Below are 144,179 nucleotides of genomic sequence, written 5' to 3'. Positions count from 1 at the left end.
ATGCTGAAACGTTTCATTTCACTGTGGATGTTATGGCACAGGTTGTCGTGCTGTATTCATGTAGCCTAATTGTAAATTAAATTTTATAGATTATAGCAATTGACTTTAACGCTTTTGGCCTTTTAAATCTAACCTTTTAGCGTCTGAAGTGCAAAATTTGGAGGACTTGAGGCAAGAAAGAGAGAGATTTTGCGTCGAGAGACTCTTCCGGTCAAAATTGTCTCAAAATCTCAAAAAAATATGGCAAATGTTAAAAAGCTTTTGCTCGTGATTTCAGATTCGTTGAAAGAATTTTTCGATTTTAAATCGTGTTTGAAGTCAAAAATGTTTGCGCGTTTGACGCGAAACATGCAGCCTAAAACGCTGTATAAGAAACTGAAGCTTTCAGTAATGCGAACGGGGTCTGGGGAACGACTTTCCAGAAGTATATGTAATGCGATAATCCAATAAGCCACTGTCAATGTCAAAACATCGGTCCCGCCCCTGCTTAAATTTCTGCCTACTTATCATTCTGCCCAAATTGCAATAGTACATGCAATAATTTTCAAAATCGATGAAAATGCATTTTACATTGATTGGAAAATATTAACGTATCTCAAAGATTATAACAATAACTGTAAAGTTTCTAAACTGGTAAGATGTCGCAACATCATGATAAGATTGATTTTCCGAAATTAGCCAAGATTTTTGCCCAAATTCGCAACTTGTTTTTTTTTCATCGTGGGAGCTTTACGTCCTTTACTTTTATGAGCTTTACGTCGATATCAAACTTTCATTAACGTCCTTTACGTGAAGAGGTAGAAAGAACCGTGAATCACTTCTACGCTGTTGTTTTAATTCACAGCGGTTCATACATTATTATATGCTGTTAGTTTCAGCGAGTGTGAGTAGTTTTGCAAATCGTGACAAAAACAAACTACCGGTAGTGTACGTTTTGTTGATGAAACACAATATTTCCATCAATGGGGAAGGAACAACAAAAATGAATGTGCTTTGTTTTTTCCCTTGATTATGATTTCAAGTTGATACAAGTCAATGAAGAGTATTTTGGTGTAGAATCCTCTGACTAACCAAGCCTTGATAGATTATTCCTGGTAGTTTCGCATACTTCCGGACTTAGGCTTCAAACGTAGGGCCGGTTACCGAGATTGACCGAGTGAAATTTCCGATTGTTGAAGTCTTGTTGCCAGGGAATTATTTTATCTATTAAGTGCCACTGAATGGAGAGCAGTTCTTGGAATACGTTGCTCAAGTGCACACCCCGAGAGTCGAATCAGCGCCGCTTGATCTAGAAGCTTCTTCGTTCACGAAGTCACGCGCTAACCAACTGAGCTATCCCGGCGGACAATAGTTTCCTGCAAGCAGTTTACTCACTATGCTGTAAGTGTAAGCCATGGACTTCTAAATAGTAGCATCTGGACTGGAAACTCAGTGGGCAACAGTAGGTCCAACAGTGGGCCAACAGCCAAGTAACTAACCCTGTTGGCCCACTGTTGTACCAACTGTTTGGCCTACTGTTGCCCACTGAGTTTCCAGTCCAGATGCTACTATTTAGAAGTCCATGTGTAAGCAATACTGAGCAAGACAAATAAACAGGTTGAGTATGAGGCCTTTTATCAGAACAGGAACTTAAAACGTCCCATCCCGACGCGACCACTCTTTTTGGCCTCAACCCGGGTTACATGACTGGAGTTTTCCGTATTTAAAAGTCAGGAAGGAATGTTGTTACTTCGATTGACAATATTTATCACGTGACATGTTTGTAACACCCAACAAGTATCGCTTTTAAAAACTGCACTTTTCGGAAGCACGAACTTTGTTAGTTGGTTTTTCTGCAGCACACCTGTGAGATAGACCAGCATCACAATTTATGTGCGATCTTTGTTGAACATGACAATATCATGAGAAGCACTACAAGAAAATTAAAACGACAAACCGCAAGTAACCACGATGCAACTGCTGACAAATGATCAAAACTACGACTTGTTCATCAAGCACATAGAAACAGGGGCATTGAGAATTTAGGCCGATACAGATGAAGAGCCATAACCCTCCGAACAAGACAGGTCTATGCAAACGCATTGTATCATGATGCCAACAAATTTACCGTGTTTGTTGGTCCTTGGGTCCCAGACACCATCCCAGCCAGGGTCCAAAATCTCCTCCTATCAACGCTGCAGTGTAGAACACATTCAAATAATGATATTGCAAAAATGTTGGTGAAGAAAACAAAGTATCTTATAGCCTACAGTCAGTCTGAGGACTTCTTTGAAAACTCGACATCTTTTAGTACAAAAAAATTTTGCATTCTGTATAATTTCGGTTGAACTTTTTGCGGTAGGTTTATTGAAGTTTCAAAACTTGCTTTGCAACGGTTAAGAAACTTTCACTTCCCACAATGACCCACATTGGGCTATTGGAGTAGAAACAGCAATAAAATCGAATCAAAGTCAGTCAATATGATACCAATAACATCGACGTAAAGTAAACGCATTTAAGAAAATATTTCAATAACATAACGTAATGATTCTGAAGAAAGCATTGTGTGAAGTCACTTCCGAAAATTGCCGAAAGTGTCCGATGTTGTCGGATGACATGGAGTGACAACAATGCAAATAAGTGTATCCTTAAACCAAACATCTTTGCTTTTAAACAGCAACCTTTGGTACCATTCCAATCCCATTCACACACGACATTTTTTAATGAGCAAACTAAAAAAAGCTATTTAATATCAATTTGATTGCCAAAATACGTAAAATTCTGGTATAAATAGACCCGAGGTGTTGCAGTTGTCGTGAAACTGCTTATTTTACAGGAAAAATCATGACAGACACAAATTGATGTCACTGTGAATCAAATGAAAATCGGATCGCTCATTAGCAACCAGGTCTGAAGGGTCATTCCACTCAATGTTGAAAGCCTTTGATGCAGTCAGGAGCATTGACAACCAAAGCGCTAAAATGATTCACGGTTTCCAGCATATGAAGATTTTCAACACAGTCCGTCACTTGAGGTTTGTTGATAAAAACACGCAAGACAATGTTGTGCAGTCTGCCTCACTGTGTGTTGTTTATCCCAGCGATACCGGGCATTGCCAGTAGTCTATCTTGCATTCCACGCGTTCATTATTGGGCACGTTTGGACGAGCGATTTTCAGACAATCACATTTGTACACAACTCGCAATTTTTCGCCTGTATTTTCTTGTCGCGTTTGCAGCGACCCAACGTAACTCGAAAGGCTGGAAGAACACGTCGCTCCAGTGATGACGTAACCCTTAAAATAACGTCACTGTAAGCAGAATGACATCACAGGGTGCAGAAAGTCAAATTATCACTCACAGATTATCACCTCCTAATGATTCTAAACTCATAAATCAAATCGCCATATACAGAAGCAGTGGCGTACGCAGGATTTTATAACCGGAGGAGGGCATGTGATTCAATTTGACATTTTTTTACAGCCATTTTTCAACTGGAGAAGTCATTTAAAACAAAATTAAAAGGAGGGGCCATGGCCCAATGCCCTCTACATACGCCACTACTAGGGATATTAGATCATGGAGTTGCGAAACTACACCCGCGTTTAGTTTATCTGCAACACTAAAATGTTTCAGTTTTTTTTTTCTGATTTATAAAATAATGCCTACTTTGTAGCCTATGGATTATAATAAAGGAGTGTAGTTGGTTTTATAGTAATTGAAGATTTTTTGTTGAAAGCAAGAAGGTGATAAGCAGACGTAAAAAAAATCGTCAAATCAGCAATTGAACCTTTCAATGTTGCAGAAAACTCGGAGCTGCAGTCCTTGTAACGTAATGTCCCTAGTCACTACACAGAAGCAAATGAAGAACTGAGTTGTGAAGATGTTCTCACCTCGTCAGCGTAGTACTCTCCACTTTCTGTCTTTTCCTGATTCGTAGAGCTTCCTATCGATCCCACCTCGTGACTGCATCGCGACAGCGCTGAACCTGCGGCATGATTGTGGATATGAATGTGACTGCAAGCAACCTGATGTTGTTTCTGTCGTATCCGGATTTACCATCGTATCGTATCGTATCCGGTGTCGTACCCGGGTTTACGCTCGGTGTTGATGAGCTAGGTAAAGTGGACCGGAACTCAAGGGATTCAAACGTTTTATCCACCTTCAGAGATGCCGTTAAGTGTCATTAACAACACAGCCCCATGTGCTTGAGCGGTGTCGAACCGGCGCCCAATGACAAACAATTTAAGACATCTCTGATAGCACAGATAGTTTGCTTTTAATTAAATCAACGTTTTCAGACAATAAACATGATTTTATTGACTACAAATACTGATATCAGTAGAAAAACTTTATGGTTCTTTCTGGAAAAACTATTAACTTTTCCGACCAACAAAGTACCGTAACCCATTTAATAGTATTTGTTATTTTACTGGTAGATCTGGGTTCAATTCCATTTGGGGTCATAATAAAGACTGTAAAAGTACAGCAATTTGTATTTTCTTATGCTACATTGAATTAGTACCATAAAGGCCCTTACAATTTACATATTTCTATGACACAAAACAAAAAACAAACAACCACTTAAAATACTCAGCCGTTGATGAGCAACAAACATAAAAACAACGACATTTTTATTGGCCTACCTGACAAACTTCCAAATATGGTTTGAACTTCATCAGGGCTGAGTGATTGGATAGCTTCAGTCATTTGGCCTTGTATCTCCGATATTCTGACTGAGCTTTTGTTAGCGGCAACTCTGTCAATGCGATTGCTCAATTCGTCGATCTTCAAAAGAGATGCGGATTACAAATCAGATTGAACTCACGGCTTAAAAAGTTTAATCTTCATAACTTCATTATCTTCCTTATTGGCGAACTACAAACACTCTGTGACCCTTTGCGGATAAAAATAAAGATTTGAAACAGCTTTAAGTTTGCAAGCATAAGAGTTAAGGTTGAACTACGGTTAGGGTAATCGGAAAAATTAATTGTTTTGGGATTAAAATGTTTGAAAAACTTCGATCATTTTCTAATCCGTGAATAAAAAAAATAACAGTAACTTCTCAAGTACATGTAGCTCCACACAAAGTGGTGAAAATTACATGACTTTTGACTCTTTTTCTTATTTCTTTGAAGATAATGTCTAAATAGACATTGTTAACTGCGGAGATGTTTGCTGGTAGACCCCTTCATTTTCTTTGAACTATCTAACCCAGGGGCGTCCAACCCGTGGCCCGCGGGCCACATGTGGCCCGCGAAAAGGTTCTGAGTGGCCTGCGTGATATTTTTCGACAGGACATATATTATATAACCAACTTAATCGCCAACGTAATTTATGGCGAACTTACATTCCGATAAATTGGCATTTACTGTTTGCTTTCTTTCTCTATTACTCTATAATCCCTAGTGCATGGGGTGCGCAACTGTTCAAGTTAATTTTATTGAATCACAATGCACATTGTTACGCATCACATTTTCCACATTGTTACGTCCACCCTTTTCCACACAATAGTACTGGTGCTTCAAGAGTCAGTCAATCAGCAATATTTCTTGCTTTTAGCGAGAGAAGTTCAAAACTTTCTATTGCTAGAATTTTACAAAAAAAATTGTTTCTTAAGAAAACGATCAGAGGATTCATAGATTGGCAGTTTTCGTGACATCATTATTCGGCAGCACTTACTTGTGCGAGCAAGTTTTTCGTGGATGAACCTAAGGACAGCCGGACAAATGGGACAATACATTACGGGACGCGCAACTCCGCTGTTCCGGCAACATCAGAAGGGTCAATTGCCAATTTGACATTTTTTACGCTTTGCTGCTGGCTTGCTTTCAACTAAAAACCTTAAACCACTTTAAAACCAACTTCACTCTTCTTATATAACCCATAAAATGTACAAACACATTTCTAAGATTAGAATTTGGGTGTGAGGGTTTTAATTAGAAATTATCAGACAGTCATTTTTAAGAATACAAATTAGAAGTAAATACTCAAGTGGCCCGCGCAACCATTCGTAAACTACTTGTGGCCCTTTGGCTAAAAAGGTTGGACACCCCTGATCTAACCCTTTTGTGACAATTTTGGATTCCATCAACGTTTGTAGGAATACCAACACAAAATTACTTGAAAGCATGTTCACTCTTAACAATCAAGAAATAAAGTTTAATAAGTGGATTGCAATGGATTATAAACGAGTTTTTAAACCAAAAGAACACTTTTGCAAGTGCTATTACCATGTTGGTGTACAAGACAAGCTTCTTCTGGGCTTCTTCTCTCTGTCCTTGCAAGTTTACTTTAAGGATGTTCAGTTCATTTTGCATTTTGTTCATTTGAGTTTGAACGCTATCGTCTAAAAACAAAATAATGTTGAGACTTGGAAACTAAAATAGCCTACATCGAAAATTGCTTTGTAGAATAGCGTCACCAACAAATGTGACGATAGTGTGGGTAAGTCAAATAAACTGAGATGTTGTTATTATGTGAGCCAACGGTCTTGTTCTCTTTCCTTTCTTTGGTCTAGGACTCTAGGTTTATGACTCCATGCAAATAATAATAAACAATTGTGCACGTCTTCGTTTTATTTCTCCATTTTCTCAACTCTGGTGATAAGTAAAAGAAACGACCTTCTTCTTCTGTAACTAAACCAAACTAAAATTTTTCTCCACGGAGTCAAAAAATGAATCGTGTGACTTACAAAAAATGTGAGATCATCTGAAGGCAAGCGCGAGACTAATTTAGTTTCTCGCGCGAGCTTGCAGTGATCGAAGCCAAACGTCACAATTACACCATAATTGCTCATCAATTTTTCAGCAATCAGTAACAATGTGGCAACAAAATTATAACTTTCAAACCATGAAGCTGCAATAGACAGAGCAGCGATGAAACTTATCAATGAATTGACAATAAAATTATTTTCTCACACTTGTGTAAAAAAGGAATATATAATGTAATGTGGTTTTTATTTATTTATTTTTTATCAGGATATTAGAATACGATTTCATATGGTGTCACTATCGTCATTACACCGTCATGGTGACGTGGTGTCACATCATCACACCGTCACATATAAGTTTCACTTAAACTTGTTTGAACCCAACGGTCTGTACGTTTTACTACCACCAGAGCGCAGCGATGGGAGAGAAATATCCGAAATATTGAGGTATCATGTTGGTCTGACAAGACTACGAAATCATTTCTAGCTGATGTTTGTTCATATCTACAAAGGCCGTTGAGAGTAACTTGTCCCATGTATCATGTGGTTCCCGGTACTAATGAGGTCTCCGGTATCAATGAAGTTCCCGAGCCTTCAAAAATATCTCTTCAAAAACTGAAAGCATTACAAATGGGAAAAGAGTAGTAAAATGGTCCAGGAAAAAAGTGGCTTTCTCCCACAAGGCAGGCATTGTTTGAATAGATTGAATACAAGTATACAACCTTAGAACTTAGTTGCTACAATCTTGGTTTATATAAAAACACCCATGTTTGTATACTGAGGTAACGCCAGTTGAATTTCTATTGAAAAAATAAGCAAAACTACTCAACTTACAGTTTACATTAGCGGGTGCTGAACCGCTCTGCTGAAGATATTTCTAAAGTAGGCTAGGACTGACCTGAAGAATCAGATGACGCAATCACTCCAGTTGCAAGCAAAGCGACGATTGTTACGGACAATATACTGACGGCGATAGCTATTATCAACATTGTCACCATCGCGCATGCGCACTTTTCATTGATCGCGGCAGGCTTCGTTTTGACGGGTGGCTCTTCGGAAACGTTTCCAAATGGACTGACAGCTCTCACTCCAGAATACATTGGATTCTGTCGCTCCCTGGCAAATTTTTTTTTCCAAATATAAATGCATTCCTTATGATACGGCAGCAGCGCGTCAGAGCCTCATAATTGGATCAATAAAAATGTATTGTACTTCAAAGCATCGTCATACGTCAAAAGTGTGAATTCTCAAAAGTTGTAAGTTTTAATAGAAAGTCGTAAAAATAGAATGTCAGGCTGCCATGGAAACCATTAATATATTCAAGGAAGGGAAAAAACGTTTACATTCATCCAAATACATGTTTATCTAATCAAAATAAAAAAGTCAAAATTTGGATTTTAACTCATGTTCAGCAAGTGTCTAGAAACAAAAAAACATAGCATCAGAGTGAACTGATCAGTTTTATTTAAATAAGAAATGTGTAATGTTGAGGCTACAGAATGAGAGAGAGGAGACAAGTTAAAGATACATAACAGTATTTGCCAATCAGATTCTATTTTCTGTTACTGTAGTACACAATAAGCTAGCATCACAATCACATAGGCTACAATTCACTAACATGGAGAAACATTACGTTCAGTGTTGAATAATTCAATATGATTAGCTAGGAACAGCGAAAGACCATTTGGTCGTTTAGTCAGCTCTTTTATCTTGTTGAACGCTATTTGTTGAACGAACGTTGAACGCTTAGTTAAACCTACCTTGGATATTGACCACTGGGGCTCACCCCAGGTTGCATAGGACCAACTCCAGTGAGTGAAAGTGGATTGCTGGCACATTGATGTGCCATGGATGGGTAAGGGGCTTTAGTGTCGTCACCATTAATAGGAATAATCCCTTGTGCGATTTGCACTTGTGTCTGAATGTAAAACAATTAACACTTAACGTTGTTTAATTGTAAAAATACAGTAATAAAATTTTTAATCATTTTCTAGCTTGGTGCTTACACTTTTACCATATACTATGTACCAGGCAAACAATAGGCGGCTAGGCTATATAGATTCAAGGAAACTTCCGTTATCTTGAGTGGTTGTATTATCCAGCAGAACTGGCTTTTGAGGACTTGATAGGAGACTTTAGGCTAACTTGAAGATTTGTATGCCCACCAGTGTGTAAACACGGTTTTACTTCAACAAGGTGCAAAAATTGAAAATAATTTTTTTTGCTGTTCTAAACTTTAAAATTGCTATTTTTTGTACAACTTCTTCTGAATTTCGTAAATTCTTTTCAAATCTTATTGATTTCTTTTGAATGATTTTCAAACTACTGAAAACCTTAAAATTTTATAAATTTTTTTATCTAAACACTGGCAATTATTCTAGTTTTAAATGTCTTAAAGGCTAACCTGGTGTGATAGCTGATTAACTTTCATTGAATCAAAATTCAAATTAAATCAATATTTTTTTGGTGAAAAATATAATTTAATTTTCACTTCAATTGAAATTATATTTCTAAGTCTGTTCTTAGATAACTTTATATCTGAATTTAGACTTCAACACTTCTCTCTCTAGGTGGAAAGCTTACAAATGCTTACAATTGTTTAAAATATTGCTGACATCCTTTCTGCATCTAATAATTCTCAAAATCATGTGATTCAGAATCTCTCTGGAGTTACAACTCTGGAGATGAGTTGACTGATTTCTCCAAGACAAGTTAAAACTAATTTTAAAAATGAAATCTTCGTGGTAGATATTTACGTCATTTCGTATTAATTTAACGTCAGCAGATGGGAAGTAGGAGATGAAGCTTAGAAAAGTATTGACTAAAATCCGATTTAGTTACCTCAGTCGCCTCAGTGGTGGACTAAAAGTGACAAAGGCGCATTAAAAATAAGTGATCTCTGAACCACTCGTGACGTGACAAATTCACCGTGAAATTAAAATTGATTTTTTAAAGTTTTATGATGTCAAAATGCTATCTTTGTTCTTGTCAAATTTTCACAAGCAAACTGTCACTATTTGATTGTTTACTGCCGTCACTGAAAAATTGTGTCTAACAATATTGCAAAGAACTATTGAAAGCCAATCGTTGCATCAACGTTTAAACACGTCATCAAGCGTCTTCCCAAGTTAAACCGTGCGCCCGAGCAAGGCGTGGAACCAATGACCTATCGAGTATCGGGAGAGCTGTTTTGCGCAACCATCAAACAGAAGACGAGTTGTATCATGACCTGGTTGTATGCCTCCTAAAAGTTCTGCAGTCTTCATTAAAACTGCGATTGTCTACTGTGGCTACGACGCTGGTTCATTTGCTAGACGTACCGTAGACTTACGTTCGGAACTCAATTAAGACAAAGCTTTCGATGATTTTGCTTCGTGAAAAAGAACACAACTGAGTAACACAGAGTCCGCTGCTGTCAAGATCAATATAAAACCGACCTTTAAATTTTGCGCAAGACTTAAACTATCTACAAAATTGGTTTTCCAGTATCCCATCAAGACCAACATACATTTTCCTTTTCTCCCACAACCGGCCTCATAATTAGCAACTTAGTTCACGGAAAATACAAAAACAGTGTCTGATATCTTTAATGCCATAAAACCGATAGTCTTTGAGCAAATTGTGACCCTTCAAATATGCACGTCATAAAAAGAAAGAAACAATTTTTCTTTTGACTTACCCTCCTGTCGTGCTCATTTAGTTCCTCATAATCATGAATCGGTGTGTACTTAGGAGTGGCATTTTTGGTCCGCAAGGTGGTGCTGCGTGATTGTGATTCAGCTTCTGAAAACAATGCATTGATGCAGTCGCGAGAGTCGAGAAGCAGAGCGTCGGGTTTGCAAGATGCAAATTATTGAGCTATTTCTCTCTCACAAAGTCACACAGATGATGGAGGCTTTGTAACAAAACCAAGACAAGAAAAACAATCCTGGGCTCTGTTGTGTCACAAACTGAAGGAACCAGTTTCCGCAGGAACAAGCAAAATGCAAAACTTAAAATCTTTTAAACGAACGTTTTAGTTTTGATTCAAACACTTAAATTATATGGTTTCAATGTTTCACTGTAGCTTGTGATTCGCCTTGGAATCGAACCTAAGCTTACCCGAAGCCGAAGTAAAGACACAAGTCAGCCAGTAACCTGGTGATCTCCCAGCAACACAAAATTCCGCTGTACACAAATAATTTTGCAATTTTTACAAAAACTACTTTAGGATTATCGCTACTTTTTTTAAAAGCTTCATTTGACGTTCCACTCATTTTCAGGAATCATTGAGTATTATTTTCTGACTGGGGAATCAGAAACCAACTAGTAAACCAATCATTTTTACATCTGCAGGAATGGAATCAAAAAAAAAATTGCAGATTTGCTGATTGAGTAGTAAGGCAACCACAGGTGCTGTTGAATGAAACTTGATGCATCAAATCATTGTCTAGAAACGTTGAAAAACTGTTAATAATCTGTCAATCAGTCTGCACGTTGCGCTTATTGTGAAAACGAGTTGAATTCCTTCCCAACGGCAAAGAAATCCTTGCAGTTGCCCAAGCAAGGTTTCATGGGGAATACATTGAATGATTTGTCAGGTGCAACGCCAGTGCAAAGGGTGGTTAACCAGCCAGTAAGTCAGCCCTTAATCACATTGATATAACGTCTGTGGAAGTTTTAAATCAATGCAAAAAAACAGACTGATTTGCCGTTTGGGTAAACTGGATTATTGCAAATGCTTCTGATGTTCTTATCCGAGCAAAGATGTATAGTAAGTCGCGAAAGAAACAAAATGTCGTGTATCTTTAGTAAAACTTCTTTTGTTGCGAAAATACAAAGCCTATTTTGGATTTAGAAAATGACAGTTTGGCTTGGGTGTTAAGGAAAAATAAATTCAGTCAAAAATGTAGATGCATGAGTTCAATATCTATATGTTGGCCTATTTATGTTTTAATTTGATTCAGTTTCTACTAAAAAGCACAACAACAAGGTTGTCAGCACCAAACTTCCAGAAAAGGTTGCGATTCGAAGATTGGCGTTTGCAGGCTTTGTGCATTATGGTTCTCACACAATTGGTTAATATTTCCAGGCCAAAAAAATAATGAACTGTTGCATTGATTTGATGTATGCAAATGTTGATTCTAGGTAAAATATGCTTGATGTCCCAGTCAGATGAGACATTCATTGAAAAAATAAAACCTTGTGGCACTAAGATTGCCATCATTCCTATGTGCTCAATTAGTTACGCCAGGCGTTGAAAGTACTGTAGGTTTAAAAATATTTCTAACTTAAACTTTTTATAATGAATATAGAACAGTGTAACCTCATACGCCGCCAGCTGCTGAGATAATTCTCACTACTTTTCCTTAGATCTTGTGCTTTGGTTTGTTATCGGATCCGTTCGGCAATTCACTTAGTTCATATCAGCCAAAAAGAGTCGTTTTTACAGAACTGTGGAGTCCTGGCACATCAGACATCTAGAGTTGGTAAAACGCACAACTCCAACGTTGCATTACAAAACACAGAACAATAACATTATTATTAATTTATTGCCGAATTCTTTTAAACCAACACTTGCGCTTTTAGTGATTTAATTGATATTTTGACTTTGCGGCAGGTGAGGCTCTTTAAAAAAGAATCTTGCTTCTCATTGGCAAAAAATCTTCCGCAAGAATAAACTCGAAATGAAGTATATACTGTATGTTGCATCAAAACGCAATGAAATGCTGTTGTGCTGAATGTCCGCCCCGTTAGCTCAGTGAATACGCGACCGGGTCAAGATCAAGAGGTACTGGTTTGACTTTCGGAATCTGGGCTTGAGCAACGCATTTCAGGACTGCTCTACATTCAGCACACCTAGTAGATGGAATAATTCCCCGGCAATAACACTTCAACAGCAATCGAAAACTTCACTCTGTCAATCTCGGTGACCAGCCCTGCGTCAGTGGTTCAAAGTCATGTATGTTCGAAAACAAGTGGTACAAGTATACGAAACTGCCAGGGTTAAGCTCTCGAAGAAGATTTTCTACTCCGAGGATAAAGATCAAATCAATCAATCACTTAAAAGCTTGAATAGATTAGTTGGAAAATGGTTGATGAATATTACTCACAACAAAACGAAATTATTTCTTTCACAAGAAAAATGACAAAATATGTTGAAATTTTAGATCAACTTTAGGTAACAGCCGTAACAGGTATGTCGAAATAAAAATACTTGACTATCTGAATATCTCATCTTGGAATAATATTTTGAAAATCCAGCAATGAGCATTCGACAATACAATAAAATATGTGATAAACTGTATTTACAAAAATATCATTTTTATCATTATATATAAGTTCTCAGACTCATTGCTGGTTATTGGGCTTTGTAAAAAAGCAAGTTCGCTGAACCCATAGTCGGACTGTAAAAACGAAACGCAAGTGCTCAAAGTTGTTTATTCGTTTTCTTGGAATTTATTTTCTTTAGCAAATAACCCAGGTCAGTGCATATTTAGTTACATTTCAAACCATTTGTCACCATAAATATGTTGTGGCTTGAAGACCTATCCATGTATTTTACAATTATAATTACAGTAAATATTCTTCATGCTTTCTTTTGAGTAGTTTTACAAATGCCGTCATGAAACTTATTTGTAAACCATCGCACTAAGCCACAAACTAAAATACTGGTTAAAACATAAATATATAACTTACCAAATGACTTTTCATTGCCAAGCAGTGGTTGGTTGATTGAAGTTGATCTATTAAACACGTCAAAGTCCATTGAAGACGCTCGAGCTAACTGTGCAGCCTGCTGGTGACAAGTGCTGTTGCTTCTGTCAGGTGTAAGCCTGGTTATGTCGTCACAAGAGGCATGTGTTCTGTTTGAGCCTCGGGATTTCTTTTCGGGAAGAGGAACAGCTGGAAGCGGAGAATTGGCGGATCTATTTCTCAAGCGGCTTTCTCGTTTCGGAATTTGTCCATCGCCACTTGGAAGCGAACAATCTGCTTTCTTCAAAGGTATGAACTCCACGTTGTTGCTGCAAAACACCATTGTCTTGTTTCTGTCGTCATGATTGTAATTATTCGTTGACAAGTCTCAATGTTGATTGTTGTTGTATGTAAACATCCAAAGAGCTGGTGTTATTGATTGATGTTTTTGATTACCTCAGCAGCGGGCTTATGCTGTATACTTATATCTGTAAGTGATTAATTTTACATTGAAATTACATCTGTCACTGTTGACCTATTGAAAACATTTACATCAATGTGTATTAGCTTACTGTAACTCTCCAGAGAAAAAGTAAAATATCGGGCAATCATGTTATTTCTAAGTGCATCAGAAAACATACAACTCCCACAAACAAATGAGCTACTGTACTGAGATGTGATGTTTGAGATGTTTTCTACGTAAATTGGTGCAAAAATGCTGAACAGCAACGATGAAAATTGAGCTAATTTCGTAACTTAAAAAAGCAATAGCCTATTTCATTTCCAGTAATGTAGTTTTACCACATTGAAATTACCGATACTCTACGTTTAAAAGTTGTTAAACCAACGGAAAAGTTTTCAGAAGTCTGTAAAGCACCTGTTGCTTCTGTTGTATCCCGAGTGCAAATTTGACTCATTCATTCCGTAACCAGCTTGTTAGGAGAATATCTGGCTCAGTTTTCACGAAGTAGAATATGAACCCACATGATCACTTGACTAAGTTAGCAAGTACTGATTTATTATGACGTCATGCAAATTAAAAAAATCAATGTGCACCTATGACGTCAGCAAATCGTTTTAATAATAATATTCAGTTCCTCTTCTTTAACGTGGAAAGAATTGCAACCTTAAGAGAAATGAACTAAACTTGGACACTGTGAATTGATACAAAGTAACGATTGTTAGACATGCCACAAGATTCTTTGAGCCAAAATAACAAGAATAGAATCCAAAATGCAGAAACTGCAGATATATTTCAACAGTCCTTGCAAAACCTAGGGTTAGGTTTGTTTATATTCAGTCAAAATCGTAGCAAAATTTGAAGATTTATAAAGTCTGAATGTTTCTGCTTGTTTTGCAAAGTTATTTGTCCAAATGAGATAGAAAGTTGAAGTGAATTCTATTGCTGAGTATTCCTAGCTAGCAAATACTTTTTGCTTTGACCCAACCTCTGTAAACGTTGAGTCAATATAAAAAAGACTGATTTGTATTGCTGAAAGTGGAATCAACAGTAGCCTTCCTGTCAATGTCATGTGTTTGTGGTTTTTGGTTTTAATTCATTTATTAGGTTGCTTTGCACAATAATTAGTATCATCTTACTTTGGAATTAATCCTCAAAAGTAGTCAAATGGTTCAACTTAAAAGAAATATTATAAGTTGTTTTCAACATTAACTTCTCTTTGCTGAAAATTAAATGAGGCTGTTCACCAGGCATTTACCCAGCCAGCAAAACTGGTCTTTTTTACATTAATTCAACGTCTGCAGACGTTGAATCAATGTAAAAAGGACCAGTTTTGCTAGCTGGGTAGTTAAATAACATGATGCGTTCTACCAGTACAAATTATGCTAAACTATCACACGATGTATAAATATCGGAATAAAAGCAGATTGTCACTTTATATATCGTGTGGTAGTTTAGCTTAATTTGCACCAGTGCAACGCATCATGTTATTTACTTCTCTTTATTGTAAGTATTTGTTTCATTTCCAAAGCTGAACTGTACAGTATGTACTGTAGGTCCAAGCCTGATGTTGGCATGTCCTCAGTCCTTACTCGCCCTTACTTATGTGTAATTATGTCAATATTATGTTAGTATGCAACATACTGAATTTGCATTTCTGTTTTCCTGTTCAAGCTATTTTACCCTCAAAAGCTATTCAGTGCTAGCATTGAAACTACACAGTTGTATGAAAGCAGTTACAAAAGCCACTTGAAATTACTTAACACTTACTGTATATCCAACGGTGTCAAATTTTCGAGTTTAAACGTTTAAAAACAGCTTAAAAACTGCTGATATTGCTTCTCAAATCAACTACGTATACAATATTGGCTTTTCAAGGCCACCTCCAAGTGTTGTGTTATCAAGCGCCACGGACTAGCTAATGTCTAGCTAATAAGTGTCCAAATAGTGAACCTGTTCGTAATCTCATGTGTCTAACAACTGGCCAGCATCTATTGGGAGTTCGTATTGTTTGTATTTGTGCCCGAGGGTTTATTCACAACGCTTGAGCAAACACGCATTCGATTGTGATGAATGGACCTCACTGTTCATCGTTATTGCGTTTGGTTTATGTCGTGAAAGGTCTAATAAAATTGAAAGTGACAATTTTCTGAAAGTGAGGTTCTTTAAATATTCTTTATGCTCCATTCTATGGTCTGGTAACCACTCAAATTGCCCATTGCTCAGATTGGTAAAATTTATGCAATGTAGATGTTTGGTACCTTTTCCAGCAGAAGCCTACAGTGCGTGACAACCAAGGTAGCCAGATCACAGTATTTTAACAAAGTTATAATTCATACTTAGCAACATCGCAAAAAAGACAAGTTTTGTTAGCTGGATGCCTACTCAACCATAGCAAGTCCTTTTTATATTGATTCCACGTCTGCAGTTGTCGAATCAATGAAATGACGGATTTGGATTCCCGGCAACAAAAGTTACCTTTTTTGCGCCTTTTTCCATTCACAGACGTCTGAAAGTGGACTAACGTCTAACTCTAACGACTATAAAACTACGACAGTAAAAACAGCAAGGTTTTTTTTTTTCAAAGAACGTATGGAAAAATAGCAGCACATGCAGTGACAATCACAACAATAGCAAGCAACTCACCATTCACTGGCCACCATCCGCATAGACACGGACTCAGGGGATAAATTGTTTGTAGTGTCACAATCAAATGTTTTGCTAGTGGGAAAACATGGCTGAATGGCTCAACCGGCAGGCCGCAGTTTAATACAAAATATATCATAACAAAGGAGGGTCACGTTAAGGAGAGAGTGGTTCACCTTTGCAGTGGCAAATCGGGGTAGGAGAATGGGGCGCTCGCCCCCTACCTCTTAAAATACAAAAAAGTAACTGTATTCATGATGTATTTACAAGATCGGATTAATGCAGACTTACACATTATTGAGTTTTGTTAAATTCGCCCCCTTCTAAAGCCACTTGCTAACCCCTGCACCTTGTCAGGAGCGTCTGTGAGTATCTGCCTTCCTGTCGATAGGTGAGGACTTGATTAGGCCCGGATTTAGGGGGTGGCAGGTGCCCCGGGCCCCCCAACTTTTAAAGGCCCCCCCTACGTGGAAAAAATGTGTTTTGTGTTGTTATTTTTCCTTTCAGTCTTTAAAGTTTCTGCAAAATGCTGTACAGTGCTGGATTAATGGTACTGTAGACGTACAGGTGGTTTTTCGCGCCGTGGGCGCGAAAAATTTTTTTGCACGGGGACCCCCCGATCTAAAAGTGCCCCGGGCCCCCCCATCAGGTAAATCCGGCCCTGGACTTGATATATAACTTATACAACTTACAACGTATGTAACGTAAGTACGTGATGATACAAAAACTTGTAAGTGACAATAAGCTTTACAGTAGAATTCGCCTATAACGGCACCTCTAGGGGATTTTCAAAAACTGACGTTATAGCCGAATTGACGTTATAGACGAACTACCGCAAACTATTCCACAACTGTCTTTTGATTAAAGAAAGAAGCGTGTAACCCAGTCAGGGTTACTGCGTACCACCAAACTTACAAAAGGCACGCAGAAAATACAGTAAACAAAGAAATTGTTAAAAAAAAATAACCTACAGCGAAAGGTAGGCTACAGGAAACTTACGCAATACAGCTCGTTCCATACAGTAGTAGAGAAGTTCATAGTTTATTAGCAAAAAAAGGCATTGATCTTGAGCTGTTTCGGTTTTGACACGGATTTGACACAGCTGTAGAGCTGCTTTTTACACGTGATAATTTTTCACGCGGGAAAAAAAGTTAATTCAGTTAATTAGTTTATACAGTAGCCTACTGCACGTACAACTGTTGCTTTGAGTTGTTTGACAGTCAGCCGTAGAGCTGCTTTTTACATGTGATAGTTTTTCAGGCGGGGAAAAAAGTTAATTCAGTTAATTGAAGTCCCTGTTGCGAACGACGTAGCCAGCGTTACCACATCTGATGTTTTAACATCAGATCTGATGTTTTGAGCAAACTGTCTGATGTCTGATGTTTTGATGTGTGATTTTTTTTCTGGGGCAGAGTACTTCTATTAGGGTGAAGGCGGTTTTTATTAGGGCAGAGTACTTCTATATAGGTAGGCTGTATTATGAATACTGTAGGTTTGTGTTCTGATTAATCTATTTAGTATAACATAACTAGCTTTAGCCTATGTGTCCACACTCCACAGGCTATTTCTAAGGAACTATTCAGATGTCTAGTCCTTGCACATCAGTTAATTTCATGATTCAATGGAGGGTGTACAAGGTGAAAGCCCTCAACAAGTTTAATTCAGGATATGAAAATTAGAGGACCATCTCGATGATATAGAGTGTACACTACAGTGAAGACTGAGAGTGAATGCTGGTTTTGTAAATTTCTTATAGGGGTTTCCAAAATATTTGTATTTGCACACCCCTTGGACATTGCAATTGATAGACATTGACAATGACATTGCAATTGATACTGTAGTACAACCACTCGTTATCAAGTATTCGTAATGCTATTACTGCAGAATAATACACAACCACTGTGTATTATTCTGCAGTAATAACATTACGAATAAAGTACTTGATGTTTAAATGCACAAATTACACAACATTCACTGCTTGTGTTTGTGCATTTTATTCATACTGTTAGGTAAGGTGTCAGAAACTTTTGGATTATTATTGAAATCAATAAGATTTTGAGTCTGATGTTAGTTTGGAACTTTTTGGAAAAAATCTGATGTTTTGGAGACTCAAGTCAATGGGAACACTGGACGTAGCAAAATAAAGGGAAGACATTTCGCAAGCAGCAGCGCTAACTGGATTAAAAGACTGACGGTTGGTGGTGAAGGTGATGGCTTAAAGTGACGTTATAAACGAACAAAAGACGTCTGGGGACCAATAAAGGGTGCTGTTACATGCGAATTGACGTTATAGGCGATGCTGTTGTAGCCGAACTACAATGTACGTAAAAGATAGGAATTCTGCCGGGACCGAGCAAAATGTGACGTAATAGGCGAATTGATGTTATAAACGAAGCCGTTATAGGCGAATTCTACTGTATTTCTAAACACAGAGGTTTAAGAAAATCAATTAATTATGAATCGTCGGGATCTCGATGAGACAGAGAGATGGCCGCCGACAAAAATACCAACCGGGATGGATCAGATGCTGCGACTGCGTAGCGACACCTAGCGATGTGTTTTAGCAAAATATCAAACCTTTAAGCAATGCTATCGAGTTAAACGCGATAAAGAAATAATTCAAATGACCCTGAATGTCAACCAAATGTCCGCAAGTGGTAGGATATTTTTTAATTGTGGCCACGTATGTGTAGTCACAACCAAACCGTGCTTCCTGCATTGTGCTGTAGGTAAATTGTTGTCAGCAATTGATTCCTATGACGGAACAAATATTATGAAATAATCCAAAAGAAAATCAGTTAATACAAGAAGTTGCTGCTCAAAATGTTTATATATTCTGTTTGAATAAAACAATAACGCTGTTGCCATAGCAAAATTTGGTTAATCTAATCAAAAATGAAGAGCCAAAAATGTAGATACTAAACTCATGTTCAGCAACATTGCTAAACATGAGTTTAGTGTCTACATTTTTGGCTCTTTATTTTTGATCAGATTAATCGGCGTTTCTACCAAAAATATTGGAAGATTAAATTGAGTTGGAGAACTTCAGACAAATGTGATTATTGCAAATTAATTAGAGATTAGTTTTATTTTGCAAATACTTTTTGAAACATTTATTTGAATAGAGGAAGATTTCAGTTAGAGGTCTTGAACATTTCCCAAAGTATTTTATCCTCAAATAACAAGCAACTCGACCGTAGAAAGTTGGTTTATTGAATCACAGTCAAATCACAATTGCCCTTCGATTTAAATCTATTAAAAAAATGGTAGCTCGCTCAACAAATTTGGCTTTTGTACATTAAATAAATACAACAAACAGAATGGTTTGTGCAGTGAACAATGTAATTGCATAATGTGAAGCTGTGATTGCACAATGGCTGAACATACACTCAGGGCCGGATTTAGCTGGTGGGGGGCCTGGGGCACTTTTAGATCGGGGGGCCCCCGTGCAAAAACTTTTTTTGCGCTTACGGCGAGAAAAACCACCTCTACGTCTACAGTAGCATCAGTCCAGTACTGCACAGCATTTTGCAGAAACTTTAAAGGCCAAAAGGAAAAAAATAACACAAAATCACATTTTTTCCACATAGGGGGGCCCTTCAAAAGTCGGGGGGCCCGGGGCAACTGCCCCCTCTGCCCCCCCCCTAAATCCGGGCCTGCATACACTAACGCATTACAAACCGTCACATAATACTGGACTGTGACAACACAAGTTCAGAAAGACATTGATTTGCAATAAAATCAATCTTGTGACTTTACTAAACAAATAAATGGGATAGGCAATTTAACGTAGGAGAACAACTGCACGCCCAGTCAAGCCGGTGCTAGAGAGAAACCCATTAACGATCCAAAGAATGCAACGCCTGGAAATGTCTCTATTCAAAGCAAATGTAAGACGAAGTCCAAATCCAAATGGTCATGTTAAATATCGACGAATTCGGGTAATAAAATACAATTAATATAATGTAGAGCGTCAGGTGGGTAAAGTAAAATTCGTCAGGCAAAATCCTACCAAGTTATAGCTGGTAGCATTATAAATTGAAAATAATGGACAGTTTAAAGTAGAAAGGCATTTTTTAAACAATTTTCTATGACTTTACATTGGTTGTCTAAAACAAGCAGCAATCCCAACGGCCCAGTGCAGAAATTGCAATTTTAGATGAAAAGTTTTTTGGCTGTTAAAATTGTGAATTTGTTTTCTTTGCAAAAAATGACACCGTTGACAATATTGAATATTGCATAGAAAACTTTGACGAGACAAGGTTGGCAATACGTAGAACAGCCAATTAACCTGGATAAGTTCAGTTTCTCCAACTGTCCAGACAAAGCATACATATTACCTCATGCTGCTTGTTGTCTATGGAAATGCAACTGTTTTGAAAATGCTTCAAGTTGTATTCACGTATTGACATCGTGATTGATGGCGGCTGGATGCCTAATGATAAGATGACGTCATGTAGTAATATTAGTGTTTATTCATTGTATTATTTGGTCACGTTTCTTTACACCGTTCCAACGAAGCTCTTGTCATTTAAGCTGTTCAGAAGTTTTCGCTTAAAATTAAGCCGCTTTTTCTCTGAAATTAAGGATTACTTTCTTTGCTTCCTGGGTGTTGTTGGTGAATTACAAACAATAAAGGCAGTTTCATGATATAAATTGACAAAAAATCAGTGATGAATTTCCTTCCGAAGAACTGGCACCAGTGCTACTTGGAACCATATCACCCGCGTAATTGGCAACAATATGGCCGCTGCAGAAGCACTTACCTATAAGAGGTTCGTGGAGTAACTTCGTGAAGATCTTCGCTCTCGATTCACCACGCGCGAAGGAAAACAAATAATATAAAAAAGGGGGTTTGTTTGAGTTCAAAATACTTTTACCCCATCAAGGAGTTTGACATTAGTACAATTTAAATAAAAGTCTTTTTTATCGTCGAGACCAAGATAACGCTAATATTCACTCCATGCAAAGTGTTGTATCTTATGAATATACTGTACTTTTAAATTAACGATTATCTTCAAAAAAAAAAATCAGAAAATTATTTCAGCAAAATTAATTGCTATTCAACGTTATTGCGGGTTGGATTTTCAATTCAGTTCAGTTCAGTTCAGTTGTTTTTTATTTCTGACCATCATATCAAAACAATACACGTCAACATAGCAAAGGTCGAGAAAAAGGTAGAAGCGACAAAACGTGAACGTTAAAACGTGCTTGTGACCGAAGTAAGTTATTGAGTTGAAAAAAATTTGGCACGGTCGCAACACCTTCAGAAAAATTTAAGATATAAAGGGAAAAGAAAAAAAAAGAAAATGGTAAAAAACAAAAACAAATAAATTTAGGCTATAGCTTTATTAGCCCGCATAGCTTTAGCTGATATATTTAGGATTTGTATGGACAGTTGCTATGAAGATCGGCCATGGTGCGTTATCAAGAGTGCTGATGGTCTTAAGGGGAACACGTCTTGATGCGTTTAGCTCATAGCAAGAAGAGCAAGGCAGGCAAAGAAAACCCCACAAAGAAATCCTACCACGGGCAAAGCCATTTCAAGCGCAACGCACCATAGGCCTTGCACGACTCACAAAATACAGTAGATAGGCTATAACTTGACGATACTGAAAACAATGACGAAAACAAATAAAACAAACTAGCAAAAACAACATCATCATCTTTCGGAAATTCAATTTTACCAAGGGAAAGTTATGTCTTGAAGATATCAAGCGTGCTTTGATAAAAGTTGCGTTGATAAAGCGATAATTTTAAACCCCAGTCAGCTAAACCCCAGTCAGCCTAGTCCCCAATCTTAAAGAAAATTCTTTTAAATTAAGCAACAATGATTGATAACTAACTACAGTAGTGTTTGTTTCTAGCCCTAGCTGCAACGTTCAACTGATGAAATTGAAAGTAAAAGGAACAATAAACAGGATGATTTATTGCTTCACTGACGTTTCGCGCATCATGACAATGCGCATCCTCACAGCGTCATTGCCATGGTGCGCAAAACGTCAGTGAAGCAATAAATCAACTTGTATGTTGTTGCTTTTACTTTCATCAAATGAACGTTGCAACTAGTGCTAGAAACGATAGTTGTCCTGATGAACACCCAAACTTTTCAGTATATAGCAGTGTTGATAGTGAAATCCAGAAGTGTTGTTGGCAAGCTTGGAAAATTGACTGCTAACCACTCAATTGGTAGGCCAGCTTTGTGGAGTGACCAATACCGGCCCTCGATTCTTCAAGCGTGCGGCGAACAAATAACACAACTAAGGGTGGTTTGTTTGAGTTGAAAATACTTTTACCCTATCAAGAGGTTTAAGAACTTACAATTTAAATTAAAACTCTTGTTTGATTGCCGAGACTAAGATATTTGAATATTTACTTCAAGTAAATTGTTGCATCTTGTCGATACATTAATCATTATTATCTTAAAAATTCAGAAAAGTAGCCACTTCAGGAATATTAGCATGTTTCAAATCGCTTGTACACGTTCATTTTAAGTTTCAAGCAAAAAGTTTTAGAAGGAATAATGCATGGAATAGTGACCCACTAGTGTTGACATGGATGGCTGCCGGATACTATTGAACCCGGGCCTAAACCGGGATCTTTTCAATGGGACTGGAAAATTTTAGGGTCCGAAATGTAATAAAAATGATCGTAATAGTTGTGCTGTTAAAGATTTATACTTAACCATGTGGCCGGTGTCCTTTTAAAAGGCAAACAAAAAAATTCATCCAAAAAGCAAAAATCACCAAATTTTTTTAATATACCTAAAAATTTATGACAATACAAATTTGTGGCTGAAATATCACCTAAAAGGAGCAATGGGAACTTGTGGCGGCTTTTAATGGGATAAGGACATGACGTACTCAACAGAGGCCAAGTCATCGTGCGTGCTGGAGTCTAAACTGGAGGCGAACATGTTTTCATGACTTTGACATACCATATTGAAAAGATATGTATAAAAAGTTGAAGTGAACGGTTTTCACCTTAAAATATTTATCTTATATGAAAAAGTTTGCTAGAAAATCAATTTTTAATTGTATATTCATTCGCCATTGCGCAAGCATACTAAAACGATGCAGAGTTGCCAGGTGTGAAAACCTCAACAGATATCTGTGTGCTTTAATCGGTAATGTCCCGTTGTTCTGTTATTGAATTCGCACAATTGTTTTAACATACCCTTCTTTTAACAGGAAAAATTTACAAGAACTATCTTTACTTTTCAAAAACGCAGAAAAGTCTTAGTTTTTAAAATACTTTTTTTTTTCAATTTTGATATATTTCCTATGTGATGAAACTTTACTCCTCAACGTTTCATTTAGCAGCTTTATCTGCGGTTTTTATAATTTATATATTGAACAATTTTTTAATTTTACTTAGCTTTGTTTTGAAAATTGCATTCCTTTTCATGGCATTTCCTTTAAAAAGTTAATTGTTTTAAACTTTTGGCAACACTGATATTGTGTTGTTCAAAAATTGAATTTTGTTTTGCGGTAGTTTTTAAGGTGCTTGCTGTTGAAATGTTGTTTAGGGTAGGATATTTGGATAAATGAAATGTTGATTTATTAAAATACTGGCCATGCAAACAAATATTGAGTACCGAGGCTGAAGACTAGCTAGCGAATGCCGGTAGCCGCGTCGGTTTTGGTAAAATAATGTTAGGCTACTTGAGGGCACACCAAGAAGTGTTATGAAATTGTGTGAAAAGTACGGTAACTTACTGTATGGTACCTTTGAGAATGATGGGAATCGTTGAGGCTAGCTTTGTTTTTTTTTTCAAATTGGTTTAGCTGTTTTTATTTTTAATAGAGGTGTAGTATATTAAACGCACGATTGCAGGGTCAGCCTTCAGCTCTTGAGCCTAAAATTGCATGGTCAGTATTTCAAGGTCGCTATGGCTCAGACAAATCTAGAAATCCTATGCAGCATTTTGAAATTCTACTTTAGAAAAATAACTACTTGGTCTGGCTGGACTTGTGCAGGCTAATACTTTGCTGCACTGTAGAACAGTACAGCAAAAATGTGGCATGAAGGCACCCAGGAATTTAGAGACACTTTCATTTTCGAACCTGATTTTAAAAATTTGTTGCAGTCTAAAATACCCGATTGTTTTATACTGTGCAGTGTGCATGTAGTATAAATAGGAATAGTCTAATGAACGCTTTTAAGTTTGTGTGCATTAATAAAAATTTAGTCTCCAATTTTGAGACAAGCAAAGTTTTTTTTAAAAACAGCAACACGTTAACATGTTTAGATTGTTCTTATAAAAACTGTGCATTTAAATTGTGCTTCTTAAAGTTTGATAAGTTGAATTTGGTCAGTTCATGCGGTCTCAAAGCATCATTTCTGACCTAAATTTTGTCAAACTTGTGCCATTGCAAAGTGTAGCCTATAGTTAGTGCAGGCATAGTTTTCATTACGTCTTCATTTTCATGTATATTTCAAAGTATGTTAAGAGGTTATTTGATATTTAATTAAGATGGGTAGAAAATATTGTGTGACTAATTGCCATGGAAATTATGATGAGGCAAACAAAGAAACAACTTTTAAAATTTTAGAGTTTTGGAAAATTGTCAATGTTCACAGCCAGCATACTGATGTGCGAATGAGAGATCCTTTGAGATCTGCAATTTCCTCCTCATCAGATTTGAATCTTCAACGGCTGCTTGAATTTGGAAAAATGGCTGATCAAATACGCATGTCTGGTACAAAGAGAGTGAAGTCATTAACCAGAGACACTGCATCGTGCTTGTCCCACACTTGTCAAGGCCTTGTGGAGCTTGGAAGATATTTATTGGAGCATAAAAATTTTGAATACGTTTTGTTTGAAAATTTTACTTCAGATCCCATTGAGAAGGAGCTCAGTAAATTACGGCAAGGGTGTGGAGGTACCTATTTCATTACAGTACAACAGATTCTAGAAAAAGTTGAAATTTCAAAAACAAAGCTACTACTCAAGTTAAATCCGGAAGTTGACTTGTCTGATTTTGAACCTGGTCATTTCTGCGCCAAGTGTGACTTTACTATGACTGAAAACATGTGCAGTATTTTGGACAGCCTTCCTGATTTGGAAAAGTCTTTATCTGTTGATACAATGATGTCTTTGATTTACATTGCTGGTTATGTTATCAGAAAGGAAAGTGAAGTCTGCGACGACAGTAGGCTAGATTGTACTACGATAAATTTGGAACTTTTTTGAAAGACATGAATCGAGATGGACTGCATATACCAGGTGACACAGTTTGCCAATGGGTACTTTATGGTTATATCATGTTTCATGAAGTTGTTGACCACTGTTGCAGAACCTCGTTATATCCATCAGATCAATACCAGTTATCTGTGAACAGAAAGTATGCAGCTACATTGGCCAATATTATGTTTAAAAATTATTGGTGTCTATTTTCACCTGTATCAGAAAAGGAAGTAAAACAAAATATTTTAAAACTTATGCATTAAAAACTTGTTTTTTGTTTAACTGTTTTGCTTTGTTGTTGAGACTTCTGTAAGGACTGTTATAGAACTTCTTTAAATGTCAATTTTCATTCCTGAGAAGTCTTTGCACTGATATTGTTTGAAGTTGTCGTAGCAGATAATTTTTTCGTTCATTATCCGAACTAAAGTAGCACCACATTAGTTGCGCAACCAGGGGGGATTGGTTTAGCCCTCCCCCCCTTTATCAAAATCCTGTTTGCGCCACTGGCCACAGTCCTTTCATGTAGTAGTTTTGACCATGTAGGTAGGCTACATTGTATTTTTGTGAATCAGCTCTATACAAAATAATAACTTCAAAGTTAAAACCTTACACATCTACTGCAATTGTTTTTATTATTGTAACACACACGGGAATAACTATTTATTGGAATAGACTATGTCAAACATATGAAATGCCATGGATGAAAATGTATTTTACACTTTGAAAGCAAATTTTTCATTATAAACGTTTTAGGTTTAAATATACTGTGTTTGCAATGCAATATGTCAATGAAAATGTTCGCCTCCAGTTTAAACTCCAGCACGCACGTTGGTTTGGCCTCTGTTAAGTACGCCATGGATAAGGACCTTTTCACAACAGCAGTGTTTTGTTTTTGTGTAGGGGACTTGGGTGCTCCCTTAACTACCAGTCCAAACTTGTTCTCTTAAACTCTTACAATTTAAAAGAAATTACCTAATAAGTCATTATTTGCTGCAGACAGACCCTAATTGTTTCGATCTTTTCAGCGCAGTGAAAAAAAGTTAATTTAGCTTGCTTTAGTTTTTCATTTTTTGAATTGATTTGGCTTTATTCCTTTTATATTCGGATTGTAGCTTATACTTTTTTTGTTTTTTTTTTCCCACAAAATCACCTTCTTATTAGCGGAAAAACTATGTTTCACTAGCGTTTGATTATCAAAATTAAAAGTCGTCGTACTTTACATTTTAATCACTTACCTCACCACAACAACTAACCAATAGAGACAAACTAAAGCCATCAGTATCAACTTTCTTTCTCTGCACTGAAGAGATCCTGATTGAAACAGTCGACCTTTAACTACAGTTAGTATTTTGCAATGCCTTGATCTATATTTTCTTTCAAATCATAGCAGAGTTTTGAAATCATGTAATTTTCTCTTTGTGTAGAGATACATCAACATTTGTTAGAGAGGTTGTCGATTTTTTTTATTTTACTTGCTGGATCCATAAATCAGTTTGTGTCCTTTGTATCCTTCTCTTGCTTCATGGCCAATCCGACCGACGTTTTTAACTGCAACCGTCTTTTTTTTCTTGTAGTATTTTAATTTCTTTGATTGTTTTAACAAGAAAATTTAAAGCCATTGCTTGTCTGGGCTGCGTCTCTTTGATGCTAAGCGTAGACGTTAAGATTTTGTGAATGACTTTTCGATCATTCCACAAACCAGGATAGTGTGACGTTGCCTTTTGTGTCCCATAGCAACTTGTATCGCATGGTAACAGTTGATCATTAGTTGGTTGTCCTTCTAACGCAGTTGTTACGTCCTAAACGCGTGTTTTGAGCTAAGTAAACAATGTGTATTTTTGGTTGAAATTCATTCATTTCCTGAATGAAAGAAGTGAAAACGACCTGCCGATACATTGGCTCATATCCTCATTATAATCAATCAACATTAGTCGCTGTGGTCATTTTTAAGATTGTTTTAATGTAAAAAAGAAAAACGTTTATCAATAAACAAAAACGCTCCACAATAACAAAGAAGATATTATATAAAAACAAATAAGAAAATAAAAAATAAGGCGTAAGCAAGCAATTTTCAAACTGGAGAACAAGAAAAATTGAAATAAATTGAAATACGGTTTAAATGCAGTTTTCTACAACTTGTTCTCAGCGAACAAACGTTTCTTTTCTACATTGTTTCAACGTCGCTAGGCGTTGAAACAATGCAAAAAGGTAGCTTGAGTTGTTCTGGCTGGACAAGATTCTAAATAAAAATTAAAATGTTTGTAAATACGTCCAAAAGTACAGATGCGTTGCAAGAGATAAAATTATAAATCTGCAGAGTCTACAGCGTAGACTACAGTGTAAACCAAAAAAACATTCAAAGAATCATATAATTGGTTACTTAATTTTTGTTAACAACATATATTTTGTGTGTTCACTTGTAATTGGTTATTTCTGCTCATATGTAAATTACAGCATAACAAGTTGATTCTTTGTCAAATTATAAAAAAGCTAACTGCAATATTTTTGCATAAAGAAATACAAAAGAAATCGTTTTAAAAAAATGTGATAAATTTGAAAGCTATGATGTTTTTAATAAGATGCTTTTGTAGCCCGTTAGTATTTGTTGATTGTAAATCATTATTTTGTTTCAACTGCTTGCAGATGCATAAAAGGCAAATCGTTGTCTTTAAAGATTAAGAATTCTCAATATTTCGCTGTCCAAAAGGTCTCATCTTCAACGCAAATTGTGCATTTACGTCCAAATGTGGGTTTAAGTTTGAAATGAGAGCCAGCTTGCTTTGACCAAATATTTTGATATGAAAATTTAGTCCACTCTCGCTTAAATAGCCATATTTTGAATCTGAAGTGCATTTTTGGCCTCAATCAGATCCAGGCGTGCATTTTCAAGGAGAATTCAGACTAAACTTAAAATTTAGGCACGCTTACAACACTCGTTTAACAATGGGTGTCTAGAAAAGGGAAGCTCTCTTTCTGCTTGCCACAAAAGTGTGATGTCCAACGCGAAATTCAACAGCAGAATTGTAGCTAGCCATCCAACGGTAAGCAACTCTCTTTTTCGTTAGGTATGCAAGCAAAAAAACGAACACTTTTCTTCCTAGCAACAAAAGTAACAATATAAATTAAATAATTAAACAATAGTAAAAGTTTCATCACCGACAGGCCTTCCTTTCGTGCAAAGCCTGACATCACGTGATGAACATTTCATTGTGCGTCACAATTCGCCATTTATGTCACTTTTTCTGGCAATGCAGTTGCTGTTTCTTCTTGAAAATTGGCTCGTCGCTGGCACAAGGCTGTTGACCCCGTCTTGACAAACAACTCAGACTTTCGAATTGGAAACCATTGAGCTTTCGTCTGAAGACATTGATGTTTATAAGTGGCAATCACGATCTTGTAAGAGTGGGTCGGAGGGCAAAGTTATGGCTATAACCATCAAAGCCATTTGAAAGAAGACTCTTCATTTGCCTTGGGATATCATCACTTCTGTTTAAATCTTCAAAACTACGTAAGACAATGTCCGCGTTGGCTTCTTGGAGTTCGTTTACTGAATATTCTCCAGTTGCCACGGCAAAGCACGTGAGGCCGTTGTCATGGGCACAGGAGATATCGTTCGGCGTGTCCCCAATAATCACCATCAAGTTGGGGTTAGGACTTTTCTCTTTCAACCCACTGATGCTGCAGTAACGTGTCCAGAGGTTTTTTACAAGTTTGCTTCTTGCTTCATCCTCACATCCAAAAGCTCCTAACAGCTCCGTACCTTCCTTAAAGATGCCGACATCGATTCCGGCATTTTTAAGCTTCTTTTCAGCGATTTTACGAGGATTTGCTGAAAAAACAAAAAACTCATGATAAGTGCTGTTGTGATCGCAAAAACCTTACGTTACATTTAAACTACGTTTTTAAACGAAAAATTTTGATTTCAGACATGCTGACGGATGATATCCTTATTGAACACAAACCAGCTTGTAGCCAGCACGCCCAGCCCCCGACGCAAATCGGCATGCATAACAGTTTACCCTAGTGATCTCACTGACTAGGCAATAGGCATGCAGTAACGAAGCATCAGCTTTTCAAGACTATTTTTTCAGGTGTTAATTATCACCCGACTAGTAACAGGTTGCAAGCATGCTACATTTTTGGGGGATTATCTTCGAATACATGCTGGTATAATTATTTGCAGTTGATCTAATGGTTTTTATGATCAATAAAATTAATGTCATTAGCTGCTCACCTGATAACAATGCCAGCCTGACGTCATCACACATGGATAGTTGCTTTAACAAGTTGATGACGTTTGGTAGCGGCTTCCAATAAAAGCTGAAGAAAAAATGCAAATTAAAACTAAATCTAATGATCTAAAAAGCAGCAAGGTCTGTGTCTTGTAGACACTCCTGGCCAGCAGATTTGTCCCTTTCAGAGGAGTTGGAAGAGACTTTTATTTGAGAGAGAGGAAATTCTTCATCAAAAGTCAGTTGGAAACGTCACCAAAAATGATGCTAAATTCCTTTCTTGTACAGTACTTATAAAAAAAATTGGGCACCCTTTAATCTAAAGAGTTGAATCTCCTATACCGAAATTAGCAGCTGATAATACTGAAAATTTATCCTTTAGGTTTGCATTGTTATAAAAATATGATATTTTAGCCGCAGAATTTTGCAAAATAAACCAATGAATCATGTTTGTGTTTTCACTCGATATGAACGGACAAATTATTTTTAATTAAACTGATTTCGAAATTTGATTGTGCTGTATTTGCTTCCAATATGCATGATGACATAACATAGAATTGCTTGCTCTTAAAAAATTTGCATCTTATCAATAAAAGCTTATTGGAATACCAAATTCAAAATTGATATTGTCTAAAAACGATTTTACGCATTTGCAAGTGATTTCCCTTTCGCCAAGCGAGACAGCAAATCAAAGACGTTGAATCAATGTAAAATGGTTGATTTGCTGTCTGGGAAGCCTCTACTTTTCCAAAACATGATGTGTACACTTTACATTGCTTTAGCGTTGCCAGACAAAGATAAGATGTACAAAAACGAACGTTCTGTTGACTAAGTATTGGCATTTAAATGTTGTGCGAAAGAAAACTTTTGTTACTAACTGAAAGAAAGAGGAATTAATAAGTAGTTAAATGTTACAATTTTTAAATAAAATTTTTCAGACAATCAAAAACTTCTAAAGCTGTGCCAAACTCGAAGATAATGACTTAATTGAAAATCAAATTTCTAAATTGGTTTATTTATTTTATTCATTCTCACTCAAAGTTTTTTACTTTCAAAATGTCATTCCGATCGGCTTACCTTCCATCTTTGATTCCTTCGGTCACGATTCTCAGATACGCTTCCCTCGACTTTTTTATCTTTTCGTCATAATTTTCGGTGTTGTCTCTTGTGATATTGTTTGCGCAGAGATATTCCTTCGCGACAGCCATGGCAGTGGCAGCTACAAAAAGAAAACAAAGTTCTTTATCACTATTAGCCAAACGATCATGTTAAAACTTTGGGTTAGCACCGTATTTGATTATGCATGATTTATACGAAGCCGTGGGCAGAAAAAATGGTTTAATTACTTTTAGCTTTTTTATATAATATCTGGCGCTTGTTGCGTTCAGGCAGTTGTCAGTTACAGTGTGTCAACATACCACGTACCCACCGAGTATCCTAGCTGATCATTTGATCACATTAATCAGGTCGTGGTTTAGGTTCAATGCAAACTTTTAGTGAAAAGACGAAGTTTTACTCTATGACATTTGTGCTTGGCTGGATGCTTTGCTTTGTGTTATAAAAAACCAAAAAGCTATTTTGCTTTTGTCCAGCCCTATCATTCATCACATTTTTGTGTTGCTTTTGACGCTTTATATAACAGCCAGTTTGTGCCTAGCCGTGCATAGATGCAGCCAAGTACATATATGACAAAAAAAAATGACAACTCTTTTCCGACTTGGCCCTCAAGATTCCAAGAGAATTCTGTGATCGTGGTCCATATGACGTCAATGCGAAATCACAAGTGCCGTGTGACGTCACAATTTGGATTGTGCCATCGCTGGCGCTCTCGGGTTCGTGACAGACGAGTGGCAAGTGACGTTGCATCAGCGTTGCTTCTATGGCATGCGTTTGATCGATGAATACGTCACATTAAACAGATGACCGATACTGGCCAACTATTTCAATATGACGCGACGAATTTGGGTTTGAATAAAATTAACATGGAAAACGGGAAGACGAAAATTCGTTGGCATGGCACCCCTTGGGACGGGGTGCTCACAAATGTGGGTTTAAGCATTTCCATATATGGTCAAGATGAAAGTTGCTTATGAAAATATGTATTTCCTAATCAATTCGTTTTAATCGTGCGGAAGTGTTCTAATTTGGAGTGTCATTGTTTATAAAATTATATCTCCTTTCAAGTTGATAGATTTTCAGACAATATTTCAATTACCAAAATAGAGACACTTTGGCAAGCTATTCGGGGCGAAGCTTTTGATAAATTTTGTCTGAAAAAGAGTATTTTTAAAGCGAAAAATTGAGACGATTTATCAATTGTGTGTGTCGAAAATGCCTTTTAACGATCAATCAGTGAAAATATAGTAGAGAAAAGAAGTGCAGAGAAAATAGTCATATATATTTTTTAAATAGTTGAACGTGTGAGGCAAATAAAAAAATTTCCAGACAACAAATCAACGGTTTTTTACATTGATTTAACGTCTGCAAATGTAAAAAATGGTTGATTTGCTGTCTGGGTTGTTTGAATGATGTTTTTTGTGATCTTGTTTAGGATTAAGTATATCAAACATAGCTAGAACATTTGAAAATTTAGACGTGTCCAATCAGACAAATGCAATCCACCACCTCGTCTATGAATTACTTCTCTGTCGATTAGAATTAGTTATCGTCACAAAGCATGCAACTGCATCTGTTTCTCGAGCTCGTGTGAGTTCCGGAAGATGAAGTTTCGTCGCCGTATTTACGTCAACAATCCTCAACGTCACAAATGAGTCGGGTTACATGGGCAACACTGGTCGGTGCAATAGTTATTTGAAGCTCTATTCAATCAAAGGGACGTTTTTGCGTTGCCAAATATTATCACAAGTTGCGTGGTTTTGTCGAAAGATCTCGGAGTCGATTTTTTTCCAGACAGCAAATTTCGTCATCTTTAGAACGTCTGCAGACGTTGAATCAATGTAGAAATAAGGGATTTTGATGTCTGGGTTGTTTCGTTGCCAAACATCAAGAATGCATCTGTGTTCTATTAAGCCGCCTTGTTTCTTGCGAAACTGAATCGAACTCTGGGTTTTTAATGAATTGGAACTGATAACCATCGAACAAAGGTTTAAAAATAAACGCAGTTTGTTGTGGAATTGTGAAGGCAAAAATTTAACTTCTAACAGCCTCCAATAAAGTTTCCAAAAGTCTTGGCTCAAAAACCACTCGATAAAAACTTGATATTAAAAAATCGAAAGCTGGAATATCATATCACGTGATATGTGTTTTTCATTAAGTTGGTAGCTGCGTTTAAAAATCTTGAGCATCTTTTTAAAATCATTCGAAATCCAACCTGTTAATAAAACTTGAGAACGTCCAAAAAATCACAAGTTTTGTGTAAACATCGTTTGTACTTGAGCGGATATTAAGCCATCGACCCTTTCCAGGCAACAAAATCCGTCATTTTTACATTGATTCAACGTCTGCAGACGTTGAATCAATGTAAAAATGACAGATTTTGCTGTCGGGTTCAAGGACAATGTTGTTAGTCCACCAATATCAACAATGAAGGTTTGGTCGAATGGTCAAACAATTTCCTCAGTGGTGAAACACTATGCCCGCTACGTGAATCATGAATGACCTTTCAGCCTTCAGCCAGACCGTATTTATATTCATTTGACGTTTATAGACGTTAAATCAATATAAAGCATCTGAAAACATGGCACAAAACAGAAGCCTTCAAAACATTTTGTCTTTTGAAGCAAGAGCAAAGAGTTGCAATATTGGTTCAGTTGTAAGAATTTCCAAAGTTTGCTCTTTTGGAACAGAAGCAATCTTAATCAAACTAACTGGTAAATTGGTTATTCTTCATTGTATGATTGCCCCAGCTAACTGGGAAAAATTACGTTGCATGGTCAAGCTATGGGAAATGGAAAGTGCTGTTGAAAAATGAATTTTTTGAGCTCACAATATAAAAATGTGGACTGTTATAGAAAACGTTTTGAAAATATAATCCTTAAATTATATCAAAATTTGTTACCAGTTCTAGTTCACTGAAAACCTTAACAGCTGTAACTTTGACATGATTCACTCTGCTTAGCTTTTTGCTTGGCATTGAGCACTTTTTGTAATATTGATAATATTTATTGTTTAATCCCCAAATTATATTTCCAAAAAAACAAACTGTTGAAAAAGTGTAAAAGAAGCGACTTTGATGATAAGGAACGGACCTTTACTTTCAAGAGCTGAAGAAATGTTTGGGATTTTTTATCTGCCCTTTTGTATTATAAACTTTAAAACTATTATTTTTTCACTTTTTTCAAGTTATGACTTTTTAATGTAATTTTTTTGTAACAAAAACAACTTAGTTTAATAATAATGACATCACAATTACATAACAATTCGTACCGTGTTTTGAGACTTGCGTTTCTTTCAAATTCTTGTTGAAACCCTCCGAAAGAGCGGCACGGACTCCTTTTAAAGTCGAATTGGAGGAATAGACCAGAGTATTGTCAATGTCGAAGCAGTAGAGAGTCTTTTGTCCAACCATGTTGCAGTTTATTAATTTTTCGAAAGGACTGAAATTGTAACTACTGCACTTGAGAATGTTTACACTTACGTTTGTCTTTCAAATCCTTACAAAAATCTGAGAAATGGAAAAATAACTCAGGATCAGATAAGCATTCCGCAAATAAATGATAAATAATTTCACTCCATCTTCACTTCAAAAATTATGAAAATGTTATAAAATTATAAAGACTATCAAACAATCTGATCGGTGCATGCAATCTCACACATTGCGTGGTTTTTAAGCTTGACTTGCCCAAGAAAATACAGAACTACCTACTAAAAACTTTGTTAAATTCATTTATTGTTTCTTGTTCACACGCGTGCTGTTTAATTATATTTTATAGCACTTATTGTTCCCGACGCGTTTGTAAGCGTCAGGTTTTCGAACTGGATTTCAACCACTCTCCACCAAGCATCGACGCATTGTGGAGAATTTGTTCGCTGCGCCGCTTTTATATCGCGCCTCACGTCGGTTCTAAAACTTCAAATTTGACTTCTTTATCTTTTTTCTCGTTGTCGAAAAATGACAGTTCAACTTTCAAATTGCAGAGTAGATTTCGACTTAGATCATACTAGGCGACATTGCATGCAAATAAAGCCAAGACTTGAGTGGCATTATTTGTTCTGATTTTTTTCTAAGTGTCACTTCTCACCCCGATTTCTACCGCTAGGTGACAAAAAAATATCTATTTATGTCAATTACCTAAGTTTTTGTTTGATGCTTACCTTGCCGGATATACTTACGTAGCCACCACTTTCAAGAGATATCTCTTTTAATTTTGAAGTAGTCTTGTTTTGAAGCAAGCATGGATTTATTAACGATTTTTTTTTTTTATTCCGAATAAAAACGCCGTTGAATTGATTGATCGTTCGAACGTGTCAAAAGCACAAGAAGACATTGTTAACTTATTAAAAACGTAACAATTTTTCAGTTTATGTGTGTGTAGTTTTATTGGCAAGACAAAGAATAACCCGCAACATTTTTTTAGAATTAGATGATCTGGGCAAAGAAATGCTTGGCATTAAAAGACGTATTTTAAGAAATTATTATTTTCGGTGTTATCCGGTCAAAACACATGAGCAATAACTCTTTGATGCGGCTTTTGTAAGTTCTAAACCAGAAAGAGCGTAGTCGTTAGTCGGAAACTTCATGACGTCATAGCTTGACACTCACCAACATAATTAGCTTCTTTCGTATTATTTTAAAATGTAGGACAGTGGTTCTAAACGATTTTCACATACTTCCTTTCATCAAGATTTTCTGATTTGCCACAAATCCAAATGCGCTAAAGCAGTTTATTGCAAATGGTTTATCCCATAGGAGATTCTAACAAAACGAAATGATGTGCAGGTCTCCATTAATCCAACCATGCCAATACACAGTGAATATACTAAAATTACTTTTCTGTGTTCTTCCAATACATATTCATATCCATATTCATAAACGGAGAGATACCCAGTTTGGTGTGATTGCGCTGCGGCCTTGCATTCAACGTTTAGTTCGTGATACTTCCACTCTTATTCTTTGGTCTCTGTTTGTTTTTCAAAGGTATTCGAAATAAAAATGTTTCGCAATCTGATTGTGTTTCGACACAAGAAGACTCGGTTGCGTAATTCAATGCTGAAGAATGTTATTTTGTGTTGTTTGAGCCGTTTTTCATCAAGTAAAGTTTGCTTTGCACAAATAGGACCTTACTTCCTTCCCCAAGGTGGTTATTTTTTGGATTTTTGGAATTTGTTGGCTACCACGTCATATGACCTCAAAGATAGGGGTTTTACCATAATTTTTTTTTATTTTCTACCTTAAGGGAATGTTATCGGGAGAGTAGGCTGCATCTCATTGTTCATCATCGAACCTTCTTCAAAGGTGATTCTTTCACATTGAATCAACATCTGCAGATGTTGACAATAGGAGTTGTTTTGCTAACTGGCTTAGCTGTTTGTACATGTGCACTTGGCACCACGTCATAATCAAACAGTAGCAAGAAGTCAATAAATGGCCGTCGACGACGAATAAATGGCCGTCCCAACAACAATCCAGACATCAAATCAACCGTATTTTACATGTAAAAAAACGATTGATTTGCTGTTTCGAAACAATCGCGATTTTTTGGGATGCGGCTTTACATGCGATCAAGAGAGACTGTCAGATGGAGACTTCTCATCTTGCTATACGTTTAAAAGTTGTCCAATGCTGTCTGTAAACTTTTTAGATAACTTGGAGATGCTTGGCCAACACTCTATTGCATAAAATTTTGCGTTATCACAACGTAAAATAACTCATCCAAAGGTTAAATATGAAACATTCAATCAACCGAAAATATGACATAATTATGATGCACAAAGACGTCTTGACCCATATTTGTCACTGATTGTTGCGTTGGTGCAGAACCATTTTGTCCTTGCCACCAGGCAGCCAACAGTCGCCTTCGGTTGGAGGCAAATTATGACGTCACCACAACCTCTGCCAGTATGTGAATCTATTCGCACTAAAGTCTGGAGATAATTGGGTAAAAAAACTGCACCAAAATTTCAAAAATTCTGTTTGCCACAGTTGGAAATGCTGAACAAAAAATGAAAATCGTTTAAAGCAAATTGAATATGCTGAAGCCCTGACGCTGGACAGTTCAGTTCAAGGTTTGGTTATGAATTATGGTTATGAATCTTCATCGTCGGACTAACAAAGCCGGTAAAGGTTATTCCTGGTAGCTTCGCATACTTGTTGAGCAAGCAAGGGTATCAAACACGCGGGTCGCATGCGCTCTTCGAGGACTTTTGGTGCGGCCTGCGATGCATAGGCTAACATTTACAGTAGGCTACATATTTTTTTCTATAAATTTAGAAAGATAAAATTCACTCTAATATTGCTCAAAAAAGCTGACAATAGCCTACTTCACACGGCTTTTTAGCACTACTATCGCGACATTTTATAGCGTGGGAGGGGAAACTCGTATTGTTAGATAACAATCACATTGCCGATTTACTTATTGGGTCGTTTGGCCATATAGTAACCACCGTATTTGTCGAAGTCAGTTCTTCAAAGGTTTACTTTTTTCCGCGGTTTTGAAAGTTGATTGCTAGATTTTTACTATCCAAGTCCGTCGTTTCGTTTCGTTTGAGTTCTTTTTTGCGTTGGTAAAAGTGTTTTTCCATCTCTTTGTTTTTACTACTTTTTTGCGATCTAACGTTCTTGCTGTGTTCTTATTTCTTACTACCTTTTTTATTGCATTTTAACCATGTTATTTTGTTTAATAACTTCTCATTGTGTATTGCTGCCCTCGGGTTAATTTACAAGTGTTCATTTGGCACTTAAAGCAATTTGAATTGGGCGAAAGCGGTTTAACCCTGTCGCGCTGATGCTGCTCTTTCAAGGCAGGTCATCATGTGTAGTGGTACACACAGTAGAAAAGAGCCTGGGGTTAAAAAACGTTACGTTTGATATTTTGAAATTACCGCCGTTCTTTGCTACACTAACTGGTTTCTTTCAAAAATCTGGCAAATTAATTATTATTTTTGACTCTGGACCAGCGTCTGCAGACGTTTGCATAATGAATTGATTTATTTGATTCAACAGTTTCCACGCAACCAAAGTGCAGTTTTCGCAATATTTCAAGAAAACGAAAGAGTTCACCGGTCAAAAGTTTGAAAACAACTGGTCCAAGTTTTGTCATTCTTGTAGTGCTTGTAGCTGACCTGTTTTGTTTGTCGTATCCAGGCTTGTTGTTTACACCTGGTCGTTGAAGATTTAGATTAAGCGGACGGGAAAGCAAGGAAGCCAATCTTCGTGTCCACCTTCAGACATGCCTTTAAGTGTCCTGGCACAGACACAGCGGCATGCTCTTCAGCGGTGTCGAACCGGCGCCCTTTCGATTGCCGTTCCAGGGCTCTCACCACTCGTCTATGCAGTCGACGTAGCTGACCCAACCTCATAACTTAGGGAACGTTCAAATATTACGTAACGCTTTTTTTTCGAATTTTTGACCCCCCCTCCCCCATGTAACGCCAACGTAACGCTTTTTTCATTCCCCCCCTCCCCCATGTAACGCTTTTTCAGTACGAATTCAGCACAAAAAACTACCATTCCGTACTCGAAAGCGTTACGTAACGTTTTTCTTGAACCCCTCCCCCCCAATGTGACGCTAACGTAACGCTTTGCATAAACCCCCCTCCCCCTCGAAGGCGTTACGTAATATTTGAACGTTCCCTTATCTGTTGTCTTTTAGCAAAATATTTAAAATTTTTGAATTGTTTGGACCCTACCTGGAATCGAACTCAGATCGACCAGAATCCAGATCCGCAGCCGAAATGTCACATGTTTGACTCTCTAGCGCAATGATTTTCAACCATGGCGTTTCAACTTTTTTAGACTTACAGCACCCTTGCAAAAGAGAAAAATATTTTGTGGCACTCCATAGTAAAGTTTACATATTTCAAAGCCAACGTGAAAATTAATGTTGGCCTATTGTTCTTCCTTAACAGACAAAATGAGCAAAACTCTTTCCATGCACAGCATTCACCTACTGAACTATCGATATAACCAGCACAACTCTTGCGTCACAAAGCTGCAATAATAGAAGGGTGCCACAGTAGACATTTGCCTCCACGAAACATCATATATGGCGTGACAACAACTGCTCTAATGATGAAAAAAAACAATCGTGTATGAAAATTTTCATCTGTTCTTAACAATGATCCTAGCTAGCCATTTGAAGACAAGGTGAAAATGAATTATGAGAAATAACTCGTTGCACTCCAGAGCATTGTAAATGGCAGCCTTGTTGGGAACCACTGCTCTAGCTAGTAAACGAACAACAAATAAAATAAAAGATTTTTTGGCTATCCTGGTTTTCGTAAATACTTCAAAGTTCGAACTGCGTGTGTTGTTGAAACAGGCCTGCTTGGGTTTCTTCCAAAACCACAGTGAAAGTGATTCATCAACACGAACTTCCAAACCAGTCTCGCAACGTTTGTCATTTTCATAATGAGTGGTTGCTCTAAACTCAAAAGGCCTTGACTTTCGAGCCAGTTTTACTGACATAGCAACAATTCTATTCGTCAAAGTAATTGTTTGTTCAATTTTTTGTTTCTTTTCTAAACAACCACTGAAAACGCGATCTAATGTAATCACGCGCTTATCAAAGAGTGAGCTGCAAAGCTATTTTTTGAGCGCCGGGAAACGTTTCAAACTTTTGTATTTTGTGTAAACTTTGTACAATGTACAGCAACCTGCAAAAAAAACTTTTAAACTGCAACCGAATCGCAACAGTGTTAATAATGATGCTCTGAGTGATGCGAGGCGCACAAACGTTTTTTTTTCACAAGTCATATAACACACTAAAACGCTCAATTTACTTAGTAATAAACTGCAGGTATTGTTATACTTGGCGTTATCAATATATGATACCTTTTTCACATCACTTTTTTGTTGTAATTTGCAAAAGTGTTTCGTATTGGGCCCTCAGAAATTTCCTTTTGGAAGTGCGCTACAAGTTGGGATACGTCAAGTCACAATGGAGCAGTGGACGCTTTTGGTCTTGACAAAGTTTGTTCGTTTTAATGTTGAAAAGTGGTTTATATTTAAGTTGATAATTAACAAACAGCTATACTGTAAATAAAATATTAGTTGGCCTACATTAATTTACACGCTTAACTCCTTGATATTTGTTGTATGAAGTTTAAAACTGTTCTTTTCGAGTCTAAAGTTTAACAGACCGGTTAACCGTATAACATAAAATATACGGTTAACCAACATTTTCAACTTCTCGTTTCCTTCTAAACTAAATGAAACCACAACACTGACTGGGATTTGTTAAGAATATGACGTAAATAGTGACGTGTTTGTTGCGTAAAGTTAACAAAACGTTGCATTACGTACGTTCCTTTTAGTTGCAAAATGGTTGAACGCCTAGTTAATCTAATCAAAAAATAAAAGAGCCCAAAATGTAAATACTAAACTTAAAAGAAGTCAATAAACAAAATAACACAGTAAACGCAATCAAAAAGTTAGTAGGAACACACCAAGAACGTTAGATCGCAAGAAAAAGTAGTAAGAAAAAAGAGATGGAACAGGGATATCTCGAGAAGGGGATACGAAGGCTTTTATTACGTCTGACAATAGAAGGGCTTCTATATATCTTATATAATCTCTGTTTATGGTAAAATGATAATTGGCACATATAGTAATTTAATAAACTTTGTTATGACAACCTGCATTGCATTATTACAACCAGGTATGGATATTCAATGAATGCTCATAATCATTTGTTAAATTAACTACCCGTATACTTGCTTCACACCTAGCCAACTGCAAAGGTTTTGTCAAAAAAACAGCTAAACTGGTAACCTTTCAACTGTCTTTTCAAACAAGTATTCTTCAAATATTTTCTACATAACACTTGCTAACTGTCTTGTGTAGCTGAGTGTACCAGCTGCACTACAAAACTTTCTGCAATTTTAAAAAGAACCGCATTTTTAACGCGGTACCAACTACCGCCCTTCTAGTGTCATGAGAATCAGAAATCTCTCTGAGCCTTCGTATCCACTTCTTTAGATATCTCTGAGATAGAAAAACACTGTAGGCAGCTACTGCAAACGAAGAAGTAAAACAAAAAAGAACACAACGAAACGACGGACTTGGAGAGTATATATCTTGCAATCAACTTCCAAAAACGAGGAAAAAACTAAACTCTTGAAGAACTGACTTCAGCAAATACCAAGGTTACTATTGCGATAACGACACAATAAGTGAATAGACAATGTGATTGTGATGTAACAATATGAGTTTTTCGCGCGCAAACAAATGGCATGACCGTTGTGCTACAAAGTCGTTTGAAGTTTGATGGGCATTTTGAGCAGTTTTAAAGTACATTTTATCTTTCTAAATTTATATAAAAAATATGTACTGTAATTGTTAAATATTTCAAAGTTTAAACATGCATCGTGAGCCGCACCAAAAGTCCTCGAAGACCGCGTGTTTGAGATCCTTGGTTTAAGACGTGCATGTAGCCTACATTGTACAAGATCTTTTATGGTACAAACTATGTATAGATAAATATAACAATGCCTAAAACTTCCTGGTTGTAACTTAGAAGAAATGTATTTTGCATGCAAGGACAGACTCGGCATTGCGAGTCATCAAACCCGAAGAGTAGTTTTGTCAAGACAGCAAGTGGCATTTTAGATGTAGATACTTAGCCTTTCATTCCTTACAACTTGTAAAAGTTATAGTTCAGTGTACAGGGTAATGAGAAACTTGCTGAGAAGTTAGATTCTCATTTTAAAATTCTGTATATCGTATTTACATATTTTATGCTAGAAGAGTTTCCACCATTTGTTTTGTCCTTGCGGCTGTTTGATAATTTCCTTTCAGCGTGATCCCGTTGGTACGGCGCGTGTGTCAACATCACAAAATATGAAATCACAATGTGTTCTTAGAAATGCTCATTAGGCCTACAGGTCAAGCTTGAATTTAACTTTTACGCGAATAGATTAGGAACAATCACATAGACAATTAGTCACTGAGTTTTAAAAAAATATTTTCTTTATTTCCAAAGAAATTTTCAAGAATTTTGAGTCAAGTTCATTCATGTACGAGATATTTTGTTGTGATATCACGAAAGGGGTTTACCCTATCTTATCTTACCTCACTGATAGATTTAGTTTGCAATTAGGCTGCTTTGCAAACCTACTTTTCCGCTTTTCTTATGATACAAATTGGCGTGGAAGGAATCCATAAAGTTCAACAAGTCAGTTCTGGAAACGTTTTCGGAAATCATAGCCACAGTTCACCTGTCAATCATCAATTAATCATCGAGCTGATTTGTTACAGTTGAATATTTAAATTCAGTTCTGTTAAAAAACTCAACTTTACCTTTTTTTGACTTTTATCAGTAGATTAACTTTTAAACTGGATTTAAATACATGTTTTAACCAAACAGGTACGAAAAGGTATTTTTCATGTTTTTCGCCTCTCGGTCAGGTTTTCCCTTGAAAATTGGAAAATGCGTTTCACGCGTGCCTCGTTTAAACACGTTTCTCCTTTTCCCAAGAAGTGACCTTTCGAAAAATACCAACCAACTACATCTGTGTGATTGTTCCATCATAGACAAACGCCATCCGAAGCAAGTTATGACAAGTTGACATTGTTCTAAAACCATTGTAAGTTGAACATATTTCGACATCATGCTGTAAGCTATTCCTACTGTCTTTGACACATTTTATTATTGAAGGGGAGCAGTACACATTGGGTGGTTCGTCTAAATTAGAGTATTTATTTCACTTTTTCACATATGGTAATTTCAACCACATAATTGACTTTGTTCTCTTCGTCGGAAAGTCTGCTATTCCTTTCTTTTCACAAATTTCTTCTTTTTTTCTTTTCAATTCACCACAACTAATGTCTTTCATCACTAAATCTTACATTTTGAACCTTTTCCTTCGGTTTCTCCTTCTAGTTTCCATTTAAAACATTTCGTAGCAAACCCAAAAGTTAAAGCAAAGTTAAAACTGCGGTTGGTATTATTAAGGCTAACAAAAAGAAACATTCACAACACACACATAGGCTACACCCATGGCTACACAAAGGCTTATACAACACACACATACATGGCTACAAACTGGAGCGTTGACAAAGGTCCAGTTATTACTTGTGGACCTGCTGGGATGATTTTTGGGGCCCATTGACTTTCCAAGGGTCTTGGGAACTTGAAGAAACCACCGCGTAATCTTTGGATATTGTGCGTTTTTCTTAGAAGTGCCTTGATTTGGGGCCCGAGAGTCTTATCGGTCCTAACCCTGCATACAGCTAAATACACACACCCAGTAGTGTTGGCAGGGAGGTGCAGTGGGTACTTTTGGACCCGGCCCGGAATGGTTTTAGTTGCTCGTAACCATTTCAAGAAGCCCGAGAAATTGAAGAAACCACCCCGTATTCGTTGGATAGCCTACGGTGCATTTTTCATAGAAGTGTCTGAGTTTGGGAGCCGGCAGCCTCATTGGTACCGGGTTCAAACCATCTTCTCAACGGTCCTGTACACGCCAAACATTTTACATACACACCTACAGTAATTAATTGCAAGCAGCAATCTCGTCGGGCTAATCATACACTCACAGCACTTTTCTTGCATGTGACGTCTAATGACGCTGATGCAAACTTTATCTTGACTGAGTTGGTGATGAGGTTGTTGTTGGCGTTGCAGTGTTTCGTTTTCATATCATCGATGTCATTGACGTTCGAAACGAAATTTTTCACTAAGGGACTGACTTTTAAACTAAACTAAAGCAAACAAATCTCTGAGACTAGAAATTCGTTTTTATCGATTGTTACAGGAAAATGAAGTTTATTGTTAGATGTATTAAATGATGTTAGTGATAATTTTGCTTATTTTTTTGTTACCAATAGGCCTATAAGTAGCCTTCTTCTTCAGTTGCCATAACTAGACCAGGCATTGACGGCCTCGGATAATTACTGTAGCAAGTATTCCTATAATATGTTGTAGCCTAAGTTATGAATGATTGTTTCTGCTGTGTCGTTAAATTGTTTCAATAAGTATGTCTTTGTTTTGCAGGTGCCCACTTTCCAAAAAAATTACCAGTTATAAAGAGATGCTCCAGTTTTAGCTTTCTTATTGCATGGCCGAGAAAGTTATATGTCTTGTTTTTATATTTTAAAACAGAAATCCGATTTGATTCACTTGAATTAGCCTTCTCCAGGCTATAAACTTGTAAAACAATTGTTGAGTTGATTTTCTCACACTGCACTGATAGTAGTGTTTGATTTTACAATCTCAGCAGCAAATTATTTATACCCTGCATATCATTTACACAATCAACCCAATTATAAATTTAAATAAGGTTTACACACCCCTGTCTTCAATTCTTTGCGAAAGTAAATGCGACGGTTTGACAAAATCTTTAGTGAAAAGGAAAAAATCGCTAAGGGAACGTTCAAATATTACGTAACGCTTTTTTCTGAATTTTTGACCCCCCCCCCCTCCCCCATGTAACGCCAACGTAACGCTTTTTTTAATCCCCCCCTCCCCCATGTAACGCTTTTTCACTACGTATTCAGCACAAAAAACTACCATTCCGTACTCGAAAGCGTTACGTAACGTTTTGCTTGAACCCCCTCCCCCCCGATGTGACGATAACGTAACGCTTTGCATAAACCCCCCCTCCCCCTCGAAGGCGTTACGTAATATTTGAACGTTCCCTAATCCGTGACCTGATTGCGAATAAAAATAGTTATAGAGTGGACGGAAGTATTGAAGCGGTTGATGGAAAAGATTTGTGCTTGGCTGCAACGAAATTATGAAGGCCTGTTTCGTAGTCGAGCTGTGGAAATTATGACCACGATGTTTTTGCAAAAACAAGAGCAATACTCGGTGCGTTTGTTCGACTTGTTTTTTATAACGCGATGTTTCCGACATCGTTATTGTCACATGCTGTTTACACAAATGATCAAACATATCTCATGATGAGAAAAGTTCCAAGGGCTTGTAATATCGATTTATAAAATTTGGCTTGGGGAATACCCCGGTATTTCTTAATATCAGCAGCTATTCTTTTAATCATTTCTTGAGTCCTGTAAATTCCCAGATATGTCTTGAAATCCCGTCCCAGGGAAAGAAAGTGAAAGGTAAAGTTTCTTAAAGTCCTTTGTAATGTATTGTAGACAAAAATATCTTAAAGACGTGTAACAATGGACACTCGATAATTTACATCTGCAGGCCATGACCCATTAAAAGCTTTATCTAATCAACCACCGAGCAGCAGACTGTCTTTCGGAAACATAACTATTCACTTGTCCATTCAAAACTGACAAGGAAGCCTTGTCAACATTAGCTCATAGTTTCTGCAGGAGTCAAGCTAATATCCTATTGAGCCTTGTACAAGTTGATATTTATGGTGCACGGTCGATTGGTCGACAGGACAATTGGTCGACAAGACAGTTAGGTCGACAGGTTAGGGTTAAGTGCGTAGGGTTAGGGTTAAAGTTAAGGTTAGTTAACTAACCCTAAAATGAATCGTTCTGTCGACCAACTGTCTTGTCGACCAATTGTCCTGTCGACCAACTGACCGGGTACCATATTTATAGTCGGTCAAACGCAGCCGGCTTATAACCCAGCCAGAAAACCTAAAAACATTGAATACAGGGTTTCCTGCCCATTTGTTTCTTTCTCCCAGCCAGAAATTGATGAAACGTCTGTAGATGTTACAACAAAAGGCAATTCTTGTTTTGTCTCTGTATTCGATGTAAAAATGTTTCGAAAACGAAAATCTTCTGCACAAAATTCCTTTCGCGTAGATTTCGTTTCGAATCAAGTTTCAAGCAAAGAATGGAATGCTTTTCAAACTGTCCCTCGTCAAGTAAATTTTGTATCGCCCAAAGAAATCAGTTTCGAAAAGCGAGGAGAAAATACTTAATGTTAAAAAATAAACCAAACTGCATATTTTGTGACGACTCGTGAAGAACTTTTGTTAGTTTTATATAAACAATTCTGTGAATGTAAGCTGTAGGTTCATGTGATAACTTTATTATAGATACTCAAAAGTTTTTAAACGGTCAGTCGTCGCCTTTGATAGCAATCTCAGCTTGGTTTTAAGTCAAATTGATATTTGATGATTCCAGGGTCATCAGGAATCAACAGAAAATTGACTTTTAATCATAAAAAGATGTCTTGAAATTTTAAAATAGCACCATTTGAGATAGTTGCATGAGTAATGACGGTTAAAGGCAAATTTAAAGGCTATTAACTAATTTGATACCAAAACCCTCAAGACGCAGTCGAGTTAATGGCCGACCATCCTCAATGACCGTTTCGCGTGGTTGAAGCTAATTTCCCTTCCCAGACAGCAAAATTGGTTGTTTTTACATTGATTCAACGTTTGCAGACGTCGAGTCCATGTAAAAATGATGATTTTGATGTCTGGATTTAAATAATTTATATTTCACTTCCGCAGACTGAGGCTTGATGATGACAACACAAATGATAAGATGCTTTCTTCAAAGCTTCTAAATTGAGTTGGTACAGCCCAGTGAGTAAAAGCTGAAGCGAAAACTTGTGCAGCAGACCGGGACCCTACCATCGCACGGAAATTAAAATGCATTAGACTTAGAGTTTGGAGGAAAATTAAACCATATTATTATGCCACAAAACATAACCATTAACCAATGACGATGCCTTGCCAGTCACTGAGCGAATGTTTGGTTCCATAAGTAATTGATCGTTTTATGCGGGGGACATGTAATGTAAACGTTCATGTGGTGAATTTAAAGAAAAAACAGAAACATACGAATTGCTCTCTTGCTTCACCGACGTTTTGTGCATCATGACAATGCGCATCCTCACATCGAATAACGTACAAAAGAAACGTATCCCTATGCCATACCAGTAGCGTAGCCAGGAATTTTGCAAGGGGGGGGGGGGATGAAGACCAGCGGGCGAAGCCCGACAGCGTGTTCGCCTAAGAGGACACCCAGCGGCGGGGGCCTCCCCCAGAAAATTTTGAAAAATTACTTTGAATTTGGTGCATTCTGAGAGAATTTTCAACAAAAATGTGGGTATAAATATTCCTGTAAAATGGTGCTGTCCGGTGGCATAGCAAAAGGATAAGATCATGTTTTCTTCGACATTATTCGGAAATAAAGCTAAGTCTCTATGTTTTCTTGTTGCTAATTCCTGGCCGAGATGTTTGAATGTTTGGTATTGGCAAAACTCGCTCTTTTAATGCAGTTTTGTTTAAAATTAGGCAATTTTTTTTAGACTGAAAGCATCATTCTCAATATCGTGACGTCACACACGTGCCAAAGGGGGGTTGTAACCTCCAACCCCCCCCCCCTTTGGCTACGCCACTGTGCCATACCAACAACACTGTTGAAAAAAATAATAATCCCGATAAACATGCAAGCTGTTCAGCGTTCAGACAACCTGACATGCTTTACTAAAAAAATGTAAATGTTTGATTTTGTATTGGTTACTTTAAAAGTTACGTGGCTTGGGTCAATATATGCCAAGCAATGTTTTTCCTTCTTCAGTAACCTTCCTATGCAGTTGATCAAACATTTGCCCAATGGCCTCAACAGACGCGTTTGTCTGTACTCACGTCAATCATGAGAAAATAAAAGTTTCACCACGGCAAGCATGTGTACCTGTCGAGTGTGAGAACACGTCATGGCACACACTGGTTGAGGTGGTCACATTTTATTGCATGCAAGATAATGTGGTAAAAACTCCGGTGTTTTAACAAATGTTCGAATGATTGCTTTCACCTCCCATTCTAAGGGCCCAAACCACCATTGAACACAGGATTAGAATGGGGCATATAATGCCTCGGCTCGCATGGAATGAGCAGCAATGTTAGGGATATGATAGGGGTTAGTCTTGAACACTATTTACAATGCAAGAAAGTACGTACAGAGTATTTTTCTAACATTTACACTCAATTGAAACAAGGTAGACAATCCTTGTAGCTAATAACAACAATTAACATTCAAATTTCCCGACAGGGGGTACCAGATTGTAAACACATCCGTAAAAAAACTTTTTCTGAAAATTAATGCAAACAGGATTGGAAAGGGTTTTAACAAATTTAATTCAAAATCACCCTTAGAAATGTAGCTCATTGTTCAACCTCTTTTTTCGAACTGTGTGAGTCTTGGCGACATGCAAGAGTCAAGTTGGTTGATATAAGGCAGTCTTAAGTGCTTATTACATTGCGGGGCAGCAATTCATGCCCAGAAAGCAAATCAGTCTTTTTTACATTGATTCAACGTTAAATCATTGTAAAAAAGACTGATTTGTTAACTGGGTGGTGTGGAGTAGAACTTGCATGATTTTGGGAAGAAGCAACTGCAATAATCGCAACAAATATAATTGAAAGGAACAATACTCCAGATTTTAGTGAATAATTTTGATTAAAACCTTTGAAGACGATGAAGAAAGCGCTCTACAACGGACACACACATCAAGCAGAATGAACACGATAGTTCTAATCTCACACAACGTGAGGGAAATACCCTTTTTTCGAAAATTCAACCGTTGAGCTCTGCACAAGCTGATAAGAACATTTCATTGAATAGTTGCGATTTTCAATAGTGCAAACGACGATGTACTCTCTTAGTAGTAAATAAAAAAAATTGCTATCAATCCCACATGATGACAGGAGATAATAAGTTTGACTATAAAACAAGCGATGTAAGAATAGATGAACAAGAGGTCAAGGGTTCGAAACTCACCCTGTTCTTCTACAAAAAAACGCGAAACTGCAAATTATATACTTTCCAGACAGCAAAATCCGTCATGCAGCAAACGTTAAATCAATGTAAAAATGACGAATTTTGCTGTCTGGGGCACGTGCTTGAATCGATTTTCCTTGCCAGCAAAATTGCTCTATTTAGATTTTTTCAATGTAAAAAAAGGAATAATTTTGCCCACTGGGCCACGTTTTCTGTCCTGTCCTGAACAATTTCATTAAAAAAACGTAAACATAACGCAATAAATGATCTTCATCCAGTTGCAGCAGACGATGGGAGGCGAAATAGTGAAAGCAAGCAGGTAGTGGAGAGATCGTGCGATCATTATGACGTCATTTAAGAATACATCGTCGTCACCAACCACTGTAAAGGTGAGCAACATCATCAACGCTGGGGTCGTTGAACCATGCAGAGCAAACGCCTTCACACTTATATTACTCATCTGCTATGTTAGCTATCTTCTATGGGTGAAATCTAACCCCGATAAAAACCGCTAATTAATAAGTGAACGAGGAGCAAATCTACTGGTGATGCAATATCATCGATTCGTTGGTCGAGTGTTCACTTCTGAGTTGGTTCACGCTGGTTCGATTCACCATCGGGGTCATACAAAAGACCATTCAAAAATGGTGCTAAATTCAACCATCGACACCAATGAAGCTGGTGCCATTTAGCAAAAGTTTATCCGCTAAATAAAAAAAAAAGAGAAATCTACAGAAATAGTAGTAACTCAGCGACAGGAATACGTCTCGTCTCCTTTCAACTGACCTGCTGCAGAGTGAGGCTGGCCTTGTTCCTGCTCTCGGATTTGTAGTCGTTGAAGGCATCTGTGACGTAACAAACAATGATTCCATTATTGTTTCAAAACAATGTGTCGCGAGATCATGCGGACAATTGACATTTCAAAAAGCATGCTAGCAGATCGCTGTTTGCAAATGTATACCAGATTCAACGAAATATGTTCATTGCTTGAATCGTAGGTTATTGTGAACCATAGCTTAGAATGTGATCAATCAGAAGGGAGACATTTTTTATGGCAGAGTCTCGTTTAAAATGTGAAAATTGAACCAAGGTTGTGTGAGATTCGAGTGTTAATCCCAGACAGAAAATCCGTCATTTTTACATTGATAAAACGTCTGCAGACGTTGAATCAATGTAACAATGACGGATTTTGCCATCGGAGAAGTAACTAAATACAAGTTTAATGGGGCATATAATACCAAATACAACGAACACGTCTGTTGGAATTGCTCGCAAATCTTCTATTGCTGGTCGTCGTGTGAGCCTTTCGACCCGAGGGTCTATCCTTTCAACACCCCAGATCCAAGATGTTCAGGGACTAGATTGGAAGGCGATTAGAGAGCAGCTAGTCTTTGGTTTTATCATCCAAGATGCACAGACCTTCCACTCGGTTAGGTGGGTTGAAGATGGTGCAAATGAATGCATGTTACATTTTTAATGGTCTTGTTTTAAACTACTCCACTGTTGGTAATTATAGCTTATCACATGGGTTTCCTCAAGCAAAGCCAAATAGTAAAAACAAAAATAACTCACTGAACATTCCCTCCAGCTTGACTGATAGAAGAACAAAATCATTCATGTTGATCGTGAGGTCCTTACTAGCATATCGGATGCACAACTTCTGGTACAGAGCACTGCTCAAAGAGTAACCTGAAAATAGAGAAGGAAATTTAGTTAATCCAGCTTTTTGAAAGACTTAAAGTAAATTAGAAACAAATGTTCAAAAAGCTTCTTTTCTCTCGACAACTACACCTAAAGCATTTTTACACCTTGGGAAGAAAGGAGGAATATTTTTCACTTAAGCTCAAACCGGGATAGCCTGATATGAAAGCGAGCGCCTTATCCGCTGCGCCATCCCATCGCCGATGGTAAAGGTAAAGGTGGTTCCATACTTGATTCAAGCATCGGGAGATGAAAAGATAAGGTCCTCATTGTACTAAGCCTTCGGCACTAACGATAGTAGGGTGGCCAGTTCTTTTCTCTCGGCTGCCTTACCTGCAGCAATTACGCCTGCCCAATTTTCTACACCCTAGGTAGAGGTGAGCGGTGTTTTCAACAACCAGCTGAAGCCGGGAGTCGAGCCAGGTTTGCATAATTGGAAGACCAACGCCTTATCCGTTGTACCATCCCACCGCCCGTGCGGGTAAGCTTCTTTATTTGGTTCTCCGTTGCAGTATACCCGCACTAGCAATCACATGCCACGTATTGTGGCAGTACTTATATTGATTTCCATTAAGAATAGAGGATCTCCGGACTAAGAAGCACCAGGCCAGCGATTCTCCATCAAGTATCAATTAATCATTGTTTATTACAAAAATAAATGGAAAATCAGCAGAGCCCTATTGGCATGTGCATTTCGCTCTACACTGTAGACCAGTGGTTCCCAACCTTTTAGACCTTGCGACACCCTATCAAAGAGATAAATAGTTTGCGGCACCCTGGCAAAGCTGGATCAATTTTATGAGGTTTCTGTATTTCAAATAACTGTATGAAATAACACAGAATGAGTTGTATTTTACAGTAGGCCATAGCGCGCGTAAATAAATGTAGCCTAGGCTAGGCGTAGCAACCGCCCTCCGAACCCTCCGATCGGAGGGGGCCCCGCAAGGAATGAGGGCCCCTCCGCCGAAGTTTTTAAAAAACTATCGAAATACAGGATATAGGCTAACCACGTGGTCACAAACGCACGCGAAATAGCAGAGCTTATTGGTATTGAGCAGGTGTTTTCAAAAAACAGTGTGCAATGTTTGGTTACGAATGCGCTGATGGTTCAAGTCGTCTTTCTGCTGAAGAAAAATTCAAATCGCAATTTTTTCTTGTTCTCACTGATCAGGCTATGTCTTCTGTTTCTTTGCGCTTTGACCAACTCGGGGAGTGGTACAAGTTGTTTGAATTTCTGTACAACGCTAGCAGCCTGAAGAAGTGTCTCAGAGAAAATGGTTGTGTTGGTTGGTTATGAATCTTTATCTTCGGACTGACAAAGCCTTGATTGGTTATTCCTGGTAGTTTCGCATACTTGTAGAGGCTCTTGATGCAGGGCCGGTTACCGAGATTGGCAGAGTGAAAGTTTCTCATTATTGAAGTGTTGTTGCCAGGAAATTATTCCATTCATTAGGTGCCGCTAAATGGAGAGCAGCCCTGAAATGCGTTGCTCAAGCGCACACCCCGAGAGTCGAACTTGCACCGCGTGATCTTGAGCCGGCACGTAACCACTGAGCTAATGGGGCGGACAATGGAACTGGACAATCACTGCAAAAAAATTAAAAGAAAAATGGGAGACATTGATGCCAACGAACTAATAGCCTAATGGAATTGAATCGTCTTATTTATAATAGAGAAAGAGAGAGGACTTGTTACGGCAAGCATTTTTTTAACGTACAAGAACAGCCTTCAGGATATATATCCGAATCTTTGCATTTGCACCGGAATTCTTCTGACCGACCACACCAGTTATTGTCGCTAGTGCTGAAAAGACCATCAGCAGAATGAAACTGATCAAGAATATCCTGCGCTTAACCGTGGCAGATGACAGGCTTTCTGCTCTTGCAATTACCATCGAAAACAAGATTGCCCAATCCCTGGACTATGAGTCTTGTTGAAGTTAAAAGAGTTTCATTTTGCCCTCCATTTTGGCATTCACGTTACCGTATTTAAATGGTCGAAGATATCTACTAAATACGCTAATTTGGAGACCCAATTGTGCGCCGTGAAACGCAAAATAAAATCATGAAACCTGGCAATAATGATGCGTTTCAAACGTTTTTATGGAAGGAACAGCAACGAGTCAAAGTCTCTTTCACGCTGTTTTTCCTGGGCGAGAAAACAAAGACTTACCGTGGATTATTATCTACTTACCGCCAGCGGCTTCGCCACTAAGCGACTCTCCAGAAAGGAGCCGGGAATATCTGCGAGACGCGAAACTTAATACGCACTGAAACTCAGTTAGAAATAAATAAATTCCGCTCTCAACAGGTTAAAGTTAAAATATAGAAAAGGCTGCAGTATTTCAATGCTTCAATATCTCGCGGCACCCTTGAGCGTTGCAATTGGCACCCCAGGGTGCCGCGGCACCCCGGTTGGGAACCACTGCTGTAGACAATCATTAGTGCCTTATTCAAATATAATATTGTGGCAGTATTTCGTCACAGACTACAGCATGACAAATGTAGGAGGTCAATACAGTCAATTGCTGAGGCTAACCTGCGTGGCTGAGTGCTTCTCTTAGTTCGTAGGAGTCGAAGTTTCCACTTCCGTCCTTGTCGAACACCTTGAATATGTTCTATAGAGAATGTGCATCGTTAACGAACAACCGCCTCTGTTGCAACACAAACATAGTAAAAAGCCCAGCAACAAGAAACCCAACCAAACACAGCGAGATGCCTGCAATTCTCTTCTTATCGCAGCAGGAAAGAAGCGAGAAGATTTTTGTGAAGTTATTAACTAAGTAAAAATCAGTTCTCTTAATGAGATGGGTCCATATATGATGTGACCAGAGTTTAATATTACAAGTTAAACATTAACAACTATCTGATGAAAAACATGTTAGCATCAGACCCAACTCAAGCTTCCAGTACGCAAGATGCTGATAACTGTCTCCACAACTATTTAAAAGCCTTTATAGCAGACAAAAGAATTGTGAAAGCTTGTACAATAGTTCACATCATCACCAATCGGTAATAATCGTACTGTACTTACTATCCACTTGCGTACTCGAACCCACAAAGCCTTGAATTCCTTATAGTCAAGTTTTCCAGAATTGGTCTCCTACGAACGGTGGTTAAGGAAATATCATGCAAGCAACCATAGTAACCGCCTGACAAAGACGTTATGACGTCATCTGAACACTGATCTATTCGACGCGTGTCAGCATCCATGATATAAACCACTAAACACTTAGTGGAAAGGAAACAGGGAGTGTCCGAGACAGATTGTTTGAAGAGCAACAATACTTCATTTCAAAAAAAAATAGTAGATAATTCATTTCGTTCAAAGACGAAATGAAAAGTTCACTACCCTTTTTTTCTAAATTTTTCCAACGTTCTGAGATACAACAGCAAAGCATTATTATTTTAAACTTCAGCACCACCTAACGATAAAGTTTCACTTTTTACCGTTTTTAACTTGCTAGCAAACTATGACGCAATCACGACTACGTGTTGCCACGGCAACAGAGATTTTTAAACCAAACACGGGTGTTAAGGATACGTCCATGAGAGCAACCATGCTGCGGCAGGATTCAAGACCGAACCCGGTGAACTTGTCTTTCTTTTGGTCTGCAACAAACATTATGCGGTCACAATACCAAGCAACTAAGGCAAGAGACGTTAGGAAACAAAATTTTGCACAAAACTGAGAAGATGCGTCTGTATGTGCCACTTTGCCCTGTATTCAACAGCAACTAGACAAAGGCATGTTTCCTGCCGAAAATATGGCAAAGCATTAGATAAGAAAAATTATTAATTTTGAAACAAAGTAATATAGATATCCACAAATTAGCATGCTAGCCACCAAGAAAATGCTTTAACATAATGAAAGAGACGCCAGGAAATTAGCATGACGCCTCTTCGGACGAAGGCATTCCCACTTTGTCGGATAAGCCAATGGCCCAGCAATCATTTTTTAGTAGGCAACAAATCTTACTTTTCTTCATGACAGAGTTGACAATATCCTGCAGTTCGAAAGCGTCGATTTCACCGTCCTGAAAATTTTGGCGCATGTGAAGAAAATGAGTCAAAACGGTATTTGGCAACTACAATGAGAGTCGCTCTCAGATAGAAACAGTGAAACACAGTAGTACAGAATCAGGTATAAATTTTCCGCAGCATTTAGTGTTTATTTCTCAGGTCTTATCGTCTCACATGAGTGGTACCTCCTTCAGGCGTTGCGAACAAACAAGTCATTCTATGTTCATTGTTCAGTCAGATTTGAAATTCTACAAGAAGCAAACAATGTTATCCATGCGCCACCATCCATACCTCTCCAGTGAGTTGATCGAAGAGCTCCTTGAATTTTGCATCATTGTCCGCACTCTCTTCCTGTTCAAGAGGTGGAGTTGTTATCATGTCATGACAAAGCACTTTCTACGTCAACACAACGTGATGACGAGATCACGTCAGTGCTTCGTCACAGCAATGTCAAACGACGTGAATTAGTGCAACAAGATATGAAGTGATTGTTTACAGACAACACAATGAGATTTAATTGAGATGAAACACATGAATGAATACTTTGACAAGTAGGCTACACTTGTGTGCAATGCAAAAAGAAAAGTCATGCAAAATCATGAGGCTCAAAATTTACAAGATCCATGTAGCAACGAAAGCGAGCAATGCAAAATAGATCATCGAACACATGGTCATAAAGTCTTCTCTACATCACTGAGGTGAGGATCACCAGATGCTAATTTTTTTTTTTTTTTGATCAACACCTCTGCGTTTAAAACTTTTAAATAACCTTTTGGTGGTAAAAACAAATGCGTTCGTTTTATAATACATTGCTGCTTTCTTTAAGTTACAGATGTTGATCAATGCAATTAAATCACGCAGTTGAAGATCAAAGACAAACTGACATGCTTTTAGTAAAGATGTTATCACCGGTCAAGAAAATAAATCAAAATCAATCACAAGCAAGTGGACACAGCCACACCGTTTGGGAGCACGGAAAATCAAGTGGATATATCTCCATCCAAGGAGGGTTTACGTATCAGTAACTAAATAGTACTGAAGAAGTCAGTCTTGTCTGATTGACGAAACGTAGGATTATTATCGCTTTAAAACCATGCGCTAATTTAGCTTTTGTTACACCAAAGAAGTTTACTATGTTTTTGAATTAACTGAAACATAGTTACTACTATCCAAAACAAAACTACAACCTACTTGGATTTTTGCTCGTTATTGAGCTTTTTGTGGGGTTGCTAACATTTACTGCATAAAAAGATGATCCTACACTTGATACCAAGCATTGGGGGATGTTTTTGTTTGTCGTATCCAGGCTTACACCCGGTGGTTGAAGATTTAGATTAAGTGGACGGGAAGGCAAGAAAGCCAATCTTCGTGTCCACCTTCAGGCATGCCTTTTAAGTGTCCTGCCAAAGACACAGCCGCATGCTCTTGAGCGGTGTCGAACCGGCGCCCTTTCGATTGCCGTTCCAGGGTTCTCACCACTCGGCTACGCAGCTGGGGATGGAAAGATAAGATGGAGGTACAAGGTTATGTTTCCTTCCAGTTATCCGTCCCAGATAAAGAATCATTGGATTAATTGATTGGAATGATTTAAATATTGGTCTATCAGTAGCTACTGTTGTTAGATCTGTTTTCGGCTTACGTTTTAATCTGTTGCAGACATAGTTTGGTTAAAGCATCTCCAGATAATATAATAGAATTCAAATAATAAAGTCGGAACGTAGGCTTCCCGTTTGAAAACTTCATAAATCTTGTTGGAGTGAACACAAAGATGTGCTCGTCATAAAAGTTGTTGGAATAGTTTGAGTCATACTTAAAAGTTGCCAATATCTGACCGATTAAAGAGAGCGTCTGATTCAAGTCCGGTACAAAAATGCAATGCTGCGTCACAGAGTTGTAAGTTGGGATATATGCTAGTCTGAACTTCGTGGACCCATGCCTTTCAGTCAGTTTCCTTTTTACAATTCGACCCATGTAGAAAATTAATCTTTCAGGCCCTTGAAGCGCTTCAAATAATTGACCACTTATAACATTGCTGCATCATACACGTCAGCACAAAACTGCAGAGAATCGAAATATCCGATTTTCAAAACGGGTGAATGCGCAACCATAATAAAATCAACTTGAATACCTAACCTAAGGAGCAATCACCTTTGCCACCAGAGCTGCAATCTTGATAAGGAATCATGATTTAATTAATGTTGGAAATACATAGTTAAACCAATCACTCATTATTTACACTTAACATTATCCTAGACAACTAAAATGACGAATTTTGCTTTCTTTTTGTATCAGTCATTTTTTATTTTGATTCAACGTCTGCAGACGTTGAATCAATGCAAAAATGATTGACTTGCTGTCTGGGGAATTATGGTTAGACGTCATCTGTATCTATCACCATTATCAATAGGTCTCGTTTCATTTCACTAAAATTTTATGAGGCTACGTATACGTAATTCACATGCAGTTTAAGGCTTCTGTAAGATGCGTATGCATCCTTTCCTGTAACTAACCAATGCTCTCTACCTCTTGAGAGTATCACAAGTGCGCTATAGATTACATCGGCACCTTCTGCTTTTGTTCGGTAGTTTGGATCATTATTTCATGTTCACTAAACACAGGGGTGATCAAACGCTAACTTGGGGGGACACATTCAGAAAAATACAATTTAGAAAGGGTGGGATAGCATGTTACAGATATGATTAATTCTAGCAATCAATTTTGTTGAATCCATATGTAAAAGCAGAACGAATTTTGTCGACTTTTTCTCATGACGTTTCATAAAAGCCCTTCGGGGTGGAAAAAAAACTTTTAACAAGTAGGCCTACCATGCGCCCGCTGGGGCATATTTTGCTCACCCCTGATTCAACAATACCTGAGCAATCTGTTTAGTCCAATCAAGATAATCACCCACAAAGTTTGCATTATTTTGGCAAAATCAATAGTAATTAATATTAGTAGCAAAGCCTGCCAATTACCTGCATGTTTATATCGTGCAAACCAACATTGCCTCCTGCAGACTTTGTATTAAATGTATCGGGTTAGAATAATTTCTAAGCATATCAAATCCATACGACACGAATACGTTAAAGGCTGTTTCGTTCCCAGACTGAGAAAGCTGCTTTAGAAGCTTATTCCTGGCAGTACCGCACACTTGCAGAAGTCCACTGACGCAGGCCCGTCACTGAGGCTGTAGTTTGAAGGTCCAGCATGTAGTTGTAGTGTTGTAAGCAATTGTAAAAACTGCTTTGAAGGACTGTTCTTTAAATTGGCATGTTTTTCATGTTGTGGCATTCCTGTTTCAGGTCAACAGCTCAACTGCTGGTGATTATGATGTTGCTTAGCAACTTGATCATTCGTTTTGAACATCAAGATTTTTGTGATAAGATCAAATACACCAGGAAATCTCCACTGCCATCACACGGCTTAAAAATGTAGCTCAATAATTTCGGTGATCATCTCGGACGTCGAGCCATTCAATTAAGCTCAAAAGCCTCAAGTGTAAAAAGCTTCCGAACACAAACCTAAAAGTTATTTTAACCTTTTGTTGTTCCCAACAGGTCAAATATATCCCAAGCACAACAAATGTAACTATTCATTTGGAAGGAAATGTGGCTACAATGTGATATTGCTACGATGTGGAAAATAGTCAGCAGAAATCTTCTTACAAACATCCTAACCTACAGCGATCTTCTGTTTTTAACATGTGGTGCTTGTGAATTAATCAGTAATCTCAAAGCATGTGTTGCTACGTTGGATGATTGTGTTGTCTGTGGGAAATCCAAAATTAAAGAACTTGAAACATGCAGAAGATAACAAAAACAAACCGAAAAACTCTGAAGTCATAGTCGCCAAACCAAGAGCTACAGTGCAACCGTAAAAAAATGTAAAAAAAATAAATAAAAAGGCGCAATGCAGGAACTAAAAAAATTATATGACTACGTCTCGGGCGTGTAGGCGGTACCTTTGGCCTGGTATGTCCCTTCCGCCTCTGAAATTGGAGTGAATAAAAGCGTTAGTTGATTGAAACAGTGGGCGTGATTTTATCAGTGAAAGTTCGTTTTATGGCAAGATCTCGTTGAAGACATGCAGCAGCACGGGTTCAAAAGATGGAGCACAGAAAGTCACTGAGTGGAACCAATCAGCAAATCAGCCCTTTTACATCAATGCTATGTCTGCAGGTATTGAATCAATGCAAAATGACCGATTTGTTGTGTGAGGTTAAAATTGAGAAAAGTACAAAAAGCCGTTAAACAAACGTAAAATGCAACTAAAAATATAGAGAGAGGCTCACATGACGCCAATTAACTTTGCTAGTAAGATGGTGCCATTGCCATTGTGACGAAATAACAGTAATGACATCATCAAAATCACTTCAAACAATCGCTTTCATGGAAGTTGTGCTAAGCCAACACAAAGCCATCAGTTATTCGTGGCCAAAATAATTTTCACAGAGTTGACAAATTTCAAGTAAATTACTTCACAAAAATATAATCCAATTTTTTTTTAACAAACGAAGATATGTTGAAATTCTATTTATGACAAAACACTTGCAAATATAGCGTCGAGATGTTAACTACTATTTGCAAATGCTGCCACGGGTTCAAACAAAACCCAGTCAACAAACTGGTCTTTTTTACGTTCATTCTACAGCTGCAGACGTGAAATTGACGTAACAAACTATTGGTTGGTTGACCGGATAATATATTCATTCCGTGCAGCACCGTAGTATATGGAAACGTAGTCCGCATGGGGTTCAGGGTATGGCTACTCGGTGGAAATTAAAACTATTGCATTTACGTTTTTAAAACGGCAAATTATTCCTTTAGCTACATCACCGCATAAAACTTAAGCTAACAAAGCGTTGTGTAAATCTCAAGCTTGACCGCATAACGTCCAAATATGGAACGACGCTAACACCCTTTCATGTGTCACCGACAGTATAATTCACCGAGTGGAAACACTGGCACTAGTTACATCGCATGCTTTGAATGCTGGCAATTGCAATGCCACATGAACACACAGATGCAGCATGGCAATCTCTACATTGATACGTACGAGCGAATGCATAAGGTGCGCAATGCTTATTCTGTGACTGAGAAAGCTTCATATAAAGTTTAAACCAATGACGTAAGAGTTGGCATCGTATTCTTTCAACGTAGCTTAAATGTGAAGCAACTAAAATGTTACATTGCATGGTTTGTTGCTGTACTAGCCACAGCTACCACTAACAGGACCATTACTACTTTCATGTACGTTTACAATCGTACAAAGCATGATAGAGAACATTGCATTTGGTACGCGAATTTGTTTTTGTGCCGAATGTGCTGTTTATGACGAAGTTAAACCAATACAATTTCATTGGTTGAGGCATTTCATAACTTGTTTTGGGTGCAGCAAAAATTCCGAGCACCGAAAGGCCAACGCTTATATTGCAAGAAACGCAAACCCACGATATACGTACATCAGATTCAGCAGCAGGCACCACGCCAGGCGCAGGTTCTCTCTGTCTGGTTTCCTCATCGATTTCGCTGAAATTGTATAAGCTGGAGTAAAAACTTCCATTCTATGTATCAGTAGTCATGATACGTATCCATTATAATGCGTCGGTGAATACGTAAAGGTGAATACGCACTACGCAGTCTTTAATAAACTATAATTACAATCACAGGTTGCATGACTACAATGAACTGGCTATCAGAAATCTAAAGCCAATATAATTTTCTTTTGCTCCAAAACGTCTTTACTTTGACGCACTGTCACATCATCCCCGAGAAAAACATTCAGTGATGTAACTGAGGATGATGACTAAGCATATAAAATACATGGTGCTTTGCTTACTAAAATTATCTTGAACAATATTAATAAACCAAAAATTATTTTGATTCAGATACTTCAATAAATTTAATAATTAACAAAAAAGTAAATACTTGAAGATTGACATGAAGATTAGTCAGCTAACAGTTCCGTAAACCTAATCCAAATCTTTAATCATAGAACAAACGACAAAGCAAACAAGGGTTTATTAATACTGTTTTATCCTAGCTAGGCTCACGGTGGTTGGAAGGCGCTTGTTAGCGAAGATTTATATTAAGTGGACGGAAAGGCAAGGAAGCCAATATTCGTGTCCACTTTTAGGTATGCCATTAAATGTCTTGCTGAAACACAACCGTGTGCGCTTGAGCGGTGTCGAACCGATGACCTTCCGATCATCGTGGTTGCGATCTCGCAACACAACTAACTTTATCGAGTAATCGATAAACACTAACTTGATGTCGCTCCTCTTCTCAGTGTAGAGCCTCAAGACAAAGTCGGCCTCCTCGTTCGGCTGAAACGTGGAAGGTATTATGACGTATTCGCCCGGTTCGAGCTTGAAGCGTTCCGAGTTCTCACGGAGATTGATGAACTGCTTCGATCGCGCGATCGATTGGTTGTAAAGAAAGAAGTCTTTCTTGATCGTCTGGTTCGGTGGGATCTTGTCCTTCAACTGTAAAAAGCGTCGTTTTTAACAATGAGTGAGCTGAACAGTGTGAACACTCACTTACAACCTCTACGCGATAGTCTTGCTTGAGGTTTGAGACACATTTCGCATCAAGAACGTATTTGTGGATCATCCAATGCGCACATTTTGTCGTCGAATGATTTAAATGTCCCAAGCCGGGTACACGAACTCTTTTACAAGTTTGGGGTCCTGCAGATTTGATAGCTCGATGAGAGTGATTGGGGTTTCAAAAAAGTTAGTAACTAATTGTTTAAATCAAGCGAAAATGTATGAAAATGAAGAACACCATTGTGTCCATGAGGACATTTTATCAATGCGGTGAGATGCAGACGGCAGGCCATGTAATCAAAGACTACCCGCTGTACAGACGCCCCACAGTATGGACGGTCTGGGCTCCACTGACGATATCAGGCAGCGGCAAAAATGACACCATGACAGCGGTGGCACCATCAAGCGTTTGCAGATGTTGAATCAATGTAAAAATCGACTAATTTCCTGTCTGGGTTGATATATAGCGACATAATTCGTTAAAACATGAATACACAGTTACCTTGTATAAGGAGAATCCAATGGTCAAAAGTCCCTGGCCCTTTGCTTTTTGCTTCCTCCTGTTCTTCTGCATCAGGGACACAATGAAACTGCATCCGATGACATCATCATCCGGGTCATCGTCCTCCTCCTCCAGGACCAAACGGAACTGGGGATTCACCCAAAATGTGTCTAAAAAAGGAGGAATCTTAAAACGGTTCTGGTTTTTCTATGAACTTGGGAAATATTGAAGATAAAGATGGTCCAATACTCAGTTACTAAGCTTCGGGATATGAGAAGATAAGGTTCTCATTATGCTAAGCCTTCGACACTAACGAGAGTAGAGTGGCCAATTCCTTCCTCTCGGCCGCCTTTCCTTCAGCAACTACGCCCAACGAATTTATTACACCCTGGGTAGAGGTGAGCGGCGTATTTCAACAACCAGCTAAAGCCGAGTGTGGAACCAGGTATGCGTGAAGCCAATAGATTAGAAAGCCAATAGTTACACTATCCTACCCCCAAATACATTGCAGATATACTATTATAACTAAATACTTAAAACGTTTACCAGTATGAAGCCACATCCCACCTGCCGCTATACCAATTGCTAGCGCATTTCAAAGAAGTCACAGCATGAAGCATAACTAAGCTTTAAGCACAGGCAGTCTTATTCGGACCACTGCATGTCACAGCTGCAACTCTGATGCATGGGATGTTTGTACAAACTTAACACCCATTAAATCCCAACCCAAACAGTTGCTGCCAGGCTGAGCATCTTTATAAGCAGTTTGCTGACAAAACAGCATAAAAATTTCAGAAACGGCAAAAACTCACTGTCTGCTTTCGTCGCGCATAAATATTTCATGTTCAGTTGATAGAACATATTTTTTATTCAATGTAGAATGTCACCAAGGTATCAGATACATTGGCGTTTCATCGAATTTATGAAAATCCAATGCAGAGATTCAATTACCGTCGAAGCATTGGAAATTACAATAATATGAAAACCCGGACCGGGCGTGTCTGCCCCGGTAGAGCAATCAATACGCACTGAGATTCAAACCACTATCAATTCTATTGACGCTGCTGGGACATTATTACAAATCGATTTAATTACGGCAAGTGGTGGTGGTAATTTATTTGTTGCTGGTGAAATGCAATCAAAGCAATAGCAACAAACTTGTAAGGAACCGAAGATAAATATTCGTAATAGGATAAATAACGTCACACAGACAGCGACGGGAAGCTGCTCAGTAGCTATTCAAGTCATGCAGCTATCCTCAGTGTGTTAAGCTTGCTTTAGTATAACCATTAATAGCAATAATAATAACAATGTGTGTTTACTGTTTATACAGCGCTGTGTCCGTCGCAGATGCGCGTTGCTCTCAGAACTTTACAAAGCAAGCAGTGGATTTAGTTTACAAAACAAGTGAAAAGTCACAAAAATTAGCAAACACTTATATTTGTGTAATTTTAGTTTACTCCGTTCCTCACCCGGAAAGTTCCTGCACCCCCCTGCAGTGCACCCTCGGATCCAGCGCCCCTCGTGCAGAGAGGTGACCCACTGAGTGCTGACGTCATCGTCTTCAAGGGCATCTGGACCCAAGTTGCAGATCTCGAGTTTGGTGAAGGCGCGACAGAAATCACGGAAGGACATCCTGTAAGACAATAGAAGATTGTGACGAAAAAGATGTTGGCTCTGTTGGTCGCATGCAGAAAATTTTTCCATCGACTCAAAAAAGTAGCGAAATGAAAATGCAACCGAAGCCGAACATTTTAAAATATGCATAACCTGCAAAGTATACCCCAGGTTTTTTTTTAATTGAAATAGTGAAAATATGAAACACTATTTGTAGTCACAAAATGTATCAATTTTTACATCGTTCCAACGTCACTGCCAAGAAAATGTTTGCTAGCTTCGACATGATAGGGATCCCTTCCTGGACAACCATACGACGGTCAAAGTACGATGCTTTGTGGTCAACATTAAACAGCCGTGATTGAACTCTTTGGAGATTAATATCTTGACTGTCTCTTTTCGCTTTTTCCACAACAATCTGTCTACTTCTCCTAGCACTGCCTTGGTGGTAACAATAAATACTCCAAAAATATTTTTAAATGCGTTTGAAGATTACGAATAACTCCGATAACAAGCAAAATTTACGCAGCTCCCGAAAATGACCAGAATGTCCAATACTGTGCACGTGAATTCTAAAGGCACAATGGTGTTTCAGTTTTCAGGGAAACTGATAAAAAAAAAAGCAGAATAAATGCATTGAAATTGAAAAACTATCAGCCCATGGTCATCCGTCTTAGTGTGGAGTTCCATACAAAAACAAAACTGATCAATGATCATTTCATTTTACTTAGATTTACAGTTGTTTGTGTCTATACATATGATGTAATTACAAATCGGACCCTTTCTGGTCATTTTGATACGGTTCTCGTAAAATACAACGAGATTTAAGTGTGAAAACGTCATATGAAACTAACTGCTAGTGTGCAATGTGCATGGATGTCGCCGCATGCATCGCATGAAAGCAAAATTAATTAATCAGGTGGCAATCACTCGCACAGTTAGCCGTGAAATTGTTTGATTCACTAAAACCCAATCATTGAGCATCGCTGAATCGAAAGGTGACGTTGGGTATAATGTTGGCAGTGACTTCGTTGCAAAATGTGCATCCGAAACTAAGCAACAGCAGGAGAATGATTAATCAATAATCATGCTATCTGTATTTGTGTCATAGATGCAGTGTGGCTGCTCGACTTCATATGCTAAAGCAGGTTGTTCATCTGCACACACTGAGAGACGAACTGTGGTTAGTTGATCTTGACATTCAACATGACCATCTACAGTCACAGAAGTCCCAAGCATGTTAGTAAGTTTTTACTCACCAGAACTCTCCGTCTTCCGAAAAGTCGACATCCAGTCTTCTTTTTTCCCCGGGAACATCATTCCATTTTGGTGAACTAGAAATAGTTTTTTTTTAAGTAAAAAACGCCACTGCACGAAAGTATCCAAGTACACAAAATAACAGAGAAACTAATGTTTGTCGTCAGCTGATTGTAGCATGAAGTGACAGAGTTCAATGACAGATGTTAAAATGTCTCAAACCAACTTCCCAAACAGCAAATCGACCATTTTTTACGTTGATTCAACGTCTGATTTGTTGTCTGGGTTGCTTGCAACAACAACTGCAGATTGAAGATTCAACATTATTGATGACGTGATCATCATCATCGGCGTATGAGCAGATCTTTCCAGGCTAGATTGGAGAGCAGGAAATCATCAGCCACTCAACAGTCTCGTCGTCCAGGACCCTCAGACCATGCGCACCGTATGGATGCCGGTGGGTTAGGTGGAGGCCAGTGGGTTAAGCAGTGGTGAATGACATGGTCTGCCATCTGTTCAGTAGCACCACAAAAAATGCCATGATGAGGAGTGAGGCCACGTTTTCAGTGTCTCTCTCACTAACCATCGATCGCATATGCCTTCTGGTGAGATTGAACTAGTAAAGTTACGACTTCGAGCCTAACAGCCCAAGAACAGAGGCAGGCATATGGCGCGATCTATTCTAAGTAAAAAATGCAGAAGAGATTTATGATCATCAAAGTTTAAAATTTGACTTCAAACGTCACAGTATTTATGAACCGATTGCTTCACCCTAGATTAGAACCAGGGTGGGCAAAACCTCATCATTCCCTCTATTTACATGGGGGATAACTAGGTTAGCAGCACTTAGAAAGTACTCACTTGTCGCTCCAAGCCCCATTCCACTCCACCTGGCCCCATGGGTTCCTCACCCGAACAAGCTGGTCCCCGGTTCTTATCTAAACAATAGCGTATCTATGACGTCACAGTGATGTATGCTCATTAGTCAACGTCGACTGGATGGCGAGAGCACCAGCACGACGTTCAGAAGGCGGTTCGAGAGCACGCAACTGTGTCTTGGGAAAGGCACTTAAAGGCACACTTAATGGTTGACACAAAATCGACTTCATTGTCTCCCAGACCATATGATTAAAACGTTCTATCATTGAGAAAATAACTTGACCTTGAGACAAAAAGTCAAACCTTGAAATCAACGTGACAATGAGGTGATCGGTCTCAGACATACCAACACTGCCACAATGCGTCGGTCTGATCGGCAAATTAAACATTATGGGCGAGTGGTGTTTGTTTTGCATTGAATATACTCAGGGTGTGTATGGAATGACGCTATGTGGCATTGTGGCAATCATCCGTCTGAAATCAGTCAAACATGAAGTTGGAAACAATGGCTGGTAGTGAAACCAAAAACCAATTTTACGATAGCACTTTGCTGGGCCACAGCTTGATAAAAAGTAATATAGGAGACATCTGACAATAATTTCTTGGTTTTAACTAATGTATGACACAGCATTTACATTTGCCTTTGAGGAGAATAACGCTGCGACATGCATGCGTAAATTTTTGAGTTATTAGTCGAAGTTGTGTGCTGTATATTTCCTTGTGTTTACAACAACTTTTGTACAGCAACCGACAAAAACAAATTCGGTGAATTGAGAACATAATCTCTAGTTTGAAGCAAAGGTCGAGCAGAGAGTCTCAACCATGCAGCTAAATCAGTTTAAGCAATTATACCATCAACATCCGTTAATTCAACGTAGTGATGTCTTCGCTTACTCAGACAAGAAATCCGTCATTTTTTTACATGTAAGTCTGCAGACGTTGAATCAATGCAAAAAAGACTGATGTGAGGTCTAGGTAGTTGACAAGAAAACTAACATCCATGAAAAGAACGTTTGCAGACGTTGAATCAATGTATAAATGCGTTGATTTTCCGGATGGAGATGCGCTGCAGACGTCACTAAATGGTGAACAACGCATGGCCTTGTGCAGACTAAACATTAACCTGTTTTATTTTTTTTCATATGAAGCTTCATCAACTAACACGAAGGTTAAATAAAGCTAAAAAATGCAGAAACTTTTTCACGATGAGTTTGGGGTTCTCCTTACTGCAAAACGTTAAATCGCGTTTGGTAATTTCGGTTGGATTCAAGAAACTTTCACTCTCTCTCTCTCTCATTGGTTTAATTCATTTTGAAGTCAAAAACGTGCAAAACATAAAGTATGACGTGAAGCATAGTGATCTATACATACATGCTTTGCCAACATGCGACCTGGAGGCCGATGTAATTTCGATTTTGAGGTCTAAGCTAAATTTACTTTATATCTCTTTGAAATGATAGTTTTGAGAATCGAGATTGCCAAAGTCTGGTCACTGAATCCCAAAACACTGCAAAACTCTTAATACAAAAAATGACATTGTTTTCTAGTTTACCAGGGGTATTTTAAATTTCCAGCACAAGTGCCAAAATCTATTCAGCTATTTGAATGGTAACAATAGCACAAGAGTAACTCAAAATATCCACAGAATTTATTGATTAACTCAAATTAGCAACTTGGACTAGCAATTTTGGCTACTAACAGATCGGCTTTTGTCAAATTTTAAGCTGCACGTTGTTATGACCTGAATATCAGCTATTAACAACTAATCACTAATGAATGTAGAATTCACACAGTTGAATGAGGTGAAAACATCAACTGGTTTGAACTGAGCCATATTTTGCAACAACAGTAAGTTTTATTTTGTATTTTTAAAGATATCAAGCGAGATGATTAGCTTTCAGCCACTTGGCAAACTGATAAAAAAATAAAAGCGATGGATTGAAAAATGAGTAAAATGACCCAATTCTGTATGGTGGAAGCTACAACGATTGTCACAGGCAATCCACAAACAAAAAGACAAATTATGATCTTACGGGACAGATATACTACACTCAAACAGCTAAAACAGAATCGAGCCCACAGTCACATCTTGATGATTACAACCATAATGAGATTTGTGATGTCAATAAACGGTTTTGTATACCTCAAGCGATTCTAAAATGATTTAAAAACAACACTCTTACCGTCTCTATGCCGGTGATGCTATAAGCGTGGCCCATTAGCAATCCATTACTGAGCTTCGATTCACGTTGGGAGGCGGATTGAGTCTGAAAAACACAAGAAAAAAAACACCATGAAAGGAGCATGTATAGCAGCAAAATCCGTTATTTTTGCAGACGTTGAATCAAGTATTGAATCAATGTGCCGTCTGGATAGCTGAGAGCTTTAACCACAACATTCCTTAAATCGCAGAAACTAAACCTGCCAGGTCTAATTTCAAAGGTTCACATTAATTGAATGGATTCTGAGGTTGGACGCTTTGATAGTCTAGACTAGAGAAACTTCCACATAGTTTTTTCACTCTTTTCTAGCTAGCAAATCTGCCCTTAATACGCCAGGAGACGTTGCATCAATGAAAAAAGGGCAGATTTCGCTGGCTGAAAACTATGCAAAGTAATGTGTTCTTCTCTGCATACATGCGGTTGGCATGGCTCTTATAATTATACCACATCAGTGACTCAGTGTGACAACTGGCGTAATGAAGAGTGAGCGGTCGAATGCCAAGCGAGGGTAACAATTCAATTAAGGTCACTGATCGAAATTAAGTGGGGAGGTCAACAGTTGTTGGTTTGATCCCCCAGGGAGGCGGCTTACTTAGTCTACAACGACTATCGGCAACTAACACACTCACATGAACTAATTAAGTCTTGAAACTTTGCCGGTCGACGTATTAGCAACGTTGAGAGACATAAAGTAGATCAAAATATGAAACAGCTCGTTAAATAGACGTGACGCAAAGAGAGCAGATATCCAATAGAAAAGCGCGGTTCAACGCAAGCTTATGGCTGCCCAGCCAATGATGAACAGACTCGTGAATCGTAATAGCAAAACTCGTCCTGATTGAATGTCTGCAGATGCTGAATCGATGTGAAAAGGAGTGACTTTGCAACTGGATAACACGAGCTTGCTTCTGGTGAAAGCAGACACATTATATGAAAGCAGTTTTTTTCATATACAAATTAAAAAGGTTCAAGATTGCACCTTGCACCAAATGTATGCGCGAGGCCATGCCAAAGCCACCAAGACTTGCAGGAGATATTGCAAAAGAAAACGAACGTGGCTTCTATGCATTCGGCCGGAAATCACAGCTTGTTGACACGGCAGGTGGCTTTTTGGTTCGATAACTTGGGTCGAACCCAACCAGCAAATCAGCATTTTTTGTATTGATTCAACGTCTGCAGATAATGAATCAATGCCAAAAAACGATTGATTTGTCGGCTAAGTTTCAATGCAGTTTTCTTATGTAAGGTGGTTGCTGCGGTTTTGAAAATAAGTAGAAATACTCGGTATAACCTGTGCCACACTAGTTGTAGGTAGTATGAGACATCATACAATATCGCACTTCGCAAAGAGCATTGGTCGAGCAGCCACCGCAACTGAAGCATGTGGCGGAGGCAATACGGAGGTATAATAAGATCAGCTTTTCAAAGTGGTTTGATTACACTAAATTATCGGAAACGTTTTCAATTTCACCTTAAATAGCAGCAACAAAGCCTCACAACAAGGCTCGACTGCAACTGTAATAGCCATCAAGAGCCCTGTAACATAATGCAACGTCCACTGTGGTTGATATAACACAAAGAAAGCGACTCCAAAGTGAAAAAAGTAACTACAGCTGTACACTCTCCCCAGCCATTAACGATAGAGGAATATGAAAATGGGATTTAAAATGTTATGTTGCCTTTGTTGAACTTCTAAAACACTCTAATTATATTCTTCCTTAATACTGGTCATTGAACCTTTATCATGTTCAAATGAACAAAATTTATAAGGCATTTTACCGATTAGTAAGGAGAACCGATATCTCAGCAAAAAGGCGGCAATGTTTTATGTTGAGCAACCTTTTAATGCAAGGTTTTAGTGTGGATAAATGAGTGATAGCGGCGTGGGTTGATTCATTCACGTTTTTATCAAACTTTCTACCAATACATCAGCACTATAAAAGTTATTACAGCATGCGGTATATCACATGACAGTTTAAAACGACTCTAAAATAGGCTAAGGGTACACAGTAGTGTTCATACAGTTCAGATGGTTCATTGCACACACCGGCCGTCGCCTCGGGCTAAAACCGTATCGATTGAGTATTAGGAAATTGCAATACAAACAACGCTTCAGCGGCTAAACTGACATTGTATATGACTGACTAATGGCCTCACAATAAAATATTTATGGCTAGGAAACAATCAATTAGTTTAGCGTGGTAGCTCGTTAAGTTTGTTTACATATCTCCATCATCAAGATTAAAGTCGTTATAATCCCACGCAACTTAATTGACCTTCTACTAACGTTTAAGACTAGAGTTATTGTGGCATTACACTGAACTTTGGAGTTTGAAGAAAGCTTCAGTTAAAACACATTAAGTTTTATTGGAATGGGGGTTGAAACCGCAACAGCCTAAACTGGGCTTTGACTTGATTATAAAACCAAAGTCCAAGTATAAATCCGAACCGTTAGAAATTCAACATCTTACCACATGTACATCAACTATCTTATGCACAACACGTTACGGAACCCAACCAGGCAATATAAATCAACGAGCACTTTATTGCAAACAAAGGCAAGTTAAATCAAATAGACCACGATACTGTTTGTATCACAGCGGATTTCAACATGACACGATATTGACACTGGGCCCAATAAAGCACATCAGTGGAGAGAAAGTAAAAGCTCATGAGGAGTTGAAAATGGAGAAAATACTGAAGTCAGAGACAGGAATAAAAACTTGCGAATGTTCAGTAGTCCCATTGAAACAGGTTGTGAGTACGGTAACAACTTTTTATAGAAATCTGCTATCATGATGAGCATATGAAATATGACCAGAAGTAGCCCATAGCAGTCAGTTTTACACAGACAGTGTTGTCAGCAAAAGCTGCAACTTTGCATTCCAAAATGGCTATCAATTTTTTAACCAGTTTAGAACTCTCGAAGACTGTAATCGTATTGTTGATCAGATGTAAACATATGACGCCCATTAACAACACAAAAGTACAGTGAACCAACCTCAATAGCGCATCCCATTAATGCTCCTTTCTTCAGAGACTTTGCCATGACTTTCCAAAGATTTTTGGGAGCATCTTTGAGCTCATACATTTCTGTGATGCCACCTAAAAAAATAAACAAACATATCAGTTAATTCATCTACAAAAAGTTTGATCGTCAGGCTGGTAGCTTTTCGAATCTAGTCGTCTTCACTCGTTTCACTTCATTAATTTTCAATTCAATTCGGTAATAACATTTAAGATGACAGAGCTGCTTCATTAATTGTGTATTGCTTTGCAAATCACTTTATTTTTGGGGTGTAAGCAAAAGCAGCTAATCACTAAATGACTTCGTACATTTTGAAACAAGCAATGAGTGCCGAGTGCCTACCAGTGAAATCCTCCATAGCTTCGGATGTACTTCCGCCTTTAAGAGCCTCGAATGAGCCGTTCAACCTGAAAAATCAATCAATCACTTTATTTAGCCTCTAACCACCTACAACAATGAAAAATGAATGTCATATTCATTTAGCCTTTGGTGTGGCGTATTTTTGACTAACCGTTTTTATCTTTATTATTGTTAGTGGTGTGAATACAGGGTTAAGAATAAATGCATATGTGACAAAGCAATTACTTAAACCTGTTGCCCTTAGAACACGATAAAGCAAATTGATGGCAGCACCACCAAGTCTGCATTACTTCTTTTTACAAGAAACAATCAAACCTTTCAAATTTACCAACATAGCCAACAGCAAGCCAGACAACAGATTCACACTTATTAAAACCAGACAATTACTTTGCGTAAGCCTTTTCCAACAAGGCACTCCAAAATTCGTTCTCATCGGCTGAATGAAGGTAGATTAGCCTTCCGTTGTAGGTGGGAAGCAGATCATCTATGAACACGTCCACCCATTCTCCATACTACAACAGTCCGTTATAATTATAAAGCATTGAAGACAACAGTTATCAATAGCATGCTGTGCTGCGTTCGTATTAGCAGGCAACTTTGTACGCCCGACAGTAGAAAATGTGTTTTCATAAAATATTCACACGAATACATCACATAAATCGTTGCATTTGTGACGTCATATCAGCTTTGTCAAAACTGAACAAAGCGACGTGAGCATTAGGTTTGCTTAAGGTTTTAAATCTTATACGTACATCACAACACGGCTAAATATTGTTAAAAGCATAAATGACCCATAACGATATGACTCAAGTAGACATGAACCAAATTTATCGACTGCTCCCGCGGTTAAATGACCTTCGTTCGATCGTAGGCTTGACAATACCAATAGTGCAGTAGCAGCACAAATATTTTTAAAACAATAAAGCAGGTACGACCAATTTTTAGTAGTATTTTGTGCACAAGGGTACACAAAATTGATAGTTCACAAACCAAACTTTAGCTCCCGTACCTGCCAAAATTGGAAGTGAAAAATTCCAGCGTATTTTCCTTTCTTGAAAGATTGGTCGGGAGGAATGATCCTGTACAGGAGGTCCTGGTTAAGGGAGAGGGATGCAATCGCAGCCAGAAGCCAACAATCACCTAAAGGAGCAAAGAAGTTATAAGGAAAAATATAAAGAATTCATTGTGGTGTGTCACAAAAATATTCAACAAGCATTTTTGATTGTTAAAAGAATCTATCCATATACCAAGTAAAGAATTCTTCGTAAATCTCAACCACAATAGTAACAGTAATATTTTGAGGTAGGAGGAAGGCAATATTCTGTATGGATTTAAATACAACTTTAGTGTTGTTTTACATTTTGTGAAATAGCTAACAAGACTGCTGCACTAAACAAATTGTATTTAGATGTTTTTGATTATACGATTTGAACAGAGTTGTTCAAGCATTCTGAAAACAACGGTAACCTTACCAAGCTCTCCTTGTTTTATGTCGAATCGACTTGCCCCTCCTACAAACAACTCAGGATTTTTTGCGATATCCTGCATAAATAAACGACGTTTCAAAGGTAAAAATAACAAAAAATCATAAAAAAGAAATGTTATAACTCAGTAACTAAGCATGAAAAGACCACATTTACTTAGCACTACGTGATAAGTCTAAAGAGACCTCTTCATCTTTGAAGAAAAAAATTCGTGCATTTGAGAACGTTGACTAAATAAATAAACGCATACCGATAAAAATCATTGTTTTCACCACCAGTAAAAGTGGAAAATCTTAATAGAATTTGTAGTACAAGCAATCGAGTGCAAGCAAAAAATTCCAAGAAACACTTGACCAACAACGTCTCTCACATGTGGACGCTTCCATTGGAAATTCATCCTAGGCCTCTGGCTGAAGAACAAGGATTCATCTTCAGCGGGAAATTCGGGGTCTTCAAACAGAACATTTTTTCTAAGACATTCTGACTTTATTTCTTCAAAAGTTTTGTTCCTGACGTCAACAGGGGTGTTACGTCTCTTTATGGTGGTCTCGTATCTGAAACAAGGGATTTTATAAGTGTCAGCAAAATGTTTAAACAGCTAAATTAAAAAATATCTCATACACATGTGGACAATTTAAGGTGTGGCTTGCAGATTTTGCTCGCGCGTTTTATTTTGCTCAATGCTCATTGTGACGTATTCTTCGAGGCTGAAACTTCAGCTGTATTGCAGTTTAGAGTAAAAAAGATTTAAAAAATCATATTGATATTCCTTGGTAAGTGGCTTCACCGTGATGAAAATGGATACCTATCTGTGATTGCAATTACTTGGATAAAAACTAATTACTTTGTTACCGTAATGCAAGATTTGAGACTGACCGAGTTATTTATGATATATCCAGTTCTGACACTTTGATTAAAATAATTGCCCCTTTATCCTTGTTATAACAAGATGCACCCGTGCAGAAAATTGTGGATTTTCATTCGGTTGATGTTGTTTTTTTAATAACCTGTCTTGGTTACCCAAATATTGAAAAACATCAATGCTAACCAACAGATAGGAGAACAAGAACATGACACGAACAAGGGAGTCAAACTTTATAAAAAAAGAGTGAGACAGGGAAAGTAGGTGCAAGTATCAAAGTTGACATCTGCAGACCCACATTAATTGAACTGAAAAAAAAATGTAAAAAAGGGTCATTTTGTTAGCTGTGAGGAGTATAGCACTGTTCTTGTTTCCGCAAAAATATACTTTAGGGCTTTGTACAAAAACAAATAATTTTATTGCTCCCAATTGGTGACGGTAATAAACAGCACTCTGGTGGGAAATGCAATAAATGTAACTAGAAATTTCCACGTTCCATGCAAAATAAAAACGTGACAGGCGATAAACAATCTTGTTAGACAAAATAACACAAATGAAATGATTGCTCAAATAAAGTAATGTACATACTATATATTCCAATTGTATCTTTTCAAACGAAAAAAAAAAATAACGCTTTAATTATATACATCCATTATAAATGGAAGAGCTGCATCACACTAGTTTACATATATTTAACGTGCAAATTTCAAACAACTTTTTGAAAAAATGGGGCAGATAACAAGAATATTTTTAACAACATGTGACATTGATATGTTTTGCAAACAGTTTTTATGAACGAGATTTTTATGAAAGTGAATTGAAAGTGAATTAAATTAAAATTATAACATGCAAAATATTCGAATGACGATTGAAATATATACATCTGATTTTATTTGGTTGACTGCTACACTGACTTATTAGCTACCGTACCAATATTTCAAAGCTTTTAATTTACTGAAATCTACCAAGCAAATTAAGAATCTTGCGTATCAAGCCTTTCATAAAGCCACGTCACATTGCTGTTTCATTACATAATAAATCAACCAAATTACTTTACAAAAGTCCACCAAGTGTATCAAGGGTACTGTATTATTGAAATATTTTATATTCAAATAAATTTATATATACATATTTGGTAAAAAGGCTTTATTGCTCAAACAACATTAAACATATATATATAATATATGATATATATATCATACACCACTTAATACTCTAAGTTACAACACCGCTGAGTTATTGTCGATATAAACAACTATTATAATGGTAGGTATAGAAAGATTACATGCAAATTACCATATGTACACTTGATTATTACATCATACACTTTAACAATTGTACGCTAAAAAAAAACCATTCACATTGACTGTGTAAATCAAATCAGAATGTTGAAAGCAAACACAGAGAGAGAGAAACCTTTTATTTTGTCTGTTGCGAGAAAAGTATACGGTACAAAACATAGACAATGCAAATAAAATAGCACCATAACTAGAATCTACAACAGACAGGAAGCAGCGAAAGACTATAATAGTCATCGAGTCAGCTGCTTCCCAGAAGACAAAATCAATAAACAACCAATGAAAAGATTCACTATATAATATATCAAACACATCATAAACCTTGAAAACGTGGATTGGACAAGCCTTCTGACAATGTATTAACATCTACAAATATTTGAGTGAACATTATCAAAGGTAATAAGACTATAAATTATATTTTAAATATCATACTGATTGATTGTTTTGTAAGTAAACCTTAATTTTTTTGCAAAACTTGAATGGAAAGTATAAATCAATACAGAAAACTTGTAGTTCAACAGCAATTGTTACACTGATGAAGTGAACTATCATTAATGCAAATAACAATTCAACCAATTTTAAAAGAAAAATACTACAACCATAGGTTAAACTTGTTTAAAATCTAATTTTTACTTGTTGCACCATCTCAATCTATCTTGACAACAAAAACCAAATACAAAATCTAAACACATAACCAACATTTAAATTATGTAATCAAGTCAATCAACAGAGGTACCAGGTGATTCTTGCATTCAGTGAAACTGAAAAATGACATTCAGGCATGCACAATGTTGTACGGTACCTTTTAGCATTTACCACAGCTTTGGCAGATTTTTTACCAGTGGAACCCAAACGAGATTTTACCCCAGATTGGCTTGGATTTGAAGCTACAGCAGTCCTTACAGGAACGGGTCTTGAAACCCGTGTTGTAGATGAATATTTAGTATAAGGCATTTTCAAACAATACTTTGCTGTGCCTACTATGGCAAACTTAAAAGAAAAACAACCGAGTTAAATATGACTATATTCTAAGAACCGCTGGCCATTTGGCCAAGTAAACCAATGTACATTGCAGAAACTTTTTAAAGAATTGTGCGTAATTTAATGTGGCATACTGGCATAAATGCATTTAACAATATTTGAGAAACATTTGTTACAGTACCTAGTACCTACTGAAAATTCATAACAACTTTATTAGTTCCTATAAACTGTTCAGCATAACACTGGGCCTTGTCGGCATTTTTAAAACTGGCAGACTCTTTTAAGGGCATTCAGACTTTTAAGGAATTTATGTATGTATAACCATAGGCGTCGAAATAGGGTGGGACGGGTGGGCGACGCCCACCCGGCCGTGAAACGAGGGTGGGCAAAATATGTTTTGCCCACCCTGTTTTCATGACACTTACGAAGTGCTCGTTACAATTATTTCCGTTTTTGTTAAATGTAAAAAATTATCCAACCAACTGCAGCGCAACTTTTTGTTTTACGCTATGTCTCTCGCTAGGTATCCGACAGAACAAAGCAATTCCGCAACAACGCTGCGTTAAAAAAATGCGATACTCTCTGCACTGTTGTTGCTACGGCAACTGCCACACACTGGCAATTCCTGGTGAGAGAAAGCCACGTTTGATCTTTTCTCCGAATGGTCTCGCTTTCGTTATGTCACAATCAAACTTCAGTTCAGGGTCAGCGTAAGGGAATGTGAATATGACATCATAATGAACATGACCGATACAAACTAAACCCGTACTGAAACAATCGATTTTTACAAATCTTTGCTTTTTACAAATCAAAGTGCGGCAAATTCGAAGGCGCCACTTCAAAGATAACAGGTCACGCGCTGTTTAGGTCGCAAAAGAAAACATAAAAGTTTGTTTAGTTTAGCAGCGCTCATAAGATCGCAAGGCCCAAGAAAGCAGAACATTAAAGGGATACTAAAGGAAAAACCTGACTTGGCGATTGTACACGTTCTTTGTGTTTAAGATGCTACCATAAAACAAATTTGAATAAAATTTTGCCCCATTGTGGTCTGATCAGCATTCCGCGCGTGCTTTTGTCAAAGCTTTCAAAACGGGAATGGGCGTGAGCTGCGAAGCGTGCGACTGTACAGTCTACGTCACTATCGACTAGCAATCAGCTGATAGGGCAATCGCTTTTATTGCGGGCGATTTAACTGTAGGCTATGTAATATGTATGTACATCAAAACATCAGATTTCAACATCAAAACATCAGATTTCAACATCAAAACATCAGACGGTTTGCTGAAAACATCACATCTGATGTTAAAACATTAGATGTGGTAATGTGGCTTTTGTTATTGCTGTCGATAGTGACGTATTCTCGAGCAGTGTTTCCACTTTTTGGTCATTTTGAAAAAATAAAAAAATAAATGAAACATTGGACTTTGGGCCTTGCCAGTGCCATTCAAAACATTTTTTTTTCGGTAATTCTTTTTTAAATGTATTCTTGAATGTTCAGTTTACGCATTTTAATGCTTCATTCCCGTTTGAAAATTTCATTTAGTATGTCTTTAAAGCTTAATTGCTGCAGCGACGCTAAACGCAGTCTTTGTGAGAAAGACTAACCATTGCGAATTTGCGAACATACACATTCAATGAAATCTGTTAGAAAACTCTCGCCCACCCAGAATTCCTTTCTTCTAAAAGAAAATCGACGCCTATGTGCAATATGTTATAACATATCTTTCTTTGATAAAGCTGAGAATCTCACATTGATCTAACTTTTTAATAAGTCAATATATATATAGTCAAGTGGGGTAATTACTGGACATTTAAAATGACGGGGTAATTAGTGGACACCCTGCTTACTTTTTTCCTATGTGCAATGTGACCTTGCAATTTAGACATCTATTTAGATAAAGCTTTGAACTAAATGAATCAGTTGCAACTCTTGTTTTATTTGACTTCACATTTTTTTGGCAAGACTTGGAATGCATGGTGTCAAATTTTGGATTAATTTGAAACTATAGACAGACAATCGATAACAACTTAATAACATTGAATTGCATAATTCAAAATTAATACAGAAATGAAATAGATACATAATTTCGAACGTTTGAAACTAAGTGAAAAAAGTAATTTTTTAAATAGGCAACATTATTAGGTATTTGAATTTTCAAACTGGCAACACTAACTAGAAAAGCATGGAACCTTCCAAAAATGCCAGAGTGTGAGCAGCAGCTGTATCCACTTTTCCACAAAATGTGTCCAATATTTACCCCATAACAATTTCTCCGTTTTGAGGTAATTATTGGACACTTAAAGGTTGTAATTTCACCAAAAACACTAAATGATAGCTCACGAAATATTGTCTTTGCAGACTTATTTTGATTAGTGTATTTTTAGTAGCTAGCTTTTTAACAATGCCTAGAACATACAAACCAAGACCAAGGAAGGAGTGGAGTAAAGTACAGCTTGAAAATGCTGTAGCTGAACATCAACATGCTGGAACTAGCTTTAGAAAATTAGCAAAGCATTTTAACATTCCCAAATCTACAATTGAATTCCATTGTTCCTTGAAAAAACACAACAGAAAAGTTGCAGGACAGGGTTCCAAACCAGTATTTACTGAGGCACAATTGAAAGAACTTAAAGAGTGTATAACAGATCTGGCAAGCCTAGGTTTTGCTCCAACATTGAAAGACATTCGAAAAATTGTTGGCAGTTATGTAGAGCACAACGACATACAGACAGCAAAAGATAGGCTGAAACATAAAGGTCATCCCGGTTTTCCTGGCGAAGCATGGATGACCCGGTTTCTTTCCACACAGGGGCTTTCTTTGAAAGAAGCCACTAAACTCAGCATGGCACGTTACAATGCAACAAAAAACCCTTTTGTCATATATCACTATTTTGATATTCTTGAAAAATGCATTGATACATTAGGCTTAAAAGATCGACCAGATTTGATATGAAATGCTGATGAAACTGGTCTTCCACATGAACCTAAAAAATGCAAAGTGATTTCAGCAAAAGGTCAATCAACTCTCCAAATTGTCCCAGGATGCGGCAGGGAAAACACTACTGTTATGGCTGCTTGTTCTGCCAGTGGTTTGAAACTTCCACCAATGATTATATTTCAAGGACTACAAGTGCAAACAACCTGGAGGCCAACAATTTCTTCCACGTCCCCTAACTATCCATGGATGTACGCTAATAAATCTGGTTGGATGGATAGCGAAATCTTTTTTAAATGGTTCGAACAGTTTGAATTGCAAACGAGGAATTTTAAAAATCTAAACGACAGTATACCTGAGCCGAGATTACTCATTTATGATGGTCACCTATCACATGTGTGGTATGGAACATTGCAACATGCAAGAAAATGGAATGTCACTATTATCAAGTTACCTGCTCACACAACCGATCTGTTGCAGCCATTAGATGTAGCTGTGTTCAAGTCAGTAAAAGAGCATTGGAGCCAAGAACTTTTTAAGCGGTTGAGCACAACAAGAAGCCGGTTGAGCAAGTCAGAGTTTTCCACATTGTTGGCCAGTAATGATGTATGGGAGAAATCTTTTTCAGAAGAAAACATTAGAAGTGGATTCCGAAAATGTGGAATTGCTCCATTGAATCGTGATGTGTATCCAGTTCACAGATTTGACAAAAACCTCAAAAACAGGTACGATACATGGCTAGACAATGGAAAGCCACCACTTACTGCCGATCAGTTGGATGAAATGTGCTCCTCAACAACAGTTACTAATGTGGAAGATCACTTGTCTACTTCATCAACTTCCATTCAAAATTACAGGTACCAAGGAAAACCAGGAAAAGTTGTTTCGTATTTCATTCCTAATGATGAGCCAGATAATTTTATTAGATTGGTTGATGAGTCCCCTTCAGCATCTGCAAGCTCAAGTATGAATAAGCATCAGCTGGAGACAGCTTCAACAACCAATTTTAAAGAGCTGTTTTTGAAAAGGCTGCAAACACAATCTATGTCCACTCCTAAAACAGGTAAACGAAGGAAAGTTAATCCACATGGATCAATAGTAACTTCTGATGAGCAGTTTGAAAAAGTGATGTTGGCGACAAAACAGAAAGAAACCACTGTTTCTAAAACCAAAAAGCGAAAGAAAAGGGTGGTTTCAAGTAGCAGTGAAGATGAGACCAATGTTATTTTAGAAAGCGAAGGAGAAGATGAAACAGAAGAGAGGTACAGTACCAGCAGTTCAGATGAACTAGAAAGGTCAGAAATAGCAATGTTTCCACCCTCAAGTGAAAGACAATGCTACATGTATTTGCGGAGTGTATGGCAGGATATAAATTTACCCGTTGCTGAAGAAGACCTCAAAGGAAAATATTTTGCCGGTATTTTTTATGATGACAAGGGAAAAAAGGGCAACTTGTTTATTGGAAAAGTTCTTCGTCGATTTCTGTATGATGCTTCAGGCCCAACCAAGTTCCTTCAACTTGATTGCTTCAAGCCAGGAATTGGCCTGACAACAACCTTAGAAGAGATTCCAGCACACCTTCCAAGAGATATAGACAATTTTTTTGGCTTTAATATTATTGCAGGTCCGTTGATTGTTACAGCAATCAAAGGACAAAAATGGGAAATAGAAGATTATCCGAAAGTCCAACAAACCTTTCAAAGGGTGATTAAACTAGACAGAAAGGCAGAGTATTTCAATGTCTTTCCTGAAATGCCAGATTGCTAAACTTTTCGAACATAGTTCTTTAACAGAAGGGACACTAGTTCTTTAAATTCCAGTTATTATCGTATGTGAATGCATTCCGTTTTGTTCTTTTTATTTTGCCGTAGGTACGGTAGCCTACCTGTGTTTAGATGCAACGTTATGTTGATAATATCAATTTTTTGTTAGTTTTTGTTACCGTACCGTACAGTATTTACATGCATTCCAGCTATTGTTTGAAGTCATGCCAGTGACATGTTTCTTTCGTTTAACCGCACTGTACCTTGATATCGCACCATGCGTAGTAAATACAACGTTATTCTTATATTTTAAACAAAATTTTATTTATTGTAATAGATAAACAAAACATAAAACTACATCACATCTGATTTCACTTCAGAAAGGTCAAGGAATTCAAATAATAATAACTTCGTAGTACTTTCTTACATAAGGGGTAAATACTGGACAGCGTCCAGCAATTACCCCTACCCTGTCCAATAATTCCCTCATTTGATGGGGTAATTATCGGACAAAAAAAAATTGTAATTTCTGCTAAAATACACATGGTAGAGAATCAGTTTAATTTGTAATGTAAAGCTGAAGGCCAACCCTTGCAATCAAGATACTTTACATATAAATAGCTTCAGTCCTTGTACAAAATATTACAACGTTTTCACCAAATGTCCGATAATTACCCCACTTGACTATATATATAAAAAATTGTTTCTTAGCTCTCATAAGCCTTATTACCTATTTTACTAAAATTTTCATCATAAAAACATTTTAAGATCAATCAAAAAAAACTAGCTATATTTATGAATAATTATGCAGCATTTTTAAAACAATCTTTCTAAGCAATAATTGGTCAGTTCAAGGTATAGGCCTAACCTTTTATAGAATTGAAACACACGCAATACAGACTCACAAACACCACAATGAACTATGTATCGCAATCATATGTGCTACCTTCGAAGCTGACCAGTTGATTTAGTTTGTGTTGCTGCACCATTTCTACTGCTGGGAAATGAGTCATCAATATCTTTTCTGCCATATCTGGTTCGTGAACCATATGATGAAATATTATCATGAGGTTGACTTGGTGCAGGAAAAACCCTTCGAACTGTTTTCTTGTGATAATAATAAGGCATATTGTTAAAAGAGCAGTCACCTAACTGTAAGTAACAGAATGATTTGGCATAAACATTGAATATGAAGATATTCAGTTATCCACTTCTCTTTTCTGGCACAAACTGTATTCCAAGGAATAAAATATTACTTGATAAAATAAAGACTGTACCAGTATTATTAATCTAAGACAGGGGTGTGCAACCTTTCTTACTGGCAGGCCAAGCAAAAGCGCATATCCGAGTTAGACCACGGCTAGACTTGCATTTCTCATTCGACTAATATGTTTCATTTCAAACTATTTTTGGTACAAATAAAAGTATTTTTTGAGTCACATATTTTTGCTTTGTGTGACGCATTTGGCCCATGTCCGCAGGTTGCTCATCTCTGATCTAAGATCATATAGGCTATTAACCTAAGCCAGAGTAATTTATCGGAAAAGCTAATGACATTGATAGCCCTGACCAAACGATTGTTAAAAGTATGATGCGTTGCAGCTTACAGTATATACATCATAATTGAGGCAACCATGAATGTATTTAACGTATCGCCCAGCTGAGACCTTTTATAAAGTACCGGTATGCCAAACAATTATTGTGTGCAGCTTGTTTCAAATTTTCAAGCTTCAAGATCAAGCAGCAATGGTTTGACTCTTGGGGTGTGCGCTTGATCAAGGCACAATAAGGACTGCTCTCCAATCTCCATTTATCAGCATCTGATGGATGGAAAAATTCCTGGCAACAAGACTTCAACAATCAGAAAATTCACTCTGTCAATCTCTGTGACCGGGCCTGTGTCAGTGATTGAAAACCTCTACAAGTATGCGAAAGTGCCAGAATTAAACTCTGCAAGAAGTCCTCCCAGTCCGAGGATAAAGAATCAATTACTAGGCCTATCAAAATTTTATGGATTAGGTACGGTATGCATCTTTCATCAGAAAGTAAAAATTTCCACTGTCTTTTTTCATGCAAGTTGCTGTGTGTAATATAACTCTCTTACTTTCCATTTCTAAAAATCAATTACACTTCTAAAACCTCTTTCACTCATAACATTGCAACCAGAGCTGTGGGCTGTGGAGTTACACGAAAAACATAAGACTTTCTTCACTTTCAACTCCGGCTTCAGGTTTGCCAAATTTTTTAATGTTGCCAGAATTTTATATTTTTGATTTTTTATCATTGTTTTTCCAGAGTCACTATATAGTCAAGTCAAGTCAATTTATTTTGTTTTAACAGCGCCATATATTAACAAATAATCAGAGTAAAATGTAATTGTCAAAACAATGCATTGTACAACTGTTGGTTAGATTATGGCGCAATCAGGATGGTAGCGAAAGACCATAAGCATAGTCATACATAGTCTGGAAAGTCAATGGCAAATCTGCCTGAGGTTGTTGTTCGGTTCGGTTCGGTTTTTTTTTTATCATTGTTTTTCCAGAGTCACTATATAGTCAAGTCAAGTCAAGTCAATTTATTTTGTTTTAACAGCGCCATATATTAACAAATAATCAGAGTAAAATGTAATTGTCAAAACAATTATTGTTGTTTACAGCGCCACCTAGGAAAGCTACAGTTAAATCACAGAATCTGCTTGGAAGGTATGCAATTACAGGCATATTGTAGCGATCCATTATTTCAACATATAAGTTTTCCTGCCTTTTACTAAAGTTTCTGTAATTTTCCATGCAACTGCTCCCAAAGAAAATAGAAAAAAGGGCGCACACAATAAAATGGTTTGTTCGTCCTTTGACGAGAGTTCTATCAAATCGGACCAGCTCAAGCAGAGCTCAGTTAGACCAGTTCAGCTCTCAGAAAAACATTAAATTGATTGTTTAATAAAAATGTAATAACTCGTGATAATGTTTCACTATCCTGTAATTTCATTATTCTGTACTGTTTAAATTCAAATTGTGTTATAGACCTACAACATTATACGAACACCTTCTGATAACTTAAAATTATAATTCGAATAACAATTGTGTGGAAATTAGATAATGGAGTCAGATAGCCAAACTAGCTAAATTAGATAAATAGAAATTTCATCACCCAGTCAGACAGCCTTACTATTAATTCTTATCAACAAACAACAACCATTAAATAAAATATAAATAAAATCGTTACTCACACTTTTATAAGTTACGTAAGTAATATATAACCACATTGATGACCCCGCACGTAAGTAGGTTTTTTAAAAAATAAAAAGTAAGTTTGCCAAGATCACCAAACTATGAAGAATCTGGTAAGTGCATTATTAGACAAAATTTTTATTTCTACTGTATGTCAAAAATAAAAACAACACGAGCTCATAATTATCTTTTAAAAACATGTCACCTTTTATCATTTCACGCGTTAGTTTGCCAACAATTTTTCTGCAGTTCATTGCAGACTACTTTTTAAAGCACCCTGCCGGCAATTTATTGCTTGTTAAACGTAACTGATTTTTGTGGTTGTTCGCTCAATAAAGCGAATCGTTCAACGGCAGACTACTCAATTCAACAGCCGATGTCGACAATTTATTTCATTTTATGCCGAAGTGCCATTTGCCAATTTTAATGTTTTTAAACGTTGCTTAGATGAGCCTACTAATTGCCAACAAGTTGCCGTTGCAGGGAAATATAATTATGTAATTTTTTGTAGATTTATCGCAGTGTCAAATGTGACTTAAATCCTTAGCTCATTTTAATATATTTTTTTTATTTTTGCCTTAACCTAAACATGCAACTAGCATGGGAGATTGCGGGTTCGTGCCTCAATCTCACTTTTTATACAGACGTACACGTGCAGGCACAGCTCTGCAAAGCGTTATGGTGTCGCTTCCAAGCAACCATCCGTGAGTTTGTGCGTCTTTTTACTCCGACAAGGAGATCTCCAAATAGGAGAAATCATTGTGAAGACTTTGCTTCACAACTTTGCCACCCTTATGTTCTCAGCTGAAGCATCAGTTTGTATAACTCTGTGGCGCAAAGACAGGGGAAATTATGCGAAGCCGCCCATAGAGGTTGTTGCCTTCGTTCGCCCCAATTTTTTTTAATATTACTAGGAGCTAACACGATTTAAGAAACGTTGTTTCTGTTTTTTGTTTGCATTGCACTACTGTGCATGCACAATTTTTTTTACCCTGTAATGGAACTTTTGTGTAAGCTTGCTTGGCATTTGGACATATATTTTCTTTTGTCTCTTGAGAAGGCAGAATCGCTGTCACGTGTTCTGGTGCTGAGATCGACAAAACAGCACTATCCATCACACTTAAACTTTTACTCAGCAAAACAATCCATTGATGATGCCAGTCTCCCTCGACTCAACTGACACTATATAATTTCTTCCATTTGTAATTTTGTATCGAAATATGGCTGATCAACGTTGGATAACCGTTTTGTAGCAAATCCCATTGAATTGGCTTCCCGACTTGCACACCATTTTTACAGTTTGTCTCCAACACAGACTAGACAACAACCCACTTCCATGCCCTATGTTGACCCCCTGTTGGCGACTGTCCACAAAGTTTTAATTAAATCCGAACAAAGACGCCCTTTAGATCTAAGATACGATGGTCCATATCAAGTGATTGAACGTCGTTCTAATCACTTCCTAATCCAACGCGGAGATAAAACAGACACAGTCTCAATTCATCGTCTTAAACCGTTTGTTGAACAGCCCATCAAGAAAGTACCACCACCGCCACAAGTGACGTCACACGCTGTGAAAACCGACAATGATGAACTTTCCCACTCAGGAAATGCAACTGGTCAACAAAACGATCCATCAATAACATCATCTGCCCAGCAGTCGACCGGCGGTGATGTCCATCAAGGAGTAGATTTTCTTCCTTTTGTGTCAAAATCTGGGCGCTCAGTCAACCGCCCGCAACGTTTAATTACCATTGTGTAATATTTCTTCCGGTAATATGATTCAAACTGCCTGGCAGCTTGTGCGGTTAAAGCTGCAAATATTTACTTGTACGTTGTATTTTAATATTGTAATTACGTAACTTTATATTGTATTTTTTGTGGCTTTTTAACAGCGCCAAGCTGTTGTGCTAAGACGAATGGTCTTAAGGATTGTCCACTCCAACATTCGTCCATTTGTTTATTTTACAGTCTGCAGTAATCGCAGAATTAGGTTATTTTTGTTTGTTCTAAATACATGTGTTGGTTTAATCAGCCATGCAGTTCTTTGCAGGAAAGTTACAGCTTTTTCCAGTATAGCCATCTCGTGTACTTTGAAATGAGGTGCACTTCAGCCACTTCGGCAGTTCTTCGATGTCTGTCTATGTAAGATACCTACCTGCGTTTCAAAAGTTCTTGCCTCCACTGCAGGTTATATAACTTCGTTGCAGGAAAAATGCAAATATTGCATTAATACGAAATCGTTGTCTTTTTCTCCACTGTCTGCATCTTTTCCAATGCAGATCCAGTGGTTGTCTATTTCAACCTTTCTCTCTTTATAGGTTGTCTGCTAAGCGTTTTTGTTTATTGTGTATGGTTGAATATGACTGCGAGTGGCATGCAAATGCGCGCATCTAACGGTTGGCATGGCATGTTACTAACCTATTTAACCTATGTTGGGCAAGCATGCATATTGCATATGCCCACGAAACATTACTCTTCATACTGCATGAAACTGAAGCATGGTTTTGACTCATCATGTACTGTATCTTTTTTTTATTTCTGTGTTTTGTTTGCAGTTGCTGAACGACTGTTCAAACTTATGCACATTTACGATTTTGTGAATGGTATTTAGACCTGTCGATGCCTATGTTCTTTTGTTATAATTAGTTTTGTTCGCCTTTCAAATCGTATCTTTACATTTTGTACAGGTCGACTTATAAACCAAGTCGCTCAATATTTTAAAGTTGAACTTGTAATCAATTTGCTTTGCCTTTTTCAGAAATCTTACATCACATTCATGCACACCAGAAGGACGTGATTATGCGTACTGCCGCCTGAAACGAAAAAAATGCTCCAGAGCCACCTGCACTCGACTCTCTAGCGCCTCTCAAGGAATACAAAAAGCCAAATGCCAACAATTAAATGCTACGACTACGTCAATGATCTCCAACTGCGATGATCTCTAGCAAGCAAAAAGCAAGACAAGGCTACATTTGTATCAACTCAATCGGCATGGTCTGCTTTTCAACAGAAAGAGCCAGACAAACAATGAATGCCTGCTACGGTTTTCAACGGCGCTTACAAAACAATTAATGTTTCTACGAGGTGGACTCTTCAACACAGCACAAACTCAGACATTCCTTTGCGGAAGGCGGTGGAACCACGCAGAATCACTTCGCGACACGATTTCACAAACACAACACCACATTATTATCATACACACTAAACATACTTATTTCATACTATGTCTGTTAAAATTGTGTTAACGTTTTAACTCCTTAAATTTGAGCTAAACTTGGTACCCTTGGTTCCAATTTAGCCCAAATTTGGGGGGGCCTCTGTAGCGATCCATTATTTCAACATATAAGTTTTCCTGCCTTTTACTAAAGTTTCTGTAATTTTCCATGCAACTGCTCCCAAAGAAAATAGAAAAAAGGGCGCACACAATAAAATGGTTTGTTCGTCCTTTGACGAGAGTTCTATCAAATCGGACCAGCTCAAGCAGAGCTCAGTTAGACCAGTTCAGCTCTCAGAAAAACATTAAATTGATTGTTTAATAAAAATGTAATAACTCGTGATAACGTGTCACTATCCTGTAATTTCATTATTCTGTACTGTTTAAATTCAAATTGTGTTATAGACCTACAACATTATACGAACACCTTCTGATAACTTAAAATTATAATTCGAATAACAATTGTGTGGAAATTAGATAATGGAGTCAGATAGCCAAACTAGCTAAATTAGATAAATAGAAATTTCATCAGGCAGTTAGACAGCCTTCATCTTAATTCAACTTATAAACAAACCATCCTTACACTTAAATAATCTAAATAAAATATTACCACATTTTTATAAGTTACGCTAAATAAAATGTTACCACAATATTGTCTACTATCAACGGTGAAATTGTGCATGATATTGTGGTTGCAGACTTGTTTTTAACTATTGTAGAATGTTTAGGATGTTAGTTACAGTTATTATCTAGAAAAATTCGTTTGGTCTACTTTTCTTAGGCTTAGGTTAGCATGGCTACAAGTAGTTAAAAGATGATGTGAGTTTTCAAATTACTAAGGAATTGATTAGTTTATAGTTTGAAGTAGTGGTCTTTAAAGTTCATAAGTTTCAATGTACCAAGTATATACATCAGCTTACTAATTGAAGGGATTAATTACTAAATATTTGTGGAAACTTTAAGCTGAAGTAGGCTTGAAATTAGTACCGTAATTGGCAGATGCAACTTAGCCAGGCATCATTTCCAAAAACATTGATTGATCGATTAATTCAGTTGACAGTTATTTTAAAAAGGTCTATAAAGTTGTTTTATTTAGTGATACAACAAAACGGTGATAGGTTTCAATCTGTGATACTCAAAATAGCCGCTCCCAAAAATAATTTGTAAACAAAGAGCATTAGCAAGACAAATTTGAGTACCGGTGTAACGGTCCAGGAGTTACTGCGGTCTGAAAGTTACCGTAACTTCTAGACCGCGTATACGCGGTCTGAAAGTTACTGCCAGTCCAGAAGTTACTAAAACAGGGTTGTCAGATTTGACGCTTGCAGCAGATTTGTATAAATGATTTCAACATTGGAAACGTGTTGAACTTGAAGGCTTATCCACCATTGCATCTAATAGGCTACAGGCCTACATCGTGCAAAGTTTGCATTTGAAGACTGACTTGTTAGCCACTTGTCTTGAGTTGTAGCCTAGTTGACGAACATAGTCTTTGACTATGTTTTATGTATTTCATGAAAGTTAAAACCAAAGTTTTCTAGTGAATGAAGCACTGAGCCTATTTTTGGTCTGGTTTTTCATAACTACCGTTTGAAGAAATATAAAGTAACTTAGGCTACATGTAGGCTAGGCCAACCGGTAGTCAAAACTCCATCAACCTTCAGTGAGTATCACAGTCTCACACGCGGGGAAGGCTTTAACTTTTACGAAAGTGTTGAGCACTTTGAATTTCCATTGGACTCCCATCGAAAACACGTGGCACGAAACTGGTTTCGTGGTGAGAATATTTATCCTTGGGATTCATCTTTCGCACACTTGCAGAGGGTTTAATCTATTGACCAAGTGAAGTGTAAACTGCAGGATTTTAACTGCAGTCAAAAAATGTAAATGGACACTTGTATATGGACTGAAAATTTTGCAGTTAAAACTAAGTTTTCCCAAACAAATTTCGAAAAAGCGCACCCACTAAAAAAGCAGTAACTTTTGGACTGCTTCTGCTGCGTTGCAGTCTGGAAGTTCCTGTCAGTCCAGAAGTTACCAGGGGTGCCCGGCGTTTTCGCAAACGATAGAAAAGCGGAAACTGTTTTAACTAAGTGTAATGAATTTATTGCTCTCAAACTAATGCAAGCTTTTCAGTTAACATTACAAAATACTTATAATTATGAATCTGACCTTTTTGAGAGGTTAAAAATTTAATTATTTTTCAAAACAAAATTAAATAAAATTTGAATGAAATATTTGGCAACCCTTGTAACTTTTGGCCTGCAGTGACTCTTGGACTGCTACACTGGTAAGTATGGAAGTTCAGTAATTTAAAGCAACAATGTCACAAATAGGGATGGGCAATTCAGAATACCGAATCCAGAAGGATTCGGATCCTAAACTATCCGAATCCAAAACGGCAATAAAACCGGGTAATAAGATTCGGTTTTAAAGATATGCATAAGTCTTGTGCAAGCTGTCAGCTGAAGACAGTGAACTGAAAAAAATGTGGTTTACCCACGCAAACGTTCGAAAACATTGTGCGCGCACGGCGCATGCAACTCTACGTCACTCGCTCGCATGAGCAATCAAAGAAACTAAGCGTGCAATTTTCTTCACGCTTTGTACACATGCACAATCGTGCAATACTTTTGTTCAATCCACGTGCGTATGCGACTCTGCGATAGTTTGACCGGTGGGCGTAACAACATTAAGCAGATGCCCCCTGCTAAAGGAGTTGGCTCTGAAACACCTCAGCATACCTGCCACATCAGCATCTTCCGAGCGATTCTTTTCGACCGCGGCTTGACGGAAACTAAGCTGCGCTCCCGTTCAGCGTTGCCAGATGGGGAAATAGAATATCAAATTAAAAATTCTGGTGAAATTTACAGGTCTTTATTGCCAAGCTTTTTGACATTGGAACCAGATAACTTTTTGGTGAAATCTGGTGAAATTTTCCCTACTCAATTTTTTTCAAGAAAGTTTTTTCAATTTTTTTAAACTTTTTAGCAATAGGCTATAATCCCTGCTCGTATAGAAAACGTTTTGCAAGAGGTTTGCATATGGATGATGGCAGTGTCTTATGTCTTAAAAACTATTTGTATTTAAGCGAAATTGCTTTATTTAGGGTCAGGGCCGTAGCCAGACCGCAGAGCAAGGGGGAGCAATTTTTTTTAGGGGGGGCCGAAAAATTTGTTTGGGCAAAGTCATTATAATTGTAGCTGTTGCTCGAGAATGTTGGGATTTTGCCAGGGGGGGCAAATTTTTTTCAGGGGCGGGGGGCGATGGCCCCCGGCTGGTTACGGGCCTGTTTAGGGTGTATTAAATATCTGGTAAAATTTTAGTTACTTTTTGTTGCCAAGCGGCTTCCATCATCTGGCAACACTGCTCCCATTTGGCTGGAAGTCATTTAGAAGGTAAGCACTTTAACGGCAAAATTTCTTTAACTGTCGAGAAAACCTCGAGCCAATCAGAAGCTACGTTGTCCGTGACGTAAGAACGTCAAAATCATGAATGATCATCATGAAACTCAATAATTTAGCCTACTTGTTTTGTCAGCTACATGGCGTGTGTCAGCTACACTTAATATAAATCAGGGGTGACGAACCTTTTTGCGGTCGCTGGCCTCTTTGTCAATTACACATGGTTATCGGGCCACACAACTTAGCGCTTGTCAAAATTCAATGACGTTACATATTGGAATCGACCAAAAATACAAGGTGAAGTTGGTGAATAGTGTTTTAACAACTTTGCCTTCTAGCTTTCCTTTTTCTAACTTTATACCGTACCTTGAAAGTTAGTGTTTAGGGCAAGAAAATAGCAAAGGAAAGGTGTACCAGTGAATGCATAAAACAGCTTTGAGATGTATTTAATGCATGAGCGATTGTTAAAGAGTTTTGCGGGCCTCACAAAACTCTTTGACGGGCCACAGGTTCGTCACCTCTGATCTAAATCTTCAACCACCTGGCGTGAGCCTGGATACGACAAAAAAACTGCTCTTCATCTTCGATACTATAAATCCCAATAACTTTGTGAAATTACTTTAATCAAACATACTTCTAGCTGAAATGTGTAAGTCTGCACTCTGCCACATTTAAAAGTTTAGCTGAATTAGCTCCAAGTGCCTTTGTCTAAATCTTTTCTCAACTTTTTCTAATATATAATTTTTGTTTAACATGTGCGGTATTAACTTTTTGTAAATAGCCAATGCACTATGGCACTTCCACTATTGTTAGGCCAGATCATCATCCATGTGTCTCTCCTCCCCTTGCCTAGATGAGACCTGCCATTTGTCCTCGCAACCCTTTTTTTCCCGACCAAACTGAGAAGTTTAGAGTTTCGTTATTTGTTGGATGTAAGTAGACGCATGCTAACAGTTTTGACCACCTTAACACACTAAACCAGCTTCTGCTCAACATAGCCTACAGTTTTCAATTTTTGTCCCAGGAATTAACTCTTCAAGCAATACTTTCCCTAGTTTGTGTGTGCATTAACATCCTCAATTATATGTCGTCGTTAACAATTGCAACATTTGTGAATTCATTTGAGGCTTTGGTCACCGAAATCAATATATTTGAACTAACAAATTCAGTCCACAACACTTTCCATTAGGCTGTTATTTAACACTAGCACGTTAAGTTAAGCACGCATATGTGCTGCGATTTGTGACCGTATTAGCAACTGAAAAAAACCTTGGTGTGAAGATCACAGAACTGTGCTTGCAACTGCACGGTGTTATCAACGTCCAAAACAACTCGGCTCCAGGTCCCCTGCGGTCACAGACACGCATATTATCCCTGAATTGGGGGGTATCGCGTTTGCCAATCGCTCATTGTCGCCTGGTTTGATTGCAAACAAGTCAATTCTATGTAGTTGCTTTCCTCATTGCGTCCAGAGTTGTTGCACCATAAGCAGCCCTCATTGCATCCGCATGCTCTCCATAACGGTGAGTGTAGGGGTTTGGTTTCGCACGTTTTTGTGGCAGTGGATCACACGCAACTTTTCTATCCGATCCGCGCTTTCGTTTTGCCTTCAGAGATTTAGGCCGAGTATCCTCCCTTACGATTGTTAATCCAGCGTCTTGGCAGATTGATAGAACATCAGCTGTCGTTGCATCTATCCGAGTGACTGTATCATTTATCAATGTGTGATCGTTAACACGATACAGAACATTACACAATCGATCTACAGATGCATGAACATCCCTCATAGATGTCACAGGTGTGGTAGGTGATGCATTGCTCGGTCCAGGGGCGTCGTGGTTTATGGATTCAACATTGGTGGCAAAATCGAAAGACGGTTGCACAACACTTTGTGGAGAATATGATGGGCAAGGCACCGCTAACTTACCAACCACGTCGGGATCGAGCACAATCAACACAGATTTGGTGTACCACGTTGGAAAGGATTCCCAACGAACATTTGCCACATTATGAATAATGGCAAACAGATGTTTGCAAGGAAGAAAATTGAGTTGGAAATCTTGGCATGTGCAGTTTGGCGCACAGTTGCAACTGCCAAAGGTTGTTCTGTAACGTACTTCTGATGAAGTGCTTTTCACAACAAACGTATCTCTATCTTGAACAATGGAGCTTGCGGTGACGTCTTGGGATGAAATGATACGATTCAAACATTCGTGAATGAAATGTTTGGGCCGATTTTTCAAGTAATCAGGAATCGAAGAGTTATAATTCCGATAAAATTCCGACGAGAACATGTTTTCTTGTTCGTACCTAAACATTGCAAAGATAACAGAATTATTAGTAATTAATTAGCCGTTAGCCATGTGATGTACCTTTCTCCCCTGCTTTGGGTATTGGGTATGGTCGAAAACGTTTTTACTTTATAATTTATGTCCAGTTTAATGCATTATGTTAAATGCCGTGTGGTTGCTTAGTTTTATGGTTATTAGTAGCAGACAAACATGCAGAAAGTGGCAACATTCAACGATTATTCTGGAAAGTCACTAACCGACGTTTGTTGTCAGGGAGAAATTCCTTGTGGAAAAGCGTTACAAGAGCAGATAACGATTTATCCCTTCTCATGCTGATGTATTCCTTCAGAGTCCTGTTCTGCCGCTCCACTCCATTGTTGGTGTGAAACGTGATGCTGACCTTGTCAGAACGGTAAAACCACACCCAACGCTGAAACCCACCAACAAGTTTATTATTTTATTGAACTAGCCTACGATTTCGCATAAGTGTTCTCACTTCAACGAACCTTATAGTTCTCACTTCTTTATACGACATTTGAAGAACTTTCCACTCAATTGTTATTACTTTCACAGCTAAGTTGAACAACTCATACAATACATAAAGGAATCACAGTAAAGCTTGACAGGAAAGTAATAAATGATATGGAATAAGGAAATAACGCTACGGTGCTTTATTCTCTTAAATTAATACAATGCCATATCTGAAGTGAATTATTGAACACAATACACAAGTATCCAGAAAAGTAACGTACTGCTCGGGAAACAGCCAACTCTCGTTTTCTATCATTCCGCACTTTGTTGTAGTCTTTCCCATGCTGACACATCAATGCAACACTTCTGGAATTGATGTACGGTGTATCAGATGAAAGATCCCAATGAATACGACTCTTTGCAAAATCTATGAATACATAGTACATACACAACATTTAAAGAATTGGTTGTAATAAAATATGGAAAAAGTGGTGTAAATTGTACTGCGTTCTTTCTGCCAAAAATAAACTAAAAAACTACACAGTCATGTCAAGTTTTACCACAAGTAGTTTTGCTGTATGTGATGAACTTGGTGGATGTGGAAGTTTCAAACTGCAGCACTGAAGATTGAACCTCATCAAATGAAGGTAAGTTCTGCTGGAAGATATTTAATAGGAATTGACAATGCTAACCTACAGTAGACACACCGACACAACATAATACACAATTAAAGTAGCTACGTGAGGAACATTGGCGTAATTTTTTTTAAAAATTATCGAAATTAGGGGTGCTCTAAGTTATCTTATGAAAATTGTCAATATAGGCTAATCAATTGAAAACCTGACCGATGGAAAATGTTAAAACAAATGACTCAATCTAATAGTAAATTCAACCATGTTTAGCCTACGTCATGAAACGTCGAATCAATATAAAAGAAGATAATTTTGTCGTATGTGTAATCGAATAGACTGCATCGGCGTGTCAAACGATCAGATAGAAATGAAAACAAGTATTAGGCTACATGCGAGGCGAAAGTGATCTTACATTGAATATTGAAATATATTCGACTTTAATTTGTTCACGTCTGCCTTATAATGCGGCTTGCTATAAATTAATCACATCCAAATTTGTTTCTGCGGGTCGTTGTCTTGGAAACAAACTCCCGTGACAAGTTCTTCCATGTTTAATTTCTCTGCCAATTCGCGATGACTACCTATAACGGCCAAATTGTTCAGTCGTTGTTGCGTTTGAGTGCTGCGAAGGTAGATCTTCAAGCGTCGTAATAACAAAAAGGAAAGTTCGGCTTCACAGGAAGAAGTCGGCATAACAATGTAAGTTACCAAAGCTGCATATATATTTGGCATTATATCGACCATTGACGGCTGTGCAATGAATTTCTGACGTAGCGTATTCACTGTCACAACATCACCGTCACGTTTGCAACAAGCGAACTACTGTTGGCGTTCACGCAGCAAATCCTTGCGTTGCCAGTCACCATCATAAAATTTGCTTACTTTCGTAACATCGGCTTCTTTCATTGTGGGATTCTCTAGCAGCTCTCGTAGCAAGTCTGCCATTCGGTATGATGAAGGGGAACGGCTAACGATTGCATCTGATGCCGTTTGCAGAATGTTTTTGTAGACGTTTGAGTAGAAAACAGCAATTTTCTTCGAGCCAGACAAATTGTTTTCTCTCGAACGGCACTTCTTGACGCAGTGCGCGTGTTTGTGCGTAATTGTTACGCAATAGTACAATCATGTCTGCCCTTGATATGTGTGGCGCTGCGTTCCACACACTAATGTAAAACACTGAAAATATTGCGCTTTCGTGAAACGACTTTCAAGAAAGAAAAAAAAACGTTATTTAGCAATGCAAATTTCCATTTGAATCGGTGTATTTTGTATGCAAACCAGGGCCCAGGGGTGCTCTCGCATTTATGTTGCTACCTCAGATTTTCATTTTGGGGTGCTCAAGCACCCTTAGCACCCCTGAAATGACGCCTATGGTGAGGAACAATACAAAATCATATACAAAACCAATCACATTGAATCACTGAGTTTTATGTACATGATACATCATTGTAAATACAAACCCGAACAAACGCATCACGTTCAGGAGTATCGTAGCCTCCGTCAACTTCTGCGGAGTTCTAAAAGTTACAAAAAACATTTGTTATATTGTGGCATTGCACTGATCCGTCACTGTGACCTGTCATGAAATTCATAGGATAAGTTGATTTTAGCCAAAACATTTCTAGGTGTGAGATACAATGTGCATTCCATGGCAGGTTGAGATACAAACTTTATGGCATTCACCTGAGTGCTTTGCTGTGAAGCAGCTTCTTTTGGTCGACATTTGAATTGGACATATTCCAACTTGATGTATGGTGTGTGCTCTCGCCAATAAATGACACTATTTGGCACTTCTGCATAGCAACATGTTTAACAGTTAAAACAGCATACAAAATAAACACATTGGGCATATCTTTATAGCATTCTTTTTATTGCACTCAGTAAACCGTTCCCTCTTTTGTGATGTCTAACCTCGAAAACCCAAACAAATGTCAAACAAACAATAACCTGTATCAAACTAACATGGTGTACAATATAGGCCTATTCTCTGGATCTAAGAAGAGTTGCAATCAACTACATTTCCATTTTCTGATAGTAGCCTACAAAAATAATATACGATACTGTATGTAACACTGAAAACCACCAAGCCTACTACGTGAATATTATATGTTAAAAAATAAATTGTCTCAAAACATAGATTGGTTGTGACCCAAACCCTGCCTTTGGTTACCGCTGGACATGTCACTTGGTCCAATCAATAACACCACATAGGCGTATGGATTTGGCACACTAGATGGAAAAAAATACAAAAGAGGTCAGTGAAGTAGGCTAGGCTACTTTGCATCAACGGAAAAGCTTTTACACCTGAAGTTGAAGACACTTTGCAATGATACAAAAAATGTAAGAATTTAAAGATAGGCCTACTGGTGAAATCACACAATAGTATAAGTTACCTTATATTCGGGAAATTCAGCAATTTTCAGAAGTTTAACTTTGGCATTGCACTGATCCGTCACCATGACCTGTTAAACAATCTGTCATGAATCGTTATAAAATCCATAGGATAAGTTGATTTTACCTGAAGTAATGTAAGCGTGAGGCACTGCATAATTTTGCTACATACCTGAGTGCTTTGCTGTAAAGCTTCTTTTGGTCGACATTTGAACTGGACATATTCCAGCTTAATATATGGTGTATCCCCTCGCCAATAAATCATGCTGTTTGAGATTTCTGCAATAATTGTAGTAATGTGTTTGGGTACCCGGACACTTTGCCGAAACTCATTTTGCCGAAAAGACAAATTGCTGAAATTATACAAATGTATTATCATTAACACATAAATATCATTCGCAAACAGATCAGTTCTTTCGGCAAAATGTCTACACACGTGTGTTTGGCATGTTAAACAATATGCAAAATCAAAATGTTGCTTATCAATACACCCGGTAGTGCTTTTTTAATTATCATATCAATTTATTTTTTGTCATTAATGCATCCGGAATGAAAACAATACCATTAGTTGAGGTACCGTAGTCAATACCCCAGTATGTAAATGATAAGGTGACATGGCCAGTGGCAACAAAAATCTGTCCGCCCTATTTGCTCAGTGGTTAAGCACCCTACTAAGACCAAGCGGCGCTGATTCGACTACTGAGATGTGTTCTTGAGCAACACATCGAAAGGACAACTGTCCATTTAGCAGAACCTAGTGGATGCTGCACAATCTACTTCATAAAACAATCTGCAAAAAACTCGTGGTATATACATAATGCGGGGATAGTAGCAACACTCAAATCCTGATAAAAGCACTTCTCGTTGTCGTTGACATATTAGCCTACATTTTTATGCCACTTGGAAGTGAAGATACCACTTTTTGAAAAAATTGAGTACTTCTAAAAACGTTACTTCAAAACCAATACATCGAATAGCCGTAAAAAGATAACATTTACACAAGTTATGATAACATTACAGCCTGGCTAAATAAACTTTAAAATTTTGGATGCAACCAAGTTCGTACCCTGAAAAAATCGAAAAAAAAATAGCACAAAGCCGAAGTTGCTGATCGCAGTTTCCGCAAACAAACAAAAACTCTTAGGATCCTTACCGGAAATTTTAAAATGTTTGCGAAAACTCCGATCAACCATAACCCTTTTAAAATGTTTGCGGAAACTCCGATCAGCGACTTCATCTATTTTTAATTTTTTCTTCTTGATCTTTTCCTAACCCTAACCCTTTTAAAATGTTTGCTGAAACGGCGATCAGCGACTTCGGCGAACTCTAAGGATCATTACCGGAAATTTTAAAATGTTTGCGGAAAAAAGAAAACTCCGATCAGCAACTTCGGCTTTGTGGTAATTTTTCTCTTGATCTTTTAAGGGGGAAAATTTTAAAATGTTTGCGGAAACTGCGATCAGTGACTTCAGCTTTTTTTATTTTTTCTCTCGATCTTTTCAGGGTATGAACTGTTCAGGGTACGAACTAGGTTGCACCCAAATTTCTACTGTCAACAAAGGTAAACCTCTACAGTTCAGTATGAATTTTGTAGGATGTTATGTAGCAAACAACATACACACCATATGCTCGTTTCTGCGCAACAAGAAGTTTTGTTGCTGTTTTCTCTGCATACTCTTCAATGAACTTCATGCCATCTTCCACAGAAGTGAACCACTACAACAACAATAATAATAATTGTATGCGCTGGCAAATAAACACAGTGCAACCACATGCCATGATACAAGCACTTTTTGTAGTATTAATAGTTTACCCTGAAGAATAGATCTGACTTAACTGGAACAAACCTTACCTGAGTTTCAGGATGATCATTCATGATGTGGGCTACTTGCGTTTTCCTGCACTACGCTGCCTGCTATGAAGCTAATAATGCAAATGTCAGCTATTGCAAATGTCGTCACACCGCCAGCTATGAAACTAATAATGCAATTTCGCAAATGTCTTCCATTTGGGTTTTCGCGCGTTTTTTATGATTTCACGTCACAGAGAACGTAGCTTCTGATTGGCTCGAGGTTTCTCGACAGTTAAAGAAATTTTGCCGTTAAAGTGCTTACCCATTTAGAATGCCTTTAGCAACAAACATTTACTTTGATTGTGTAGCTTTTGTGTCTGAAATTTTTTACTTTTTGTGTTGCTGGAGCCTGGAAGTTAATAGGATTCAGTATTCTGGATTCGATTCTGGATTCGGTTTAGTATTCCGGAATAATTCTGGAATAGTGAATTATTCTGAATTGCCCATCCCTAGTCACAAACGTTAAAAGTCCTGAGATTTAACTTAAAACTAGTTAGGCTGAAGGAGATACAACAGAATCAGATACCGTAACTTGTTCCATATTTGGGGAACCTGGTTTGAAATTGCCCATTTCTGTGGTTAGTTTTCTAGGCTAGACCCAATAAGTTTATTCTAACTTGCCATTGAATATTTATTGTTTGTCAGTTTACACTACAGATGTACTGGAAAAAATTTGTTTGTTTACTACCGGTACTGCGAAAAAATTTAGTTATGTATGTAGTCTACTTCCTTATTTCACTTAATATATTTTGCACCAAAATGAAGAAGTGCATTTGACATGGAACATTCGTATATACTATGAGTTCTTATTCACTAACCACACTTAATTTTGAACCAATTCCACTAAAAATAAGCTTGCGCCAATTGTCGTAAGCACACAATCAAAATATCTATGTTTGAATTAGACACTGGTGTTGGGCTAAGTTTAGGGTTAGGGTAACTTACTTTTATAATTTGAATGCAAACAACTAGCTTCATAGAAAAGGAAATACAGCAGTTCTATATTTCGGATATGTCATATTTTAGCATGTAACTTGTGGGCCTGTCACTCCTGATATAGAAAACAATTTATATGCTTAATACCAGTATATATATTTATTACAATGCAGCAATAAGTGTACAAAAAGGTTTACAATTATACAATTGATAAAAGTCATTAAAATGTTGTCACAATGCTTGGAAGCTCTTCGAGACACGAGTGAAGAAGATCTTATATTTTTCGATGAGGTAGGCTATGTTGAGCTTGACTTGTTTACTTGCAAAATACTATTCAATCAAATATAGTTATTACTATCTAAACCTAAAGCTTAAAGGTAATTTAAGGTAGCTAATCTAAAGCTCTTCTCTTACTCTTCTCTTTAAAAAAGGAAACAAGAAAGACCTTGCAAACTATCGCCCCATTAGCCTACTTTCTCATATTTACAAACTATTTATGAAAATCATCAAGAACAGAATAAGCAGCAATCTAAATGAAAACCAACCCCCTGAACAAGCAGCTTACAGACAAGGATTCTCTTGCATTGATCGCCTGCATGCAGTTGGGCAGATCTTAGAGAAGATGAATGAATACTAACTACCCATATTTATGGCATTTGTTGATTATGAGAAGGCATTTGATTCCATCAGCACTCCTCTGTTTTTAATGCAATTCAAATTCATGGTATATCAGATAAAATAGTAAACATTATCAAAAATACATACACAAATGGCACTGCACAAATCAGAACCGAGAAATTAAGTGATAAAATAAAAATTCAGAAAGGGGTGCGCCAAGGTGACACTCTTTCACCTGTTATGTTTACAGCTGCAGTTGAAGAGATATTCAAGAGGCTGAAATCTGAGACTGGACTTGTCATTAATGGACAATTGCTGACCAATCTCAGATTTGCAGATGACATCATCCTTTTTGCACAGTCAGAATATACTCTGCAACAATTGCTTGAGGAACTGAATCGAGAAGGGAAACGAGATGGAATAAAGATGAACAAGAAAAAGACAAAAATAATGTGTAACGAGATAGCAGGGAAACAACCAAGGACGGGTATTTTGATAGATGGAGAAAAGATAGAGGAAGTTGATCAATACAAATATCTAGGAAAAATGATAACACCAGGAAACGACATGGAAACTGAGATCACCCAAAGAATAACATCAGGCTGGAGAAGATTTGGTCAATATAACACTTTTTTAAAGAGCAAGAATATTCCAATTAGCTTAAAACGAAAAATCATGGACACAGTAATATTGCCAACATTAACATACGGAGCAGAAACATGGTCACTCACAAAACAACAAACAAGGAAACTGGCAGCACAAAGGAACATGGAAAGAATAATATTGAACATAAATAGAAAAGACAAGATTAGAAATGAAGTTATCAGAAACAAAACTTGTATCAAAGATGTCATAGAAACAGCAACAAACCTAAAGTGGCAATGGGCGGGACATGTAGCAAGAATGAAAGACAACAGATGGGCCAGGATAACCACAGAATGGACACCAAGATATGCAAGAAGAACTAGAGGGAGACCAAAAAGAAGATGGCGAGATGACATAGAAGAAAAGATTGGCATCACCTGGATGAGAACAGCAAAAGACAGAATGGTGTGGAAACATATGTGGAGGCCATCTGCCAGCAGTGGCATGACCGGCTGATGATGATGATGATGAATCTAAAGCTTACTTTTTAACAATTCTCCACAACAGCATTATCAGTTAACCAGGTTATTGTGATTATTCTTGTATTTTTTGTTTTTGTCTTTTTGCATGTATGGTAATTAATATGGACTTATTGGTGTGATGCAAATAAATTGTAATACTAATATTATCAATATGAAATTTGGAAATCTAGCCAATGAAATACTTAACTGGTTCAGTGTTGAAATACTTAATAGCTTCAGTACTTAGTTGCTTCAGGTCATTCAGGTTAAAAAGTTAGCTTTCTAAAGCATAATATATTATACACGATTATGATGGTGCTACTTTAGAAGTGCATTAATTCAATAATTCCGAGCTATATTTTCATTTTGAGGTACCAGTAATGAACGTTCTTCTTTGGATGCCATTTTTTTTTGCATACTATATATATATATATACTGTAGCAATCATAGGCGCCTAACCCGTGGGGGCGTGGGGGCCCGGCCCCCACGCATATTTCTCCGTGGGGGCAAATTTTATGCTGTATTGATACATGAAACAATAGATAAACTAGCGATCGGCAGCAGGAAAACATTTTTTAAATGCAAACCGCAACAGCTTCGCGATAAATAATCACCAGAACGAGCAGCTATGCTACAATCCCACACCAGACAATAAAATCTGTCATTTTACATTGATTTAACGTCTGCAGACGCACCCAAAAACAAAACAATTTGCTACGTAGACACGGAGCGTGCGTTTAGCTTTATGCACTTGCAAACAGACTTGATGCGTTGCTCGATGTCGCTTTCGAAAGTCGAAACCTCTGCAGTGAATCGCTCGCTGTGAAAATGAACTTGAAGTCTCTGCCCGAGGTAACCACTAACATTAACCAACGCAACAAGGGCTGGTACAAACCGCATTGCGCACACACGGCCGTTGCCATAGAAACCCGATCAAAGGCAGGAATATGTGCATCTTTTGTTTCATCTACAACACGAAAACCGGCGTTTTACAGCGAATTGAAAGCAGATCAGTCATAAGTTGCGACATTGTAGTGAAAAGGGAGAAATGTCAAGTGGAAAACTTAATCAAACGTCTCTCCGTAACTATTTTCAAGGGCTGTTTACGGATGTCAGCAACTTCTAAATTTATTCAAGGTGACGTGCTGTCATAGGCGTAGCCAGGGGGGGGGCGAAAGGCGCCATGGCCCCCCAAATTTTCAAAGCTTGCATTCCGAAGTTGAACCCTTTGTTGAAAATGTAATAAAATTTGTAGAAATTTATAACGTTTTCCAAGACATCTGGCTATTACACCCCAAGGACTTGTTTTAGACACACAGAAAGACACCAATAAATTTTGCAAATCGTAAATCGCGCAAAATTTACTCGATTTACGTTTCTTTGAACTAATTTGTGGAAGCAATTTCAGAATGGCTTACTCTGTTGGGTTTTTGTGTAGCTGAGTTTTTGGTGTTCTCTAATGTTAGCCGCAGATTTTGCCCGTTCGTGTGTAAGAGCTACCTTTAATAAGTTAATAGCTGTTTATCTGCTAAAAATTTTTATACTAATATTATCCTAAAAGTGTTTCCAGAAAGCGCTATAATCCATTATTTGAGTGTAATTTTGCAAAAATTTTCCGGGGGAGCATGCCCCCGGACCCCCCTAGAATACACATGCCTTCGGCATGCTCTAACCCCCACCAGTTTCATTGCTTCCCATTGCTCAACCCACCAGGATACGCCACTGCACATCAGGTGGCGATGTCTTAAATCAAACACTTTGTCGTTCTCTTCAATGCATCAAATATTTGGCCCCCCCCCAAATTTTTGTCCTGGCTACGCCACTGCGTGCTGTTGAATTGAAGTAAACATGAATGATTTTGCTTTCAACAGGTATATTTTCAAGCGCATGATCAAGTTAGTATTTGCATTCCATTTTCAAAACATTGTCATTCCATTAATACAGTATACCTTTTACTAAACCTTTTCGTCTCGTGTTTCATGCTAATAAATCTAGTTCGTTGCTGAACTTTATGTTGTGCTTAGCTTAAAGAGTCGCAGTCCATCAACCGCTAGCAGACGCATGGCATGACTTGGCATGTGTTTGCTTAAGCGAAGTGATCGAGTTTTGTTTATAATAATTAACGATAGGTCGAACGTAGCGATAACTCCGAGTGTGGCAATAAAAGCAATCCTAGTGTGACGGCATAATTACGTCATCGATCTGCGTGACATTTTGCTGAATTTACGTTGCTGCTGATGAAACACGCTTTCGCCCCCACGGTCAAAAAAATAGTTAGGCGCCTATGGTAGCAATTGAACGTGACTTATTTCACACATTTACATTACTGGTATGCTAAAGAACAATGGCATCACATTCACTGGTCACCTTAGTTTGGAGAGATTAATGGCACTTGATAAAGATGGTGCATTACTGAATTTATTTGTATTTTACAGTTGAATGAAGATTTGGATGGTGAAGGGCCTATGAAGGGGAAATTCTCTTCGAAAAGTGGGGGATTACACCGACATATTGCTCAATGAAATCAACAACCTTAATCTGCCTAAATGCATATCATGACTGTTGTAAAGAAAGCTTATTGCCGGACTTGGACTGTGCAAGGTATACAGCAATCCATTAACTGGAAACCCTCTACGAAGGCGCTTTTGAAGAACTTTTCTAGACCCTTGCTATGTTGACATGTATTGTTTTCGCTGTGATGGTCAGAAATAAAAAAAAAAACTGAATTTATAAAAAAAAGTGCTGTATGCGTATGAGGAGCTAACAATCGCATAAGCCGAACAGTGCACTATGTAGCACAAAAGTATAAACAATTCTTACAGCAAACATTGAAGGATGATTCCTGTTGTATTTTGTTATACAATAAACATTGTAGCATGCTTTCAAGCTGATTTCATAGCACATTACTTTAATAAAGAATAAAATAGGCTTTCTATTAATACAGTAACTTAAATACTGTAAAAAGTACACAGAAGGTTGCCAATGCGGCAATGATGTAGTTGCAGTGAAAGTACAGTAAACCACTCTTATAACCCCCATTCATTCGTATAAGAAACCATGCGGATTAAAATTCTCGTTAATATACCCATACTGTATGTTATATGTGAGGTTTACTGTACCGGAAATTAGCATTATACAGTATGCATTGTAGATACGGAGTTCCTTCAATGTAGGTACGGATTTTCAAAGTGCCAATTTCAATCACTGTTTTATGCAGTCTTGAGTAAAGCGCAGTATGCCGGAGTGGTTAGTCTAATGTTCACTCTCAACGTTAGATCCCATCACTGCAGTGCAGAGTGTTTTACAATATCTAAAGTTTTGGCGGTACTGCTAAACATTCGAACTGTAGGCGCGGTATCACATGCAACTCTTTGATGCTGTCGACCGAAGTAGTGTTCAAGAGGATCCTGCTTTATTCTTGCAAGTACGGTAGGCCTATATAATCTGCGCCAGCAGCAGACGTTTCTCGAATTATTGCTGGTAAGGACGATACGAGAAGAGCATCTGACGCTTCACTTAGTAGCATCTTCTCTCTATTGACATCCTCAACCAAATCTGAAAATCAATGACCTATCATAAATAATATTTAGCAATGTAAGTTACAATTAGCACACGTTTTCATCACTAATTAACTATACACAGGAATGCTAGATTAGTGAATCTTCTCAATATACGAGTACAGTAGCAGTGAGCACCATATGCTTAATGTTTAAATTAAAGAAAAAAACATAATATGTGTGACACATTACGTGATTCACTAGGCAGAAGCTCTTAATTTTTACTAATGTCAACCATCATGACATACGGTACAGCATAAAATTGTACTATTTTATTGTGTTGGTCTTACCTGATGAAACTGTTTTTCTCACTGTGCTGTTGAAACAGAAAACCTTTTCTTTTCATCACTTGAAACTTTGTACAAGTAACAAAATCCCATATTTGTAATGCTGTTACATTGTGGTAAACAGCAGTTTATTCCACCACATTTACGCTTAACTTGGGACATTACCAAACTAAATAATGATACGATAATTCACAACCCTAAATAAAGTACAGCATTTGATTATGAACTGTAATGCTAATAACAACAAAAGATAATTGCTAACAAAGGTAGTGTTTAACCGGTTAATGCATTAGTGTCTGCTAGTAGTCTCAAAGTAGACTAATTGATCTTCAAAGAACGGCATGCTTAAGATAAGAATAGGAAATTACAACACAAAGGAAATAAACAAAACATAACCTTTGTCTATCCCTAACCTTTGTCAGCATAACTGCCTCAACTGGTCCATTCAATCAAATTTCCAGTTTGTACATAATCAATTAAGATGCTATATATGTCTCAAACCAGGTTTCCCAAATATGGAACAAGTTACGGTATCTGATTCTGCTGTATCTTCCCTCAGCCTAACTAGTTTTAAGTTAAATCTCAGGATTTTTAACCTTTGTGACATTGTTGCTTTAAATTACTGAACCTGCATACCGTTACTTACTGGTAGCGTACCGTACTCAAAATTGTCTTGCTAATGCTCTTTGTTTACAAATTATTTTTGGGAGTGGCTATTTTGAGTACCACAGATTGAAACCTATCAACTTTTTGTTGTATCTTTATAGACCTTTTTAAAATAACTGTCAACTGAATTAGTTGATCAATCAATGTTTTTGGAAATGATGCTGGCTATGTAGCATCTGCCAATTACGGTACTAATTTCAGGCCTACTTCAGCTTAAAGCTTCCACAAATCTTTAGTAATTTAACCCTTCAATTAGTAACCTTCTGTATATACTTGGTACATTGCAACTTATTAACTTTAAAGACCATTACTTTAAACTAAAAATCAATTCCTTAGTAATTTGAAAACTAACATCATCTTTCAACTACTTGTAGCCATGCTAACCTAAGCTTCAGAAAAGTAGACCAAACGAATTTTTCTAGATAATAACTGTAACTATAACAACCTAAACATTCTACCTTAGTTAAAAACAAGTCTGCAACCACAATATCATGCACAATTTCACCGTTGATAGTAGACAATATGCCTGTAATTGCATACCTTCCAAGCAAATTCTGTGATTTAACCATAGCTTTCCTAGGTGGCGCTGTAAACAACAACCTCAAAACATGACTTTCCAGAGTTTAAAGTTGTGATCAAAATTGAAAAATGTATGCAGCTCTTGCAGGTACTCCACACTTCGTTTCATAAATAATTGGTTCTGAACCCGGGCGGCCTTCCGCTCACTGTTTTTACCTGCGTTGCGTACAAATCCTCACGCTGGAGTGTCCACAAAGCGCGTAGCCTACTTGCTTTCTTGTATTCCGTTGCATTCACATAATTTTGTGTCTATCTGCGTTGCTGGTCTGCTGTGTGTAATCAACAAGGCGGAGCCATGTTTGTAATTTGAAAGCTTGTTCTTAAACTGCAACGTCTAGCGTCTCACTTTTAGAGGAAAAAAACTAATAGGAGTCTAAACTCTTGGTATGTAGACTAAGTTTCGATAAGTTATGGAATGAGTTGGTTTTCAATATGTAGCCTAAGTTTGTTATGTTTCAAAAAGTTTCAACGTGCAGTCGAATGTAGAAGAGTAGTCCCAATAGTTTTCAAGATGAGCAGTGTGCTCCAACTGTAGAAACTCTCGTTATGGGCTTCAGTTTCAAAATTGATTTCAATCAGTTTTGTAGGCTATTCTATTTTTTTAAAGTGCAGGGGTTTAAAGGTTTTATTGTTGATTATAAATGTTTATTCCCCTGATGACAGCAGAACCGCTGCTGGCGTAACAAAGCTTCAATGGCAACAGACGTAACGCAAATGAGTCTCAAGTACTTTTATTCGTGAGTTCAACTTGAATTTAGATTTGGAATTTGAAAAGTTATCTTATGAGTCTGAGTCTGAGTTAATTTTCAGTAATATTATGAGTCTGAGTCTATTTTCAGTAATATTATGAGCCTAAAAGTTTCATCTGTCGCTTTCTAGCTGTTGTTATTATTCTCCTTTCTGCTTTGGCTAATTCGGGAATTTTATTAATAGGCCTACTTTTCTTTTGGTGGAAAAGATCTTCAACGCTATTCTGAGAAACCACATTTCAGCAGCCTCCAATCTTTTCTTCATTTCGTTACTTATCGTCCAGCATTCGCATCCGTAGGTTAAACTAGACTCCACATTTGATTTTAAAACTTTAATTTTGGTTTTTATTGTTATGTTGCGATTTTTGAAGACTGTGCTTATTTTAATGAAGGTATTTTTGCTACATCGATTCTCTTTTTAATTTCAGTGTCACTTTTGCCATCAGAAGTTAAAATGTAGGCTACTGTCACAATCAATGTGCAAAGCCTCGCGATGGACTGCTTTGTGTCTTCAACGAGCGTGTTGTTTTGATTGTAAACTTCTGGTGTGATGTGTTCGATGTGTTCCTTCGCGTCGTGTCCTTGTTCCTTCGTGTCCTTGTTCTTGTTCCTTCGCTTCGTGGTGCGATGTGTTCCTTCGCTTCGTGTCCTTACCTATTGCAACGATTGCACCACTTCCTCGATTCCTGATGATTTCTGTTAGCCTTCCTCCGGCAGTTAACAGCCTTATGACCTAAGCCATTACAATTAAAAACAACGTAGGAGAAATGTGGGACCAATGAACAGGTTGGGATCAATGAACAATGACGTTTTCTTTTTGTGTGTTAAGGATACGCTTGGTTACTGTCACGTGGTTTTGCGGTCTGCTCTATGTATAGATGTGAGTTACTTTGCAAGTTGGTCGACAATTAGTAGGAGAAAAAAATCCACTTATTCTAGTTTTGTGTTGCAAAAGTAAAATTTGGAGGTGCCAGGAAAAGTTTCCTTATATTCTGACTGTAAGTTAAAAAACCTTCTCAGTGTGTTGGGTGGATAACATTAGAATGATAGTTTCTTACAGAAATTGAAGAGGAATAAACTTGATCAGGTACAGCTATAGAATTCATTTTATGTAACATGTCTTACAAGGGGACCAATGAACAGGCTTCGGGGTGGGACCATTGACGATAACGATTTTGAAGTATCTTTCTACAAGAAAGTAAAAAATGGATTCATGTTGCCAGAAACACAAGACCTGGCATCCGTTTCGAATGAAGACGTTCTTACTGTGTTGCTCAATCCCTCTTCGTGTTCCAACACCAAGAGACTGGCCAACCCTATGAGGTTCCCCGTGGACCTGTTAGAATTCAACATGAAATGAACAGTTTGTTTGTCCAAATAAGAACAGTTGCTTGTACCTTATTATGTTTTAATTTGTTAAATGTAAAATCTCAATGTTTGATGTTAACTTGCGTAAGTTTGACGTTGGCTTGTATTTGTTCATAGGTCTCCACCTCCTTGTTCATTGATCCCACCAGGGTGGGGACCAATGAACATTGTTTGTTTTTTCACATATATTTTTTTAAGGACTAAAAAATGGAAAATAAAAATTTCTTTCTTGATTAAAAATAAATTCATCATATAACGCTTCGTTTGTGAAATAAGCAAAGTGCTCTTGGATTTTTTTCAGTGTTTAACAAAGATCAGAAAAATGGGCGTTCATTGGTCCCACATCTCCCCTACTTTTCTTGGAACCGCACCTCTTTTAAAATTATTTGTTTGCTCCTCGTCATCATCGAATGACAACATCTCTGCGGTCGGCGACTCTTCATCATGGGCAACTAAATACTGTTCTGCCACACTGGCTATGTCTTCTAGAGTCTTTGGACTTCTCTCCATTAAATAAACAGACAGATCTTTTGAACATGAATCTGTGAATTGTTCCTTAACTATAAGGTTTGCCAAACCGTCCAATGATTGTTCGGCCCCCGAAAATTCAAACCATTTAACAAAAGGTTTCTTAAATGTTCAATAAATTGACCTGGGATTTCATGTCGTTCAGGCTTTGCCTCACGGAATCTTTGGCGGTATCCATGCTCAGTAAAATTGTATCGCTTTAACAGAGCTAACTTCAATCTGTCGTAGTTCATGGCCTCTTCTTGCAAAAGTCTTGAATATACATCAAGAGCTTGTCCCGATAATAACATGCTTAGCTGGGTAGCCCACGTCGACTTCTCCAATTTGGCTATTGTAGCATATCTTTCAAATCTTAACAAATAACTATCCAACACATCTTTTTCTTCAACAAATGATGGCAAATCTGGACGTCTAACTTGCGCCACAATAACATCTCGAGCATTATCATTAGTAGAATTAGATCGCTCACCAATGTCCAGCTTTTGTCTTTCTAAATCAAGTCTTATCTTTTCCAATTCATATTGCGCTCTTCTTTCTTCAGCTTCTGCTTCGCGGTGTGCCCGTTTTTCTTCTACTTCGCGTTGTGCTCGTTTTTCTTCGGCTTATGCTTCACACTGTGCTCGTTTCTCCTCAGCTTCACGTTGTGCTCGTTTTTCTTCGGCTTCTGCTTCACGCTGTGCTCGTTTTTCTTCAGCTTCAAGTTCTGCTCTCTTCAGCTTCAACTTCTGCTTTCCTTATTTCACGTTCTGCTCTTCTATCTTCTCTTTCGTCAGCTTCTCGTTGAGCTTTTTGGCCATTATCTTGTGATACTCTTCCATCACAAACTGAGACTTCTCAATTCTCATTGTTACTCAACCCCATTCGTTCAGCCATGCTCCGTAAGTCTTCAATCATCTCATGTTTGACGGTATCCGCCATTTTGACAGCTTGTTGTTAAATTATTATTCTTTCAATAAATCTTTTGGTATTCTTCGGTTTATCGTTTTTTGGTAATCCCGGACGAGCCCCCAGAATGTCATGCTTTCTTTCTATCTCTTACCAGGAAAAAGACTTGGAAAGGTTCAATGACGTAGTTTTATTTGTTTGTTTGTTTATCTTTATCCTGCATTGCGGGAAAGCGGACTTAAGTGCTATGCATCGGTGGACGCCTTCCGACGTACACCTGACCCACGCTGCAGCCAACGACAATGTCTGTTTCCGGTTGTCTACTCTACTCATTACTTAAATTTGGTACTACCCATTACTCGAAATCGATCACTGGGTAGAGGCAATTATCGTAAAGTTTCTTGCCCAGAGAAACAACAGCAAGTGCGGGTGGCTGGAGTCGAACATGTAGGTTCGATGATGACGAGGAGCAAACAAATAATTTTAAAAGAGGTGCGCTTCCAAGAGAAGTACGTTGTTTTAATTGTAATGGCTTAGGTCATAAGGCTGTTAACTGCCGGAGAAAGGCTAACAGAAATCATCAGGAATCGAGGAAGTGGTGCAATCGTTGCAATAGGTAAGGACAAGAAGCGAAGGAACACATCGCACCACGAAGCGAAGAAACACGGACAAGGACACGTTTACAAGCTCACAAGCTCTACAGCTGTGACAGCTACTTAATGGTTTACAACCGAAAAGCAGTCAATTAAATGTCGAATAGTTCTACTAGTGAAATGATATATATGAAAACGCTTGAATGACTCCAACGAATGGTTCACCACTTCCAGCAATTAATCAAAGTAACAGTAAACAGCAATAGACTCCAACGCTTGCGGCTTTTTGATTGAGTTTAACGTGATGAACTCACAGCTTCTCATACGATTCTAATTTCAATCAGAAATTATATTAGCATCAACTTTGCTTTACTCGTATTCAATACTTCCACTCTCGATCAACAATAATCTTTGCATCTACCAACTGCCACCACTACAACAATGATATCTCACAATCAACTAATAATAATCAACTCTCATAATAAAAATTGATTACACAAATTACACCACTATTTATAGAAGATTTGTTCGGTCTAGTAACTTCGAGAAGGTTATGTAATGTTACGTCATAGGACTAATGGTTCTGTCGAGTTGCATTAAGTCGTAAACAAGCCGAAGTTTCTAGAATGTCACGTAGGGAAAACGATTCTAGAAAATACATTGCATAATAATGACTTCGCAATCAGAGATCCATTGGTAAACATGTTTGTGACATCATGACAAACGATATTGGCAATTGTGAAAACAACAGAATGTTCCAGAACTACGTTACATAACAACGATTCGCGATCAAAGGTTAGCCTACTTCAGGTCATAACCGATAATAACACATCGCACCAGAATTTTACAATCAAAACAACACGCTCGTTGAAGACACAAAACAGTCCATCGCGAGGCCTTGCACATTGATTGTGACAGCTACTCAAGACAATTAAATTGGTCAACTTGTTTTATTGTAACATCGTTCTGTGTAAGGATGCATTTTGGATAAGATTTCTTTTTCGATACAGATATGCATTCTGTTTTTCTTGTAGCCTACTTAGGCTACTTCTAAACCCATTATTTTACTTTTTTTGACAACAAAATTTATTAGGCTAAATCCTGTAGGCAGTAGCGTAGCCAGGAATTTTGAAAGGGGGGGGTTTTGACCAGCCAGCGGCGGGGGGTCTGGGGGGCCTCCCCCAGAAAATTTTGAAAAATTACTTTGAATTTGGTGCATTCTGAGAGCATTTTCAACAAAAATGTGGGTACGAATATTCCTGTAAAATGGTGCTGTCCGGTAGCATAGCAAAAGGATAAAATCATGTTTTCTTCGGCATTTTTCGGAAATAAAGCTTAGTCTCTGTGTTTTCTTGTTGCTAATTCCTGGCTGAGATGTTTGGTATTGGCAAAACTCGCTCTTTTAATGCAATTTTGTTTAAAATTAGGCAATTTTTTTTAGACTGAAAGCATCATTCTCAATATCGTGACGTCATACGCGTGCCAAAGGGGGGGGGGTTGTAACCCCCAAAATCCCCCCCTTGGCTACGCCACTGCCTGTAGGCTACTTGTAGATCGTTTGCAGATTCTGCTATCAAATGGCTGTATCATCAACGTATCTCAAGTGTGTTATGTTTTGTCTCCCAACCTTTACTTCATTCATATCTTCGATGTTTCTCAAACTCATCTCTGTAAATGTCGAAGAGGTTGGGAAATACGACACATATCCTTGTCTAATACTCCGTCGTATCGGTTTGAATTCGCTAAGATGGGTTTGAATCAATATTCTCCGAGTGACAAAGCTTTGATGCAGTGCTGTATTCGTAAAAAAAAGCACAAGGTATACTGTCAGATTTACCAAAATAATATATAATAACTTACTCAAAGTGCAAAATACTAATCTTTATTTTACCATAACATGAATTATCAAAATTGGATGAGAGGTACCAAATTGTTTATTTTTCTATGAACACATTCCAAACAGCTTGCCGAAAGGAATTTAAGTCATAAGTAGAGTAGACAACCGGAAACTGACATTGCCGTCGGCTGCAGCGTGGGTCAGGTGTATATCGGAAGGCGTACACCGATGCATAGCGCTCAAGTCCGCTTTCCTGCAATGCAGGATAAAGATAAAACAAACAAACAAAAAAACAAACAAACAAACATACATCTTTATCATCTTTACAAATTTGGATCTAGTATCCTTCGCTGATCGGTGGTTTAGCAACCAAGATCTATCTTAGGCTATGTCATAACCCTAGGAAGGGCGATAGGATTTTCTTCCTAGAGCAGTGTATTGTTCAAGATCATGAAAAAATCAAGGACGCCACTCTGCAATCGACGACACGCCTTTTGGTGTTTTGCCAAAGACATAGCCACATAGCCTACCCTTGAGCGGCGTCGAACCGGTGTTCAATAAACTTTCTGGTCTTTTTGATGCTCAATAGTTTGGAAATGTCGCCTTTGTTTTCCAATGTTTTTGCTATTAAAAAGCTAAATGAATCACAGATTGAGATTTGTTAATAAAACGTGTTCGTTTACAAGTTTTTCTCACTCCGCATTTAAAAAAAACTATTGGACTGAACGTGTCAATTACATGAAATTGATCATTTTCACCTAAATTGAGCAATTGAGTAAACAATTGAATTTTTATTTACCTATCAAATTAAGATTTTGAAACCTACTAGTCTTTGCGTCTAGAACTCCTACTTAAAACCACTCCTCAATAAGTTACTAAAGCAAAACTTGAGTTTATTGATTTTACCTGCCCTAATAATAACTAATTTGAAACCAGTGAAGGAAAAAAGTCGGCAACTCTGCAGATTTTCCAGGTAAAAAAATTAAAAAATACGTGTGTGACCTAGGTAGGCTACTGAAATAGTGCTACTAACTGACCCAGGGTTGTCATATTGGCGTTTTTCCTGCCAAATTCCACAAATTTGGCGTTTTTTTAAAGCGTTTGGCAGGAGAAAATTACGTTTGGCAGTTTGGCATTTTTTTGGCATTTTTTATTTTTGTGTCTGGCATTTTTTTGTAATTATTGCGATACCGGTACAACTCACCACTACAGTTTTTTCAAAAACTTTTATTAATGAAAGTCCATCAAAAAACTTTAATTTATGGACTAGAAACTCTGAATTCTTAATTTATTGAAATGGAAGCTCCAGACCAGAGGCCAGTCACACCAGTCACCAACCAAAGTTGGAGTTGGACTGGGCAGGTGGAGGCATGCGGTTTTGACATTTATTTTCTTGCGGCTTGCCAATAGTAAGTGTTAACAGGGTATGGTTAATGATGCGCAGTCGCACCGTTTGAGTTGAAAGCATAGCTTAGGGTCTTTAGGCCAGAGGTCTTGTAGAAATTTGAACCGGAACGTATTTGGCCTACCGGTATGCTGTACTGTGTATGAATGGCTGGCTGGGCTGAACACGTTGACAATGACATACAGGTAGGCTATAAACCTATACGGGAGGCTACTGTCTCGAAGAGCACACGGTCACTGTGCAGCCTACCAGGAATTTCGTTGACTTGAGCTGCTGAATTGGTACCAGAAGTTCCTCACCAGTACCGTACATGCAGTCTATTATATAGCCTATGGCATGTGAAAAAGCATGTTAAAATGAAATGCGTTTTTTTATCAGATTATAATCAAAATCTAAAATTGTAGTCTGCAAGTGCCGCCCGGGGCGGTCCGCCCCCCCCCCCCCCCTAGCTACGCCACTGTAAATCACCTTCAGTTAAGCTTATTCAAACAGAATATTTGCGATGCAAAAGTTTCAGATAGCTGTTTGATATTATGAATGCATGTGAAAACCTATCGGATGCCAGAATAGCTCCACATCCACTTGTAAAAACATACACTACAAGGCCAGTTGGTCTTTATCACCTTTTTCTGATTGCGCTTGGTTGATGCTTGATAGCTCCAACTATGTGGCTGCGTACAATCTTTGAAAGTTTGTTTTAATTTAGCTTGATACATGCAGTTTGTGTTTCATTATTCATACTAAGTGGTCTACCAAGTTAAATTAAGACAATATACCATCAGACAGAGCCATATGTAGCACCAAATAGTATGGTGTATGACCTTTTTGATTAACAGGACAAGTAACTATTAACACTAACAGTTTGGCATTTTTTTTGGCAGTTTATTTTGAAACCCCGAAAAATTTGGCAGTTTTTTGGCGGTTTTTATGAAACATTTGGCAGGCAAAGCTATTTTGGATCTGGCAACCCTGAACTGACCTGTCTGTGAGCCTGTGATGTGAACTAGGATTTTGGAGGTGGACTTATTTACTATATAGGTGTGACAACTTGTTTGACGCATTTTCTTGGTTTATTCTTTTAAAACATCTGCATTGAATTTGAAGATTTGTCATTCAGAAACGACTTGACTCCCGAAAGCTTGATGAGGTGATTAATTACCGTAGGCTACTATACTGTACATAATGTTGTTATGATGCTTGTTCACAGTCATACGAACAATTTCATTCCTTGTCTTTTACTTTGAATTCTACTTAAATAAGCTGTGTCTGGCTGCTTTGCGTACCGGTACCGGTATGTCAGTCAGTGTATTTATTTGTCACAAACACAAACATGAAAAGAATACAAAATATGCAATAATCTGCTGTGTGTTATATGGATGCAACCTAGTTCGTACCCTGAACAGTTCGGACCCTCAGTTCGTACCCTGAAAAGATCGAGAGAAAAAATTAAAAAAAGCGGAAGTCGCTGATCGCAGTTTCCGCTAACCCTAACTCTAACCATAGACTAATCTATGCTCTAACCCTAACCCACGCTGATCGCAGTTTCCGCAAACATTTATCCGTAGTTTCCGCTAACCGCAGTTTGCGCTAACCTTTACCCTAACTCTAACCATAAAGTAATCTATGCTCTAACTGTAACCCTCGCTGATCGACGTTTCCGCCAAACATTTTTCCGCAGTTTCCGCTAACCTTTACCCTAACCCTAACTATAGAGCAATCTATGCTCTAACCCTAACCCTCGCTGATCGCAGTTTCCGCAAACATTTTTTCGCAGTTTTTGCTAACTGCAGTTTCGGCTTACCCTAACCCTAATTCTAAGGCAGTGGCTATTTGACCGGCGCCGGTCTTTGAATCTGAAACACTATTTGACCGGTCATGACGTCACAATACAGTCACTTTTTTTCTTTTTCTCTTTCAAAGCAAAAGACGAGAAGCACGTATATAACTTCTAATTCGATCATTTTATTCAACTCGTTACGTGGCGCGTGCGTTACGTCGCAGGCTCATATACTAGAGGGACTGAGTTCGATACTACCCGGAAGCGTTCCTTATTCTATTATTTTTTTTTTTTAACTAAATTTTGACCCGAAGTGCATTTTTGTAGTTAATTTTTAATTTGAGTTGTCTACAGCCCAATTTTTTATGTCTTTTCAAATGTGAGTAATAAAGTTAGAGTTTTTTTAATTTGCTGGAATTTGAGAATTTCTCTGGGTAATTTTCCGTTTGGGGCCGTGCTAACGATAGCCTACTACATAATTTTTCATTCAGGCACGTTTTAAACCTTTCAAGGTTTTGCCACCTTTTCCCGTTCATTAACGTGCTGGTAGGTCTATATCGATTTTTGTAGTTAGTATCTTTTTCGTCCCGGACGCGTAAATGACGAAAAATAAAATGTTTGATTGATTGATGTGACCGTGTTTGCCGAACGAAGCATTACATTTTTGCTCTCAACAACAAGTAGTTATATACAATGTTTCTTTTAAAAAAATGGTAATGGCATGTAAATGTAATGCAACTCAAATTAAAAATTGACTACAAAAGTGCACTTCGGGTCAAAATGTAGTTAAAAAATAAAAATAAATAAAAAAAAGGAACGCTGCCGGGTAGTATCGAACTCAGTCCCTCTAGTATAGGAGCCTGCGACGTAACGCACGCGCCACGTAACGGGTTGTATAAAATGATCGAATTAGAAGTTATATACGCGCTTCTCGTCTTTTGCTTTGAAAGAGAAAAAGAAAAAAAGTGACTGTATAATGACGTCATGACGGTCAAATAGTGTTTCAGATTCAAAGACCGGCGCCGGTCAAATAGCCACTGCCTAATTCTAACCATCGAGTAATCTATGCTCTCTAACTCTCGCTGATCGCAGTTTCTGCAAATATTTTTTCCGCAGTTTCCGCTAACCGCCGTTAACCCTAACCCTCGAGTTTGTTTGTGGAAACTCCGATCAGCGACTTCGGCTTTGTGCTATTAAACTGCGATCAGCGACTTCGGCTTTTTTTAATTTTTTCTCTCGATCTTTTCAGGGTACGAACTGAGGGTCCGAAGTGTTCAGGGTACGAACTAGGTTGCACCTGTGTTATATGACGAGGAGACTGCGAAAAGACCAAGCGGTCGTCTAGTCAACAGCCACCTCAAGCTAGGGGATGTACGTAGCAAGTTTTAGTAAATCAATAGCCTAATGTACCGGTAATGTTTTAAATGTTTGTTGTTTTTGTTGTTTGTTTAGTAAAAAGTGCTTCTAAATGTGTCATAGTCGATCATTTCTCATAATTTCTCTCATTAAATAGATTTAATAAAATTAACTCATAATTTTCTTATTCAAAACTGGAGCTTGATCTGTTACATTTTTTGTGGCTGTAGCTTGGGTGCAACCTAATTCGTACCATGAACAATTCGTACCGTCAGTTCGTACCTTGAAAAGATTAAAAGAAAAAATTAAAAAAAGCCGAAGTTGCTGATCGCAGTTTCCGCAAACATTTTAAAAGGGTTAGGGTATGGGAGTATCGATTAGCGGTATCCGCAAACAAACCAACTGAAAAGATCGAGAAAAAATAGAACATTGTTGATCGCAGTTTTCGTTTTTCGCAGTTTCCTCAAACATTTGTAAATTTCCGGTAAGGATCCTAGAGTTTGCCAAAGTTGCTGATTGCAGTTTCCGCAAACATTTTAAAGGGGTTAGGGTTGATCGGAGTTTCCGCAAACATTTTAAAAGGGTTAGGGTGTTTCCGCAAACAAACAAACTGAAAAAATCGAGAGAAAAAAATAGAACAAAGCCTAAGTCGCTATCGCAGTTTTCGTTTTTCTGCAGTTTCCGCAAACATTTTTAAATTTTCGGTAATGATTCTAACAGTTTGCCAAAGTCGCTGATCGCAGTTTCCGCAAACATTTTAAAAGAGTTAGGGGTTAAGGTTGATCGGAGTTTCCGCAAACATTTTTAAATTTCTGATAATAATCCTAAGAGTTTTTCTTTGTTGGCGGAAAATTTTAAAATGTTTGCGCAAACTGCGATCAGCGACTTCAGCTTTTTTAATTTTTTCTTTCGATCTTTTCAAGGTACGAACTGACGGTACGAATTGTTCATGGTACGAATTAGGTCGCATCCCTCTAGCTTCAACTCCACAGCAAGCAGAGTTAAAGGTTCCGGCTCCAAAGTAAACTGATTTAATGCCTCCGGTTCCATAGCAGAATACAAAGCTTTGGCCTCAAAGTAAGCGGATTTAATGGTTCCGGTTCCAATCCATAGCAAGCAGAGTTAAAGGCTCCGGCTCTATTGAAAGCGCTTAGCTTTGCAGCGTTGATGTAAACGAGAAGTGCAGTTCTCAGGGTCTGCGTGTTGTTGCTGTCATTGCATTATTTTACCACTCTTTTTATACATATATATATAATTGTTTTATTAGGCACTTCAGCAGATTGCATAGAATTATTTCGCCTGAATGACAGTGGTGTTTAAACACATTTTGAAAATAAAACAACGGTCACAAAATGCACTATTGTAATATTAATTCTTACAGTAACACTGCTAAATTATTAGGAAGTGGCTTTTTGACCGGCGGTAAATAATTACCGGTAAATATACCTCTACTTTAAAAAAATAGCCACAAATATGCACATGGACTAAATTATACAAACTGTGAAAGAAATCTAGATGTGAAAAACCTGTGCATAATTGCCTTGCAATAACACATACAGTTTTTGGATGTTCTCAAGATATCTAGAAATGTTTGAAAAAAATTTCTTTGGGTAAAATCCATATCTCAAAGGTTTTTTTCAATGTAAAAACAGAGTAACACTTACCACCAGGCATTTTGCCGTAAAATAATATTTTTACGATGAAGAGATGTTATTTTGTTTTATATATGCATTATGCAATGCAACAAGTTTTGAGAAGTCACATTCATAGTCTGAAGTCTCCCTCTTTTACAATTTATTGACACTTACAGACGTTACAGTACTATATATATATGTTTAGTTTTGATGTGCCCTAACTTTTGTAGCCTTGGGTCGCATTTTGCTAGTGACGAGTCTTGTTGGGCCACATTAAATTTTTTACTCAATAGGGTAGCTGCTTTTTGAGGTGAAAAGCAGTTGCAAAAATCTCGACCCATACTCAAGTATGTATATATCGATTGTATCGTGGGTTACATTTTGGCTTGTTGGCCTTGCAGGTTAAAGAAAGACCTTTTCTCAGTTGCTTAGGAGCATAGCTTGTTTAAAACAACATTTGTCTACTTATTTTTACATGCAGTGTGTTGCAAAACAAGAGTAGGCTATTCTAGGCCAACACAATGTTGACAACCTTAACTATACCCGGACAGCAAAAAATCTGTCATTTTATATTGATTCAATGTTTCTGCAGATGTTGAATCAATGTAAAAATGACGGATTTCTTTGTCTGGGCAGTATTTAAAGTGATGTAATTTCAAAACAATGATCATTGATCATGATTAGACATATCACTAGACATATCACAGACATCACTCATTTTATTATTTCACATGATATTTTAGGTATATAGCTAGTGCCTTGTGGTTTTATTTTTCTGCAACTGAATATTTTGTATTTACAGGTTTCATGATTAGGTTCACAATTTTCTAGTTGTGTTTGTTTAATCATTGAATAATTATAATGCAAAACAATGGTGGATTCTTCCAGAAGTTGTGGTCATCAAAATCAGTCAGTCGTCAGCAACCAACAACTTCCAGCAGCAAGTCTCCTTCATTCAATGCTTCAAGTTTTGGAAGTTCCTTAGGTGCCTCTGTTTCTAATACTGACTCCCCGAGTTCATTTTATGCTGGCAGAGTTCGTTATGGCGGTGCCATGTCTGCATCTCGTAATAATCTGACATCACCTTATGTTGTACCTAGCATCACAAAAGCAAAAAGGAAAAGCAAAAATGTTGATGAAAGTCAAAACAGCAAGGTGCTTAACAAAAAAGTAAGTGGAACACTCAGTTCAACTGCAAGGAGAATATTTCAAGCATTGGAGAAGATGTCTACACCATTGCGTGACATAAAAAAGATTCCTCCTCCTAGTATTACAAAATCTTCAGTTTTTGGGAAACCTCAACGTAAGCGCTCAATTGGGGCAACTCTTCTTGAAAGCTCCAAACGAAGTTGTCCACCATCAAGAGGTATCACAAAGTCAAGTCGGGCAACTCAAAGTTCGACACCAACTATTCCATTAGATAACAGTTTATCAACTCAGTCAATATTAAAAAATATTTCAGCTGATTCGCAGACTACTTCTTCACCTGTTGTTTTTAAAGGAAAGCCTGCTATCATGGCTTCCCTTTCTTCTAGTGTTGGAATGAAATTGAAAAATTCTTCAGTTGTAAAACGTCCAGGAGGTAAAATGCGTGTTCCTCGAAAAACTGCAGCTCACTATTCAAATGTGATAGATAATGAAGAAATTGAAGAGCAAGGAATGCCTGACCTTAATAGCATTCCTATTGCTGTTTCATCCTTGCCTGAGTTTGATTTTGGTGGACCTGGACGTACATCAACTCCAGCACTACCCAAGTCAAATACTTCTAAAGCTCCCAACTTAGCAACAAAATCTATTGTTTTTTCTGAGCCGGTTTATACTTTTTCACCTCCTGCGGTTGCACCATCACCGAGAAAACACCTGCTTTCTGATGGAAAGTTTTCTGAAAATTTCCAATTCAGCTCCCCACTTTCAACCAAACAGAAAACAAAAAAAGTTGTAAACACTCAGAGCAATCCGGATTTTGCACAAAAAAATATTTCCCGTCCACAACCAAATATATCTCAGCCAAAATCAACCCCTGTTCTTAATACTCATGGTTCTGTCATGGATATTTTAGGTAACAAGCCTAATAGCTTTAAGAATTCTGAAAAGCAGAAAATTTCAATTGGCGATTCTAATAAAATTCCGAAACCTTCTCTGGGGGAAATGTTCAAAATGTCTAATGATATGTGGGAATGTAAAGTTTGCATGGTGAAAAATAGCAAAGATGCAACAAACTGTGTGTCGTGTCAGTCTAAAAATCCAGTTCAAAAAGATTTAGTTGTCAACAATGCTGCAAACGATTGGACATGCGATGTTTCTTCGATTAAAAACAAGAATACAAGAGACATCTCTGAAGCATGTGAGTCTCCTAGACGAGATAAGGAAATGCCAAATCCACTACTGGTTAAAAGTAACTCATCAAAATGGGAATGTGAAGTGTGCATGGTGAAAAATGATAATGAACGGGAAAGCTGTGAAGCGTGTCAGGCACCAAAACCTGGAAAAAAATCACAAACAAAATCTAAAGGTTCAAAATTGTCTGAGTGGCAATGCGACATTTGTTTGGTGTTTAATGATCCAGAAGTTGTTAAGTGTATTGCTTGTGAGACACCCAAGTCCACAACTAACCCTTTGCCTAAGAATCCTCCAGCTAAAGTATTTTCCAGCAATGTAGGGGCATTTGGCACAACCTCTACTTCCCAGAATTTTTCGTTTGGAATTTCAAAAGAAAAGCCAGTCAGTCAACTTCAAAATGACCAAAATCGCAGTTTTTCCGAGGCTTCTGAAACAGTTAAGCCTGGTCATAAACAAAATTCGAACAAAGCTGAGTGTAAATCTTCATTGCCCTTCAAGTCTGGAGTCAGTAAGGCAAATACCAGTTCAAAGTGGGTTTGCCAGGTATGCTTAGTTCCTAACGATGCAGAGCGTTCTCAGTGTATTGCTTGTGAAAGTCCTAAACTTGGGTCCGAAAACACTGAGGCAAACAAGCCCCAGAAAACTTCGTCGTTTAAATTTGGCAGCACTTCTAACACAGTTTTTCAATTTGGTAATTCTAACAAAGCTCCTGAAACATCAACTTCAAACAACACAAATCTCAAACCATCATCCATAGCAGCTACTTCTGTAGCAGACAGTGTACAAACTGGGTTTAAATTTAGTGCTCCATCTTCCTCCAACAATGACAAACTTGTTTCATCGGCACCTGCCTCTGCATCACAAAAAAACAGTTCGGTGTCTTTTAACTTTGGAAACAAATCTGCTTCCACAATTGGTGCATCAGTGAAAAATGAAGCTCCTAAGCCCACTTTTTCATTCGGAGAAAAATCACAAGTTTCTGGAAATGACCCACCTGTTGTAAAAGCAACCTTGGTAGATTCATCTGTACAGATAGGGTCTACAAACGTTGGTTTTTCATTTGGAACAAAGTCCCAGACAGAAAGTAAACCAGCTTTGAAAAAACCTAACTTTGCAAATTCTTCTGAGATAAATATCCCCACATGTGATACATTTGGAGCAACATCGTCTGAAATACAATTCAAACTCACTCAAAGCCAACCAACTCTGGGAATACCAAAAGTAACAGATTCGTCTGCCAAAAGTGAACCTCCAAAGTTGCCCTTTTCTTTTGGTACAAAAGCTCAGACTGTACCACCTAACCAGCAAATGGGTGGTGTCCCTTCTTTTACATTTGGAACAAAATCAACATCTTCATCTGGTAGTACTTTGTCTGCTGCTCCTCCAAAGTTTGCTGGATTTTCTACGAGTTTAGACAAAAACATTAGTTCCACTGCAGTAGAACAATCAGCAGGTTCTGGCAGTGCTATTAAGAATATGCTTTCGTCAAAACAGCCTCTATTATTTGGTAGTGCCACCACACACGGAGGTGAACCGAGTACTGTTGCAAAACTTCCATCAATTGATCAGAAAACTTCTTCCAACTTGTCTGCTACAACGTCTAAAAATACTGCAAGTGGATTCCAGTTTCCAGCATCACAGAGTCAACAACCTCAACCAGGCTTTGCCTTTGGCTCAAAACCAACAAGTGGGTTTTCACAAGATCCACCTTCTTTTGGTTCTCGTTCAACAACTACAGCTGGTAACGAAGGATTTTCGAAACCTGCTCAACCAAAACCGACTCCTTTTAATACATTAGCACAACAGAAAATTGGAGGAAATTCAGCATCATCTACCTTTTCTGGCTTTGGAACAAAACAAGGTGATAACAGTACTTTTGGCCAAGATACTGGCTCTTTACCAAAACCAAGTTTTAGTTTTGGAAATTCAGCTTCATCAAATGCTGGTCCGCAAGGAGTCAGTAGTAGTGTGTTTGGAAGTAATGCAGGAGCTTCTCAGTCGAGTGGATTTACTTTTGGTTCTAGTAACACTGGAAGCAAGCCACAGACGCAAAATCCGCCTGCATTTGGCAGTTCTCAAGCCGCAGCAAAACCAACTTTTGGATTTGGTTCAGCTGACCCACCTAAACCGTCCAGTACTTTTCAGTTTGGGACATCACAAAGTACCCAACCTACCCTAGGAGGTTTTGGTTTTGGAAATGCACAAAATCAAAGCGACAATTCTGCACCTTCTTCTGGGTTTAACTTTAGTGCTGCAGCCCAAAATGCGACTAAACCCATGTTTTCATCAATACCTGCATCAGGATTTCAGTTCGGCGCTGGAGCTCAAAATCAAGCACAAATGCAATCAAAACCTGATTCAACAAGTGGCTTTGCATTTGGTGCCTCCTCTGGACCACCGCCATCATTTGGACAAAACATGCCTTCAACTAATAGTGCCGGTTCTATGTTCAATATTGGTCAAAGCAACACACAAGGTAGATCAACACCAGTTCGACCAACAAAACAAGCAAGAAGACGACTAAGACCGACTAACAAAAACTGAATTAATTTAACATTAACATCATTTTGCTGAAATGTATTGCGAATTTTATGTTGATTGTGCGTAATTACAAACTCTGCCTCAAAGGATGGGTTATTTGAAAAAAAATGGCTACAACTCTTTTGTGAGATAAATCTGAGAAAGAGTGGACAGTTATTTTAACTGTGCGCTGCCCTTAAATGACATAATTTATACAGTGTCACAAATCTTGTGACAAAACGTAGTCTTTCAACAGTTTTGATGTGGAGATACATAAAGTGTCTTTTTAAAGATCCTCTTTTGTGAGAAAAATTTGTACAACAACAATACTTCCGTTTTTTGACGTGTAAGAAGTTCTGTATTGCTGCTTTTACTGAATATGGATGATCAGGTTAAGTATGTACTGACTACTTTTTGTAAAGAAATGGCATATAATTTTTACTTGACATCATGGAAAGATTTTGCTTTGTTTTAATCCTTCACGTTTTGTAAATTCGAATTGATTGCAAATATAGTAAAATGTGGTACAAATTGTATCACGAAATTGAAATATCACCATGTCATTTCAACTGCTTGAAAACTTTGCTGTCTAAAGTGGCCACCAGGTATATATTTTGTACCGGTACTACAAAAGTCACTGTCTGTGGACAGGTCACTGATTTTTTTCTATTTAAACATGTCCATTAGGCTCACCTACTACTGCTGTCAGCCTTGTCAGGGTTATACTTTTCAGGCAGAAAATTGCTATTTAGTTCGTGCGATTTGACATCCTTTATTATGCTATCATCTTTCCTTCTTCACTTAAACATGATGAGGCAATGCTGAGTGTTACCACAGAATAAGTTGATTGCCTCCAGTGACAAAACAATCATCAACAATTGACAATCCGAATTTAAAAAACAGAAATGCTGAATACTAACAAACATCTTTAACATCAATTTCAAAGATGATGTTTTGCTTCAACCGAAGTTGATGTCACCAAACATAACGTCAGTGGACAAAACTGCTGAATATATTAATTTTAAACTTGAGTGTATGATGCATAATTCCGACTAGGTTGTCTGAAGTACATGAAATTGCTTTGCTTTTCACTTTTAACCAAAGATAGACATCATTTCATTCGTATTTAAGTTTGCGAAGATTGCAACTTACATTTGCATGGTCTTTATCAGAAATCTCTTGGTGAGCTAGTATAGTTCTTGGCGTGCAAACAATGCATTTTTTGTGTTTTATTTGTGCTTTTGCAACACTGCCCTATATTCGTTGTAAACTTGTACAAAATTCAATCTTGCTGTGTTGTGAAAGATATTTTCTGTGTTTTATCATTCATTTCTGGTAGGATAACAGAAGGTAAGCAGGATTCATCAAATGTGCTTTTCAATAAATTTGACTCAATATCAAGCACTTGTTATCAATCTGACTGTTTACTTGGCTGAAAGTTTTCCAGCGGCTTTAATTCAACAGTACTTGTTACTAAAATGCTTTGTGAATGCAATGAAGTTGTTTCTAACTGCCTACTTACCAATAATAATTTGAATAATTGTGGTTGTGGTGGTATAACTGATGCGGAATGGCACGTTTCGGCGAGTCCGATTTGGCTAATCCGATTCGGCTAGTCCGATTCGGCGAGTTCCCTATTCGGCGAGAGCCTTTTTCGGCGAGTGCCCTATTCGGTGAGTTTTTGAAATTTTATTTTTGAAAGGGATTTATCGGGTACCGTAGCCTAATTGTTTTCACATCGTTTTAACGTCGCTGAACGTGCAGAAAGGAATAAAAATAAATGTTTGAACTATATATTTATTAAAATTCGTCATGTCAGTTCAGTTGTTTTATTTCTGACCATCATATCAAAAACAATACACGTCAACATAGCAAAGGTAGAAGCGACAAAACGCGAACGCTAAAACGTGCTTGAATTCGTCAGGTCCATTCAGTTGTTTTTAAGGTAAAAGCGACAAAACGTTAAAACGTGCTTGTGGCCGAAGTAAGTTATTGAGTTGAAAGAAATTTGGCACGGTCGTAACACCTTCAGAAAAATTTAAGATGTGAAGGGAAAATAAAAAAAAGAAAATGTTACAAAAAAAATCATGTTTATATCTATAAGTTAGTGTATATCTACTAGTTATCCCTACCAGCAAAAATTTGTTCCAAGAACCCAGTTAGCCTAACAGTTCATTTTTACATTGTAGTAACAGAATGAAAAAGCTAACTAAATGTGTGGCCTATCGTTTTAACGTCGCTAAACGTTGAAATCATGTAGAAAAGAGAACTTTGATGACTAGGATACGTTGCAAGCCTTAAAGCAGCCGGCGGCCATGGCCGCTAAGTAGTGCTTGAATGACCGCCTGTGCTACCTCCTCCGTCGGCCAAGTTTGGCCGCCGGTTTCTTCTAGCCTATTATTTAATTTCGCAATAGAATGATCGTGGATTAATTGTCGAAAATATGTAGTATCAAAGAGTGACGCAGAATTAGGTCAGCGCATCATAGTCACTACTGTTGTATTGAATATATCCAGCTGCGATCACCAGCACTGTAAGTCTTGTTTGCAATTCCCGATGTTTATTTTAACGAAGTGTTAATCCGAAGTGCTAATTTACATCGGTTGGCAAAATTGTTGTTTTTATATCGATTCAATGTTGTCGGACATTGAATCGTTGTTAAAAAGGAGAACTAGGTTCTAAGTTGACATCCGTGGGTAAAACATGTGTCTTCATAGTTGAGAACGCTGTGGGTTAGTGACTTCACACCCTCAATGGTGACATCATAACGGAATAAATGGTCAGGTTTTATAAAAGGCGGGATGCAGTTGAAACAATTTACTGAGCTACGAGCAGTTAAAACAATTTAGGGTCGTTAGATGGTCCCGCAATACTGGAATACAATCCCGATAAAGCATTTAATGCGTGGTACAACGATTATATTGCAGGACAAGGCCTAGACTTCAACAACGCTAAGTGATCATTTTAACATTGTTGCAAGTTTAATGGTATTTGCTTGTGCTATCGTTATTGTATTTTGGCCTCCAAGCACGCAGATTTGGCCGCCGAGATGGAGCTCTCGGTAGGCCACGATGGCTGTCGGAAAAAAAACACGAGTTTTAAGGCCTGCGTTGAAACTGAGAAACATTCACAGAAACCCTTCGATACGTTGCATTTTTAAGATAATGTATTCAGACGTTGAATCAATGTACAAATGAACTGTTAGGCTAAATAGGTTCTTGGAACAAATCGAAGGGCTTCTGTGAATGTTTCCCAGTTTCAACGTATCCTAGTCATCAAAGTTCTCTTTTCTACACGATTTCAACGTTTAGCGACGTTAAAACCATGTAAAAACGACAATTTGAAACGACAACCAAACTAATCATTTTAAATATTCAAAAGTACTAACTTATAGACATTAAACATGATTTTTTTTTTGTAACATTTTCTTTTTTTTATTTTCTTTTCATTTCTTAAATTTTTCTGAAGGTGTTGCGACCGTGCCAAATTTTTTTCAACGCAATAACTTACTTCGGTCACAAGCACGTTTTAACGATCGCGTTTTGTCGCTTCTACCTTTTTCTACACCTTTGCTATGACGTGAATTGTTTTTGATATCATGATCAAAAATATAAACAACTGAACTGACATGACGAATTCAAGCACGTTTTAACGTTCGCGTTTTTTCGTTCGCGTTTTGTCGCTTCTACCTTTGCTATGTTGACGTGTATTGTTTTTCATATGATGGTCAGAAATAAAAACAACTCGACTGAACCGACAAAACGAATTTTAATAAATATATAGTTCAAACATTTATTTTTATTCCTTTCTGCAAGATTTCAACGTTTAACGATGTAAAAACGGCAATTATAATTAGGCTACGGTACCCGATAATTCCCTTTCAAAAATAAAATTTCAAAAACTCGCCGAATAGGGCACTCGCCGAAAAAGGCTCTCGCCGAATCGGACTAGCCGAATCGGAGTCGCCGAATCGGACTCGCCGAATAGTAGCAGACCCTAACTGATGTGCTCATCAGTATTAGATTATCATGTTTTGTGACTTACAACTGCTATTGCAAGACGACATCTGCTTTAAATGACAACATATATACTAGGGTGGCTCTTATTTGCCACCCTAATATATGCTATTACTATTCTACCTACAACCTTGTTCTGGTTGTCAGAATAAAATAATTTGTGCTATGACATTTAAAATTAGTTTATAAAATTTGAATTTGGATGCTCTTACAACTGATCAAATAGTCATACCAAATAAACAAATCGGTTGTTTTGGCAGATTAGTCCGCAGAATAACATTTGTGCACCAACCGTAGTCTGCTTATTGGTAGTTTACCAATGTTTAGGTTCATTTGCTGCTGTAGGTGTATCCAATTACGCTCCTGTGATCGATCTTTGCATGCTGATTGAATAGTGATTGGCGGACTTATGTCATCATTAAACCATAAATTGTCTAACTTTGCTTTTGTAACATACATGTCTATTGCTCACATTGTAATAAATGTCACTATTCTTTTGCATAGAGCAATTGCACAGCTCCAACAAAGAATTTTTTGCCTTATTTGTTGATGCACATTCATAAAAACAAATGATGCTTCGTCAGTTTGTTCAAATATGCCTTTGAGCTTACTATCTGTTATCTTATGAGAATTCTTGCACAATTATGCTTGTGGTATCTGAATTCATTTGCTGCTTTTTACGAGCTCCGTTAGCGTATTAATGTTAAAAAATATGAGTCCGAAATGTGAACTGAAAATTGCTTTTGTATCTTGTAAACACACCAATTTGTAATTTAGGAAAATATTTTAGGGCTGATTTAATTGAACAATGAGTGTGGAATCGACTTCTGGTTCTGAAGGGGACCGTGGAAAGCGAACATCGCATTCAGATGCCAAATTTGGGGGAATACAAATACATGGCTTTGAAGGACGTGTTGGAACGTTGTCTAAAATGACACAAGAAAGAAAACATGTTTTAAAAGTCGCCATTGAAGCACCTTCTTCTACTCCACAGCTGTACGAAATAAATCAAAAGCTGTCCTTGAAAGATAACATCCGAGACTTTTGCAAAAGGTGGAATGTGAGTAATCCTGACTTTTATGCCATGCAACATTATGATTCTAAGCAGTACATAACCGAGACAACACGGAATGAAGTTAAAGATGGCTCCGTTCTGCGGCTGGCAACCTCGCCACAAAAAGTTGCTGGAAAACTTATGGAAATTTTAAAGCAACCTGGCAATACTGAAGATAAACCGAAAGCTCTCAAACAACTATCACAGCATTCTACTGATCCCACCTTTTCTTATGAATGTATAAAAAACCACCAAGGTTTACAGTGGTTGGTGGAAAGTGTAGAAAAGGGTGAATTATATGGAGGAGCTTTAGCATATGCTCTGACATCATTTTTAGAGCTCATGGATCATGGCATTGTGTCATGGGACGAAGTGTTGACAAACAAATTTGTCAAAACTGTTGCAGGCCATGTGAACAAAGTTTCTGATTCTGATGCGACCATCCTTCAGCGGTCTTTAGGTATCATGGAGTATGCAGTTGTCAATAGTCAAAAATTTTATCCTGTTATTCAAGATGCCATCACAATCGGAAATCTTACGTCACATTTGCAAAGATCAAACTCTGAAATTCAACAAAATACAATTGCTCTTATAAACAGTTTATTTATGAAAGCTCCTAATGACCACAACAAAATCACCGGGCGACGAAAAATATCAGATGCAATGGCTCAGAAACAGTTCCGTAGTGTTGTATTGAACAATGTTATAAGGACATCAAAGGCTATTGGGTCAGAGATGGCTCATCAACTACATGTTCTTCAAGTTTTGACGTTCAACACTTTGGAGGAGCGAATGCTGATGCGTCTTGATCCTTTGAATCAAGAACAAAAAGAAAAACTGCTTGAATTGCGCAATATTGCTTTTGATTCTTCTCAACCGTCATTTCCTCCCTCAAAGCGGACGCAGGGACACACAGCATTCAACCCCCTTGATTTCAAGAAACTTGGATTTTTGAATTACAATAACCCTGTGTTAGAGTTTGATCAAATCCCTCCTGGTGTTTTATGCTTGGACTTAATGGTTTATTTTGCAAGAAATCAACAGGATAATTACATTAGACTTGTGCTTGAAAACAGCTCTCGCTTTGACAAGCACGAGTGCCCTTTTGGGAAAAGTTCTGTGCATGTTACCAAGATGCTTTGTGAAATCTTGAAGATAGGGGAACAGCCCACAGAACTAGGCCAAGATTTTTACCCAATGTTCTTTACTCATGATCACGCGTTTGAAGAGTTTTTCTGCATTTGTATTCAGTTATTTAACAAGACATGGAAAGAAATGAGCGCAATTAAAGATGATTTTGACAAAGTTATGAGCGTCCTAAGAGATCAAGTAGTTTTAGGTCTCAGCAACAAACCGACTTCACTTGACTCTTTTAAACAAAAGCTTGTTAATCTCAGTTATTCAGAAATTCAGAAGAAACGTCAACAAGAAAGGTTGGATAAAGAACAATTTGACTCTCAAGCAAGGCCAGTGGTCGAGTTACAGCAGGAAATTAAGCCAGAAATTATTCAACTGATCAAGCAACAAAGGTTAAACTATTTGAAAGAAGGAACAGCCTTTCAAAAAATATCCAGCAAAAGAAGAGGGAAATCTCGCTGGTACTGCAGACTGTCACCAAACCTTAAAGTTTTTCACTTTGGCGATATTGATGATTCCGTTATGAATTGCGACATTGATATGTTGCCTGAAAAGTTGCCAATTACTGATATAAAGGATCTTGTTGTCGGCAAACACTGTCCACATATCAAAAATGCTCGAACGCATAAAAGTACAGCAGATCTCGCATTTTCCATTATGTTTGATCCTGATGAAGCCTTAAACTTCAATGCACCAGACAGAGATTCTTGGTCCATGTGGACCGACGGTATCAATGCACTACTTGGAAAGAAGATGACCAGTCCAAAAGCCAAATCTGATTTAGAAATGCTACTTACAATGGAGATGAAGCTGAGACTTCTAGACCTTGAAAACATTCCTATCCCTGATCAGCCTCCTCAAATTCCAGAGCTTCCGCATAATTACAACTTTGTTTCAACTAAAACCTGATTTTTGTTGTTGTTCAACTTTAAAGATATATTACTACATTGTAATGCCAACTATTTTACTTTCCTTGCTTTGTTTGAAACCGTGAAAGTGCAGCATACTATCCAGGCTTTCACAATCTTAAGCAGATCCCATCTGCCTTCGTCACACTATTGTTGTTGTTGACGTTGGTTCACTTTATTTGCTTTGTTCCTTGATCAAACCAAAAATTTTCTGCAAACTTTAATCTTTAAAGATTAGATTTTTTAATCAGATCCTAATGTTAAGATCCTATATATAATTTTTTTAATCCTAATATCCAATTTTCGTCATAATCGATTCTATTCCCGCCCAGTTATTTTTAAAATGATGTTATTCACGTGCCGTAACGTAGTGGCATCTCTATGAAATTTTAATGGCTTGATAAACATAATTGCACAATGTGAAGCCAATGCTATGGCTCTTAGAGCACAACTTTTGTAGCTTATTGATTTTGTTAATCACTGATATTTTAATTGCGGTGAAGCATTCCAACATCAAAACAATATCCTTTGCTGAGTTCGCAAAGGAAACAATACTAGTTGTGAAATGGTGTTCTGTGAACTACCCAGGGTGAGGTATGCACCGTCAAAATTGAGGAAAACTGAATAGTTGTTGCATATTCTCCCCCTTCTAATGATGATGCGAACATTGCTTCACCAGCAATCACTTGCAAGTGGTAAAGTGAATTCCTTGGAAAATGTTGAACTTCGGTTGTAATGTGTTATTTGCTGCGTTTAAGATCTCATTGACACATTTTAATTGTTGATGGCGTAAACGTGTCCCGAATTGAGACTTCGTTGTCCTAATATTTTGATGTATTGTCAAAAAAGTGCAATTTTTTAAAAGAATTACTGTATTTTGTTTCTCTTAAATATTTCAGTTATGTGTTATGATATTTCTTTAATTATGTCCATGCCTCACTTGGTGTGTATGACCGCATTGCAAAAGTAACATATATGTGTTATGTAGTATTCAAGGAAAAATGTGCGTCGAAAATTTTTGTTTGCAATGTTAAATATACTTCACTTGGTCTTGACGTTCGCATTTTTATGTATTTCAATTTTTTTTGAATTTTTACTTTTAAATAACAAGTTTTGGCTGCTACTTGTACAGCCATACAAACTGATAGAATGGTGTATGTTCTTAAGCTAACTTGCGGTGTTGTGCTGGTACCGTTTGCGTTTCAAATATGCAGTATTTTTCTGTGAGTTTATCTCCATACCGACAGCAACAGCGTTGTCAGTTATGATGCTGAAGGTGGTTGAAGTCCAAGATAGGTACGTAGTCTACGTCGCACTCGTATCAAAAACAACATTGTCTTTGAATTTCCCACCATTAGTTGTGGAACTTGTGGTGTTCATTTTTAATCAGACTGTTTTGAATCAATTTATAATGAAATAGGAAATATCATGCATTCAACTACCCTTTGACAATAACCATTTAAATTTTGTTAATTCCCAGTTTTCATTGTATGTCCTTCAAATTAATTTTATTGTCCATACTGTCAATGTGTATCATGAGTTTAATTGTGCATGCTAAATTGACTATTTCATGGTCTATATATAATATATCTACGAATCTATCGTCTATTTCATATCGTTTTTGTCTGGACTTCAAATAGTTTATGCAAAGTCTTGTGAAAATAGGTAGAGAGTCTTTTTATTTCAACACGTGATGTATCTTATGTTGGTACTACAATATTTCCACGACTGGGATGACTATTTTGGAGAATACAGATATGATAGAGATCTTTTTAGATCAGTGGTTCCCAACCTTTTTAACCTTGCGGCACCCTATCAAAGAGATAAATAGTTTGCGGCACCCTGGTAAAACTGGATCAACTTGATGAGGTTTGTGTATTTCAATAACTGTATGAAATAACACAGAATGAGTTGTACAGTATAGCGCGCGTAAATAAATGTATTTATTCAAAAGTCGGTGTGAAATTTAGGCTTGACTTCTTGCACAAAGTCCCTTAATATCTGGGAGCACATTCGATAAATCCACCCGCATTTCTTCCTCGACTATAAGCGCAGTCGTTCTCGTTTTTTTAGTTTTTATGTCCGTTAATACGGAAAATCCACTCTCACATAGGTATGACGTGGACAACTGCAGCAAAAGCACAATAGCTTTCTTTCCAACGCAAGAATATTTATTTTGAATTTTTATCCAGAACTCGTCAAATTTTTATCTAACAAAAGTTTCCAATTTTATAATGGTTCCCAAACAATCGTGCAACTTTGTAATCGTGCTGGGTCACACAATCCGATAATCCTTTGTGTGAAATCACTGCAATTTGACTTTGTGCGCAGTGAAACGCAAAATAAAATCATGAAACCGGGCAATAATGATGCGTTTCAAACTCTCATGGAAAGTACAGCAACGAGTGAAAATCTCTTTCACGCTGTTTTTTCTGGACGAGAAAACAAAGGCACCGCGGATCAGAGTTTTAAAACAAATAAATAAATTCCGCACTTAAACGGGATAAAGTTAAAATATAGAATAGGCCACAGTATTGCAATATCTCGCGGCACCCTTGAGTATTGCAATTGGCACCCCGGTTGGGAACCACTGTTTTAGATCTTGAAAAGTATGATTCTTCTCATTAGTCAGTTGGATGGGACGGGCTTCCACAACCACCGATATGTATAATATAAACTGCAAGTTTTTTTTATAATGTTATGTTTTATTATTCTTGTCGTTTTATATACTGTCGGCAACTGACGTTGCTTTGGCTTGGAGTATTTGTGTCATGTTCAACTCTCCTAGCCAGCTTCACTTTCAATACTGTAGTAAGGATCTAAAGGTGTTAAATCCACTAAACAATCGGAGAAGGTAGATAGAATTTTTGCATCATGAGCAATGCAGCGTTGGTCATTGTTCTCTCTACAATCGATACAATTATATATGTGAATTTTTCGTTGCAACACTGTTAAACATTTTGTTGTTCAACGGTCATGATATAGTTAGCATAATTGAATGTCAACATTTTGTGTCGGTTTTGCACGCAGTTTGTATTTAAAGTGTCTGCATCCTCTACGGTCAACAATCTTGATTCTGTCATTGCATTCAATTTTTGTGCTTTGTTTAATTAATGTTTGCCGCCACGACGATGACATGATGATGTATCATTCTTGTTTGCTTGACTTGTGAAGTAAACAACGATCATGCTGCTAAAAAGCGAAACTCATTCTATTGTATTACTCTTGTGTTTGTTGCATTATCAAGTTTAAGTATTTTACCGTGCTATATCTATTAATGTTGCGTTATTTCAAAAAGAAGGCATTTGAAGTTTGCAAACTGTTAAGGATTGTCGTTATATACAGTTGCAGCCTAGTATGCTTCTTTGGTCGTTGTTTGCTGCCAAATCGTTTCTCAAATATATGTTTAAAGTTGGCATTTATCATTCACTATGATTTACTATTTTAATCTAGGCGTAATTCTAATTCCTGTACATTACATAAATTTTATATTGATTTTTTTTTCATTTTAGGAGAAAAGAAGACCTGTAGAGCATATTAGTCATGTCGGTGTCTAATTATGTTTGGTCTACTATCTCTTCCATGAGCTCTCCCCGAGTTTATACCTCAGTGTCTGCCTGGAATGGTTTATTGTATGTTGTGGGGGGCTGTGATGAAACTGGTCAGCCTGTCAACACTTTGGAAGTGTATGACCCGAAGGAAAATACATGGACAAAGTTGAAGGGAATGCCTACAAAAAGAGCTGCCCCTATTGTGGCTGCCCATGACGGCAAGATGGTTGCAATTGGTGGTGTGGGGTCGACGCAAGCCCCGGTTGATGCAGTAGAGTTGTACATGATAGCAGAAAACAAGTGGAAGAAGCTAGCCTCTTTATCTGAAGCTCTCATGGGAATGGCTCATTTTCTCAGGGATAACAAGGTCTACATTTTTGGAGGAATGGCTGTCGACAGCAACCCTAGGGATCACTTCAAATGTCTTGTGATTGGCACAAGCGGAGGAAGTGAAAAATGGCAAGCCTTTACTCCGATGCCCACAGCAAGGTATGCAGCTCAGGCATTTTACAAAAACTCCAAAGCTTACGTGCTTGGGGGGAGAGTTGGAAAAATTCCAGTCGACGCTTTCGAAACGTTTGACTTTGATATGAGAGTGTGGTGCCAATACCCCAGCATTCCGTCAAAGCGTGTTTTTCCAAGTTACGCAATCACTGATCACCACGTGCTATCCCTGGGCGGTCTCCGTCAAACAGCACAGCAAGGGTTCAGTGATGCTTGTGAGGTTTTCGCTCTTGACAGCAACGACAGAGGAGAATGGCTTACAAACAAGCGGATGGCAATTCCGACCAAGCGTGGCGATTTCGCTACAGCGACTTTGGACAATCAAGTTGTTGTCACTGGTGGGTTGGGTAACGATGGAAAACCACTTTCATCGACGGAAATTTTTAATCCGGAAACTAAAAAGTGGAAGCGATTGGCTGACATGCCTATTGGTCATAGCACTTGCACAACAATTACACACCAAGGAAAAATCTATGTAGTAGGGGGAATTACAGCTGATGGGCCTTCAGCGTCGTGTGAAGTGTTTCAACCGCCACAAGAAGATGCTTCCTAAGTAAACTAATCCGACAAACTATTTTTTGCATCGACTTTTGTAACATTTGCACCAGTCTATATTTTCAACACTTTCGGATGGTGGATTTTGAATTATGTCTTCTCGTTTTGTGTGTTATTTAAAACTGCATGCATCATTAAACTCTGTTGCTTTACACTTGTTTTATATCAGCGTGTCCGTCCAACTTCTTTTCATTGCGGCCCAAAAACCTTTTTTTTATCTTGCCGGCCAATGTTTTTAATTAGTAGGCTTATTGATTCGTTTCTTATTCGATTCGCTTATTACTGGCAAATTATTAACTTTAGATTTTAATTTTAGACCATAGCGTTGGTATCCACGAGAATCGTAGTTGTGGTCATGCGAATACAAGCGTATGGAGCCTCGTTTCCAAGTTGATTTCGATTTTTGGTTTTAATATTGTTCATTCGCAAATGTATGATTGTACTTCCAAACATCTATTGGCCCACAGGTTCAGAACAGCATCTTTTAAAAGAGGAAACTTCTCCTTGGACACTAACTTCCAAAAGCTTGTAAGATTTTCCATTTTCTTTGACAGCGAAAGCGGATCGTTCTGAAGTTCACATAATTGGAGTTGAAGCTCTGGGCGCTGTGTACTAACTCTTACGCCCATGGGAAAATTTTTTGAACGAAGTGATATTGTTATGCATCACAAAGGATCATTCACAAAGTTTGTTCTTGTCAATTACAATAACAAAGAAACAAAAATTGAAGTGATACCCCATTGCTATATTAAAGCAAAGCTGACTATCAGTTCGCGGGCCAAAAAAACAGAGTTTGCGGGCAAAGTTTGGCCCGCGGCCTGCAGTTGGACCACGCTGTGTTTATATTATGTGTTTTGTTTCAAAAGAACCACACAAATTGGTTTTGTAGAGCAATCTATTTTTTCCTAGTTTTGTGTGAAGTTGTATGAAAATAAGCACGTACCAAGCGACATGGTGCGACGCATGGTGTAACTGCAGTATGACGGAGATAAGCGAGGTGGTGCTAGGCTCTCCGATCCTTCGACTACGCGTCTACACTACCGATATTATTGTCATAGAAATTATTTACTTTTTCTTGTCTTACACACAGGTCCCCTTGAATTTGGAAAATCTCTGAAAAGACGTTTTGAAGTTTGAAAATCAAACTTTTGAGAAGTTTCTTTATAGGCTACCCAAATGGAGTTTTCTTTGCATTTTCTGTTTCAGGGTATGCTTCATTAGAATTGGCAAGATAGAATATAAACCTTAATGCATTGGGTGTTGCCAAGTTTATCAATGCATTTGCATTTTTTGTCTTTTTTGTTGCATGTCAAATATTATAGTTTTTAAAGTATTTTGTTGTAATTTTGCGATAAAGAAGCCGTCTTGTTGGTGTAGCATGCGTGTTACAGTGTTGGTAGTTCATATTCTAACAATTGTTTAAAATGGAACATTAGGGCATCCTGTAACTTGTTCTGTTATAACGTTCTCCAAGTTCTTCATAAATCGTGCTCCTTATTTTTCCATCAATGCATATTATTGTAGTGCTATTCCTCCTGACATTTTTATATATGTTCAACCCGTTTTATAGCAATGTCTTGCTTACTGCTAAGCATCTGATTTGATCCTCAACACTGAGCTAGAGCTTTTAGGCAAGAAGCTTACATTTTAATTCTCTACTGTACTAATATATCGCATCAGTAATGATCTGTAACTACACCCCTAACTAGAAATGGGTACGATTTTACTTTTGTGACATTTATACATTTTTTAAGTCAACAATCGTTTGTATATGATTTTAGGCCGTCCATTGTTGCAAACACTGATTTCCATGTATCGTGCGTTGTTCATACAATATAGGCAAATTTTTAATTTTCTTGCTCAAAGGTATTTCGTGTGCGGTGTCTATTGGAATAGAACCAGCAGCCACTATTCAATCACTTTTTCGACTACACGATAATTTCATTGATTCTATTTGAATAAGAACTCTTTTGAAGATTCCACCAAAGATAACAGACTGTTCAGTTTTTATTTTTTTATAGAAATTATATATGTTGGATTGCAGTGAAATGTATACATTTTGTAATTTATTGCGTATTGTAAGTTCCATTATGGATTTTGTGATAGCCTACTGCATAATAGAGAGGGGTGAGCCATCATGCAACCATCTATCCCCCCATCATCTATTGAGCAGCATTTTCCCAGTCGTATTGGGAGCACAATGCAGAATAGTCGTGTTCGACGACTACCATGTTGTACAATTTAATAAATCCATTATTCTGTCACCTTCTTGATGTGTCGTGTCTGGTTGATTATGGGAATTTTGACACTTGGATTGAGATCGCCCGTTTGGAAACTTAACCCTGAAAGCTTCGCACAACCAAATTGTAGTGGGAAAATTTAAATGCATTCCTCAGCGTGCATCCAGGGGTAGATGCAACAAATAACCTTAGGGGTGAGTTCAACCGAAATACAATAATGTGTAGGCAGGCCCGTGTTAACTGCCCCCCGGCTGGGGGGTACACAATTGTTAAGGGCCCACTCATTTTAGTCTGTTAATTTCTTTGATGCTTTAAAAAGGAAAAAAAGCTGCTACAGAAGCTCGATAATAACCAACAGCTTAAACTATACAAGGCCATAAACTATACAAGGCCATGTAGTACTATGTACTACTTACCAAACCCACTGCTGGGGGCCCACCTCCTTCTAGGGTCCCACGCGTAATTACAGTAGTTCGTGCAGGGTTTTTCGGCTTGAAATTTTACATGTAGGCTAGCTTTTAATTTTTTCTATTTTTACAAAATTGTCTCGCTCGCTATGCTCGCTCAACCACATTTTATGTACCTAACCAACGACCTTGGGCATGCATAGTTTTAGAAGTGGATTAAAGGAGTAAAAGCTTTTTTTGTGTCCAATAAAAAAAAAAAAACAATTTATGTAATGTTCGAAAGTAAAGAGTGCTCACTCAAATAGCCCAGTTAACCTGTTGAGTGCGGATGGCCAAACTTGTTGTTCGAGCTGAGGAGCATTGTTTCCAATGATAATTAAAGTGTGGCAGAAATAATGCGATTAGCCTACAACAGAAAACAATAGTTCAATATTGACTTGATAGGTCAAAAGGAAACAAAAACTAGCTTACAAAAAAAAAAAACTAAAACAAAAGCTTGTTGCGCTGTGGGCGGAAAACTCCCCACTACTATACAAAGTAATAATGCTACGAAAAATGCTCGGTGTCTTTAAATTAAATGCGCGCAGCAACCTGAGTTGCTAGCGCATTTAATTCTTAGGTTTAGTCGGCATATTTACTTGTTTTTCTAAAAAATCTTAAGAATTGTTAACTCTTTGCTCCTGAAAAGATGAATGTGAATGTTTTTCCAAAAAAAATTTGCGGCCTTAACCTGACGCTTTCTTGTCTTATTTTTATGAACCATCACTAAACATAAGGGCCCACTAGTGGATTTCGGGTGAGAGGGCAAGATGGTGCTCACACGGCCCTGTGTGTAGGTCTACATTTCCGAGGTTAAAGATTCAAAACAAACTAACGACCTTGCAAACACACAGTGATAATAGTTATCTTTCTGTAGTTTAAAGGGGCGTTTGCTCCCTTCCGGATCTGTCACTCCCGACATCCCGAAAGCTGAACCAGCATAGTTTGATTTTGTGCTTAGTTCGGTAGGCTAATGCAACTTAGTCGAGCATTTATCAACAAGTTATCAGTGCTATTGTTGTTGTATAGCGTAGTTTTCTTTTGCTGATTAGATTTATTTATAAAAAGAACTTCGAGCTTTGTTTTAGAATTTAAGCAGATTTAAGTAGGTGTTACGGCCAATCTCTGTACAAATCAAACGTCATATAAAACCGTTCAAGTCTACTGAATATTACGTCATGGAAGTTGCTAGAAAATGTGCCAAAATTGCACCAGCGTTCATAAGAATTGTGTCAAACCTGTTTGGGCCTGTTTAAACAGGAAATATTACATCAGCTTTAAACACCTGTTGGAATGACTTCATAATTGTCTTTCATTATTGCGTCACAGTACTGCATACGTGAATTTGAGATATTGCTATCTATTCTGGTCATTCGTAAAATGATTGTTTGAAAGTTGGCCGCACATTTAACTGTTGGCTTAGTGCTTGCTAGCTGGACAAAGGTTCCGTCTTTATCCAAGTAATCTGTTCTGTAGTGACAGTTTTTCAGTGGTGTAAGGCGTTGCACCCCCTCGTTTTCGGTAGCCGTGGGCTAATTTTACAGAAATACACTGTTTGAAAAGAAGTTCAAGTGTGTGTTTCTTCGGTCATTATATACAGACGAACGGATTCGGGAACTTTATGTTAAAATTTTCCCAAGAAGAGATTATGGTTTACCGCTGTGACCAGTAGGCTACATTTTAAAGTTTGGGCATGGAATGTAGACACTTCACTTCCAGTCATTTTTCTCTGTTCAATCGAACTTTGCAGTGGAACCTAACCTCTTGTGTTGCGTTGAGGATAAGACGCAGACCAGATAGGATATTTTCGAAACGTTATAGCTGAAAGAGAATCATCTTAGAAATTAATGGGTGACTTGAGCTAGTTGCGATCTTTAGTCCTGCTGTTTATATTTTTCGGGCAGCAAATCGTTTTAAAAATTCATAAATTTCTTGCTGGTTATTGAACTACGTTCAATTTGATACCTTATGTTTTTTCTTAGGATAACAGACAAAGAGAAAGTGATCCATCTTGAAATTTCCTGTCTGACCACTCACAACGTTTCACCTATGAAACTCCTTTTCATGAGTCCTCGACTCCTCATCATCTTCAAGTTTTGCACTGCTAGCTAACGCGTTTTTGAGTACTGTTCATGATTTCAAGCGCATCTAATTCTGAACTTTTCTCTTTTTTTCGCTTCTACATTTTTCTAGATTGTTTCCAAGATGAATTATACAGTAGCAAGTATTATTTCGCTTTTGTGGTCAGAAATAAAATGAAAGAGAATTGAGGAAATCAGAAATTTAAAGGAAAATTTGGCAACACTGCTATTGAATTATTTTTAAACAAAATGCGGGTCAGAATCTTCAGGAAATGCAAGTTCGTATTTTTTTGTGGAAAGACATTTGAATCAGTAGCTATGCACACTAAGGAAGTCTGATCATCAGAAATGCTGCATTAAAACGTATAAGCCTTCCTTATATCTATCACAGATGAAAGATGAATAAGCACTCTGCTTTACAACATCTCATAGTGAAGAAAGGGGCGTTCTTCCCAGCTATCAGCACAAGGCTGAGCACTCACTAGATGGGCGAAACACGGTGTCTATCACTGTCAATTCTTGCTACAAATCGGCTGCCGAGACACATCTCATATAGTATTATCACTGTTTTTGTTAGGTCTATATTTGGTTGTATGTAGGCTAGCTCAGGGTTTCCCAATCTGTGGTCCGCGACGACTGCACAGGTGGTCCGTGGCGATATGACAAGAAATTAAAAAGTCACACATATACGAATACGTTGTACAGTACGTACCCTGTCAAAGATAATTGCAGCAGTGCTTAATTAATACAGAGTTGATTTTCTTTGACGTTATGCAACATTTGGAATTGCTTTCCGCACATTTCAAGAAGTATTATTTAGGCAGTGGCTATTTGACCGGCTCCGGTCTTTGAATCTGAAACACTATTTGACTGGTCATGACGTCACTATACAAGCACCTTTTTCTCTTTCAAAGCAAAAGACGAGAAGCGCCTAGCCTATATGTATATATAAGTTCTAAATTTGACAGTTTTATTCAACACGTTCTCTGGCGCGTGCGTTACGTCTCCGGCTCCCACTCTAGAGGGAATGAGTTCGATACTACCTGTAGGCGTTTTTTTTTTCTTTTTTTTTAACTAAATTTTGACCCGAAGTGCATTTTTTTAGTCAATTTTTAATTTGAGTAGCCTACAGCGCAATTTTTTATGTCTTTTCAAATGTGAGTAATAAAGTTAGAGTTTTTTTAATTTGCTGAAATTTAAGAATTTCTGTTGGCTAGGTAATTTTCTGTTCGTCATAAGAGGATGTGACTGTGTTTGCCGAACGACGCATTACATTTACATACCATTACCATTATTAACATCCTCTTGGAAAATTACCCATCGGAGAAATTCCCAAATCCCAGCAAATTAAAAAACCCTAACTTTATTACTCACATTTGAAAAGACATAAAAAAAAAGGGCTGTAGGCTACTCAAGTTAAAAATTGACTACAAAAATGCACTTCGGGTCAAAATGTAGTTAAAAAAAAAAAAAAAGAAGAACGCTTCCGCGTAGTATCGAACTCATTGGAGTGGGAGCTGGAGACGTATCGCATGCGCCAGAGAACGTTTTGAATAAAACTGTCAAATTTATAACTTATATAGGCGTTTCTCGTCTTTTGCTCTGAAAGAGAAAAAGGTGCCTGTATAGCAGGGGTTCTTAAACTTTTTTTAATGCGGACCCCTTCAAAAAAATTTTTGGTTTTCGTGGACCCCCTTTTAATTTGTGGCCTAGTTCGAGAAACTTTTGATCAGCATGAATTGGACATAACGCAATAAAATTAAAACGAATTGGTATCAAAATTTATGCGAGCCATGGCTCTGTTTAAATACCAAAAGAAGATACGCTTGCCTCAACAAACTCCAAAAATCGCCAATACTTTTCGAATTAAAGGACATTCTTAATGATTCCATTGCACTTAGTTCAATGAACTCATCTTTTGCAAGGTCCTCATCACTGATAGATTCCAGTTCAACAAGGAAAAGGTAACGTATCCATGCTGTATTTTTAATATCCTCTGCGGTTAAGCAGTAACCTCTGAAAGAGTTTTACAATGCTTCCAAATGTCTGCACATGTCTGTGTGCAGAGAAGATGGTAGAGCATTACAAACTGCAATTCCATTTTAAAGGGGACCTGAAATGAAAAATTAAAATTTTTTTGGTGATTCTTTAGTGTTTAAGTATAATATTTTTCAAAAAATTTTTTTGATATGCCTTTTTGTTTGGGAGATATAACCAAATGAAAATCGGCCACCAGATGGCGCTATGTGTCTTGTGACGTCATCGGCTGGCAACCAAGTAAACAGCTTCATGCATTTGCCTTAGAAACGTCGCATAGGTCATTGTATATTGAGCATAAACAAGATGTCTGAAACAAGACAAGGATTTCTCTTTGAAGCAAAAAGACGGCGACTTGACAGCGAAGAACATCATTCTGATTCGTGCTCTGACAACACCAGTTCGGACAGCAGTCGGATGGAAAATTTGCATTGAAAAAAATGCAGGAAAAGAATTTGCTTGAACCAAGTGGTTTATATCAACTAAAAGTAGCCTATGTATTCAGAGTTGCCTAATATGCCTTTGCCTACCCTGCCAATGTTTTACTGTCCTACTGACCTGTTTCAAAGTCTTGTTGTTTTCTCGCTTTGCTATTCGATCCAAACGCCCGATCGTACTCACAGACCTGTACCTAGGTTGATCGAGTTTTGTGGGTATACTGTATTGTATTGACAGTGGCTTTCACATATCTTGAAAAATCAAAGACAGAAGAAACAGCTTCAGGGATGAGCAGGTGTTTGGACTTGGTGCTTTGTAGCTCTGCCTGTAGATCGCGTTGGTAATCGCTGGCCAGAAAATAATTGGTGCACACACGGCAGTGCTTGTTTACAGGTGGGTTTTTGAGTTTCATCGCCGAGATCCATTTCTTCAGCTTGTCGTCATTATTCAGAGGTAAACGATGAAAGATTTGACGATTTCCCGGTTAGTACAACCGGGAGCCATACAAGTAGTCACCATTTTAAGGGTGTAAAAACTCCCTTAGCACAAAATTGTTCGCTGTTTCGGTAGCCTACGCGATTTGTTCCTTGTGTTTGTACGCAAAACAATAGACCTTGGATGCCGCTTTGCCAGCCAATGACGTCATCAAATTTTTTGACCAATCAGAATCATTCAATTTAAAAAAGGTTTTTTTAGGTTTTTTAATTAATGGTAACACAAAAAATAAAAAAATTGTTGAAAAACGTTTTATTTCAGAAAGATCTATAAATACAAAAGCTATGTATTTTCGTTGCAGTGCACCTTTAAAGCATCAATTCTTCCAACGTTGAGAAATTAGAATAGTTGTTAGTCTCCAATCTCCTTTTCCACAGAGATAACTTGTCCTGAAAAGCTTCAAGTTTTTCAGAAGCCTCCATACTTGTAACGGCAGGGCCTTGAATAGAACGATTTACCTCATTCATATGAGTAAAAACATCCGCCAAGTAAGTTAACCCTTGAATAACTCTTCACTGTTAAACTGCTTTGAGAGTTCAATGTTTTTGTCACTTAGAAAAAAAGAAAAAGCACTTCAAAGCTTGTCCTCTTGACAGCCAGCGAACTTCTGTATTATAGAGGATAACTTCATGTTCCGCTCCCATTTCTTACCATGACCTCTTGAATATTCGATGGTTCAAAGCACAAGTTCTGATAAAATAAGCGATTTTCACACTGCCAGCCAAACTTTCTTTCAAATTTGTTGGGAGAGTTTTCGATGCTAATGCTTGGCGATGTAAAAAGCAATGAGTAACGATGATCTGAGGAAAATCATCAGCGTTGTTTGAACAATCTCTTTTCTTTTGAAAAATTTATTCCAGTTTTAGAATTATATACTAAGATTTCCTTTGGGCTCAAATAGCCACTGCACTGAAAATGCTGTCTCACACATGTAGGTCGTGGCAAAAGGCAATACAATTTTAGTTGCCTTTTGCGATAGCAATAGGTATTCCTCCACAACACTCGACCAGAAAGATGCAATAGCTGTTTGATTGAAACTAAGCATTAAAGTTCGACCAGATGATAATTTGTCTAATTCTTTTTCTTCGCGTCCTGACAGATTAGTCTTTGTAACAACAAAAAGGTTAAAATCCAGTCAAAATTCTCATATGTCTCTTTTAAATAATAGGCAGTGGCTATTTGACCGGCTCCGGTCTTTGAATCTGAAACACTATTTGACCGGTCATGACGTCACTATACAGCAGGGGTTCTTAAACTGGGGTCCGCGGACTAGTTTTAGGGGGTTCATAAGGGGATGAGTTTGATACTATCTGGAAGCATTCTTTTGTTTTCATTTTTTTTTTTATCTAAATTTTGACCCAAAGTGCATTTTTGTGGTCAATTTTTAATTTGAGTAGCCTACAGCCCATTTTTTTATGTCTTTTTAAATGTGAGTAATAAAGTTAGAGTTTTTTTAATTTGCTGGAATTTGAGAATTTTTCTTGGTAATTTTCCGATCGTCATAAGTGACTGTGTTTGCCGAACGACCCTACATTTTTGCTCTCAAGTTAGTTATATACAATACTTCTTTAAAAAAATGGTTTTACCATTACCATTTTTTTTTAAAAGAAAATTACATTTTTGCTCTCAAGTTAGTTATATACAATAGCCTACTTCTTTAAAAAATAGTTTTACCATTACCATTTTTTTTAAAAGAAGTATTGTATATAACTAACTTGAGAGCAAAAATGTAGGGTCGTTCGGCAAACATGGTCACTTATGACGATCGGAAAATTACCAAGAAAAATTCTCAAATTCCAGCAAATTAAAAAAACTCTAACTTTATTACTCACATTTAAAAAGACATTAAAAAATGGGCTGTAGGCTACTCAAAATAAAAATTGACCACAAAAATGCGCTTCGGGTCAAAATTTGGATAAAAAAAAAAATGAAAACAAAAGAATGCTTCCGGATAGTATCAAACTCATCCCCTCTAGAATGGCAACCGGAGACGTATCGTACGCGCCACGGACTAAGTTGAAGAAAACGTGTTGAATTTAGAACTTATATCGGCGCTTCTCGTCTTTTGCTTTGAAAGAGAAAAAGAAAAAAAGTGCTTATGTAGTGACGTCATGACCGGTCAAATAGCCTAGTGTTTCAGATTCAAAGACCGGAGCCGGTCAAATAGCCACTGCCCATTTTCAGCTCTTTCCAACATGAAGACAAAATCGCCTACAGGTCCAGACTTTCCGTGGACCCAGACTTATGAGTTTGCCTTTCACAAATAACTCCCAGAATTGATGACTCATGCAATAAGAAGCAATCCCATCCATCCCACTGACGTTGTCAGTTTTTTAAATAAATAAAATTCGG

General features: G+C 37.7%; 6 protein-coding genes across 10 annotated transcripts; 3 read left to right on the top strand and 3 right to left on the bottom strand.

Annotated features, from left to right (window-relative positions):
• Nucleotides 1–1,867: 1,867 nt before the first annotated feature.
• On the bottom strand, nucleotides 1,868–14,506 carry LOC145780999 (uncharacterized). Of its 2 annotated transcripts, none has more exons than XM_082592694.1 (9): nucleotides 14,243–14,506; nucleotides 13,369–13,694; nucleotides 10,370–10,473; nucleotides 8,451–8,608; nucleotides 7,589–7,806; nucleotides 6,212–6,327; nucleotides 4,625–4,766; nucleotides 3,872–3,966; nucleotides 1,868–3,274 (listed from the first exon to the last, which is right to left on the bottom strand). In XM_082592694.1, the coding sequence occupies exons 1-9, from the start codon at nucleotides 14,284–14,286 to the stop codon at nucleotides 3,071–3,073; spliced, it is 1,407 nt and encodes a 468-aa protein (XP_082448820.1). In that variant the 5' UTR covers nucleotides 14,287–14,506; the 3' UTR covers nucleotides 1,868–3,070. The 2 variants fall into 2 exon arrangements, with proteins under 2 accessions (XP_082448820.1, XP_082448821.1); XM_082592695.1 differs by having other exon boundaries at nucleotides 10,370–10,470.
• Nucleotides 14,507–27,611: 13,105 nt separating this feature from the next.
• LOC145781095 (uncharacterized) lies at nucleotides 27,612–34,780 on the bottom strand. The gene is made up of 4 exons (XM_082592847.1): nucleotides 34,280–34,780; nucleotides 30,971–31,112; nucleotides 29,896–29,981; nucleotides 27,612–29,490 (listed from the first exon to the last, which is right to left on the bottom strand). The coding sequence occupies exons 1-4, from the start codon at nucleotides 34,419–34,421 to the stop codon at nucleotides 29,048–29,050; spliced, it is 813 nt and encodes a 270-aa protein (XP_082448973.1). The 5' UTR covers nucleotides 34,422–34,780; the 3' UTR covers nucleotides 27,612–29,047.
• Nucleotides 34,781–47,621: 12,841 nt separating this feature from the next.
• On the bottom strand, nucleotides 47,622–75,441 carry LOC145780938 (calpain-9-like). Of its 4 annotated transcripts, XM_082592614.1 has the most exons (24): nucleotides 75,259–75,441; nucleotides 72,667–72,850; nucleotides 72,285–72,354; nucleotides 71,822–71,952; nucleotides 71,200–71,324; nucleotides 70,795–70,859; nucleotides 70,426–70,529; nucleotides 67,386–67,469; nucleotides 65,185–65,261; nucleotides 64,326–64,400; nucleotides 62,922–63,085; nucleotides 61,450–61,619; nucleotides 60,667–60,884; nucleotides 59,862–59,928; nucleotides 58,362–58,388; nucleotides 57,376–57,417; nucleotides 54,692–54,751; nucleotides 54,357–54,414; nucleotides 53,922–53,989; nucleotides 53,412–53,480; nucleotides 52,917–52,995; nucleotides 50,250–50,366; nucleotides 49,464–49,522; nucleotides 47,622–49,058 (listed from the first exon to the last, which is right to left on the bottom strand). In XM_082592614.1, the coding sequence occupies exons 1-24, from the start codon at nucleotides 75,408–75,410 to the stop codon at nucleotides 49,032–49,034; spliced, it is 2,292 nt and encodes a 763-aa protein (XP_082448740.1). In that variant the 5' UTR covers nucleotides 75,411–75,441; the 3' UTR covers nucleotides 47,622–49,031. The 4 variants fall into 4 exon arrangements, with proteins under 4 accessions (XP_082448740.1, XP_082448742.1, XP_082448741.1 ...); XM_082592616.1 differs by lacking the exon at nucleotides 57,376–57,417; XM_082592615.1 differs by lacking the exon at nucleotides 58,362–58,388.
• Nucleotides 51,091–136,351, top strand: LOC145780939 (kelch domain-containing protein 8A-like). The gene is made up of 2 exons (XM_082592618.1): nucleotides 51,091–51,181; nucleotides 131,392–136,351. The coding sequence occupies exon 2, from the start codon at nucleotides 133,024–133,026 to the stop codon at nucleotides 134,086–134,088; it is 1,065 nt and encodes a 354-aa protein (XP_082448744.1). The 5' UTR covers nucleotides 51,091–51,181; nucleotides 131,392–133,023; the 3' UTR covers nucleotides 134,089–136,351.
• Nucleotides 118,367–122,622, top strand: LOC145781312 (nuclear pore complex protein Nup153-like). Its single transcript, XM_082593089.1, has one exon. It carries the CDS (start codon nucleotides 118,367–118,369, stop codon nucleotides 122,387–122,389), a length of 4,023 nt encoding a protein of 1,340 aa, XP_082449215.1. The 3' UTR covers nucleotides 122,390–122,622.
• LOC145781311 (engulfment and cell motility protein 2-like) lies at nucleotides 127,190–129,576 on the top strand. Its single transcript, XM_082593088.1, has one exon. The coding sequence runs from the start codon at nucleotides 127,190–127,192 to the stop codon at nucleotides 129,479–129,481; it is 2,292 nt and encodes a 763-aa protein (XP_082449214.1). The 3' UTR covers nucleotides 129,482–129,576.
• Nucleotides 136,352–144,179: the final 7,828 nt, after the last annotated feature.

Source organism: Aplidium turbinatum, chromosome 12, assembly GCF_918807975.1.
Source record: "Aplidium turbinatum chromosome 12, kaAplTurb1.1, whole genome shotgun sequence".
Lineage (NCBI taxonomy): Eukaryota > Metazoa > Chordata > Ascidiacea > Aplousobranchia > Polyclinidae > Aplidium > Aplidium turbinatum.
This window is presented reverse-complemented; position numbering and strand designations above follow the sequence as displayed.

Bases quoted from the DNA above. Each gene is read 5' to 3' on its own strand.
- LOC145780999 (XM_082592694.1), bottom strand. From the start codon at position 14,286: ATGAATGAGTCAAATTTGCACTCGGGATACAACAGAAGCAACAG. The intron at 13,695-14,242 runs GTGCTTTACAGA...GGTGTTTTGCAG, and splicing joins GGATACAACAGAAGCAACAG to CAACAACGTGGAGTTCATAC. The intron at 4,767-6,211 runs GTAATAGCACTT...TCTCTTTTGAAG, and splicing joins TTGTCTTGTACACCAACATG to ATCGACGAATTGAGCAATCG.
- LOC145781095 (XM_082592847.1), bottom strand. From the start codon at position 34,421: ATGGTTGGACAAAAGACTCTCTACTGCTTCGACATTGACAATACTCTG. The intron at 31,113-34,279 runs GTACGAATTGTT...TTCTTTTTGTAG, and splicing joins AACGCAAGTCTCAAAACACG to CTGCCACTGCCATGGCTGTC. The intron at 29,982-30,970 runs GTAAGCCGATCG...TTTTTTCTTCAG, and splicing joins GAAGGAATCAAAGATGGAAG to CTTTTATTGGAAGCCGCTAC.
- LOC145780938 (XM_082592614.1), bottom strand. From the start codon at position 75,410: ATGCCTTATACTAAATATTCATCTACAACACGGGTTTCAAGACCCGTT. The intron at 72,355-72,666 runs GTGAGAGACGTT...TTATTTATGCAG, and splicing joins TCCAATGGAAGCGTCCACAT to GATATCGCAAAAAATCCTGA. The intron at 71,953-72,284 runs GTAAGGTTACCG...TTGCTCCTTTAG, and splicing joins CATAAAACAAGGAGAGCTTG to GTGATTGTTGGCTTCTGGCT.
- LOC145781312 (XM_082593089.1), top strand. From the start codon at position 118,367: ATGCAAAACAATGGTGGATTCTTCCAGAAGTTGTGGTCATCAAAATCA.
- LOC145781311 (XM_082593088.1), top strand. From the start codon at position 127,190: ATGAGTGTGGAATCGACTTCTGGTTCTGAAGGGGACCGTGGAAAGCGA.
- LOC145780939 (XM_082592618.1), top strand. From the start codon at position 133,024: ATGTCGGTGTCTAATTATGTTTGGTCTACTATCTCTTCCATGAGCTCT.